Genomic DNA, 144179 nt, shown 5'->3' with positions numbered 1-144179 from the left:
TCATTAATAACATTAATGTTTAAATGTTATGAAATACTTTTAGTGTTACTAAATGACGTTACTTGTGGGTTTGCAGTGGGAAATATCCCAGATCCGAGGTGTCGTTGGACTTCCTTTGGGGAGGGGCTTTGTGCAAGAACTGAACTACTTCCGGTTTTGTAGTGCGCGTATGCAGTTTTATGGAAAGTCTTGTCCAACGTACGCGTTTCTGTGAATAATATAATTGTTTTTTGCAAAGAAGGCTTGTTATCAGGTATGTACGGTGTAAAGAACGAATCGTTCGTGTTTGCTCGTTAGTATCTGTATATTGTTTAGTGTATATGACCGTCCGGTCGCTTCTTATACTACTAGCTAGCATTAGCGTTAGCGCGTTATTCATTGAGCCACTCTTAACGTTATCACCTATTTACATGTGTGGTTTCAGTTACGTTTGTTATCTAGATCTGTTATATTTTTATAAATGATTTTTAATCGTAACATTATTTTACGTGCAGGCCTTTAGCCATGGCGGACATTAAAAACTTTCTGTATGTCTGGTGTGGGAAAAAGAAGATGACGCCAAACTACGACATCCGAGCAGCTGGAAATAAAAACAGGCAAAAGTTCATGTGTGAGGTAAGGCAACAAATAACGTTAACTTGCCTGGTTTTATGCAGATGTATGGGATTATATCAAGGTTGTGTGTCTTGTAGCTGGAATACATAATAATGATGTGTTTTGTGTGAAGGTGCGAGTTGAGGGTTACAGTTATATCGGCATGGGAAACTCCACCAGCAAGAAGGATGCTCAGACCAATGCTGCCAGAGATTTTGTCAATTATCTTGTCCGGACAAAAGAGATCCATGCCAGTGAAGTTCCCTCTTTGGGGGTCAGTACAACAGTTTGTATTTATACACGTATTTTGTTTGGTATAGCAAAGATGTCACTGAATGTTTTGTGGATAGGTCAGTGTACCCGATGGAGGAAATGAAGATGGTGGGTTTGGAAATCTTCCGTCCAGTTGTCCACTGCCTCCACATCTGGCTGTGAAGGTTGAAGCGGGTCAAACGAATGGTACGTACAATATAACTGTAACAATGTATGTGGTATGCAAGTTATAAAATGGAGCGTGGGTGAGTGTGAAATGTGAATAAGGAGCTGTAAAGCTGATATTCTTTGTGTATTAGATCCTCAGGGTTCTGCACCTGTCCCAGGGGTCACAGGTTTGGGATACTCCGGCTTCAACAATGCCCAGTGGGAGCGAGGAGCAAATCTGCAGCAGTATTACTCAAAAAAGGAAGAACAGGATGACAAAGCGGTAGGTCCTCACTTTCAACAGAGTTTGCTATCATCTTTAACATCAGAATTCTGAAATTTGATCACTTTTTCTTCTCTATTGTCATCATCTAGACCTTTGAATCGGAAGAGGTCGATCTGAATGCTGGCCTTCATGGGAACTGGACTCTGGATAATGCAAAGGCCCGTCTGAACCAGTTCTTTCAGAAAGAGAAAAACCAAACAGACTACAAGTATAGCCAAGTGGGACCTGATCACAACAGGTCAGGACGGTCCCATCAAATAAATCCATTTACTACAACATGCTTGTTTTCATCCTTCTAGCTTTCATTCAGTCTGTTTCACTTGCGTAAGGTGTGTTTATATATATGTATATATATATATATATTGAGGGTTTGTTTTTCTGCTGGACTGAAGCCAATGAGAGAGAGAGAGAACTCCTTGATGTGCATCTAACCTCCAGGAGATCTCAGAGAATGTAAAGAAAAGGCCTCCTCCTGAAAGTTTCCTTAGTGGATCAACAATGCCATATACAATGTGAATCTCGCAAAACTTGTCAAGAACTATCCGGATCATATTTCATCCTAAAATTTTAATGAAAAACTATAAGTGTTGTGTCACATTGAAAATAGAAATGGTTCTGTGCTTTTGGTGTAATCTAGGAAATGTGATCTGGACGTGTTTTGAGATTCACACATTCAGTATATGCAGTCTATAGGGAGGACAACAGAGATGCCAGAAATCCCAACCTTACATGGGGACAAACATGTGACACGTCTTAGGCTGCACTAAGCGGTCACATGGTGAAGTCTGTGATTGGTCGAATTGGAGGTGGGAGAGGAATATTAATGTCTGGTTGTGATTTCTGGTGTCACTCGTCCATCAGGGGTTGAGGCCTTCATGACCTAGAGAGGAATTAACTCCCAGTTTTGAAGTCTGGCAGGAAAACAAACCTGGTCATCCCCTCTGCTCTCGTGCTGATCAGTGAAGAGGTCAGTTTGTGATGTGTTATATTTAACATGGTTTCTGATCTTCTGAAGACGTCTGCGGGAGGAATCCTATGTGTGGACATTTTGATTTTCTATCTTGCTCTGTTTTAGGAGTTTTATTGCCGAGATGACAATCTTTGTAAGACAACTCGGAAGAAGTAAGTTTTCATTTATAGCGGTCTTCTTAAAGGAATAGTTCACCCCTGAATGAATTTGATTTCATTCTTTACTCGCTTTCATGCAATCATAGGTGCATATGGCTTCACCCGAACATAATTTGAGTAGTTTTAAAAAATATTTTTAATAGGTTTGTTATGTCTTTGCATAGAGACCTATTTTAGAAGATTTGAAAAGCACATATATGATCATTAAAGTAATCCAGAGGGTCTTCTGAAGCCAAATGCTACGTTTGCAATATATTTATCCGAGCTAGATCACAATAGATTTTGAACATGTACGGTGATTCTCACGAAATCTTCAATTCAAGATATCAAACATGATTTTCTTAAAAACACAAGTTTCCTTTTCATTAAACAAAAAAAACAAGGTATGATGTGTTTAAAATCATTCATTTTAAAAAAAACCTTTTCCTGACAGTTTCACACAATTTTGGACATTTTTTTACAATAAAATCCTTCAATCTAATTTTCGTAACTATTCAAAACTGTCAATCCCATTGCATGTTGTGTGAAAAAAAAAGCGAAGCCATGATGCCTGAGCAAGTTTTTATTAGTCATACATCATTGGACTTATATGGACAATTATACACATACAATTGTTTTAGATGTGGAATACTACCTGTCTTGGTAATGAGAATCAGAAAAGCCGTGTGCGCAGAGTGACAAGACAATATTACATTTTTAACTACAGAAATTTAAAGTAACCTGTTAACTATTTGAAAGATACTGCTAGATGTGTTTCTCCAACCAAACTTAACGTAAATGTCTTTGTGTGTGTTAACAGAATATCAGCCGTGGACACTTGTGATTTTCACTATATCTTAATTTTTTTATACCTGAATATTCTGTGAATTTTTTTGTTGTTGTAATTTTGAGAACAAGAATATTGTCATTTGAATCTGTTTAAATTACAACATATAATGCACTCAGACAAATTGCGACGTGTATTGAGAATTTCAGCAGATAAACCAATTAAATACAAAAATAATTTGTTCCTATGTTAGAAGTATGCTTTGTGTAAGGTAGAGAACAGTAATGTTTATCATGATCATTTTTTTGTTACCCAAATGTGTTTTATAATTCAATTCTTCGGCGATGTTCCGGTGGTTTTAAGAAAATGACCCGTAGATGAGAGGATGATGTAACGCCGCCTTTTATCTTGTTCAGAGGTTGTTGCTCGTGAACACGGCTCCACCAAGAAACTAGCTGCCCAGTCTTGTGCGCTGTCTCTGGTCCGTCAGCTCTACCATTTAGGAGTCATTGAAGCCTACACAGGGCAGACCAAGAAAAAAGATGGAGAAACTGTAAGTACAGCCGCTCAAATCCATAAATATTCAAGTCCTGTGTTGTTGCCGACTCCACTAACTCCCTGTTGTCATTACCGGCATGGCAGGTGGAAGTATATGAAGTGAACCTTAGCGACGATCTACCACATCAGCTTACCAGAGTTGTGCAGGAACTTGGAATCCAAATCCCTCCGCCTGTAAGTTCCGGAGGGACGGAGCGGCTGCGTGAGTTCAGCATTCAGTATTGCAAGCCGAGCGTGCGGTGCATTAAAGAACTTGTGTCGTGTGTCCCGCTTTTTAGCCTCAGGATCCCAACACTCCGGTGTCTCTGATTCAAGGGAAGTTAGCTCAGTTTGAGCCTTCACAGAGGCAGAACACTGAAGGCGTGGTGCCGTGGTCTCCCCCGCAGATCAACTGGAACCCCTGGACCAGCAGCAACATTGATGAAGGACCGCTGGCATTTGTGAGTCTGAAGATGACCATTTGACTGCTAATGTTTCCTGTTTAAATTGAGCATTTGTGGAGCACCTTGCTCATTTCAGTATCGCTTGCATTGCTTTAATGTTTTGATGTCTGACTGGTTTTCAGTGCACACCGGAACAGATCAACATGGACCTGCTGAATGAACTCAACTATCAACTGCAGGAGGACAAGAATCTGCAGACGGTGAGCTAAAAACCCGTCGCCGGTTTTGAAGTCAAATTCGGGTCTTCTGAAGTCAACTAGATGCACATTCTTTCTGCGACAGATTCTAAGTGAAAGAAGTCAGCTGCCTGTCAAGAACTTTGAGAAAGAAATCATGTCCGCCGTTCACAATAACCCGGTTGTCATCATCCGTGGAGCCACCGGCTGTGGAAAGACCACCCAAGTCCCTCAGTACATATTGGATGAGTTCATCCACAGAGGGAATGCATCTGACTGCAATATCGTCGTAACTCAGGTGAGACCGTCGCAGGGGGGTTTGTGTTGTCTGTCAACGTGAGGAGATCTGTGACTAACCGCTGACACTCATCCTGTTAGCCGAGACGCATCAGTGCTGTGTCCGTGTCGGAACGCGTGTCCTTTGAAAGAGCAGAAGAGGTGGGGAAGAGCTGTGGGTACAGCGTGCGTTTCGAGTCGATGCTTCCCAGACCTCACGCCAGCATTCTCTTCTGCACTGTCGGTACGTGCCACCTCTTTCGTGATCCTATTGAGAGGATTGTTTAATGCAGTGGTTCTCAAACCTTTTTGTTGTAAGGCCCCCTTTGTGTAGAGTGCATTGCTTAGCGGCCCCCCAAATAAAGACTTATAATCTTAAACTTAAAATTTTAATTAAACCAAGAAAATATTCAGTTAAACAATGCTAAAACATCAATTCTTTTGGTTGGTGGCATTGTTTTTCTGATGTTTGATTGCACAAAATTTATGATAAATATCTATATTTCTAAAATGCCACAAAATCTGTGGCCCCCCTGGAACCATCTTGGGGCCCCCCAGGAGGCCACGGCCCCCAGTTTGAGAACCACTGGTTTAATGTGACAGACCGTAAACAAGCTATTTCTGTTTATTACAGGGGTGTTGCTAAGGAAGCTGGAATCTGGTATCCGTGGCATCAGTCATGTGATTGTGGATGAAATCCATGAGAGGGACCTGAATGTAAGTCTCTAGTGTTTTGAGTCATTCCGATTTCTCTGGACTGGACGTATGTCTTATAACTGGTCATCATTTCTCACAATTTTATGATGTCTCTCCAGTCTGATTTCTTATTGGTGGTGTTAAGAGATGTGGTCCAGACCTACCCTGATGTGCGCATCATCCTCATGTCCGCCACCATTGACACCACCATGTTTAGGGAATATTTCTTTAACTGTCCTGTCATTGAGGTGCATGGACGCGCACATCCTGTACAAGGTGAGGAAACACATTTTTTTCATATTGATGTAACGGCTATAATACAGAACAGTGAGATCGTTTCAACAACCTGTTCATTTTTTCCCCCAGAGTATTTTTTGGAGGACTGCATTCAGATGACCCAGTTTATACCACCACCGATGGACAGGAAGAGGAAAGATAAAGATGAGGATGGAGGAGTAGACGAGGAGGTATGTGCTGATAAATCCAGCTTAAGTTTTCATTGATGCACTCATGCACGTACATATTTTTAGGCATCATGTGTGTATGTGATCACCCATTAAACCAAAACAAATCCACACAGCATCAAAAACTGCTCGGTAGTTCAGCCTTCAACCTTGAAGTACTCAGTCCTGTTTTTTGTTCAGGTCAACTGTAATGTTATCTGTGGACCCGACTATTCTCCTGAAACCAAGCGGGCTATGGCTCAGCTGAATGAGAAGGAAACTCCCTTTGAGCTGATCGAGGCTTTGCTGAAGTACATCGAAACGTTGAAAGTGGCCGGGGCGGTGCTGGTCTTCCTTCCAGGCTGGAACCTCATCTGTTCCATGCAGAAACATCTGGAAATGAGCGCGCACTTCGGTCTGTTGTTTACCAATACTCTGCTTCTACTCAAATATGAAAATGCTGTCATCATCTGCTCGACCCTCTTGCTATTTCAAACCTCTATGACTCGTTTTTCTGCAGAACACAAACGATATTTTGAGGAATGGTACGGTGGTACCCACTTACTTGTATTGTATGGGCACAAAACCAATGCAAGTCAATGGGTAGAGCCGTTGTTTGGTCACCAACATTCTTCAAAATATCTTTTGTGTTCCGCTGAAGAAAGAAAGTCATGCAGGTTTGAAACGACAAGAGGGTGAGGAAACCATGACAACGTTTTCATTTTGGGGCGAACTATCACTTTAAGCTTGCACGCATGATCTCACTAACTTCAGTTCGTTCGTGCAGATGTTTTGACACGGCCTGTGATTCCTCGTCTTGGTTTTCTTTTAGGTAGTCGTCAGTACAGAATCCTGCCCCTTCACTCTCAAATCCCAAGAGAGGAACAGAGGAGAGTGTTCGAGCCTGTTCCTGATGATGTCACTAAGGTCTGTAGGTTTTGAATTTCCACATGATTGCATTTTGAAACATTTGAAACGAATTTACAATCACCTCCCAGGTCATTTTGTCCACCAACATTGCGGAGACCAGCATCACCATCAACGATGTAGTCTATGTCATCGACTCCTGCAAGTAAGCGATTTATTTGACTGCGTTTCACAACACTAGAAAAGAATCTTTATTGAGGTATTCGATGTTTTTCTCACTGTTTGATGTTAATGTGTCACACAGGCAAAAAGTAAAGTTGTTCACCTCTCATAACAACATGACAAACTATGCCACGGTATGGGCCTCCAAGACTAACCTCGAGCAGAGGAAGGGACGTGCCGGTAGAGTCAGACCTGGCTTCTGTTTTCACCTGTGCAGCAAGGCTCGCTTTGAAAAGTGAGCTTTTACCTGTTTCAGTATATATAAAAATGCTTCAAAAAACGGAATCGGAAGCGAGTTGACATTTGCATTGACTTGCAGGCTAGAGACCCACATGACTCCAGAGATCTTCCGCACTCCGCTGCACGAGGTGGCCCTGAGCATTAAACTGCTGAGACTGGGAGCCATCGGCCAATTCCTGTCCAAAGCCATCGAGCCTCCTCCCTTGGATGCTGTTATTGAAGCCGAACATACACTCCGAGGTGCACATTCTGATATGTTTGCAGAAATGATTTGTTGAAGAGTAAAGTAAACACGCGTGTCTTGCTCCACAGAGCTGGATGCTCTGGACTCTAATGATGAGCTGACTCCACTGGGACGCATTCTAGCCAAACTGCCCATTGAACCCCGTCTGGGAAAGATGATGATTATGGGATGCATCTTAAAGTAAGTTTATTTGTTCAGCCTTGGCTGTTGAGGTGATTCTCAGAAACACTTACTGGAACTGAAACAGGAAGTGCATCTGGACCAGTGTTATGTGAATAGTAAAATGTTCTGCTCTAATGCATATTTAAAAAAGCATGTTATGTTTGTTTATTTTGTCAATTGATATCTTTGTGTTGCTGTGTGTATATGTTGATGTTATGTGTAGTGTTGGGGATGCGGCATGCACCATCTCTGCAGCAGCTTGTTTCCCCGAGCCATTCATCAGCGAGGGCAAGCGTCTCGGATTTGTTCATAGAAACTTCGCTGGCACACGTTTCTCTGACCACGTGGCCTTACTTTCTGTTTTCCAGGCCTGGGATGAAGTCAGGTGGGTCAGGAGATTGCAGTACTACTTTTATATTGCTTGCTTGTTTTGGGTTTTTTTTATTTCTGGACAGGCGTTTTCTTAACATCACGTTTTCTTTTTGTCTTGTGTTGCTTTCAGGATGGGGGGTGAGGACGCAGAGATCCGGTTTTGCGAACACAAGAGGCTGAACATGCCTACGTTGAGAATGACATGGGAGGCCAAAGTTCAGCTGAAAGATATCCTTGTTAATGAGGGCTTCCCTGAAGGTAAGGCAATGCTTTTAAAAACACTTTAATGTGCAATAAATTGCAGGACTACTCCAAAGTTAAAAGATGCTCAATTTCTTCAAGTTGATTTTTATCTTTCCTCCATTGTTTAGAGTGCCTCATGAATCAAACGTTTAACAACGTGGGACCGGACAATAACTTGGATGTGGTCATCTCTCTCCTAACCTTTGGCTCCTACCCCAACGTGTGTTACCACAAAGAGAAAAGGAAGATCTTGACTACGGAGGGACGAAATGCCCTCATTCACAAATCCTCCGTCAACTGTCCTTTCAGCAGCCAGGACATGAAATACCCATCTCCTTTCTTTGTCTTTGGGGAAAAGGTTGGTTTTAAAATCTCGCTTTAAAGGGATACTCCACCCAAAAATAAAAATACTGTCATCATTTACTCGCCCGCAAGTTGTTCCAAATCTGTATACATTTAAAGAGAGATAAGTGAAAAAATGTAAGCAATTAACATTTCTGGGGCACCATTGACTATCGTTTTTATTTTTTCTATTATGGTAGTCAATGGTGCCCCAGAAAAGCCAGTTGCTAACATTTTTCTAAACGTCTTTCTTTGTGTTTAACAGAACAAAGACATTTATACAGGTTTGGAACAACTTGAGGTTGAGTAATTCATGACACAATTTTTTCGTTTTTGGAGGAGAATCTTTGTCAATTCAATGTCGAAATATACGTAAGGGATAATCCACGGCTAGCCGTGCATTATAGGATACGTGGAGGCCACGTGTCGGGTGGTTGCTAGGGGTGTGATGATTAATCGTGCGATTCTTATGCTCAGTTTCTCAATGAATTACGGTTAAATGCCGCCACATCGGAAAGCCAGAGGGCGCTCTCGAGCAGTGACTTTACACGCATTGTTCCAGGAAATGCCAATAGGCATATTTTACCACTGTTCTTCAAACCTTTTCAGGTATTTTCATGATAATGAAGTATATTTATAGTGATGATGTTTGACGAGTGTTGCTTTTCAAATGCACGTTATAAACGACTCAATCTCGTAGTGATTTTAGATCGAGCAGTACTTCCTACTGATCAAAGAGCCGTAGTTCACGGAAGAGCTGTGCATAAAACACAGAATTGAAGCCTTTGCGATTTCAGAATCGCCCTAGACGGGTATAATTTGTGTGAATTGCGATACAAATCGTCACAGCCCTAGTGGTTGCCTCTGCGAAGTGCAATAAAATCCTAGCTGTGGATTATCCCGCTCATACCATGGTCCTTCACCAAGTTAAAGTGATACTTCACTAAGTGATACTAATGCTTGTAACCAAAAAGATCTCAACACCCATTGACTCCCATAGTAGGAAAAATAACTTTATTTTTTGTTCTGTTGAACACAAAAGAAGACAATTTTAATAACGTAGGACAGCAAACAGTTTTGGGGCACTTTTGACTACCATTGTATTTTTTCCTACTATGGGAGTCAATGGGGGGCAAAATCTGTCTGGTTGTAAGCATTCTTCCAAATATCTTTCTCTGTGTTCATAAGAACAAAGACATTTATACAGATTTGCAACAACTCGAAGGCGAGTAAATGATGACAGAATTTTCATTTTTGGGTGAAGTGTCCCTTCAAAGCTGTTGTTGATGTTTACATCAGTGTCATTTTTGATCAGACAAGTGAAAATGACAGTTATTTTCATCAGTTAATCTCAAACTGACTGGAACTACCTGTGCATTAAACGGTTTTAATGCACACCTTCCAGCCAATCAGAATCAAGTATTCAACAGACCATGGTATAATTATTTGTATTCGCTTTTGTAATTGCAGATCCGAACCCGAGCTATCTCTGCTAAAGGAATGACTCTTGTCAGTCCTCTGCAGCTCATTCTGTTTGGCTCGAAGAAGATCACATCCAATGGAGATATTGTTGAACTTGATGAGTGGTATGTGTTTCTTAAAGCTTAACCACAAAGTGTTTCAGGAGCACAGTTGCCTATTCGGCAGGTACATTTTGACAAAGCTTCAGCCACGATCAATAATGCCAGGTGCAGAATTGTTGTTGTAAATTTCAGTTTTGAAGTTAAAGGGACACTTCACCCAAAAATGAAAATTCTGTCATCATTTACTCGCCTTCGAGTTGTTCCAAATGTGTATAAATGTCTTTGTTCTTATGAACCCAGAGAAAGATATTTGGAAGAATGCTTTTAACCAAACAGATCTTGCCCCCCATTGACTCCCATAGTAGGAAATATACTATATATTATTTTTATTGTTCTGTTGAACACAAAAGACATTTTGAAGAATGTAGGACAGCAAACCATTCTGGGGCACTTTTGACTACCAATGTTTTTTTTTCCTACTATGGTAGTTGTGTTCATCAGAACTATCCCTTTAAAAGTGTTTCTTAAAGATAGAGCCCATTATTATTTAAAGTAAACTAAAAGTGCTTAAAACTTGTTCATCAATAGAAATCTTTTCGTGTGTAGGATCAAGTTCAGGATTCACCATGATGTAGCGGCTGGTGTGGTGGCGCTGAGGGCAGCTTTTGAAGCCCTGGTTGTGGAGGTGACCAAAGACCCAGAATACATCAGAAAATTGGATCCTACCAATGAGCATTTGCTGAATGTCATGCGGCTTGTGTCTAGACCCTCTTCAGCGGGTATAAACCTCATGGCCAATAACCCACGGTAAGAAAATCAAAGCCATGCATTTCAATGTTTTTCTTTTAGGTGTGAATGAATGCCTTTAGAATTAGAGATAATCTTGTATAATTATGTGTAACTATGTGTCGACCTTCATCTCTGTTTTACAGCTTTGGAGATGGTCCACGACCACCCAAGATGGCTCGTATGGATTTTGGAGGCGGTGGAGGCTACGGGGGCCGTGGAGGAGGATACAGAGGAGGTGGTGGTGGTGGTGGAAACTGGTCTGGTGGAGGATACAGAGGGGGTGGAGGATATCAGGGTGGAAGAGGAGGTGGAGGATATCAGGGTGGAAGAGGAGGCTACCAGGGTGGCGGGGGCGGCTATAGAGGGTCAGGAGGGTATCGTGGCGGGGGTGGATATGGGGGAGGTGGAGGGTATGGAGGAGGAGGAGGGTTCAGAGGTGGCCGGGGGGGAAACAGGGGTGGTTATAGAGGTGGCCTTTAAAGCTGTCTGTCTGAGCATGAGTCCATGGATGTAACTTGTCTTTAGTTGCTATAAAACCAGTTGACTGTCATAGTGGCAGTTTACAGATATTTTGTGGTTAAACATGAATGCTAATTTGTAAGCAACCACATTTGTGTGTACTTTCTTTATTTTGTTTTGCTGGTTCTATGATGTAAAGTTGTCAAACGTGCTGCATTTCAATAAAATAATTCCTCTAGTTAAATGTTTTCTGAATAGTTTGTGACAGTTTTATTTTTGTTGACTCGAGCAAGTGACTGCACGTCCTGGGCTGCTTTTAGTCAATGTTTAGCCTGTGCATGGGGTTGTCATGGATGAGATAGTGACAGGTGTACACAAATGTTCTTCATATTAGTCAGACATTAACCTACAAATAATGTTTTCATGTTATGAAATAAGTGCAGAACTTTTTAGGACATCTGAAACTACAAATATATATTTTTTGTCCGTTTCTTTGATGATTGTATCAGCAATCAGCATTACACCTACGGCTCATTCCTATTATTTGGTGCCATTTGAGTCCCCAAGACATATGTGGAATATTTTGTTTAAAAATGAGATTATAATAAAACTTGTCTTAGATAATTAATATGTACTCAGAAGCAGACAAGGATCAGAGTAAGTTTTTTCAACATTCAAATGGTTCACTGATGTGCTAAAGCATAACATGTCCTCTCTGTTACGCTTAGAGGAAACAATATTTTTTGTAATCTTGAGAAATATGGTTATTAAACATGTTAAAAATCTTCCTCTGAAGTCACCATGTGCTAGCGTGTTGTTCACCAACCATATGTGTCGAAATGGCAGAGTTTAGCATAAAATGTCACTCCTGTTATTTACAACCTGTTACGTTGTGTCCACCCTGTTCACAGTGTTTTTTAAATTAATTAAATAAAATCAACATATATGTTTTACTGGTTACTTGTAAGGACTGAATGGGCAAAATGAGGTCACCTAAAAACGGGACTAAATTACATTCAAGTCCCTTTTTAGAAATGCATTAAAATTACAATGTGGCATAAAATATTACGGCTTTTTTAGATAATACTTGTTTAGTAATACTTCATTGAAATGCAGTTGCAGGGTAAAGTGAGGGAAATTTTAGGGCATTTAAAAAATGTAAATATTATACAGTAACTATTCATTCTTAACACTTACAAAAAGGAGATTAGAATGTCCTGTAACAGGAGGCACATTTGGCCTGTGTCATGGTATAACAAATCTGGTAAAAATGACTACATCATATCCTTAGCTGGACCAGTAAATTTATCCTATAGTCTTATAAGCCCTCCTTCAACTGAAATGATAAAATTATGGAAAGTTTAGCATTTTGGGGGGGGGCGGAATTTACACCGAATATGAACCCTACTTTTAAACATGGCTTGATACAGTTGTCTGTTATTGATATGATTTTTTATAGTCTGGGCTTTGATCTGGGCTTTCAGGGGTCTATTCTGGATCTTAAGGGTCTATCTGAAAAAAAATCTCACGTGAAGGGCAGTTCACCCAGGGCAGTGTTTCTTATTTTTAATGTACTTTCTAATAATCTTCCAAGATGTACAATATTTTATTGTCAAAAAGGTTGAGACGAAGTGTTCTGACGTCAGTTAAGACCAAACCCTCTCATGTCACAGTAAGTGTAGGTCTGTAATGTGTTTTAATAAAGAGCTGTTGAAGTCAGCATTATACTTTATTGAGAACTGATGACAGATCCAACGTGCACAAAAACATGATCAAACCTTGCATCCATTGGGCTACTCTCGTCTCCCTGCTTTAACTTGGGTTGGAAATGTCCTCTTGAGTCCCAAGTCTATATAAATTGTATAAACACATGTTCCCTAACTGTAACAACTGAAAGCAGTATTGAACGTGTCAGGTATAGGTTAGTACAGTAGCGTGAATTGACTTATCCTGGTCTCGCGCATCACTCGCTCCCCTAGGTGACCTGAGCACCTGCACGTCCATTTATCGATTTCGGTTTATTCTGCGTCTAATTTGAGCTCATCACTAATCACCACGATAACATCATTTGACAGTTTAAAATGGGCTTTTTTTGTACGCCACAATACCCCCAAACATATTTATTTTTTGGTAGTTAGTGCTGTTTATTATGTAGCCTAAATAATAGAATGTAATTCACTTATCTTTTGTAAGCATTATTATATTTTTATACTATATAATCAGTGTTGGGTGTAACTAGTTACTAAGTAATTAGTTACTGTATTTTAATTACTTTTCCCATGAAAAAGTAAAGTAAGGGATTACTCTAATTTTTTCTGTAATTTAATTACAGTTATTTCTGATGTAATTAAACTAAATACTTTGAGTAAAATGTGTTTGTGCAATAGTGGAATTGACATCCAAATTCAAAGTCTAACTTTAAAATCCGTGCTTTACCGTATAATTCTCACATTTGTAATACTTTGGTCATTTAATAATACCACTTTATGTAGTTTTATATGATTTATTTGAATGAATGAAAAGAGCCTTTCATGTCTATGCTTGAATCACTTAACTCATCAAGGTTGATGTAGGATATAGAAAGTAATTAGTAATAAGTAATTAAATACTTTTTGGAGAGAGTAATTTGTACAGTAATCTAATTACACTGTTGAATATGTGATTAGTAACTAGTAATTGATTACTTTTCCAGAGTAATTTGCCTAACACTGTATATAATAACAATCATATCTTTTACAATGTTTAGCTTGGGCAGAAGCATTGCTAATGATTGCCCATAGGGGGAGACGTAGAACCACAAAGGTTTTTTGTGGCTTAATATAGCTTATAAATATGACAATTTTTACTTAAATTAATCAATACAGTTTTGTGACTGGAATTATAACTGCAAATATAAACTGCAGGAATTTCTTTGTGAACAAATATAAATGTAGTCTTTACGTCTGATGGTGGCCTTCAGATGTAATTTACACAAAAATCCAGAGAATGCAGGGATTTCTATGGGCAGAACATGGTTTATGTTTATTCCTCTATGTAAGATATTGTATCCTGGAGCAACTATGTCCTTTTAGAGAACAATTGCTGATGAATGTGTTCAGCGTTGTAGAGGTACAGTAGTAGTGAGATAATGCATATTCTGGGCATGCCTGAGGCAACCGAGCACTGCTTCAGTATGAGGGGCTGGAATGAGCTTTTGACAAAGTGTTGAGAACTCATCTCTCATTTTGACATGGGGATATATCTAACTGTCATTTGTCCTGTACTAGATGCAGTGACACTGAAACTATGCCGATGGATGGACAGACAGTAGCTAAGTTTAAAACTCAATGCCCGAGGTGAAAGGTTTTATTTGCTAGAACGTCAAAATTCAGTTTAAAATGTATAAAAAAAAATTCTGAGTATTGTGGCACATTGTGTAACTTGCCTATATATCATTAATATTTGGCTTATGGTTTTGTGAGGTAGATTTGCAGATCTATTGACCACTGTGTATCTGTTTACAAGAGACCATTTAGAGACATTAGCCAAATGAATCGTCACAGCTGGAAACTGATTAATTGTTGTGTTTAATGCCAATACTTCTTTGATTACCAAATAAAGCTTTTTGATTTAATCCTAATAACATTATCTCAACTAATGTTTAATTCATTGTCAACACTGGAGATGATGAACGTGTTGTTTACTGGTAATGAGATAGTTGTGCTCATTTCATACCACAGTGGCCAGTTTGCTTGTTTATTTATTCATTTTATTTGACTAATTTGTTATGAATTTATGTTTTATCAAGGACTTAGTATTTCTGAATGTTGTGGGCAGTCAAATCAAGCTATATGCACAGTGGCAAAGTATAAATGTACTTATAAAATGTTATTTTAAATAGAGACATGATTTAGTTGCAGTGTGAAGTGATTGTGAGCCTACACTGTAAAAAAATCCTTAAAAAAACGTACATTTTCTGTAAACTGGAAAAACAGAAATATACCGTAAAATATATTTTATTTCAGTAGATTTATAGGATATAAGGATATATATTAAATTGATTTACCCATTTTTCTTGTAAATGTGTTGTCTTGTTCTGTAATTTTATAGTTTTTGAAAAAAAAATCACAAATAAACTGTAAAAAAATGAAATCTTGTTTAAAAAAACGGAAATTTTCTGGCAGCTGGCTGCAGCTGGGGCGCCAGAAATAAACTGTAAAACAACGGGTTTTCCCTGTAAAATCACATTTCCCCTGTTTTCTTGTGAATTTGCAGTCTTTTTCTGTAATTAAAAATTAAATAAAAAAATCTGTAAAAATACACATTTATGTGCAAAATCTGTAAAAATTCTGTAAAATGATATATTTTTAATATATAAAGTATGTACTGTATCTATACATATATTATATATACTGTATATTCCATTCATTATTAGTAAATAATTAGGCTTTCATTCAATGCACATACAATACAAAAATTCTCCTTGTTTTATTTTAAATCTCTGTTAAAAAGATGAACGTTTCATACTTTCCCCTTATTTATAACGGAGAGGAAAGAGAAAGAGCGGAGGGAGCTGTGTGTTGGTTATCTATTATCTATTATCTTTGAAACAATGTTGGTAGAATATTAATACGCAGTCACTAAGCTATTCAAAATTTTGGATACACCCTTGACTGGTGAAGTATATATAACCTTGCTCTTTGACCCCACCGCTAACTGCAAGGAACAGCTATCTTCCTTTAGTTAGGCCTATTCATAGCACGGGAGATTCATCCGGAAGAGATGTTTTTAGAACTCATGTGAAGGTAAAGATCACAAAAATGTAAGTTGCCATCTATCTGGACAGCCCGTTTTAAAGGGCCGGTGTTTTCTTGGGTTTTTAAGACACGATTAAGGGTGATCTGGTGAATCAGATGTTCTTTTCACATATTATCTGACGACGAATCAAAATCTGTTGATCTCTTTACGGATAGTTTGTGGCGAGTCCACCGTTCGATTCGCCTCGTTGAGGATCTGTTAAGTATGAGATTTTGACCCCGCCCACCCAGTTCAGTCAAAAACTGACCTATTATAATACAACGCCTCACGCCACGCCCACTCACGTCTCCCCGTCCATTCGGACTTGCCTTGTTTAGCGGGTCGGCGGTCCATCAAAGCATCCTTCAGGCGGAAGTAGACGGCGCAGAGATTTTTTTTTTGGAAGTTCGTTGACTTGCGCACTGGCTGCCAGGGTGTAGTCGGATATAGCTCCTTTTCTCCTAAACTTTTCCCCCCATGGCTGGGGTTACAAAGCTCAAATAAAGTGGACGTTTGCACGAGAGAAGTTGAGAGCAGCTCGAACGTTTTGCGGAGGAAAAGCCAGCGCCACTATTTCCCGCATGGTTTATTTATAAACCCGCAAACACGGTAGCTGGCGAGTTACCGCAAACTTTGAAAGGCTGCGGGGATTCGAGACGATAAAGGTATTTAAAGTCGCGCAAACGAGAGGACACAATGGTACTTTTTTACTTGATATTATTGACTTTGTGGGCAGCGGGCAGTCACGGAGCTATGGATGAATGTATAGACGAGGACAATCGGCCTCAACGTTGCATGCCGGAGTTTGTTAACGCCGCTTTCAACGTGACCGTGGTGGCCACCAACACCTGCGGCACTCCGCCCGAAGAGTACTGCGTGCAGACCGGGGCAACGGGGGTCACCAAATCGTGCCACATTTGCGATGCCGGGGACCCCGGACTGCATCACGACGCTGCGTTTCTCACCGACTACAACAACCAAGCGGATACCACCTGGTGGCAAAGCCAGAATATGTTAGCGGGCATCCAGTACCCTCACTCCATCAATCTGACCCTTCACCTGGGTAAGTTAAGCGACTTTGCTTTGCGTTGCGTTACGCGCAAAATACTCCCCGCGTGCGCGCGTCACGAGTGTTATGTATGATGTAGATTTCACACACGCGCATCTGATCTCCACAGATGTGAAACAGTCTTGCTAACTAAAAGCTGTATTTGATAGCTGGAGGCGATAATAATTCCACGTTCCTAATCGACATGGTTCAAAATGACTTTTTAACTTTACATTTCTAACTCATTCCTACGTGCTCGAAAGTTGGGTTTGACTTTTCAAAGACCCTTAGGTTTTGATGGACTGATCTTACAACAATTATTGTAATTAAACTTTGGTAACTGGGCTGTCGCGATAAGCCGACGATAAACATCACGTGATTTATGCGCAGCTTTTGAGTGAAGTACGGGAAAATGCTGCTGCATCCGAAAGCCAGAGGGCGCTCTCGTGCGGAAACTCCAAATACGCACTGCAGAAGAAGACCATAACACGTTCTAGAATCTAGGAAATGCCTATGAACATCTTTTTATCACTGTTACTCAAGCCTCATCAGGTATTTTTATGATAATGAAGTATATTTATAACGATCGTGTTTGACGGGTGTTGCTTTTTCAAATGCACATTATAAGCGACTCAAACTCGCACTGCTTTTAGATCGAGCAGCATTTCCTACTGATCCCAGAGACGTGCTTCACGGACAAGCTACGCATTAAAAAAATATCGACACATTGCATATCGCAGCCAGCTCGATTACAATAGGATTTGGTGGTACCGCGTAGTGTTGTCACGATACTGGAATTTCTAACTTCGATTCAATACCTAAAAAAAATCGATATTCGATACCATTTTCGATACCACGGGGAATAAACTGCCATAGCAGTAAGGCCCTAATAAGCAATAGCAATATAGGCCTTTTTAATTTTTATTTGAAGTTAAATTGAACAAGACTAGACAATGAGGTATATATTTTTACATTATTTATTAATTGTTAATCTAATGTTAATTTTAAGAATACATTTACTATTTAAAATCAAAGTTGTATTTGTCAGTATTAATGGACCAGACCCTGTTGAAAAAACCAGCCTATGCTGGTTTGGTATGTTTTGATGCTGGTTTGTGTAGGTTTAAACTGTTCATGTGCTGATTAAGATGGTTCTTAGCTGGTTTAAGATCAAACCAGCATCGATCAAAACATACCTTACCCAGCATATACTGGATTTTTCAACAGGGGAGCTTACATAAATAGTTGTATTTTTTAACTAACATTTAAAAGAGATTAATAAATACTTGAACAAATGTATTGCTCATTCATTGTTCGTTAATGTTAGTTAATAGCCTACATTTTTATTTGGCTAAATTGGCTTTTATTCACATAGGCCCATACTGTAATCATTGATCAGCGCACATATAGACAGAAACGCAAACTTAAACGCAAGAAGTGTTGCAGAGACTCCGCACTGGACATCTTTCTAACATTAACAACTTTTAACCGGAGCGAATGAGACGAGTGGATGAAATCATTGAACAGCGCACACACATAGAGCGCTATGGTAAACACGGAAGTGCAAACGTGTATCACACGCGAGAACTGTTGCGGAGACTTCACTCGCACCAGCATTATTTCAAACATCAAATTAACCGGAGCGAACGAGACGAGTGGATGAAATCATTGATGAGCGCACATAAAGACAGAAACGCGTGCATTAAACATGAGAACTGTTGCGGAGACTCTGTACTAACATAAACAACATATAACCAGGGCGAATGAAACGAGGGGATACAATTATTGATCAGCGCACACACATGGATCGCGATGGTAAACACGGGAAGCGTAACGAGCGTGCACCACGCCAGATGTGTTACTGAGACTGGCCATCTTTTCTAACATAAACACGATTTAACTGCCACAAACGAGTCAAGTATGTGAGAGGAGGCGGGGCTCTGTTGTTGTGCGTTCACGTGCAGTGTGTGTTAACTCACTGTCGGAAAAGAGAAAGAGAGCGGGAACGCGCAGCTGATATCGATACGTGGGACATGGGTATTGGAACCGTTTCAGATTCTTCAGTATCGATACTATCGAAATATCGATATTTTTGACAACACTAGTACCGCGATAATGATCGTGCAGCCCTTGTTACTTTTGTAAAACCACAGTTTATTTTTGTAAGGGGTGTAAAGTTAGTCAAATAATGTAAGCGCAACACTTGAATAACGGAACAGATGAACTAAAACAACACGTCAATAATTCTGAGTTTTTTTTAATGCAATGAAACCGTAAAAGGGGGAAACAACCATCGGTTTTAAACTTGACATGCAGTGACCTCTTCATGTTTTCCTCTGCGGTCTTGAGTTCACAGATGAAGTTAATTTCTGCCAGCCTAAGCAAAACCTTTGGGTTGCAGGAGGAGGTTTTCTTCTGGCTGTGGGAAAAGAGCATTAACATAACCAATTAGCACCGTCTCAACCAGCCATGACCTACGTGGCCTCTCATTCTCAATCCAAAGGAAAGACCCCTCATTACTGATCACCGAATGAAGCGAATAATTACGTCTGTGATCGGTGTGTCAATAAGATGTGTGACTTTGTACAATAGGACAGGAAGTGATTTCTCTGTTAAAGCCCCATCGCACTCTTGACTGATTTCAACCCATTTGTTAGCACGTGGCCTCTAACAGGTCTGTTCACTCTTTGGCCTCCTACTTCACTTGGTATTTGTTGATGTAGTTAGTTTACATTTAAATTGTCTCGTTAAAAATGGTGTCAGAAGTACTCGGGCTTGGGAAAGCAAGAACACCTCTGTCCTCAATAACATTTACATTTAGTCATTTAGCAGACGCTTTTATCCAAAGTTCAGGGAGCAATAAGCGATATGTCATACAGGAGCAATAATACAACAGGTGCTAATACAAACTTACTAGTTTTAACAAAAGCCAGAACAATACCTGTTGGTTTTTTTGCGCTTTGAGATATCGTTCGTGCAGGTCATTCGCTGCTTGGGTGGATATTTATATGTTTTACTAAGGATTTGAACCGATTCGACATCTCCCTCATCTTCCCTTGTTCAGATAAACCCGCCAGAAATTCGCCAGATTAGTTCAAATGAAAGTTGTCGTGCCTTGCCCGAACAAAAAGAAGCAATATTCCCTTTTAGTGTTTTTGAGAACGGTTGTCCGGCGATTTTGTTTAGCATGATGAACATCTTGGGTCTGTAATTACTTGACCTTTAAGGCTAAAATACACTACAAGACTTTTGCTCAGATTTTCAGTCTAGACTTGTTGCAGAAAGTCTGTGCCAGTCTGCAGATTTGATCAGTTAGTGTGTTTCTATCTGAAACTTTCAAAAAGTCTGCAAGTGATGTCTCGTTTAAAAAAAAAAAACCTGTTTCGATTTTAAAAGTCTTGTAGTGTGTTCCAGCCATTATATGGTCACTTGTGATGGGCTGAAGTGGACACACAGACCTCTTTTGCATCTCTAACAAAGATCTGGAACCCAAATTCACATTTGTAGTTCACATGTTTATTTGTGTGTGCTCTGTATTTCGTTTTTTCCCAGCGCAACTCTGTAGGTGGGAACCCACAAGACGTCCCAAGCTTTTATTTTTTGTTCCCTTGCTTTGATGGCTTTTATGTTTATTCTTTCTTCGCTGGGACGGTCGAAGCGGAAACAGGCATGTCTCAACCTGACACCGCTTAGAGTCCTATGAGAACGTGGAGATTCGGTCTGGCCTAGCTGACTCTCGGGGGAGATTTAGCAAGGAGCGTTTCTAAAAACCCCAGGGATCAGATGGGATCATGAACGCTGTACTCTCTCTTCATTAACTAGTTCTGGCTGGCCTGTCACGTTCCCAGAATGAGACTAAACACAACAATGTGAATCATCACACAGACGCTAGATCATGAAAATCGTACGCATGTGATTGTGAACTTGTAGAGGCAAATATAGATGCAGCTTGGTTGAAGACAGGTCAGCTTATAATTGGAGTTTTTTTATGACGCTTGTTTTAAATGAGTCTGCTTGACAGACAGACTGAGCCCAGAGGGATTTTCAAGCATAACTTCTGCAACATTGTGTCATACTTTACTTTTACTTGAGTGCCAGATGTCTGTCAGAGTACGTTTCTGTGGTTGTACAGTTCTGCAACACAATTTGAGAATTTGAAGTATTTTATGAGGTGGTTCATTCATTTGAATTTGTGCGATCTCATTTGAGTGTTTTAGTTATATGCATTCGCCTCCGTGAAGTGAGGTCTAGAAGTCATTCTTGCCACAAGTGGACAGTATATTTTTAAATATCTGTGCTTTATGAAAAGCTTGAAAAAAATGTTACTTCACTACATTTTAAAGCATAATTCCTTTTAATACTTAAAGGAACAGTTCACCTTCAAAATAAAAATTCTGTCATTTCCTCACCCTGTTGTCATTTCAAACCTGTGTGGTTTTCTTTTTTCTGCAGAACACAAAAGAAGATATTTTGTGGAATGTCGGTCCCCATTCACTTGCATTGGTTTTGTGTCCATACAATAGAAGTGAATGGGGACCAACGGTTTTTGGTTACCAACATTCTTCAAATGATCTTCTTTTGCATTTTCACAAAGCAAGATCTATTTCTGTGAACTATTTCTTTAAGTAAAAGAAAGTACTAGAGATTGTGCTTGAGTATTTTTCCTTTTGAAAGTGGGAAAGTACTAGATTTTTAATGTGCTTAAGAACCGTATTAAAGGTGACAAAACATGTAAAAATGTGAAATGTAGTGGAGGAAAAGTATGAGAAATGCTTTATAGACCTCTTTGGATGACATAAACAACGCTGGTCCTGAAGAACTTCCCGTTTTAGTTAAAACATGTTTGAACAAAATACAACCAACCAACAAAATATTTATAACCGATTTAAAATTTTAAACAAATGTCTGTAAGGTTAAAGTATTAATGCAAGATTTAAGAAATACTACTAAATAAATAAAAAAACGGTAGTTCTTCTGGACAATTGTTGTCTTGCAAAGTGGTCTATATGTAGTGAAGTCAAAGTAAAAAACTCTCATAAAGTACAAATGCTTGAAAAATATTCAACTACCTCTGCTTTTTTCTAATAATTGTATGTTTCTGTACAAATCCCCTCATAATAATTCATACGAGTTAGCCAGCTTGTTAAATAGTTAAGAAGTCCCATGAGATCAAGCTTGAATTGCGCTCAAGTTAGCATAGCAAAAATAGCTAGAGTTTAATGAGGTTTGCATTGTGTCCGAGTTTATCTTCAAATCGCCGAATGGGCGACATTTAGATAAAATGTCGTTTTCAAGCCGCACTCTGGAGAATTTGTGGAGGGCAAGAATTTCCTTTCATCTGATGAACTGTAACAGTTGGCGATTCATTAACTTGAGCGTGTGAATGGCGCTTATCGTGCCTTGTTTCCTCCCTTGGTGAGATGAAGCAGAATCCACAGCACGCTCTTTGTGTCGTCTGTGTAGTCAGAGTTGTATTTGTTTCAGCGTTTGTGTTGTTTACTATTTTAAACCTCACATGATCCACTTACGTGCAAATAAACTTCAGTACCGTACGTAGTGTACCGTATGTTCTAAGTTTGTGATGGAGCTCAGTTTCAATTTCTAATTTTGACTTTCGTTAGAAATGTCATGGATTACTTCTCTCTGAGGAACTTCGACAGTAGAACTGGTCGGATGATGACCCTGGTTTTCTTGGCATTGGGATGAAGTGCCCTCATCTCTTTGCTTTCTTGCTCTTAACCCCCTCCCCTCGCTCTTGTTTACTTCCTCTCTTTGTCACTTTACTGTCCCATCTCTCTCGCTCTCTCGATTCCTCGTATAAGAGGGGACGGTGAGCGGTAGCAGTGTGGGAACGGGAACGTTTCCTCGTCTCTCATCCCTCCGAGGTCTTTTCCCAAACTCCCTCAAAGAACTTGTCATTTCTGAAGAGGAACCAGATGGTCCAAATTACACCAATCTGAGTTCAGGGGGTTGGAAGGAGAGAGCGTGTTATCTGGTTCGAACCTATTGTTAATCTCTGGAAGGTATGATCTCGGTGTGGGAAACCAGTTCGTGTAACGGCATGATTTTGTTGTGCTCCAGCTGTCAGCGCGCTATTGCTGTTTGTCCCATTGAGAGTATATTGGCACTCGATAGTGAATTTGTTTGGAATTGCATCACCGTAGCAAATTTAACCTAAGATAAGTGTGTGTTTTATTTCCATTTTGTTGACAAGCTCGTTGTTGTTTCCACACATTTGCAATGCTGATGTGAGAAGGTGGTGACATGGTGGTGGCACTAATAGGGGCAGGATTTGAGACTCGGACCACCCAGGGTGGACAAACTGCAGAATCCCCCTCATTTCCTGGTGTTAAAGCCATCGTGAGCCACTCGTCTTTGGCAGATTGTCCAAACATGTCACGAGAAAGCTCACACTGAGTCTGCGTGGCATATCAGAAAAGCCGTCTGATGGGGACGTATGGCTTTCGTGGAATCGGCCCTACGGGGCCAGTGTTTGCTGCTTCGGGCCTCACCGTTTAGTACCGTAACAAATTACCGAAGCACATTGAAGTTAAGCTCTGGGGATTTAACGCTAGTTTGGCATAAATGAGCCTGTCTGTTAGTATGTAATGGTGATGGCTTTGACATACCGCTGTAGTGCTTCTTTTACTTTAAGGCGCTTCTTGGGAAATATTTGAGGGTCATTTCTATTTTTGCTTGTTTCTTGCAAGTTTCAAACCTGTGTGACTTTTTTTCCTGCAGAACACAAAAGAAGATATTTTGAAGAATGTCGGAAACCAAACAACATTGACCCCCATTGACGACCATTGTACGGACACGAAACCACTGAGACATTTCTTGAAATATCTTCTTTTGTGTTGTGCAGAAGAAAGACTCGCATACAGGTTTTGAGCCACTTGAGGATGAACAAACGATGATAGAATTTATATTGTTGTACGAATGATCGCTTTGCATGATTCCTCTTATAGAGGAGCAACTTTATATTTACTGTAGTTGTATAGCTCTTTGAAAGTGTGTTTTAAGGAACCCTTCCCGCAGATACCGTTTTTTAGTATTTTCGACTTTCAGACCCATAAGGCTTTAAAGGCTCAATGCTCTCGGCTCCACCTGCTTGCAGCACTCATCTCATGTGGATTTGGCTATTCTCACACATCTTTGATAGGGCATGTATGTACTCAAGTACCAATGCGCCTCCTTTTTAAAGTCTTTGCAGGTGACGGCACGCATTTAAACTCCAGGCCGGTGACGGCATGTTTGCAAAAGGCCTTGTTTTCTTTCTGTCAGCACTTTATTGTCCGAATCAATCATATGTAGTGTCATACCTCATTGTTTTGATCCGGGCTTAGAGTGTGATGGAGACACCATTCATGTTGTAAATGTGACCACCTGAACGCATGCTCACACAGGTGAATGAGATTGCGGTGGGGTTATTCTCAATCCATCAGAATCAGGAAAATACTCACTAGACGTATTGCTGATGACCGCTGGGTGGATGCCAGCGCTGAAACCTGCGTTGCCAAAACCGAATAAAATCAGCGCTCTCCGATGTATCCTGATAGTCCACGGCTACAGGTCAACAGGTTCACGTATCATTCAGCCCGACACGCCTTGTGAACGTGCTAATATCAGCAGGCGTTTGGGAGTGTTGTACGAGGCTTTAAAGCCATCTTGTTAATTCAGGTTCGGATGACACTATTTAACTTTAAAATACCACGATCGTGCAACGAAGCAGCTGTGTTGTTCACTGACATCTCGACTTGAAACACGCTCTTTAAAAAGATATCCGATGTCAGGCCCTACGCTCTGTCATTTTCCTACAAAGAGTTCTTCAAAGCGCTGCATCCAGTTATTGAAGTGTGAAACCGATCTCTCTGCTCGCCGATTTGCGAGTTGCCAAATACAGCTGTTTTCACACGTAAACAGAGCTTCGCAGGGCAGATGGGGGAAGAAACGTTGTTATCCCAACACGACGAGAAAACCTCAGTGCGTGCGTTAGCCTTCAACGGTTTCTCAGGCAAACCATCAACAGATGCTGGAGCTTCACAGCTGCTTCATGCTTTATGAAAATACCCTCCCTCAGGCGACAGCGATAGCAAATTATCTTTTAGTAAAGCACGATTTAATACTAAAGCAAAGTTCTGAGAGAAAAATGCCTGACCTAGCGTCGCATAGCTAGTAACCTGTAAGTGAGAATGATGTATTCAAGAGTTTTACATGATGTGTCGTTGCTTAAAAGATAGGTGGCTGTGGCGAATAGGTCAGTTTTTAATTTGTGCAAAGTGTTTTTGCCAAAATAAAAAAAATACGCGCTTCAATGCAGTATTAAACAGGGTCGACATTTAGGATGTTTTCATATTCTGTTGTTGAATCTGGCTTATATTAGGAAGTTAAGGTTCGGGGAAATATCATGTTCTTGAGAAAACATCATGGCTCGTGTGACTGGACAAATAGTTGTTTTAGTCCAAGGCTTTAGTAACTCTATGGTTTCCTGTGTTGTGGTGTTCAAACAAACTCGATCCTTTCTGTCAGGTATAAAACAAACTATATCCTCTGGCTATTTGTATCCCAAGTGTAAAAAAATGCTGTTTGGCAACCAATCGCAAGGGTTTATTATTGCACTCTGGCTTCAATTGTTGTATCGATTTAGTTCCAAAATATCAAAAGATAAAGGTAAATCTCTACGTTTTTATTTATTACGCTTCGTTAAACCTGATTTGTGGTTCACATTAACGTGGCTTTGCTTGGATTTCATGACTCATGATTTTTTATGCCGACCTTGCAGAAATCATTCATGACCAGATTATTTTGGTTTGTCATACGCATTTAGGGAGTTGAATGCATCTAGAAATAGGTTACGAGACGGGTGGAGTCTTGCCCTGTATAAGGAAAGGCCTCTGAATCAACACCTCAGCAATATCTCGCATCGCATTCAACTTAATTTAGCTCTGTTTACATCGTCCTATATAAGGTATTCAACCCTCCTCTTGATTGGCTGGTAAAGAGAAGTAAAAACGCTATGCCAGTAACATTTAATGTCACTTTTGGGCACTTTTGGTTTTGGTGAACGATAAATGCAGTGCTCACGAATTCATTTTCATGTACAGGTTTAAAGGGGCCTTAAAATAAAAAACTCTTTCATCATTTATTCACCCTCATGTCATTCAAAACCTGCATACGAGTCTATCTTCAGTGGAACGCAAAAGAAGATATTTTGAGGAATGTCTTGGTGGTTTTGTGTCCGTACAATGAAAGTCAATGGAGTCGATGTTGTTCTGTTACCAACATTCTTCATTTGTGTTCTGCAGAAGAAAGTCAAACAGGTTTGACATGAGGGTGAATAAATGATGAAAAATTCATTTTAGCTCAAATCTTTTTAAAAGGATAAAGAAGGTCTTCAAAAGATTTCCCATGCATTCTGGCATTCTGCATCATTGTTCTTCATTTAAAACATGGACACTAGTCGACCAAGGGTCACTTTGGTTTCCGGCGTCCTGAAAATGTCAAGCCACGATTGTAATCGGAGTCACTTCCTTTCGTCTCTCCTGTCCAAACACGATCTCCTCCCGAGGAATAACAAAGCAAATTCTGCACTCTGTTGTGACATTCCTCCAGTCTTTGTGTTGGATAATTGGCCCAATGCTGGTTTCTCCATATGCCCCGTGTTACACCACCACAGTAAAATCAGCTGGCGTGCTAGCGAGGGCTGTGAAAGATAGATGACGTATAGGTCATAGTTCATTTTCAAACCAGTTGAATCTTATCAGAGGGAACACTCCTTTGTTTCTCTGTTAGTCCGTGTGGTCACGTCTGCTGTACTGTAGACTATCTCTGGTTTGCTTTGTTATCTTGGTTATACGTAGTTTACATCCTTGACCAAGGTGAACATTGCATTCTGGTGGAATGACGCAAAATTAGTTCGCTTTAAAATAAAAAAATAAGTGAAATCATTTTTCCTTTATCTTGCGTTTATTTCATTTTGCCTTCCATAGTTATGATGTAGTCTTGACGAGTTGTTAGGGAAATCTTTCTTTGAACCTGATGTAGGTTCACTTTCATAATAGAGCTGTTTAATGTGCATACGCTTAATCGGTGAATCTTAAAAGCTCGTTTACTGTTTTTCTTCTTTGCTAATGACTAGAAAACTGCACTGGTTTGTCTTCTGCAAATCTGACACCAGCAAGGATAAAAGGGAACTCCGTCGTAGAGTTTATTAAAGAAAATCAGGTAGAGCCGCTTAAGGAATGTCTTCAATGGCCGCCTACTCCCTAAACCTCTTGAATGAAGCACCGTCCCACCAGAGAAGCCCCCGCCGTGTGTGCGTGTGTGACGGTCCTATCTTTAGATCTGAGGCATGGGCCACCGCTCCCCCTGTATCTCCAGCCCACCCTCTTCAAGTTCTACTTCACAAAACCCCTTTGTCTTCTTTTCTTTACGGGGGGGAAGGGTCATCCAGTAACTGGATTAGTCTTTTTGTTTGCTTATTCCTACTTGTCTGTTCGTACACCCCCACCTTTCCGTCCGCGTTTTCTCTTCTCTCTCATTTTCTCTCTTTCGTCTCTTCCCGGCATTCTTTTTCTGGGAGAATATTCCTAATTAGAGTTGGCGCTCACATCCGCAGGGAAGTCTTCATCTGGATGAGATGTCGAACACCAAATTTACACTCCGAGAGCTTAAACGCGCGGCCTGTGTTTGTAGTCCATTCATCAGTGTTTACTTTGAAGTCGAAACTTAACATTCCTGCTCTTGGGAGTAAATTGAAGGGTCTTGAAGGGGGGCAGGTGGCGGTGGGCTCCGCTTCGGCACATTAGAGGACCGTTTCATCAACGAGAAAGGATGCCACCGGGTGTTGTGGCCATCGCTGCTGGACACACTGAGGGAGGGGAAGTGTGAGAATGATTGAAGTTGGGAACAAGGTGTCGATTTAAAGGAGCCGTTCATCCAAAAATGAACGCTCTGTCGTTTAGTTATCTTTAAAAGGCCATGTTTTCCTGTGATGCATGAGAAATTCTCCGCGTTGGATGCTTTTCATGCATTGAAAACATTGAAAATGATGTTTAGAAGATTGATGAAGGATAAAAAAGCAGAAAGAGAAAAATCTTAACATTTACCCGGATTCTCCTTGGTACATTATTGAGAGTTTAGAAAAATGTCAATATGAATCACAATCAATGTTGGGTGACTAAGTAATTAGTTACTGTATTTTTAATTACTTTTCACTTGAAAAAGTAAAGTAAGGGATTACTCTTATTTTTCTGTAATTTAATTACAGTTACTTTTGATGTAATAAACGAAATACTTTGTGTAATATATGTGTGTGCAATAGTGGAATTAACATCACAATTCAAAGTCTAACTTTAAAATGAATGCTTTAATGTATAATTCTCACATTTGTAACACTTTGGTCAGTTAATAATAATACTTTATGTAGTTTAATATGATTTATTTGAATGAATTAAAAGAGCCGTTTCATGTCTATCCTTCAATCACTTAACTAATCAAGGTTGATGTAGGATATAGAAAGTAATTAGTAATAAGTAACTAAATACTTTTAGGAGAGAGTAATTTGTACAGTAATCTAATTACACTATTGAATATGTAATTAGTAACTAGTAATTAATTACTTTTTCAGAGTAACTTACCCAACACTGATCACAATAAGCTTTTTTATGAACCATTCTTTTAATCCACCTGGAAGTAAAACTGACTTTGTATCGTCGTGTCTTTGCAGGTGTTGCTGAGCAGATTTGTATAGAAGTATCTCTTGTGTATTAGCCTTTATTTCTGTGAAATAAAGTAGACATGCAGTGAGCTAGAACCGTTATGTCATGCATTACTTGATTTCATTTAGCGATGTGTCCACTCTGGAATGTCATTGACCGTGATGTGACCTGAGATGTTTGGTAATGTAGTTGCCTTTTAATCAGATAGATGGGTCTACATGTTGAAACATGCTATACTTCAGGATATGGAACCCTTTGACTTGTACCCATGCGCTGTCCCTCCATACTTCTAATTACCCTTCCCTGACTGGAAAGTACCACAATTTTGCCAATTGTACCATACTAGTGTTACAAACTATTTACAAACCAATATGTACTCTGTTAGGGGCCGATCAGACAGAAGGCTGTTAGGTTAAATTATTCGCATTTCACGTGTTTTTCGCACGGAACTTTACAGTTGCTTGAAATGTCTGGCGACTGCAATGACGCAAGAGAAACTTGTGGTGGCTGTTGCGGGTTAACCGAGCAAGGTCAGACCGGCGAGCACTGTACCTCTTTTAAAGTTTTTGCTAATATGACAGTAAACACCTACTAGAGAGCTCGGGCGATATTTTCCTTGACTGACAGTACAGCTGTTTCGGTTGTTGCCTAGCAGCGTAAAGAACGCTGCATGCTGCTCTTTTCAAAAGCCAACCGAAAAAGCAGCACGGCGCGCCTTGCCTTTTTCAATCATGAAAAATGCGTTCTGTGTGATCGGCCACTTAGGCCGTGCTCAGACTTGACTTATTTTTTGACAAGAAAAAGTTGACAAAGGTGCTTTTTTATAAAAAAACTAAACGCTGGCAGCGTTTGGTTACAAATAGCAGCCGAACGCCATGACTTAGAAACAGATAGGCAGCGCAACGGAAGTCTATTTGAATTATAAACAGAGAGCGTCTTTGTAATAACTAATCACATGTTTAAAAACTAAAATTTCTTGCTAGAAATGCAATCAGAAGTTGTTGAAAGGAAATCTCCAAGGGCGTTTCGGCTGCCATTTTTTTTTTAGCTTGATCCTTCTCGACCAATCACGTTCCTCGCATGTTGTGATAGAAACGACAGCTCTCTGTCATTGGCTAGCTGTGAAAAAGGAGCTTGACGTAGGGCGTTTTTTTTCAGAAAAGTAGGACTTTTTTCAACCTCAAAAGACGCTCTGAGCTGCAGAGAAAGATGCCGGCGCTGGCGTTTGAAAAAGCGCTTGGGACATTTTTTAAAAACACGGTTTACTACATAGGATTATAATGTAAAACAGATGCTAGCAGCTTCGAAAAAGAAGTCAAGTCTGAACACGGCCTTATATTGCTTTTGCTGAAAAAAATCATCTGTGTTTCATCGGACACATATTGCATTGTATAGTAATTTTATTAAATAAACAATTTCTTGAATGGGCCGTGTAATATTGTCGCATTTACCGTGAGTTTAGCCAAGTAACATTTTTTCTACTGGTAACCCAAAATAAAACCGACTAGACTTTGAACTTAAACTAGCTAATGTCATTTATTTGTTATTTCTTTAGCTTGTTTTCAGAAATAATCTACAGGGACTGTATTCTTTGCGGATGTGTATTGGAAGTTAAGTTTGGACCACAATAGCGAGTTTGTTTGTTGTTGCTTTGAACAGTCTATATAATTTTCGTAGTTATTTAAAAAATAAGCTGGTGCTGCCAAAAGCACATCCATCCATCATAAAAGTTATACATACAACCTTCAGTTGTTTAGTGAATGTCTTCTGAGGTAAACTTTGTCTTTTATTTATTCCTTTTTAAACTATAAACATAGTTTTTTGGGTAACGGTTGTATGGGCATTTTTGCACAAGTTCTAACATGTGACCTCTCTTTTTTTTTGGCGTACTGCCCCTTTTAAATAAGAGCGAGCTTAATTTAGTTTCCATAGGATTTTAAAGGCCTTTGTTTCCTTATGGCTCTGTGGGTCATTTTAATACTGTTGACATCAGGAATCACTCATCGTGTACACATGAAGTTCAGTCGTGTTTTTTTTTCTTCATAATTACATGGATGGGTTCGAGACGGATTTAAGAGCTTTGTACAACATGCCACCTTGACCTCGTAAAACGCTGCGAGCTCCTTCAAGACTGAATATTTGAACGAACAGAATATAAGCCTTTAAGTGAATAACTAGTTCTTTATATCACCTAGAAGAATTACAATAGTGAATTACATGTGGGACGCTCAACATTTACATAAAATTGCCCATTTTATTTAATGTTGTAAGTCAACCGTTTATTTAACTAGTAGTTGTTCTGGACCAATCTGCCTGATCGATTAAGAAATGACGCGGTTTGGTCCTTATCAGCTTGTGTGGAGATAAGTTGAGTAAAGGGACTGCTAGTGGATCTTGTACTTGTTGGATGATAGCGTCAGAGGTTAGTATTTAACATTCAGGCCCGTCCGCCGTCTGTCAGACGTCTGGCTCTGTGATTAGTCAGCGGGCTAGATATGTCTGAAAGCACGCTAGATATGTTGGGAAAACGAAAGGCGTCCACCTGAACGTGGCAGTGGAATGAGAACAACATATTACAGTGTGGACTCTCTCCCAGATGTGTCCAAATAACATCTTTGCTCAGCTGTATATTTCTGCTGCTGGCGATGGAGGAAGTCTCTCACCGAGGGATGTCATTTACTATTCAAGACCTTGCGAAGGTGAAAAGAATGTGACTGAAGGTGATTGTAAAAGCTGTTATTACTGTTCTTATACGTTGTGGAACAATCATCTGTTACATACAGTAAGAGCAGGCGTGTCATTATCCGCAAGCCCTTTAGCCATTTTCTGTCCTCCTGAGACTCTGGGTACTTTTCCCCCTCATGTTTTCCTACAGCCCTGTTTTAGCCGCGGCAGCTGTCTCGTAGCTGTCGGCATTGTTCGTTTTCAAGGCCGCTTTTAGCCACGGCAGACAGAACTAACTCACCAATCTTATTTTGAGAGTTTAGTAGGCTACTGTAGTGCGCGTCAAATGTTCTGCGTGGGATCAAACGGCGTTTATAAAGTTCACGCTAATGTGCATGCCTAGCATACTGTCCTGAGAAATGATAGGGATAGTTCACATTTGCTCGACAAAACGACGTTTTGAAGATTGTGGTAAGCAAACAACATTCACCCCCATTCACTTCCATTGTGTGAGCACAAAACCACCGAGACATTTCTCAAAATGTCTTCTTTTGTGTTCCACAGAAGAATGAGTCATACAGGTTCTAAATGACATGAGGGTGAATAAATGATGACAGAATTTGTACTACAAATTGGAAAAAACCGCCCACCTCACTTTTATTTGTTGCTGTGTAGTCTACAGAAAGGCATTTGAGCAACAATGGCCATATCTTTTAAGGTTTTTTGTCAATGTGGGAAGTTCTGCACGTAAACATTGTGTCAAGTGTCGATGTTTTGAAAGATGCATGCTTGGAGAGTGCTGCACACTGCATTCTGATTGGCTCTGAGGTACAACGTCTTTTGGCTCTTGCGTCTAACACATGCTGGTCAAGTCTAAACAATGCGATATCCTCCTCGGAAAGAAAAATCTTTGAAAATCTTCAAACCCTTGCCAACAGGTACAGCTGCGTTGAGACTCTTTTTCTTGATTTTGTCTATTAAAGTATAGAGATGTCTCCTTCCTCCTTATCGCTACTAGTGTTGTCACGATACTGGAATTTCTAACTTCGATTCAATACCTAAAAAAATATCGATATTCGATACCATTTTCGATACCACGGGGAATAAACTGCCATAGCAATAAGGCCCTAATAAGCAATAGCAATATAGGCCTTTTTAAATTTTATTTGAAGTTAAATTGAACAAGACTAGACAATGAGGTATATATTTTTACATTATTTATTAATTGTTAATCTAATGTTAATTTTACGAATACATTTACTATTTAAAATCAAAGTTGTATTTGTCAGTATTAATGGACCAGACCCTGTTGAAAAAAACAGCCTATGCTGGTTTGGTATGTTTTGATGCTGGTTTGCTGGTTTGTGCTGGTTTAAACTGTTCATATGCTGATTTAAGATGGTTCTTAGCTGGTTTAAGATCAAACCAGCATCGATCAAAACATACCTTACCCAGCATATACTGGATTTTTCAACAGGGGAGCTTACATAAATAGTTGTATTTTTTAACTAACATTTAAAAGAGATTAATAAATACTTGAACAAATGTATTGCTCATTCATTGTTCGTTAATGTTAGTTAATAGCCTACATTTTTATTTGGCTAAATTGGCTTTTATTCACATAGGCCCATACTGTAATCATTGATCAGCGCACATATAGACAGAAACGCAAACTTAAACGCAAGAACTGTTGCAGAGACTCCGCACTGGACATCTTTCTAACATTAACAACTTTTAACCGGAGCGAATGAGACGAGTGGATGAAATCATTGAACAGCGCACACACATAGAGCGCTATGGTAAACACGGAAGTGCAAACGTGTATCACACGCGAGAACTGTTGCGGAGACTTTACTCGCACCAGCATTATTTCAAACATCAAATTAACCGGAGCGAACGAGACGAGTGGATGAAATCATTGATGAGCGCACATAAAGACAGAAACGCGTGCATTAAACATGAGAACTGTTGCGGAGACTCTGTACTAACATAAACAACATATAACCAGGGCGAATGAAACGAGGGGATACAATTATTGATCAGCGCACACACATGGATCGCGATGGTAAACACGGGAAGCGTAACGAGCGTGCACCACGCCAGATGTGTTACTGAGACTGGCCATCTTTTCTAACATAAACACGATTTAACTGCCACAAACGAGTCAAGTATGTGAGAGGAGGCGGGGCTCTGTTGTTGTGCGTTCACGTGCAGTGTGTGTTAACTCACTGTTGGAAAAGAGAAAGAGAGCGGGAACGCGCAGCTGATATGGATACGTGGGACATGGGTATTGGAACCGTTTCAGATTCTTCAGTATCGATACTTATCGAAATATCGATATTTTTGACAACACTAATCGCTACTAGTGAGGACCCTTTGAAAAGCGCAATTATCCCCCTTCGGATCTGAGAAGGAGCTGTATCTTTTTTGCTCTTGTAATGGTTGTTATCAGTGGCTTGCTCTGTCTGTTGGGGCTGTAATCTATAAAGGGAACAGCTGAGGGTATAGACACCAGATAGGAAGTTGTTGGGTGATTGTTGAACGTTATACAGACCAATCATGTTGCTGCTTGCGTCTTCGTATGTCTTAAAGGTCCAGTCCAGTGTGTAATTTTTTTGGAGGATCTATAGACCGTTTCATCGGACGTGCGCGCGCATGGACTGCTGTTAACTTCCGGTCTGTGTTTGGCTAGTGTCTATTAATATAACTGTTTATATTTTATCTATTTATGTTCAAATTAATTTGTATTATTATTTTATTGTATAATAATTAGGGCTGTCACGATTATGAAATTTGTCTGACGATTAATTGTCTAGTAAATCATTGCGATTATAACGATTAATTATCTGTTTTAGAGCTTTGACATTTAATTCTCATACATTTTTGATTCAGCTTTGAAACGGCCATATTGTTCTGAATATAAAGACTATGTTTTTTTTCTTGGAAAACGTCAGAAAATATTTTTAAGGTTTAGGCTTTTACCTGTCAATAATACAACTGCCAAATACTTGTAAATTAAGTCAATTGATCAGGAGTGAATTGAAGCCACCATTAAAAATTTTCTCACAAGACTACAATAAAATTTTACTTCTATGGTAATGAAATTTTGCTAGACTGGTTTTCACACTGAGATTAGCTTAAATAATATAAAATTGTACTGCAGGTTATTTTTATGGTATATGCTTTAGTTTTTATTGTGTTGTGGTGGTATATTTTACAAGTATTACCATGTGTAATAAGGTTCAATAAAACGGAAGGAAGGAGGCGGGAACCGGCGAACATTTAACAAAATAAAACAAACTAAAATACAAAATAAACTTGTATAAAACAAACAAACAAAAATACAAAAGTAACAAGCCGGCAGCCCCTCGCGGACGACTGCCGGCAACACGAACTTAAACAAAACTTAACTAATGTCCGGGCCTGGTCCTCTCTCGCCGTATTCTCCTGCCGTTCGTCCTTTTATGCTTCCGATCTCCTCCGTGAGAGATACGAGGCCGGAATGACGCCCAGCTGACACTCATTATCAATCGTGTCCCGGCCTCGCTTCCTCCTCCCACGGCTCTCGTCACGCCTCCCTCGTCACACCATGCTTTAGCTACAATAAATACACTAAAATATGTAATATGCAGGCACTACAGCTCCCCCTAGTGTCTTCTATAGAGATGTGCAGTAATTGCGATGATCTGAAACCATTGCCAAACAATCGCGATGAGACGATTGTTTAATAATCGTGACAGCCCTAATAATAATTGTATTAAATAAATGATTTGTTGAATTTTGTTGTATGTTCATTTTATTAAATAAATAATTTGTTGAATGGATCCTGTAGTTTGGTCGCATACAAACTGTATTGGTACATTGACATCTAGCGGTTGAGCTTGGTATCGCAGTCTAAATTCAAAATATTGTTTAGCCCAGTAACGGTTCTTCTTGTTTGTTTCCATGTTGTTTCTGTAGTAGCTCTAAACGGACAAACTGCTCTACAGAACGTGTTTCGGAAATACGGCAAAGAAGCAAAAACGTGATAACATCCTAGTCCAGTGTCGGCCGCCGTAGTGCTTAGAAAGGGAGGGGGGAAGGGTGGAGTGAGCCGTTGGTTGCAATTCCTCATCCTCACCTCTAGATTCCGCTAAAATCTCCACATTGCTACTTTAAGTCAACTAAAGAAACCAAGAAAACCAAGTTTCTCGCATACAAAATGTCAGCTGTTAATAATGTTTGTAGATCCTGACCTGATCAACCGACAATCTCAAACCCCAGGCTGTGGGAATTGGACCGAATGAGCGGTTTGGGTCGAGCAAGGTTCTTGACCTCCTGGGGCAGCGTGAAGGAAGCACTTCGGACTGTTCACGGGGGGCTTATGTGTGTCTCACATGCTGATTTGTGTTGCACAGGAAATTATTAAATGCCTCAGGGAGACCTTTCTTCTAATTATAGATGCAGGCTGTGTGTTTATGATTGTGCGAATGTGGCTGCGGAAGATGGAAAGATGCAGGCATGCAGATGCTTGCAGTGTAATTTTATTCCGTTTTGTGTAAAGAAGGATCTCTTAAGGTGGATGGAAGTGGGGTAGAGAATAAAAGGGCAGAAAGCACCCCGCAGAAAAAGCCATGAACACATAATCATGGGGAATGTGCCTGACGTGCTGAGTGTATATCACACACACAGGAGAGTGAAACCCAATACTGAGCTTTTCTTGTTTAGTGGCACCCTGGAAGACCTTAAAGTGCAGCTGCTCTTGATAAGTTCCTCTCACTCTCGTGCACATATGACCTTCATGTTGAATGTAAGCAGGTAAGTCATTGAGGTCAGCTGGCATCATGAAAACAGGATGTTTGTTCTGTTTCAGAGAGAGAGAGAGAGAGAGAGAGAGAGAGAGAGAGAGAGTTTGTATTCATATCTGGGAATCTGTCTGACACTGTCTTATACAGTGAATTGATTTATAACTCATTCAACAATTTGTTTTCATCATTAAAAATGTTTACTTTCTGTTTCTAACTTTAAACATCACAATTTATCGGCCGATACTGATATGGGCGATAAAGTACGGTACATATATGCATCCCTAATTTCCTGCAAACTTCTACCTGACATCTTAAGTTCATAAATCATCATTTTACGCTTACCTTTGTGAATCGAGATAAAGAAACTATTTTAAATACAGTTTTTTAATGTACTTTCTCATGTAAATCGTTTATGTTTAATAAAAACGTCATGTATTGCACCTTTAAAAATATCAGGCTAAATTGCGTTTTCCCCCCAGATTTTTCTTGGGCCCCTCCAAAAATATCCAGCTGACAATTCAAATAATTCAAAAATGATTGAATTAATAATATCTCAATTTAATTAAAAAATGTAAAAACATATTCATGCAATAAACAATGATTCTATATCTGCCCGATCAGAATATATGATTGCCCCCCCTGTTGAGCCTTCCTAGTACCAGGCCTGATATCAAATGCATTAAAAGCTGACAAAACCAGTCTTATGGGTCAATTTTTCGAAATTGAGATTTTTACATAATCTGAAAACTGAATAAATAAACTTTCTATAGATATATGAGTTGTTAGAATAGGACAATATCTGGCTGAGATACAACCGTTTAAAACTCTGCAATCTGAGAGCGCAAAAAATCTAAATATTGAGAAAATTGCCTTTGAAGTTGTTAATCAGGGGCACCGTGGCAGACCATCCACTCACAAAAATAAAGTTTTTATATATTTAAGGTAGGAAATTTACAAAATATCTTCATGGAACATGATCTTTACTTAATATCCTAATGATTTTTGGCATAAAAGAAAAATCGATAATTTTGACCCACGCAATGTATTTTTGTCTTTTACTAAAAATGTTCCCGTGCTACTTAAGACTGGTTTTGTGATCCAGGGTCACAAATGTTTTTATCTATATCACTCCTAGCTAGTTACTGCCAGTTGGGTCCAGTCTTGAGTGTTTCAAGTTTCAAAGTCGGCTTATCGACCCCAGAGTTGTTGTAATCCCGAGAAGTCGGAAGTTTAAATAAAGGAAGTAGTAAATAATATTGGGGATTATCATTTCTTTGACCCTTTAGTTAGACGGTGATCTATCTCTTTTATAGAGGATCCTTAAAATATCAGCCAGCCCAGCAGAGGGAGGGTTACATGAGGAGGAGGAGGAGCACTTCAGTAGCTGTTTATGCAGCTGTTGCATGTCTTGCATCCATGTTTAAGCGTGCATCCCCGGACCACGCTCTTTAAGACCGTAACGCTCCGAGACTCTCAAACCTCCCATAAGATTGTTATATATCCGGTCATGACATGGATTAAAACTTCCTTTATTTGATTCCCAAGTTCAACATGAAAGTTGAGTTTTTTGCTACGTTTGGAACAGTAACTGACGTTAATGAACAACAGCATGAATCTTCAGTCAAGGTGCCCTGTGAAGCAGACTTTTCCAATGTACAGTTATTTAGTTTATCATTAACTCCTATATACATGTGCAAACCTGTAGGAATGTCTTCAGCCGGCTCTGGCTAAAAGAGGTTTCCCTATTTTGCTCCTCCGTAATCCTTCTCTGCTAGGTTCGTGGCATTGAAATGCTGTTTGTTTGTTGACTGATCTCGATTAATGACTGAACGTCACCTTTTAATCGCCTTTCTGATGAGTTCGCATACGGGCTCATGCGCACAAACCCGTACTATTTTTAACCGTAGACTGAACAAGTCCAGACTAGCTTGCACTCAGATTCTCCGACTGTCTAGAAGTCAACAAGCCACCACCATGTGTAGAGTCACAATGCAGAAAAGCTCATTGTTATGACTAGTTGACCACAAAGACTCGTCTCTGATCACTCTCAGATGTGGTTCGTGTGAGGCGAAGTGTGCTTACTGTGTGTCTGTGATGTAGTGCGGTTTAAAAGACGTCAGCGGTCTGAAGCTTTGCCTTTAAGCTTTCCATTTAACCAGTGATAACAGCTTTTGGTGTCATACAACAATGTTCAAAGTAAGCCACACCATCAGAACTTCCTTTGACTTGATACCGTGCATTGATTAATAGTTGAATTAAAGTAATGCTTGGTTGGTGAATGTCGTTCTTAAAAGTAGCGCTGCAAGAAATAGTAAAATGATTGAAATATTACAAATGTCCATATTGCAGTGGTTTGCAATAGGGCTGAGCGATATATTGTGCGATTCTTATGCTCTCAGTTTCTCAATGAATTACGTTTAAATGCCGTCACATCCGAAAGCCAGAGGACACTCTTGCGCAGAAACTCAGAATATGGGAAACAGAAGAAGAATGATTAGTTCCAGGAAATGCCAATAGTCATATTCTATCGCTGTTCTTCAAACCTTTTCAGGTATTTTCATGATAATGAAGTATATTTATAGTGATGATGTTTGACGAGTGTTGCTTTTTCAAATGCACGTTATTAACGACTCAATCTCATAGTGATTTTAGATCGAGCAGTACTTCCTACTGATCAAAGATCCGTAGTTCACGGAAGAGCTGTGCATAATACACAGAATCGATTTCAGAATCGATTTAGACATGTATAATTGGCGTGAATTGTGATATACATTTCCCAGCTAATTAGAGATGCACCGATATATCGGCCAATAATCAGTATCGGTCGATAAAAGCAATTTTCATATTTCCTGTCAATCAAAAAGAGGACAAGAAAAATGCAATAAATTTGTGCTCTGTATATAGAAAATGTTAAGAAACATCACCAGGTTGATTTTGCATTGGTATCGGCAGATATCACTCTGAATAATCGGATATCGGTATCGGTGGTGAAATTTAGTATCGTTGCAACAAAATGATGACGATTTAAAAAAATTGGGGCGAACTATCCCTTTAAACTTGTAATGAAACATCATAAATTACTTTTAAGACATTTTTTTAAATATGATGTCACCCATTAAGTGTTTCACCATTAATTTGATTTAATGGCACGTTGGTTCCTTATACGCCTTGGGTGTTGGGTTGGGCTTATTGACCCTGTTTTACGGTTTCTTTCTGGGTTCTCACACTGTAACACACATTTGTAGTCCCATGCGATTCTAGGTGGCCATCGCTGTCAAAGCCCACAATAATTGTTTTTGTTTTCCACCCTCAAAACTCGTGTTTATACAAATCGGTCTTGATTGTAATTTAATTATTTGTTTGTTTCCATTGAAATCACCTGTATTTGTAAATCAGCCCCTGATTGCACCTGACACAGTTTTAGGTTATTTAATTCCCCAATCAAGCCCCTGAGAGATGAGTCGGGTGGTGTCGTGCATGTGATCACATCAGCGCACCTTTTCACGTCAACACCAGCCATTAGTGACTGTCACACCAGTGGTCCCGCGATCTGTCTCCTGTGTAACGAGTAAGGGGACCCTAAAGCATTAAACTCAATCATTACCTCCCATCCTCCTTTCTGTTTTTCATCCTCCCCCCCTTCCTGCCTCCTGTCCTGCCACCCTGCCCACCCCAGGGGTCCCAGGACACTCCCCTCTAAACTTACACTCCTACAGCTCAACACCTTAACGCTGTTGACTTTTCACTATAGAGCATGTAAACAGCAGGCGTGAATAGGTGCTTATGGTTAGGTGAAGATGGATGATGAATACAGGTTTAAATATGAATTCATTTGGTGCTTGTGGGCTTTAGAAGGCTAACTCTTAAATCCACAAACTTGAGTGACCTGGATCTCGCAGAAATAATGTTGCTATTGTTGTGGTGGAAAATGCCTTTTGTGAAGCTTGTTGTCAGTATGTAATCTATATGCCTGTGGGCATTCATGCGCATTCATTCATTTTTCGACTTGCACTGTAAACCATAACACATTTTAGACCTGAAAAAGTACATTAATTTAAACATTTGAACATATCATCACTGTCGGTCAGAAACCTTTTATCTCCAAAACTGCTAGGTATCAGGAAATGGAAAAACACTGTATGTTTTGAATAATCAAACACTGTTGTCAAGCTCTTTTTAAAATACGTTTTATTGGTTACATGTTTGTGAAAACGCACGGACAAACATAAACGGTGGACAGTATAAGTCAAAGTATTGATTTATGAAAAAAATATGAAATACGGAGAAATGGTTTTCTGTCCCATAAATGCACCCATTTATTTGATCCTGTTTGATGCCTGGATGAGTCAAAATATTTCTTTCTCAAACCAATTAAATTAGATGCTCTCTGGTTCAAATGCCTGTAAGTTTCTTTATTTATGTACATTCCTCATTATTGTAATGCTTGCCACCCTTCTTTACATCACCTTCCCACTTTAAAATCTTTATGAATGGATCAATTCAATATTTTTATGTAGTAACATTTGTGTATTGTACAGCGTTTTATGGTTTCTGTGTAAATTCTTTCTCTCAATATGTCTTTCTCTTTCGGTCATCATAGTAACTGTTCTGCATGAATTAAGTCAAGTGTCTCTGTTGCATGGGCTCCAGGTTAAATCGAGCTTGGCTGTTGCTGGGAAGCGGTTTAATGTGACTCCTTTAGCAAGACTCTCGACGGTCCTCCCTGTACCCAACACAACATTAACTTCCAAGTGAAATTCAATGATTAATTCGTAGATCGAGCACTGAATATTAGACCAGCGTGTGCTGGAGTTCTCACGACCTCTCACATCCCAGTGGTGGTGAAATAATTCATTGGGTTGGTTATGAAATTACTGCCCGGCCTTTGGGAACCGAGATGTGAAATCAGGAGGAATGATGGTGAGTGTGAGAACTGCAGACAGCTGTTGTATCACTGATGTCAGGAAGCGTCACGGACAAATAGAGAACATCGTATTCTCTTCTTGTTTTTTGAACATTGATTGAAATAAGCTTTTTGTTTTATTGAAAATCTGAAGAATCACGTGCCACTCATTTTAAGAATACAAATGTGCAACAGTCCCACAAATGACTTGGTTGTCCTCGGGGGAACAACTGGGAATGTTATCCCGGAGCGTATGATGGGGCCCCAAGTTCCTAAATGAAATAGCTGACTTGTATGGTCCAGTGAAGAGGCACTCGCTCTTTATTGTCGTTCCCTGTGAGACTTCCCAGGAAAGAGTGCAGGTGGTTTTAAGTTAAAATAGATCAAGTTCAACATCTACATTTCTGAAAATCCACAAAATTCATCGTACATCCAAGATGCACATTTTAGGAAACATGTGAACTTGTTTCTGTAGGGTTGAGTTGTGGGAGTGTGTGACAAACAGATGTTCAACATCTCCCATCAGGACGTTTGGCAGATGGTGAAAAGCTATGAACAAGAAAAAAACTGTCATGCCCACACGTTAAAAAGTCAAAGCCGTCATTGTTCATCCCACTGTGGAAAAATGCAGTGAGGTCATGAGAGGATGTTAAAGGGCTGAGGCTCTCCCTCCGGACAACCCCCTAATCCTCCTAGTTTCCTCAGGGTCTCTCTCTCTCTCTCTCTCTCTCTCTCTCTCTCTCTCTCTCTCTCTCTCTCTCTCTCTCTCTCTCTCTCTGGACGAGAACTAAGGAATTCAGAATGATGTACAGCTCATGAAGTTACCTCACCCTTTAGACTGTCTTTCTCCTGCAGCTGAGACGGCACACCTTGAGTCATAGTTGAAATAGTTGAGTACAGAAATGGATCTGGATAATAGGAGGATGTTAAACCTATTCTAGCACCAGTCAGATTGCTGTTACATCAAGTGAAATTCCCCTGGGTTTTCTGTGTGTAGTTATAAAATATGATCCACCTACGTATAATATACGGACGTAAGTGATAGTTCACCCAAAAATGAAAATTCTGTCATAATTTACTTATGCTCTTATCATTTCAAATCTTTATAAATTTATTTGTTCTGCTTAACACGATGGAAGATATTTGGAAGAATGTCAGTAACTCCCTTAGTATTTATTTTCCCTACTATGGCAGTAAATGGGGGATGAGATCTTTTTGGTTACTGACACTTTTCCAAATATCTTCCATTGCGTTCATCAGAACAAAGAGCTTTGGAACAATCTGAGGGTGAGTAAATGATGACAGAATTTTCATTTTTGGGTGAAGTGTCCCTTTAAGGGGATGGGACACCCAAATTTAAAACTTGTCATTTATTCACACTCAGGTCTGACTCTTTCTTCTGGAACACAAAAGAAGATATTTTGAGAAATGTCTCGGTGGTTTTGTGTCCATACAATGGAATTCAATGGGATCCAATGTTGTTTGATTACCAACATTCTTCAAAATATCTTCTTTTGTGTTCTGCAGAAGAAAGAAAGTCATACAGGTTTGGAATGACGTGAAGGTGAGTAAATGATGACAGAATGTTCATTTTCAATACGTTTTCCATTGGAACGCCCATTTATACCAAGAGGATTAACTAGTGAACACACTAACATGCTTTGTTTGATTATTACTTATTTTAATTTTGTTTTTTTAATTTATTGATATACTTTTATTTTGTTTATTTTGTTCAATTTTTATGTTGTTATATACGTTTTTGTTTTAGTTTGGATTGATTTATTTTCAGTTAATAATTTTAGTGCCTAATTTTAACAAATTTTAGTTGATTGCTGAGGCAGCATTTCTACTTTTTCTAAATAATATTCAGGCGGATCATTTATTTTATTTCGGTTAACAGAATAGTTTCAACAGTTTTAGTTTTTGTAAACTATAATTTTTTTCTATAGGTTTTCATTTTAGCAGTCAATGTTTTATTGGTCATCATCTGACAAATAAATGAAATTAGCAATAACATTGTGACTCATCTTTATTATTGTAGTTGTGGTGTGAATTCTGCTATTCTCGTAAATTTAGAGTGATTTCTTCACATGTATTATAGTTATCGTTATCGTCCTCTGTGTGAACGGGCCTTAAATTGTTATTGTGTGCTGGTCAGCTGCTCGTAAATGGCTGTGGTTAATGACAGAGTGCAGTTTTGACCTCATGTTAATAGCAGACCCTCCCCACCTCTTCAAACGGGACACCTCCGATTATACAGGGTGGCGCTCCAAATAACCTCCCTGTTCTCGCGGGAAGCACACCACGGTTCAAATCGCCACCATAAATGTCTCCATCCACCACAGCACATTTAATAAGAGCTCTTAATAAATACCTAATCATGTTAGCATTGACAGCGGACCACAATTAAAACGGTAAACCTTTCACATGTGTTTAGAGAACGCAGGCACTCATTCAGAGTTATCCCATCTTGTAAACAACTTTGTGACTTACTGCCGTCCCCTCCGAGCCAGGCTGCCTGGGGCCCGAGACTCCATTTGCTTTGTTTAATGAACGACAAATCTTTTGTTTTAACAGAGCTGTAGATCGATTGTTGAAGGTTTATATCTCTCCCGAACATCTCCGATAGCTAAGCTGAAAGGTGTGAATTCGTAAGCACGGCCAGTGGCAAAACGCTCCACCTTTTCCCCCCAAGCTCAAGAATGTCAATCCCGAAAGGAATCTCTGATAGCAAAGATGTGGATCTCACCTTTGGATCTTATGAATGAACTGAATGATTTAGCGTTTCAGCAGTGAGCCGTGCTTGTTTTGTGTTCGCTTTAAGAGGATTTCATCGGTGCCATGTGACGACTGCATACCAGCAGGACTATATCCTTGTTAACGTGATGTGATTTTGGAAGCAGCGCCTCCTTTTGATGGCTGTGTTTTGTTAGCCGATGGAGGCTCTCGGTTTCAAAGGGCTTTTCAGTCAAAGTCATTTCGCCCGTAAACCGTTGCTTTACAAGTGTAAAGCACTTTTTTACAAGTACATTTATTTGTGCTAAAGGTAAAAGGTGCTAAAGGAAATCTATAGATACCAAGCAAGCATGCACAAGTCTGTTGAAAGCAAGCCTGTGTGTTCATTAGACAGGTATTCATAACAAAGACATTGTTTTAGTTTTGTGTTGTCTTTACTCGAGCTCTAATCTGAGTCTGGTTGTGAGGAGGAACCTCGGCGTTCTGCAGGTCAGTCACTGAAAATAGTGGGAGCGAAGTCGCGGTGACACGTACGCGAAGACTCAAGGATGCGTAGTATCTCAGGACTGATACGTTCCTGACTCAAGGGTTTAGTTTCATCAGTTTAAAGTTTCATTCATGTGTTTCAGCTTCACAAACATTCGTGAGAGATTTTAGTGTCAGGAACAGAATCATCTTTTTGTTGACTGGTGGGCTGAGCTAAATGTCTGATTAAGGACGTGAGAATGATCTTGCATCGGTTATAAATGTAGACAGTTGTGGGTAGGGCTGTCACGATTATGAAATTTGATTGATGATTAATTGTCTAATAAATCATTGCGATTATGACGATTAATTGTCTGTTTTAGGGCTTTGGCGATTATGACGATTAATTGTCTGTTTAGGGCTTTGGCGATTATGCCGATTAATTGTCTGTTTTTGAGCTTTGACATTTAATTCTCATACATTTTTGATTCAGCGATTGAAATGACCATATTGTTCTGAATACAAGACTGTTTTTTTCTTGGAAATACATCGGAAAAAATTGGGTCATCATATATTTAAGGTTTAGGCTTTTACCTGTCAATAATACAACCACCAAATACTTGTAAATTAAGTAAATTGATCAGGTGTGAATTGAAGCCACCATTAAAATACTATCAGTCATAGAAAAGCTTCTAGTCTGTTTTTTTCTCACTTGCAAGACTACAATAAAATTTTACTTGTATGTTAATGAGATTTTGGTAGACTGGTTTTCACACTGAGATTTGCCTAAATAATATTAAATTGTACTGCAGGTAATTTGTATATGTTTTAGTTTTTTTTAAGTGATTGTGTTGTTGGTGGTACATTTTACAAGTATTACCATGCTTTAGTAACAATATATACACTAAATTATGCAATATGCATATGCACTACAGCTCCCCCTAGTGTCTTCTATAGAGATGTGCAATAATTGCGATGATCTGAAACCATCGCGATGAGGTGAAACAATCGCGATGAGTCGATTATTTATTAATCGTGACAGCCCTAGTTGTGGGTTTGAGTTATTGACGTCAGAAAGCCAATCATTTCGGAACAAGCTGCTTTGGAGGTTTTGGCCTCTCTATAGACCCCTTTTGTGCCAACGTCACGCTTACGTCACGGCATTAGCTGGAGTCAAAACGAAGGGAAACCAGCACAGATTTGGCTACATAAGGAGTTTAAAATATCATCTTGTTGTGTTGTTTAGTGCCACAATCGACAGAATATAGTCTCCAATTTGATATTTTAACACATACCTGCTGCCACTGCCAAACAAAAACACTGACTACAGCTGTAGTTAAACACAATAAAACTAGCGGATTGAACGGAAACGATTGTCAAAAATGCACACTTAAAGGCGGGGTGTCTGATTTCTGAATTACGCTTGTTTGGACAAAGTCGGGCCGAGTACCAAAACAACCTTGTAGCCAATCAGCAGTAAGGCTGAGCGCTGACGAAAGCGAAAGATGGGGGTAGGGGTGTGTATGTTTTGGTGATTTGAACATCAAAACAACGGCTAAGAGAAATCGGACACCCCGCCTTTAAGATTAAAAAACGACTGTCTTTTGTTGGTGTGGATTATGGTTTGGGTATGTGTCTAAAACTATCTCACGTATGCCCAAATCAGAAACTGGGGAACAAGGTTATTTTTCACGTAGGGTTAACTTTTGAACGCATATTAGGGAATGCGAGCTAACTTTGTTAGTTATACAACTAGCAGTTAACTATCGGCCAGAAACTAAACCTAAAGGAAACTGTTTGTCACAAGTGCATTAGTATAAAGGGAGAGGGAACAGTGAGATTGCTCATGTTATGTGTCAGGTTTGTGTTCAAGTAAATGCATTTGCTAACGTTTGCTGTCTATAGGCATCTATAGATGTATACGCTCTCAGTTTATCTTTACTATACACGCTTGGTTTCTCCTTCTGGTAGGTGTAGATGTCAGGCCACTTAACTGGAGGTAATCCTGTGAGTTTGTCCCTGGATCCATTGAGTGAGCGCATACGGTCGGGCAGGTTCCTTGCGTTAACGTTAGCTTTTTCAAAAACAATCGTGGTCCTAGACAGTGAGTGACCTCGCATGTTAAAATTTAATCCGATTTTTGAGCTCTTTTATTTCTCAAAGGTCGAGGAAAATTAAATTCTCATGATATGACCTCTAATGTAGCTGCACGATGTCTGTCCCTCATGGTCTTGGTGAGCTCATCTTCAGTGCTTTATGGCCGTTGTGTGTCGCCTTTGGTGGTAAATTGTCAGGTGCTGTGTCCTTTCTTTTGATCATTTACAGATGTTGTCGCTCTCTTGTTGTCTGCTGGGTCATCCCCCCACACTGGCGTCACTGGTGTGCAGAAGCACATTCCTGTCACCCCCCCACACACACACACACCTCTATTCGTTCACACACAGCTACACTTTACTGTAGATTACTGTGAATTGTAATGATTGTAAAAGGATAGTTCACCCAAAATTGTCATCATTTTTACCCTTGTGTTCTTTAAAATTCCACATGACTCTTTTCTTCTGTGGAACGCACAAGAAGATATTTTGAGAAATGTCTCTGGGGTTTTGTCAATGGAAGGCAATGGGGTCCGATGTTGTTTGGTTACCAACGTTCTTCAAAATATCCACATTTTATTAATAGCAGGACTTGCATTTGGGAAGGATATGAGCACATATGCCTGTGATGGGGAAAGGCACATTGACAGACGGAGGAAGTTGGAACAGAAGGTCACGGACTGATAACTTCAAAGCTGTGCTTTACATTTGCAAATGTGTTGATGGTGGATACGACTGAGACGTGATGTGATCCGAGCAGTGAGGAAATGTACATTTGGTTTTTCTTTCCTCTATCTATTGAGCCTCGCAATGGGGAGCCCCTCCTTTTTCGTCATCAATAAACTGATTGTTCTGGATGGAGTGCTGGAATTCCTCTTGTCCCGCTGCTCAGAGGAGGCATGATTCATGATTCATGAAGGGCTGCAGTACTGTCCTTCATGGACCATGAAACACATTGAACTTGTCATAGACGTTCTTCTATATTTCCATGCACGCATTTTATTTGATTTAAAACCTGCAATCATACTCCAGCAAATCATGGCTGTCCTTCTGAAAACTTCCGTATTTTATACTTTTTTTTTGTCACAAATCAGTTTTATTATGTTCGTCACTGGGTTTTGCAAATATCTAACCAGTAAGTAAGGTTAGATTACTTGTACCGGTCTGGTCCTGATCCTGGCGCTCATAACAGCCGGCTGTCTGTACAGTATCCCGCTCATTACATGGCTATTTCCCTCATAAGTAAGTAATATTGATTTGAAATATTTGATTAGCTCATTTTTTACGAATGCAGACCTTCTGTGAGGACAAAACACGAGGTTCAAATGACACAAACAGACAATTTGGTTGAATCGCTTGTAATTATAATTGTAATGCGCCGTTGTACTGTGGCTTCCGTCACATCATCCAGGTGGATGCTGCACATTGGTGGTGGTTGAGGAGAGACCCCTCATATGATCGTAAAGCTCTTTGGGTGTACAGTAATACACAATAAAGCGCTATGTAAATGGCTCATTCATTCATTAAAAAAAATAACGGTTTCAGGCTCCCAAAACGCCGGATCCGTCTGGACCGGTCCGGCTGATACGATACATATTTTTTACGTATGCTAAATGCGTCGCCATGTGAATGTTGATAATATAGTTTGTCATTGAGTATTAAATTAGAAAACTTTAAAACGCAAGCATTTGCGGTCTCAGACATTTGGACCATGCTGTTTCTGTATTATAGTCGTCTTGCACTGAAAAACACAAGTAGGACACAAAAACCTGACCCAAAAAATGAAGTATGTCCTAATAGTTGTTGTTTTTCAGTGTATCTCTATTTTTATCGAAGCGATTAGGTTCAGAGGTCTTTCCCATTAATGTGAGCTTGTGAGGATAAGAGAACCTAGCATTAGTTCATGATCAGACAGAGTGACTTTTTCCCACGGAGATTACCTCACCGGTAATGCCTGCAAATAAAATAAATAATCAGACCATAATATTAGATAATGAACCGTAACGAAAGCTCAGTTTCCTTCCACAAATATCATTTTCATCAACACAGTTATTAGAGTCTGAAAGTTCTCACCAGCGGACAGATTTCAGAGCTCCGTCCGGAAACTTTCAGCTGGCATGTGCTCTGAGAAAGAGACTCTCTCTGTGCTTATCACCGCACTTCTCAGCTTCACAGGACACCTGCGACCGCTTCCCCACAGCTGCGCTTGATGACTGTTTAGGTCTGTGTGTAACGTCTCTTTTGTTGACCCAAAAGGAAATGATTCATTATTACCCAAAGGATGCAGTTTTTGCTGGACCATGAGAACACGTTCCCAGGGTTTACGTCTTCTGGCTCGCATCTATCATTGGATCTGTGTGTTCTGAGATTTGTAAAACAAGGCTTCGTCTTAGCAGATTTATATACAGTACGACGGATCTCAAAATCACACCCACACAATCCCGCTCAATCTCCAATGGATTGGCGACAAAGACGGGACGTCATGAAGCTGAACTTAAAAGCCGGACCAGTGCCATGTTCCCCACGGGGAGTGACCCTGTCCTCAGTCAAGCCTTTGAGCTCCAGTGAGCTCTACCAGTTAGTGCTCAAGTGCTCTTTGTCTGTTCTCTTGAAGCTCCATGTTGGCCACGTCTGGCTTGGTTTTTCTCGTGTTTGCCAAAAGATTCCGTTCGTCCTGTTTTGTAAGGGTGCTGGGAGAGGCGGGAAATCAATGATGGTGCTCGTTCGCCGTGAAGCCTTACATGTGCACTAAGGATGTGCAACAACCCGTGTGACTACTTTGTTTTGCTGCTGTTTTTGTGTAACAAGGCTGGTTTTAGCTTCCTGATCCTGATTTGATATGTATCTAGCGGGGGCGTTTCCGTAAGATGTGTTTGGGAATCGTTTCATGCGGTAGAGAGCAAAGGGGCAGAAATTCATTCAGACTTAAAGGTCCCGTGTGTCATTTTTTGGAGGTTCTGTTGACAGAAATGCAATATGAAAAACATAACTATGTCTTCAGGGGTGTATAAAGATCTTACATAATGAAGCTTTATGTTTTTATTATCTTAGAATGAGCTACTTCTATCTACATAACCCGCGGGTCCCCTCGCATGGAGTTCGCCATGTTGTTTCTACAGTAGCCCTAAACGGACAAACTGCTCTACAGAGCGCGTTTCGTAAATATGTTACCTCCTTCGGCAAAGAAGCGAAAATGTGACGACATCTTAATCCCGTGTCAGCCACCGTAGTGCTTCGAAAGGGATGGGTGGAGTGAGCCGTTAATTGTAATGCGCAAATTGGACTGCTTGATGCCGCTAAATTTCATACACTGCACCTTTAACTTTAGTTCACTCGTTTAGAGTTATATTAAAGCAATAAGCCCCAAGAAGCAGTGGGTTACAGTGCATTTTATAACAGCTAAGGGCCCCGTAGCTGTTATAAAATGCACTGTAACCCACTGCTTCTTGGGGCTTATTGCTTTTATAAAACGGTTATTCCATATGTTTAGCAAGATTTCATAAAATAAAGTAAATAAAATTATATTTAGGCTATGTGGTGCGGTCAGCCGTTATATATTGGGGTATTTTATAACGGCTTAGAACTCGGCTCAGCCAATCAGAATCAAGGACCAGAACTGACCGTTTTATAATGTTTGGTAAACAACCCGTAAAGTCCTTGAGTTTTTATAAACTTATTATGAAGCAGTAAATTAGGTTTTTTCAACTCTTTCAAGTGGTCCACACCCCATTGTAAATTTCTCTCTCGCTTTAGCTGAACTTTGACCTTGACAGCCTGATGTGTTCACGGGCACTAAAATTCATCATTTTCAAGTTAACCGACTCAAAAAACATTTTTATTATTGCTTAAAAAATGTCCTCTGCTTTAGCTATAGTTTAACTTTTCGATGCAATCCGTGGGTCTATTTACTTAACACAGTCGTCCCTCCTTTAGTTTTTGTGGCTTTGTTTGCAGAGCGAATTCTTTGCTAAAGCAAACATCGGTCCCCCCTGTGGCCCTGCTGAAAGATGGTGTCATATTTTCCATGCTAAATGATGTCTCTCCATACCATTTCCATTTGGCCCCTGGTTACAGCCTCTTGTTCACGGCTCCAAACGCGCACAGCTTGCACGGACATGCAAGAGTATGTTTTTGCACGCTCCGTAGAAATTGTTGGGGGGAACTCGCAAAGCCACTTAAATCCAGACTAGCACAAAAAAACCTAAGCTCTATGTTAAAAAAAAAACGGGGTTTTTGTGTGATCATGACCTTGTTTCCATTGTACAATGCAATGTTCTATTGGTGCGCATTGAAAATAGTAGAATGAAGAAGTTGATGATGAAATTATTCCTGATATTGTACAGTTTTTTGCAACCAGGATGCAACCAAATAATACATTTCAGAAAGACTTTCAAACAAAGTACAAAACGATGAAGAAATGAATGCAAGTCAACCTCTGCAACTAGGTAGCTGGTCACTAGGACTCAACCCTTTTGCGCAGCAGTGAAAATAAAATACAGAAATAATCAAATAGAGAAGAATGGAAATTCGAGGGCGAGGATTTGCAGATCTTATCGGACAGAAAGGAGTTGAGGTATTTCGAGTAGAACAAGGTTATGTTTGAATGGCGTTCTGCCAGCTGTGTATTATATCAGTTTTGTCTGCTTAACCTTGGTTTGGTTTTCTGTGCACTCGTGAAAAGTTGTGTGTTTGTTTATCTATGTATGTGTGTATGTTTGACACCTGCGTTGTTGACTTCTGAGCCTTTTCCAGTCCTTAAATCCCAATCTGTCTGCAAGATGAGATTGTTTAGAAAGAGTGCACATAGCATCCAGTGGTCTTCCGTCTTCTGAACTCTGTTTTGCCTCCACTTATCTGTCTCATATCTTCCTTTCATTCTCCATGTGCAATAGTAAACGGAAACAGCTCGTATGTTGTAGAGATATTCTGCACCCTTACTAGTTTGCATTTATTCAAGTTAATGATTTTCCAATATGTGACCCAGTCATTTTTTGTGATTGCTGTTTTTTACATAAAAGAATGTAAAAACACAATGCAAAACATCGTGTGAAAATATATACCCTTGATGACTGAGTAAGGACATGTCAGAGATTGAAAACGATGTTTTCAGAAGCCACCTTTCAGTATTTTTGGTGCAACAGAAAACGTAGTTTAAATAAAATCATTAATTTTAGTATTCATCTTATTATGAATAAAAATGTAGATACTGTATCTCAAAATCTTTCGTATAATCTATTAAACACACATTTCCTATTTTTGTCCACCATATGATTATTAGGATTTCATTCTTTGCAAATGATCTGTCTATTAACGTTTTACACTTTAAATTCCCTGTGAACCGGAAGTTGCGATCATTTTTACTGCCATATTTTGATGCATTTTGAAATGGAATTTCGAATGAGAAAAATAGTGGGTGTGGCTGTTGTCTCTCTCTGCGATTTGATTGGATGTATAAAAATAGCCATTGCGTTTTGAAATCGAACTGGGAGCACACTGACTGTTGAAGGGGAGGAGTTAACGGATGCTCCACCCAAGCCGTCTAACTTGTGTCATTTAAGATGAATCGTCACTACTAGTTAACTCAATATTATGAGGGCGCACAAATAAAAAAAAAGAATGACCCACATTGATAAACTATTTACAATAAACGCTGCAATATTTCATAAAAAATTGTCATTGTCATTTTTTGTTTCACTGGGACTTTAACTTTCAATTCTTTCAGAAGTTTGCTCAGAAGTTTTGTCACACAGCCACTTTGAATTAAAACAAGACTGACGTGTAATATTGTCTCTTCTCGTCTTCTAGGCAAGTCCTTTGACATCACATACGTGCGTCTGAAGTTCTACATTAGCCGTCCTCATAGTTTTGCCATCTATAAGCGCACGAGAGAGGACGGGCCCTGGATTCCCTTCCAGTATTACAGCGGCTCCTGCGAACAGACCTACAGCAAGACCAACCGTGGCTTCATCCGCACGGGCGAGGACGAGCAGCAGGCTCTGTGTACGGATGAGTTCAGCGATATCTCACCCCTCACCGGAGGAAACGTGGCCTTCTCCACACTCGAGGGCCGACCCAGTGCATACAACTTTGACAACAGCCCCGTACTACAGGTAAACTCGTCTCTCTCGCTCTTCTGCGAACTCACTCGTGCGGTTTTAGGGGAAGGCTTCACTGACATCTTCAGACACAACAGAGTTATTGGTGTGGACCTGATTTCCAGATGTGTAGCGTTCAGCAGCCAAGTTTCAGTTCCAGCTGTTTTCAGTCCAGATTGAGCAACGTTCTGCAGTTTAAAACAAACAATGTGTCATGTTTAAAAATGGTTATCTGAAGTGGACCATTGATGATGATGAAGTAGAAATAAATGAGCTTTTTTGTGTGTGTCTTTGTCCATTACACTGTTACTGACAAAACATACAAGTAAATAATTTCAATGAATTATCCAATTATCTGAGAATTGATCAGCAGCTAGAAATTGATGATTAAGACTCAAGATTCTGTCTCTTCTTTCAATTGTATTTATATAGTGCTTTACAGTACATTGTTGCAATCAGAGTTTTGTTTTTAGCTTAGATTAATACAATTTTAAATAAGCTTTTTTTAAATTTAATTTTAGTTACATTTTTAGCTATTTTGTTTGATGTTTTTGTAATCGTATTATGTATTTGTTTATTTTTTATGTTGCTATATAAGATTAATACGTTTTTTATTTTAGTTTTGGTTTATTATAATTTTAGTGCTTTACACTTATATTAGTTCATGTACGAGGCAACATTTCAATTTTTCGTTTAGTTTTCCAATAATTTTAAGGCCAATTTGATTTGATTTCAATGAACAGAAACGTAAATTTTTTAGTAAACTAAAAACCTTGGTTCCAATGCAGCATTACAAAAAACATTGTACAAACTTGAAAAAATAAAAATGATATGGCAAAACGATTGAGAAATAGCACATTTTTAGAACTGACAGGGAAAGACACGTGCAAAAATGTCATCGTCTATTAGTAAATTCAATCACGGGGGACACAAATAAGTTTCATAAGGTGCTATGAGAATTATGATCTGATGCTCGTGCTGTGTGAAACGGACCGTTACATTGGATCAGGACTCGATGTCCTTCCAGAGACCACAAACACACAAAATGACGTTTTTTCACACTGGATAAGAGACAGACACTTGAAGCAGTATGAGCTGAGTCGGTCATCCTGAATGCTGACTGTGGGGTTTGGCATCAGTCTTGTTATCCTGCACTCGGAGCCAAAACAAGGTGCTGCCGTGGTAACGGGGTCGGATGTGAAGAGGTTAATAGTGTGAGGTATGTTAGTGCCGGAGTGGGAGGGCAAGAGGGGGTTTATGTTTGAATTAATGTATGAAGGCAGACTGTCTGGTTGGTGTGTGTGTGTTTGTGAGAGCCGATGTGGGACGTCCAGGTGGTATCTACTCCTCACCACAGCCATCAGTTGCAACATGTTAGTAGGCGACACCCCCAGATTTCCCATCCTGTTCTGATCTGCTTGGCATTGTCCGGACACAGCTGGAATAGTGTTAGTAGTAATCTCTCATATATAATTCAATCTTAATGATATTTGTTTATCATTTATCAAGATTCTGATTCTGATTTGGTTCCGAGTCGGTTATAAATATTGTGTTGGTGGTATTTTATTCAAACATTTGTGTAGTAGTAAAACTGAAACTAGACGTTCTCCTGGACCAGCATTGGAACAGTATTGTTTACATCTTCTGAAGTGGTCTATAGACACATTTGATAACAGTGGAATCAGAAAAGTCTGAAATCAGTTTTTGTTGTTGTTGCTGAAGGTTAAGTGTATAAAGATAATCCGATAATAAATGCATTATAAATGATGCACCCAACTTTTTAAATATAATTTGAATTCCGCATCTACACAAATCATTTTTGTTCATTTGTACAATCATGGACCGTGCTTGCTGTCATTTGGGCAACGTAAAATATCAAATAATTCCTGAAATAATTTCTGAAATTTACTTGAACTTCTAAAGTTGTTATCATGAAAATATAATTTTAAGTATAGCATTTTCACAAGACTTTTGGATCCCACTGTAGTTCCCAATGTGTTGGTAAACTTGGATTTTATTTCTCATGCAAATAGTCCAGCAGTTTTTTTCGGTATGATGTTTTCACAGTACTATAGTATAGGATTCCAATGCAGCTTTACTAAAAATTGTGCCTTAATGCCTTCACGAGCAAACCAAAGGGGACAGTGTCATTGAAAACAAACAAACATGTATTTTTGGGGGTGTGGAGGAGCTTGGTTTTCAAAGAAACCAGATCGAATGTTTCAAGTTATATTGGCTCCTGTCAGTTATTTTAGGATGTCTTTAGTTTAGTGTCGGCTGCTTAATTTGTCATCATCTTTCAGCGTCACCGTTGCCTAAATATATTCATGTGTCGCCAGATAACTTATAAACCCTTATAGCCCAATCTAGTTTTATGCAATACTATGGTTCATTCTGCATTTCGGTATTCTTTTTTTAATCGTAAAGGCCATCTTTACCAAACACACCTTGTCGTCAGATACTTAAATATCAGACATCTCATGTGGCATAAAGCTATTAATACCGATGTGCAGAGCTCTTTTTAAAGGAATGGATTTGTTTCTGTGGCATTATATGACCGTCATAACTGCTGTGTTACAGAAACATGTGATGAGTGAAGATGACACGGTTGGGTTTGTTGTCAAATTATCGAAACGGTCCACAGCCGTTGCTTCAGTGCAAATCTGTCATCATTACTATCATCAGTTTATAATGACCTGTTCCATGTATACTGTATGCTTTCTGCGTTTGTTGTTTCCAACCGATGCTGACAGTAAGATGGTGTGTGTATGTATAATTAAATAGGGTTTCGTTTCCGAAAGACATAAAAGTACACGTTCAATAAAAGTCAGATCACAGAAACGTAAAAGCATTGGCACGGGCCTGGTTTGGTAACACTTTAGTATAAGGACCAATTCTCACTATTAACTAGTTGCTTATTAGCATGCCTATTATTAGCATATTGGCTGTTTATAAGCACTTTTACACCATGGTCTTTTTGAATACTGGATTCTGATTGGCTGGAAGGTGTGCATTAAAACCCTTTAACGCACAGGTAGCTCCAGTAAGTTTGATTACATTTGAAATTTAACTGACAAAATCACTGTAATTTTCATCTGTTTGATCTAAAATTTCACTGTAAACATCAATAAAATTTTTAATTTTGCAAATGACCATGGTATAAGCGGGATAATCCACAGCTAGCCGTGCGTTAAAGGATTTGAATGCACTTTGCGGAGGCAACCACCCTCCGGTTCTTGGCCTCCACGTCGTGCATTAAGTAAGGAATAATTGACGACGGGCCGTTCAATTATCGAAAGTTAATGCACACCCCGAGGGGTGGCCGTTACACCTCGGGTGTGCATTAACTTTCGATAATTGAACGGACCGGAGTCAATTATTCCGCTTATACCACGGTCACAACACCACAAGACGTTGTTCCGATACCACAAGACGTTGTTACGATGTTTTATCTCAAGACATTTGTATGGTATTTGTCCCGGAATGCCTTGCTGGTAGGACTAATTTCTTACGCATCTCATCTGAAGGCGTTGCTTGAGCTGCATATGCAGTTTTCCGAGAGCGAGAGGAAGACAGACAGTGCACGTGCACACGCGTTTGCTTCACTGAGAGTGAAAAGACAAGTATCTATATTTGATTTGTTTTCGTCGTATTTAACACCCCTGTCGTATAAGAAAAGTATTAAGAGAAAAAAGTGACACGGAGGTTTCTGCGCCAGCTGCGGTTCTCGCAGTGGCATAGAAAGCTTCCTGCTGTGTGTTTTAAGTCCCGTTTACCCATTCCACAGACGAATTTAACATGTTGTTGTTGTTATTTTTGTGCTTCGTGTTTTATCTTTAACCCGCTGATTGTGTCATGTAGTTTGCCGTTACCTTTGATATATGCTTTAGTTTTTCATCTGAACAGTCCTGTACAGTGCTCTCGCCATTGTTGTTCAAATGTTCATGCTGTCCATAAATATTAATAGTTATTTCTTCTCAGACAATGGAATTTGCCAGTCACTTTGTCTGTGTTAAATACATATTCACTGGCGGACAGTAGGCTAAACTTGGCGAAGTGATATGGAACTGTAATGCGGTCAGCAGACCTGGAACACCTTCATAGGTGTGCGTTTAACTGAAAAATAATGCACACCCGTCGAACGTTCGTCAGCCAATCAGAATGAAGCATTCAACAGCCCCGTGGTATAAAACCCTTTAACGCACGGCTAGCTGTGGATTATCCCGTACGTAAAGCACATATTCTACATGACCATATTCTACATCACTAATCCTACCCAATACCTAAACCTAACAACTACCTTACTAACTATTAATAAGCAACAAATTAAGAGTTAACTAAGCAAAAGTCGTAGTTAATAGTTTACTAAAACCGAGAACTGGACCTTAAAATAAAGTGTGACTTGTAAAATTGCCACGAAATGTCATTAGATTGTGTTGGCCCTTCTCGTAAAATAACAACCCGTGTGGTTTCTATTGAAGCCGAGGGCTTCTGGAACTGGAAAAAAGTCCTTGATCAGAGTCATGTTTTGGTTTCCTTGGCTTCTTGGTTTCCCTTTGGCTTTCTCGGCATGTGACCGCACACTCAATGGCAAACACTGTGGACATCATGTTTCCAAGATCTCTTTCTAAACATCAGAATTGTGTCTTCCCATGAAACTTTTTTTTACATGACTCCAGCAGTTATGGTTCGGATTACACACTAGAAGATTTATTTTCTTTAAACATCTGTGCACGGAGCAGATGGGAAAGTGTCCTTCTCTGTAAAACACTGCCTCTCTCTGCAATCCATAAATATGTAAACAAGTTACATGTACAGTTTATGAAATTTAGCGGCATCTAGCGGTGAGGTTGTGAATTGCAACCAACGGCTCACTCCCCCGTCTCCCCTCCATTTCGAAGCACTACGGTGGCTGACACAGGACTAAGACGTCTTCACGTTTTCGCTTCTTTGCCGAATGCGATGATAATTTTACGAAATGTGTTCTGTAGAGCAGTTTGTCCATTTAGGGCTACTGTAGAAACATGGCGAACTCCATACAAGGGGACCCGCGGTGTATGTAGATAGAAGTAGCTCATTCTTAGTTAATAAAAACATAACGCTTCATTATGTAAGGTCTTTATACACTTCTAAAGACATATTTATGTATGTTATATTGCATTTCTCTCAATAGATCTTCCAAAAAATTACACATTGGATATAGAAAATTTGTCATCTGACTAAAATCTTTATTTTGCATCTCATAATCTGTCTTTTCTTTAAATTGCACCATATATTTTTTATAATAGGGCTTCATGTGTAACACTGCTGCTCTTTTGTCTTGTCTTCTCAGGATTGGGTGACTGCCACAGACATCAAGGTGACCCTGAACAGATTAAACACTTTCGGCGATGAAATCTTCAACGATCCCAAAGTTCTCAAGTCCTACTTCTATGCTATCTCAGACTTCGCTGTGGGAGGAAGGTGAGTTCGGTTATAAACATCTGCACTTTCAACAGAAAACAACTTTTAGTGTTTCCAGCTGTGTTGAGACGTGCAGCCTTCAACTCACAAAACTGCATCTGACTGGAATCTGTTTTGTTCAGTTTACAGCATAAATGTGTACATGTTAAAGAGTTTAAAGAGCTGTTTGTTTGTTCAGCAGAAAAAAGGTATTCAATTTTTTGTCACATACAGTACATGTGTGACCCTGGACAACAAAACCAGTTTTATGGGTCAATTTTTCGAAATTGAGATTTATACCTTTATTGATTATTGATGTATGGTTTGTTAGGATAGGACAATATTTGGCAGAGATACAACTATTTAAAACTATAATCTGAGGGTGCAAAAAATGTAAATATTGAGAAAATCACCTTTAAAATTTCTCATGTGAAATATTTTTGTGGAGAGTAGATGAACCCAAAAGCTGAAATTCGACCAAACTTCCCAAATAGCTGGCAGCAGCGAGTGAAGTTTGTAAGCAGGTTTCCGGACATTTTTGTTAGCGATTTTGCTGCATCCACTCACAAAAATAAAGTTTTTATATATTTAAGGTAGGAAATTTACAAAATATCTTCATGGAACATCTTAACTTCATGATCCTAATGATTTTTGACACAAAAGAAAAATCGATAATTTTTACCCATACAATGTTTTGTTGGCCATTGCTACTTAAGACTGGTTTTGTGGTCTAGGGCAGTGGTTCTCAAACTGGGGGTCCCTATTTTGTTTCTTGGGGGCCACAGATTTTGTGGCATTTATGAAATATAGAAATTTATCATAGATTTTATGCAATCAAACATCAGAAAAATGACACCACCAACCAAAAGAATTGAGGTTCCAGCATTGTGTAACTGAATGTTTTTGGTTTAATTAAAATTCTAAGTTTAAGATTATTTGTCTTTATATGGGGGGCCGCTAAGCGATGCACTTAACACAAAGGGGGCCTTACAACGAAAAAGTTTGAGAACCACTGGTCTAGGGTCACATATTCATAAACAGCATGCTATTAAATTATATACACAATAAGAGAATAAACCTGAAAACCTTTTTCTGAAATGAAAAATAAAATAACAAAAGTTAGACAAATATATTAACGGGACAGTTCACCCAAAAATGTAAATTCTGCCATCATGTATTCATCCTCATGTCATTTCAAACCTGTTTGACTTTCTTTCTCCTGCAGGACACAGAAGAAGATATTTTGAAGAACGGCCTCCCATTGACTTCCATTGTATGGACACAAAACCACCGAGGCATTTCTCAAAATATCTTCTTTTGTGTTACACAGAACAAAGAGTCATATACAAGTATATAAATGACTTAAGAATGAAAAAACAATCACAGGATTTTCATTTATTGATAAACTCCAGCGTTAAAATCTTCCCTGCCATTTGCCTTTCATTGTTGTTGTTCCGTCTTTGGGCGGTTTGTAAAATTTGACACTGAGCTTTAGACAGGAAGGATGTGCTAAAGAAAGGCCGTGTTAGGGATCGGAGCTGTCGAGCGATGTCAAACATCTCCCGGTGTGCCGCTGCACGTCTTTTCACCCTAATCTGTTTGAAATGTGGAGCAGATTTCCACGACACAGTCCACATTCCCCACATTCCTGCCGGATTACAGCGCGCACAGGAACAGGAATGGGGCGGGCAGACAGACAGAAGGTCCGTGGAGGGCAGCGGGGGCGGAGGCCGGAGAGATTCATTTACACCTGTTGCCTCACGGCTCTCAAAACTCCTGCCAGCAGATACACATATGGCTCAAATCTGACTAGATTCTGACCAAACACCTGTGCATCTCTGATAACTACAGATTTGACGAATAGGAAATATGCACATCCGATATAAAGCACATACTTATTATTATGAAGAGTTATTATCGTTTTCCGTAAGGCTTTGCCAAGAGCACCTGAAACAATGCACGAGACGTGGCTTCAGCTACACAAGTTCCCTCTTGTTCTCAGAATCTGCGTGTCTGTTGTGCAGCGCATATTGAAGTGGAGTACAAATGAGGTTTTGTGCCCAAACTTTGGCTTGTGCCCTGCTTTTGATGGGTACTGAATAATGTTAAATGGTTTTGGTTATCTGGCAAAGTGTCCGAATCGCTTCGATGTTTCCTGGCCGCATGTGAACACTTAAAAGGAACAGAACTCCTTCCTGTCGTTCTTTTCAATACAAAACAGTTCATTCATTCAGCGAGTCATTTGTGGTCAGTGGTTTCCATATGTTGTGTGTTTATTTGTTGTTATTATTTTGATATTTGGCCATAATATGCAACCTTATAGCCTCAGGGAGAGAAAACTCTAATATAAGCAGTTGTAACTCAAAGGGCAGACAGGACAAAGACATCGGCCCTTCAATCTGACAACAAAGGCGCTGTGACGTTCAGCGATAGGCTCAACAAACATCATCAGAGCTGTGTGTTTGAACAGCTTTGCGGCCCGTTTTTGCCTGCCTGGACTGTTTTCTATACAACAGCGACAGGATGTGTACACATACAGTAAGTTTGCCCTGTCATTGTGCACCTGACCCATTACATTCTCCCTCCCATCCAGGTGCAAGTGTAACGGTCATGCCAACCAGTGTGTGAAGAACGAGTACAGCAAACTGGTGTGTGACTGCAGTCACAATACAGAGGGGGCGGACTGTGACGTGTGCAAGCCCTTCTACAATGACCGGCCCTGGAGGAGAGCCACGGCCGACAACACCCACGAGTGCATGCGTGAGTTTCTTTACCTCAGAATCATGAACTGCCCTCTTTTACTTTTTTTAAGGAGCTGAAAATTCACCGTTTCCTCGTGTTGTTCCAAACCAAAATCACAGGAGCACAGAAGTTACGCAAAGTGTCTAGTTTTATTTCCACGCAATAGTAGTGGATTATGATTTATATTTGTTTCCATGTATTAAAAACAGATGCTCTGGTTTCGTTTGCGCTTCTAGGATGAGAGAAAATAATACATGATGGGAACAACATGAGGGTTTTTTTAACCCTTAACTGCCTGCGTTTGTTTCAAGATTGTGCATGTCATTTCTAATCAAATCATGACAAACTATATATCATTGGAAAGGTCTAAGACTCTAGAATACAGATTTCTTTGGTGTTTTTTAAAATAATTTATGTAGGAAGAGTAATTGTTTCTTTTTTATAAAGAGTGTGCGTAGATTTGTTTTTATGACCTTTTACATGCCACAGACCCGCCGGTGGGTCCAAGTTATTTTGTTGAAAATTCTGATCTAATCATGACAAACTATGTATTGTTGGGAAGGTCTTGACTCTAGAATACAATTTGATCAGTGTTTAGAAGAATAATTTATGTAGGAAGAGTAATTGTTTCTTTTTTATAAAGAGTGTGCGTAGATTTGTTTTTATGACCTTTTACATGCCACAGACCCGCCGGTGGGTCAAAGTTATTTTGTTGAAAATTCTGATCTAATCATGACAAACTATGTATTGTTGGGAAGGTCTTGACTCTAGAATAAAATTTGATCAGTGTTTAGGAGAATAATTATGTAGGAAGAGAAATTGATACGTAAATGATAATTTATTCATAAATTAGTGTGCATCAAAAGTATAGTTTCATACAAGTTTATTGTTTTTATATTGTGCTTTTTTATTTTTTTATTGTGTCTGTTAATTGGAAAAGTAAAAAAAGCATCTCAATGTCAAATTTCAGATCAAGTGTTAAAACCAATGGAAACCTATGGGCCCCCTAGTGGATTTTGGTAATATAGCGGCTAAAAAAGTCACAGACACCTCAACATTTGGTGTATCAGAACCAAACTTGATACAACACTTGGTGACCCTTGGGACTTTGACTTATGACATTTTGGAGCCGATTCGTATTTTTTTAATGTATTTTTAATCAAAGAAAACATTAACCATTTTTTTGTACAAAAACATAACAAAATACCTTTAAAAAAAAATTCTGTGTATGATTTTTTTTCTTTGCAATAATCTGCTAATTTTCTTCTTTCAAACGAGAGTAACCGTAAATCTGTATTCCAAAGAATTCATGAGTTACAGCCATTTTAGTTCCAACAGTGCGTTTTCATAAAAATATATCATTTATATATAATTTCAATTATTGGTAAATATAAATAAATACATCTAAATATTTCTTATATACAAAACAAATATGCACAGTACACAGACATATTTTATGTAAACACAAACTTTTATTCTGGATTCGATTAATCCTGGTTAATCTTTTGACAGCCCTAACAATTCTTGCACAAAAATGACAAAAAATCGGAAATATTAAAGAAATAATATTGAATGAAAATACATGACATTGACATTACAAAGCTAGGAAGAGCCAGGACATTATTTCATACAATTCTGATTGTGTTCGGCTGAAGAAAGCAAGTCATATACAGCTGTGATGACATAAGAGTAAGTCAATTATGGGCTCATTTGAACTTTCCAGAAAACTTTTGTTTTAATAATCATAAAATCGTTTTGGTCGAACTACTGTCTCTTAGTCATTTCAATGTAAAGGTGCAAAATCAGCCACATCTGTTTGACTTCCTCCTACACGAAGAACATCTTTCCCCACAGACTTACCTCCACCCCGTTTTTGTTTTTCTTGAGTCGACATCACATTGGGAATGGAAGGATCTTGTCGCGTCCTCACTTCCTGGAAATGCATGACTAATCATCACATCTGATGTGTCCAGCAGCTCGGTTTGCTCGCACTCGCTTCTTTTCTCCCTTTTTTCCACTCTCGTGAATGTTTGTTAACCAAGTCGTTCCAGCCGTGGTTTGACTTTGGCGTAATTCGTTTTGAATCGGTTTCGTCCCTCCAGGGTTTGAGCGTTTATCGCACGTGTAAATGGGATGTCTGCGTCAGAGGCTGAAACGTTGTAACATTGTAAGTTCTAACCGTAGAGGCGTGTCTCTCTTTCAGCCTGTAACTGTAACGGCAAGAGTGCCGAATGTTACTTCAATGCAGAGCTGTATCGTGCCACGGGTCACGGAGGTCACTGCATCAACTGCATAGACAACACAGACGGGCCCAACTGCGAGAGATGCCTGGAAAACTATTACAGAGACGCATCCGGTCAGCGCTGTCTGTCCTGCAGCTGCAACCCTGTCGGTGAGAAACCAACTAACTACACGTCACACCAATAGTTTGCACTCGTGATTTTCCTCAACGTTTTAATGCAAATGTAACAAACTCTGGTTATTCACATACGCTAGAGTCCAAAGTGATTTTTTTGTTCATCAACAGGTTCTCTCAGTACTCAGTGTGATAACGGCCGGTGTGTGTGTAAGCCTGGAGTGATGGGAGACAAGTGTGACAGATGCCAGCCCGGGTACCACACGCTGACTGAAGCAGGCTGCAGGTACTGGCCCTTTAAATCCAAACACCGTATTATATATGCAAACCCATATCGGTGGCTTTAAAGTTCTCGGTGTCATTTCCCCATCTCTCCATCCCCAGACCGTGCTCTTGTAATCCTGCCGGAAGCACGCAAGAGTGTGATGTCAACACGGGACACTGCCGATGCAAGGAGAACGTGGAAGGCTTCAGCTGTGACAGGTCAGCCTTTCATTTCTAAAACATCCAAACGCATTCTTACCCCCCCACACACACACACAATGCCAACTGCTGTGACTTTTACATTCCCCCGGACTGTTCATCGTCCACGTTGAAATTTCTTCTGAAATTAGAATGGAGTCACCGAGCATCTGTGTTGTGGAATTGACACATGGACCTATAAAGATTCTCCAGCTTCTCTTATGAGAATATGCCTGTGTAAACAGCTGTTTATTTGACGTCTGTGTGGTTTTTCTAATGGAAAGTCCCTGTGTGGACGGGATCTGAATGCGTGTGTGTCTGAGAAACAAAATTAGGAGCCCGGGTCTGTCAGTGTCAGATGGAAGAGAAAATAGCTCAGGGTAGAAAAGGTTTCCCTGCCGAGCGCTCTCATTCAGCCCATGTAGGGCCGCCAGACTTTCAGTCACCAGAGTTTAACTGCTCCTTAACTGTAATAGACATGAGTCACGACAGGCAAATCATCAACTAGTCATTAAACAACCCGTAAGTTGAGTTGACTAGTTTTTTTGCGGCAGCGCTTTAGTACGCGCGCTAGACGTTAAACGCTCTTAAAGTGATAGTTCACCCAAAAATGAAAATTCCGTCATGATTTATTCACCCTCTTTTCCAACCTGTATGACTTCTTCTTCCGCAGGTCACGAAATAAGTTATTTTGAAGAAAGTTGGTAACCGAACAGCACTGGACCCCATTCACTTTTATTGTGTGGACACAAAACCATTGCAAGTGAATGGGGTCCGTTTAACATTTTTCAAAATATCTTCTTTTGTGTTCTGCGGAAGAAAGAAAGTCATACAGGTTTGAAATGACAAAAAGTTAAGTAAATGATGACAGAATTTTTCACTTTAAGGAAAGTCGTGCTAATTCATTGCCTTTAACGGTGGTCCAAACTTAACTTCCGGTACACATCTGCAAAGAATAGAGTCCCTGTAGATTATTTCTGATAACAAGCAAAAGAAATAACAAGTAAATGACACTAGCTAGCAAGTTAAAAGTGTCTAGCCAGAATTATTTTGGGTTACCAGTAGAAGAACCGTTACTTGGCTAAACTTAAAGGTGAGGTAACTCACGCAGTTTCTGCCAATCTCATATTAATCTTGAGTGCCTATACAACAGTAGTATTGCATACGTCGTATCTTTGAAGAGTATTTGAGAGTTTGATCAAATTTATAAGAGAGACACACAGCTGTACGATTATTTCCGGAAAAAGACGAGCTGCTGGAGACGGGCAGGTTGATGGAACTATAGCACGAGCACACTGTACATCATCACATTATCCCTTCCTGTTGTTTACATTATGCACGTACGCGCCGATTTCCAACAAAACACAGACGTATAACTTAGTTTGACTTACCGCTAGGGCTGTCACGATTGTTAAATGATCGTCTCATCGCGATTGTTTGACCTCATCGCATGGTTTCAGATCATCGCAATTATTGCACATCTCTATAGAAGACACTAGGGGGCGCTGTAGTGCATCTGCATATTTTATTGTATATATTGTTACTAAAGCATGGTAATACTTGTAAAATGTACCACCACAACACAATCACTTAAAAAAATAAACTAAAGCATATACCATAAAAATAACCTGCAGTACAATCTAATATTATTTCAGTGTGAAAACCAGTCTACCAAAATCTCATTAACATAGAAGTAAACTTTTATTGTAGTCTTGCAAGTGAGAAAAACAACAGACTAGATGCTTTTCTATGACTGATAGCATTTTAATGGCTTCAATTCACTCCTGATCAATTTACTTCATTTACAAGTATTTGGCGGTTGTATTATCGACAGGTAAGAGCCTACACCTTAAATATATGATGACCCAATTTTTTTCCGATGTATTTCCAAGAAAAAGAACATGGTCTTTATATTCAGAACAATATGGTCATTTCAAAGCTGAATAAACAATGTATGAGAATTAAAATTCAAAGCTGTAAAACAGACAATTAATCGTCATAATCGCAATGATTTATTAGACAATTAATCGTCAGCCAAATTTCATAATCGTGACAGCCCTACTTACCGCGTGCAGTTCATGACCGGCATCTATCAGGACGTGATGCTTCCAACTCGTTTTTTAAGAAGTTGACCATGTTTAACGGTGTAAAGAATGCATGAAACGGCGTGTTACCCTGTCTTTAAATGTGACAAAGTTACACGACCCATTCAACAAATTGTTTATTTAATCAAATTGACAAACAATAAAATTCAACAAATTGTTTATTTAATTCAATTATTATACAATAAAATATAAATGAAATAAAATACAAATAGTTTATTAGCCACTAGCCGGACCGATCACCAAACACAGACCGGATGTTAACTTCGGGCCAGGCGTGTGCATCTATACGACTGATAATGTGTGACGGCAGAAGCATTGCTTACAGCTTGTGATATAAAATTCCACTGTGATGATCTTGAAATGTAATGTTGGGTTGACTTGTTTATCACGCTTTCAACCCATTTCAAAACAGAACTATAAAAAAATCATTTTATCACGGGTAAAAATGATACAATTATTTTGTCAGTACAGAACTTTGGTTTTTAATTCCACTTCAGCACGTTTCATTATACTTTACAACCAATGACTACGTTATAATCTGCTGTTATTGAACTTCTTCAACATCGTATTTCAAAGCATGCTGTCATCTTAACACTCCGCCCCAATAATGAACATTTTTTGACCTTCAGAATTCATTTTTTTTTTTAATCATTACTATTGGTCACCCTTCATGTTTGTCTGTGGTCTTTTTTATTTCCTGTAAAGTTGAAAAGATACAAGCTTTCAGTCTGACAGCGATGATTTTCNTGCTTACAGCTTGTGATATAAAATTCCACAGTGATGATCTTGAAATGTAATGTTGGGTTGACTTGTTTATCACGCTTTCAACCCATTTCAAAACAGAACTATAAAAAAATCATTTTATCACGGGTAAAAATGATACAATTATTTTGTCAGTACAGAACTTTGGTTTTTAATTCCACTTCAGCACGTTTCATTATACTTTACAACCAATGACTACGTTATAATCTGCTGTTATTGAACTTCTTCAACACCGTATTTCAAAGCATGCTGTCATCTTAACACTCCGCCCCAAGAATGAACATTTTCTGACCTTCAGAATTCATTTTTTTTTTAAATCATTACTATTGGTCACCCTTCATGTTTGTCTGTGGTCTTTTTTATTTCCTGTAAAGTTGAAAAGATACAAGCTTTCAGTCTGACAGCGATGATTTTCTGACCTTATCGGGAGTATTGTGCTTGCTTATAAAACATTAATGGCACAACGATTATCCTCAATTAATTGTGGGAAGCATAAATCGTTATCACAATAAAAATATGATTAATCAGTGCAGCCGTAATTGTAATAGTAAATGTAGGAATCTTAATATATATTAACGTATATATATATATACATTAATCTCAGTATAACAATGTTAACGTATTGGCATAAACATTAAAGCTATACTAAATGCTCAAATTAACCAAACGTTGTCAGCCATCCTTTCCCAAACCCAATAACTCTATTTGTGTTTTTCAGGTGTAAACTGGGCTACTTTAATCTGGACCCCCTGAATCCTTTGGGTTGCACCCCATGTTTCTGTTTCCATCACTCCACTGTGTGTGAGAGCGCCAATGGTTACAGCATACACAAAATCACTTCCAGCTTCGACCAAGGCGAGCATCCATCCAGGGTTTTTCTTTATCCAACACGTGCTGTGTGAAAAACAGCTGCTAACATGTGTCACGATGTTTTAAAGGTGATGAAGGTTGGAAGGGACAGAGGAGAGGTGGCACCAGCGCACCTGTGCGGTGGTCTTCCAGCTCTGGCGAGATCTCGCTCATCTCTGAAGACTACTTTCCCATCTACTTTGTGGCTCCAGGTACAAGATTAAATCATTCAGCATGAATCCTAAAGAATCAAGTTTGTTGTTCTATAAATTGAAAATAACTAGGGCTGTCAAACGATTAATCGCGATTAATCGCATCCAGAATAAACGTTTGGGTTTACATAATGCATGTCTGTGTACTGTGCATTTTAATTTTGTATTTATAAAAACAGACACATTTATTTAAGAAAAAATTAAATGTTAATATTAATAAACATTTACATATAATTTAAATTATTGGCAAATATAAATGAATACATTTAAACATTTTCTAAATATATACACGTTTGTGTACATGTATGTGTTTATAAATACTAAATTCATATGCACAGTACACAGACATACATTATGTAAACACAGACTTTTATTCTGGATGCGATTAATCGTGATTAATCGTTTGACAGCCCTAACAATAACGCATTATTAATGTGTGAAAATCTGTAGAGAAATTTCTTGGCGATCAGTTGCTGAGTTATGGTCAGAACCTCACGCTAAACTTCAGGGTCCAGCGACACGATGCACGGCTGTCAGCCGAGGATGTCGTACTGGAAGGGGCGGGGCTTCATGTTGCCGTGCCGCTTATTGCTCAGGGCAATTCCTATCCAGAAGAAAAGATGCTGTCATTTGTGTTCAGGTGAGTGAATTTGTAACCATAAAAATAATACATGTATTTATATATACAATAAAAAATATGAATGAAAAATGTATAAAATTAAATAAAAAATATGTAGATGTACATTTAATCTAATTAACATTTCAACTAAGTGACTCGCAATTGTTTTTTTCTGCAATTTGTGATTGACATTTGTAACCGAATGTATGTGCTTATTAATATTAAGATATAGGATATAATAATAGAACTATAATATAATATATAATGCATACTATAATATATTAATGTACATTTAATTCATATAAATAATACAAATATGCATATTGTAAACAATTGAATAATTTATTGAATATACTAATTTGTAGATAATTAATCCTACACGCTGCTTCAATATTTGTATTGATTTATGCGTAACTGATGTGCATCTAGTTTCGTTGCCGTGCTAAATGTCCCTTTTTACTCATTCAGACTTCACGACACCACTGACTACCCATGGAGACCCACCTTAAAGCATGCCGACTTCCAGAAACTTCTGAACAATCTGACCGCCGTCATGATTCGTGGAACCTACAGTGAGAGAAGTACGTCTGCTGATTCATTAAACCAGAGCTTTTATTTTGAAGCAAAATATTGAGGCGTTTTAATATTTGTTGCGATAGTTTCGTTTCTCACACGTACTTTGCTTTCCGTCATAGGTGCTGGTTATTTGGACAACGTGTCCCTCACAACAGCCCGCCGTGGTACTGGGACCCCAGCTCGATGGGTTGAGAAGTGCACGTGTCCTGAGGGGTATCTGGGACAACACTGTGAGCAGTGTGAGGTGGGATACAGGAGGAGCCGCCCCGAGCTGGGCCGCTTCAGCAGCTGTGAGCCCTGCAACTGTAACGGGCACAGCGACACATGCGACCCCGTGACAGGTTCGTCATCATAACCGGTTTAAATCTACCGCTTTGCCATAGTGTTGATATATCACTCTTATTTTCTCTCAGTAGACTCAAGGCAACATGGCTGCATATTCATGTCTCTATTGTCTGACAATTGACTATTGTGTCTGTTGTCTGAATGTGGGCTTTGTAAAGATTACAGGCTTTGGATGTGTGCATTGTAAAACCCATTAAAATGAGCAATGTTTATATTATGTGATTACATTAAAACATAAAAAAGGTTGGGATCTTAGAGAAATATCACACATTAATATCAATTTACTGCTTGTGTTTTGAAGCTATTGGTCCACAGTAAATATTTTAAACAGTATTCAGCGTTATGCTGCCATCTTGTGGTGTGATGTGATATAACATGTCATCGGTGTCTATGCAGGCATGTGTAACTGCAGGCACAACACGGCAGGACTGAGCTGTGAGAGGTGTAAGGATGGTTTCTATGGTGACGCAACAGCGGGCTCCTCTATAGACTGTCAGCCCTGTCCCTGCCCCGCAGGTGCCACATGTGCTGTGGTGCCCAAAACTAAAGAGGCGGTCTGTACTAACTGCCCGACTGGCACAACAGGTACACAAAAACTTTATAATGACGCGTGTGATTTTGTAAAAAGCCATTAGTGGCTTAACCAATAGGATCATTTTAGGCAGTCTATGTGTTTTGGCAATTCTTGTGTTTGTTAAGACCATATTATTGATGAATATTTACTAATATTGAATCATTTTAAAATTTGAATCAAATAATGGACGATAAAATGCTGTCCACCGATTCGTGTTGTAAAATAATGTTCATGTTTGTCTGTAATTCAATAACTGACACTTCAAATCAACTTTTCAAACAAACATATCTTAACGTTGACTCCACAATAATATTAGAGAAAAATGATTGTATGTATTGGAAAAATATTGCATAAAACCATACAAACCTAATACAATGTAACACATTGTTTAAAAAGTTGTTTGTTTAATTTTTACTGTTTCTTAATTAAGTTCAACATGCTGAATACGAAAATCACATTCATTTTTATTACCGTCGACAGTACTTTTTTTTACACATTTCTGTATGAAATTTTTACACATTTCTTGAGTTTAAAACATTGATGCTACATGAAAAAAATTAGCACCACAGAATTGTACCAGAACTATAAAAAAAAGTGTTACGCTGTGTCATTTATTAAGGAAAAACTATTATTAAACAAAACTATATGACATCGGTAAAAGTAACATTTTAGCCGTTGGGTCACATTTATCCAGAAGTATGCGTGTGACCCCTCAATAATTCTTCTTTGTGTCTATTTTATCCAGAAATCGAAATGTATCTGAAATATTCCTATACCGTCATGTTTTTTTCTGACACCCAGGTAAGCGTTGTGAACTTTGTGACGATGGCTTCTTCGGCGACCCGCTGGGCGAGGAAGGTCCGGTCAGGGCGTGCCGGGCGTGTAGCTGCAATAACAACATCGACCCCAACGCTGTGGGAAACTGTAACCGAGAGACGGGCGAATGCCTCAAGTGTATCTACAACACCGCCGGCGTCTTCTGCGACCGCTGCAAAGAGGGTTTCTATGGTGACGCCCGTGCCGCCGATGTAGCTGGCAAGTGTAAACGTGAGTAAACGTGAGTTCATCCAGCTCAAACCAGCTCTCGTTGCATACACAACACATGTTTGTTTTGTTCACCTCTGCAGCATGTTCTTGCTCTCCGGACGGTACGGTGGACAGACAGACTACCTGCTTTCAGAGCACAGGTCAATGTCAGTGTCTTCCTCACGTCACTAACAGAGACTGCAGCGCGTGTGAACCCGGCTTCTACAACATACAGAGCGGCAAAGGCTGTGAACGGTATTTCAGCTCGTTCTCTATCCATCTTTCAGCCGCTCATTAGTGAACCTGCACATTCATTGAATCTCTATCTCAGGTGCAACTGCAACTCTATTGGTTCCACGAACGGTCAGTGTGACATCACTAGTGGTCAGTGTGAATGTCAGCCTGGGGTCACAGGTCAACAGTGTGAGCGCTGTGAGGTCAACTTTTTCGCCTTCAGTTCCTCAGGATGCAAACGTAGGTTTTTCTCATGTGTTGGCTAGGCTTGATTTATATAGAAATGATATATAAAGAGATCTCACATTGCTGGTTGTCTTGTGACTGGTTTGTTTTGTGTTGGGTAGCTTGTGACTGTGATCCGGAAGGTTCTCAGTCGGCTCAGTGCAGAGAGGACGGGCGTTGTGAGTGTCGTCCAGGTTTTGTGGGAGCTCGCTGTGACATGTGCGAGGAGAATTACTTCTACAACCGCTCTGTGCCCGGCTGCCAGCAGTGTCCCAACTGTTACAGTCTGGTCCGAGATAAGGTGAGAGCGTCGATGACATCTGAAGGGCGTTTGTTGGTGAAGGGGCGACCTCCAACACCTCTGGCTTTATCTACAGGTGAACCAGCAGAGACGGAAGCTCCTTGACCTGCAGAATCTGATCGATAATCTGGATAACAGTCAGGAAACAGTGAGCGACAAGGCCTTTGAGGACAGACTGAAGGAGGCAGAGAAAAGGATCATGGATCTGTTGGAAGAGGCGCAGGCTAGCAAAGGTGTAGCATCTTTCAAAATGGTGCACTTTCTTCTTTGTTGGAGTGTATTCAAATTTGATATCAGACTTTGTTGTACTTGCCAAGTCACTTTCGGCCTTGTAAACTAACGGTACTGTTTAGCGTGTTGACTAAATGTTACATGCTAATGCAAGTCGCTTTGGATAAAAGCGTCAGCCAAATGAATAAATGTAAATGTAACTACATTCAGTCCTAACCGTTCATTTTGATCACTTTCCTTCCAGAAGTGGACAAAGGCCTTTTGGATCGTCTAAACGACGTCAACAAGACGTTGAACGCTCAGTGGAACAGACTGCAGAACATCAGGAACACTGTGGACAACACAGGAGCTCAGGCGGACAGAGCTCGTAACCGAGTCCGTGAAGCAGAAGATCTGATCAGCACCGCTAGAGAGGAGCTGGATAAAGCCAAAGAGGCCATCAGCAAAGTGGTACGTAATTAATCATTACTTCATAATCCAGCTACATCAGTAAATTGACCTTGTATTGAAATTCTCTTGGTTCTGTTGTCCGCAGGACATCAAAATACCCTCAACGTCTGGAGATCCAAACAACATGACTCTCTTGGCCGAGGAAGCCCGTAAATTGGCAGACAAGTGAGTTATGTTGATGAGAGCTAAACTCTCAAAGCTCTTCCACGGTGTTAAGAGTTTGACTCTACATGTTGTGTTGATTTGTGTACAGACATAAAGCCGACGCAGATCAGATCGAGAAGATCGCAAAAGACGCCAATGACACGTCTACCAAAGCGTTTAACCTGCTGAAGAAGGCGCTGGATGGAGAGAATAAGACGAGCAGCGACATTGATGAGCTCAACAGGAAGTACGGCCCATACAATTCACAGTATACATTCATTTGATTAGCTTATGTTTTCCTACTTGCTTGCTCGTTTCGCAAAGTATTTAAAGAGCTTGGTAAGAAAAAAAGTTTAAAACATTTATTTAAATGAGTAGAGTAAACCACCAAGTGTTAATTCGATCAATTATAGTTCAGCTATAGATCATAGACCACATACAATTTGAAGTAGTTAAATAAAATAATTATTTGATGTATATTTTAACTTTTATTCATTTATTGATGCATTTCAATAATAGTAGTAGTTATATGAATATTATATTATTAGTAGTAATATTATTAATAGTAGTAGTAGTATTGTTATTTTATTATTTATATTTGTTTAAAATATTTAATATTATTGTTATATACTGTATACTTTATAATTGCATTTTATTTTATTATTTTATATAGTATTTCATATGTTATATTATTTTATCAGGAAATACAAATCATACCACCAGCTGTAAATTGAATTAGATATTGTTGAGATATAGATTATAGTGCAAAATACAATCTGAAGTACATTAATATACATCATTTGATGTATATTTGAACTTTTATTCATTTATTATCAAATTTAAATGTATTAATAATTATTATAATAACTGTTATTATTATAGTAGTTTTGGCGTTATTATTTATATCTGAAATATTCAATATGTATTATGCCATAATGTATTATGTTTACATTTTATCATTTTTTATTTTAATGTTTTATATTTGTATTTATTATATTATTTTATCAGGAAACACAAATCAAACCACCAAGTGTAAAGTAGACCATATATCGTTCAGATGTAGATTATTAAACAAAATAAAATGTGAAATAGTTTAATATAATAATTATCTGCTGTATATTTTAATGTGTATTAATTTATTAATACATTTCAATTTATTATTGATAAAAATATAGTACAATTATAGTATATTTGTTAGTATTAGTTTGAAGTATTATAGCATTATTTCTTAATCTGGTGAGTATTTAACTTTTATTTATTGAACATGAATTTTATGTTAAACTGAACTTGTTTTACATCTAATGGTTGTGTGTTCAGGTATAATGAGGCAAAGGACCTGGCCAAGAGTCTGGATAAACAAGCTGCCAAAGTTCACGCTGAAGCAGAGGAGGCTGGGAACAAAGCTCTGAGGATCTACGCTAACCTGACCAGTCTGCCTCCAGTCGACACTAAATCGTTAGAGGTGCCGATATAAGAGCTATAGAGAAACACTTCCTGTACAGTCTGCTCTGATAGATCCATAATCAATGACTCCACAATTCCTCTCATCTCAGGACGAAGCCAATAAGATTAAGAAAGAGGCGTCGGACCTGGACAAACTGATTGATAAAACTGAGAAAGAGTACGACGACCTTAGGGAAGATCTGAGGGGCAAGGAGACGGAGGTCCGGAAACTGCTGGAGAAAGGAAAGACAGAGCAACAGGTATGAGACGTCTATTTGTCTCAACGCAGTAGTTCGTTTGTTTCAAGAATACACCATTTTTTGTAGGTCGAGGGTCCCTTGGTGGAGATTAGACCCCTTTTGGGGTCACAGACCATTGATCTATTTTATATAGTTTCTCATTTTACATACCCACATGAGAACTGAATGTTTCAAAACACTTATTTTCACGTTTTTTTTGTTCAAAATGCTTTGCTTTTCATGCTTGTCGCCCACAGACGGCTGATCAGTTGTTGGCGCGTGCAGACGCAGCTAAAGCTCTGGCGGAGGAGGCGGCAAAAAAAGGCGTATCTACTTTCCAAGAGGCCCAGGACATACTGACCGACCTCAGAGGTGAGGGGTCAAAGTGTTTAGATGCTACTATCTTCTGATGAAAGTAGACATTGGAAAGGAAAGCGTTAACGTGCAGTTAGCTGTTTGTTATCGTCAAACATTGATGGCGCGATTGACCAATCACAGTCATGTATTAAAGAGAGCAAAGTGCTAAAACCAGATATTTGTGTTCAGATTTCGACAGGAGAGTGAATGACAACAAGACCGCTGCCGAGGACGCCATGAGACGCATCCCAGAAATCAACGCGACAATCAACGAAGCCAACGAGAAGACCCGACGGGCCGAGGCGGCTCTGGGCAACGCGGCAAACGATGCTAAAGAGGCGAAAGCGAAGGCAGAGGAAGCCGAGAAAATCGCCAATGACGTGCAGAAGGTCCGTATCGTTTTTTAATATCAACTGACACTTCTCAGGGTTTTCTCGCGATCGATCTTCGCTAGAATGACGCTTCATGTTACATGCTTATTTATCAGGGTTCCGCGAAGACGAAGGAAGATGCAGAAAAAGCTTTCGAGGACACCATGAAACTGGACGGTGAGGTGAACGGCATGATGGATCAGCTCGCGGCTGCCGAGAAAGAGCTCGTGGAGAAGAAAAAAGAGGCCGATAACGACATGATGATGGCAAACATGGTGCGTTTACGGTTCTTCGGACATCGAAACCTGGTGATGCAGGCTTGATTGACTGTTCTTTTCTCCGCAGGCGTCGGATAACGCTAAAGCAGCTGAGGAGAAAGCCCGTAAAGCCAAAAGCTCCGTCAGGATGGTGCTACAGACGATCAACGACTTGCTAAGACAGCTGGGTAAGACCGAGCACCAAAATACAAAAATGTGGCTCTCGACTGCGTTAATAGAACTCCACGTCGTCTACTTTCAGGCAACATCGATAAGGTCGATCTGAGTAAGCTGAATCAGATTGATAACGCTCTGAAAGACGCCAAGGACAAGATGGCAGGAAGCGAGCTGGACAGGAAGTTGAAGGAGCTGAACGACGTAGCCAAGAGCCAGGAGGACATGATCAGCGACTACGATCGCCAGATCAAGGAGATCCGAGCGGACATCGCCAACCTCAACGACATCAAAAACACTCTGCCGGAAGGCTGCTTCAACACTCCCTCTCTAGAGAAGCCTTAACGTCAACACACACCGACTTCTGCCTCACACGGCCTCCACGGCGCGGACCTCCGCCGCGTCTCAACCAAAAGCTTTCGCTTTCTTTTCATTTTCTTTTTATTAGCTTTGTTTGTGTGTCGACAAGAAAAGCCACATTTTTCAATCCGATGTTTTACAGACAGAAGACGAGCTTTTAATTTTTCTATAGGCTATGCAGAAATGCCACAACGTGAAGAGAGCGTGAATGTGTGTGTATTAGTGGTTGTCTATGTGTGTGTGTGTGTGTGTGTGTGTTACAGCAAACAGGAAGAGGTGAAGTTCCTCTTCCGTTGAACATGAACCCATATGACTGCACCGGCTTTTTTTCGTAAACCTCACGGGAAGCTCATCACGTGCTCGTCCTCAGTCCGAATGATCTGAAATAAACCCAGAAGCCAACCGTAAGCCAAGACTCGAGGATGTTTTTGTTGTGTTTGTCGTCTGGGGGGAGTCTACTACTTAAGCTAGTGTATATCATCCGTACGCTTTGGTTGCTTATTGCTATTCGTTCAAAGCTAACATTGAAGGAGTTTTATATCGCTCACACCTGTTTTCTGAACGGCCCGGGCTGTATTTTGTACTGATGCGATGACCGCGTCATACACGTCCATACAGTATTTAGTGTTTATATCAATACGCAAACGTTGAGAAAGCGAAGTCAAGAAGTTTCCCGCGTGGCTCGCGCGTTCACACGTTTCGTTTCGACGCATCCTGTTCGCCATACATTTCATGTTCGTTTAAACACTACCGTTTCATGTTTATGTGTTTTTTTATTTCTCAAAAGCTGCTGCTTCCAACAGGTGTCCTGCGAATTAACACGTTCGAACGTAATTCAACACTATGCAACTTTGTACATTGGCGTAGCAAGACTTTATCTGATACACTGGTGCTAATAATTATTTCAAATGTTATATTTTTGTGTGAATGTTATTTTTGGTTGTTTTCTTCTTTTTTTTGTAATAATATAGAGTTGAGGAACCGTTATTTGTGTAAATATGCTTAAATGATTCAGGAACGGCTGATTTTAAACCAACCAGCCACCTCATCAGTTTGTTCGCAAGAAAATCAGTCAATACTTCATATATATTATCTGCTTTACTCAATGGTAAACCTAATCATGTGTTGCTAGTTAACCATCTTTGTTTGTGTCTTGTGCCTAAACCTTTGGAGAGAGTCCTCATGATGTGTTTTGCTTTCTCATTTGCTTAAGTTAAAAGCAACTCGCAGTACTGATGCGCCCGCTTTCATCATTTAACTGTTTATTTCCTACCGTTATATGACGTTATTCTTTATTTACAGTCTTATTCTGACAATTTCGCTGAATCGAGCGCTTTCTCCTTTCAGCAATGGAACGTGCCACTAAAACGTCTCTTCTCTCTACCACTGTGGACATACGTGCAACACGTACACATTAATGTATAAACAGTATTTTTAATTTATAATGTATCAAGTATTTGTGATCTGTTGTTCTTGAGTTGATGCACAGTCCTTTGGTTTTAGAGAGCGTATGGTTTTAAAGCCCCCCGGCCCATCTGTTTTTATTTACACGCGCACCCAAAGGACCTGACACACCTCTGCTTGTTACCATGTTTGCCTGTAAATCCAATCGTAACATTTGAATAATAAACAGTGGTTATTACAGGACTCGCCTGTGTGTGCTTGCAGATTTATATGGTGTTGTTTCGCAACGATTTTTGAGAAAAAATAAATGATTTGACCCAGTGTGTGAAAACCAGGGTTAAGTTTCAATCAACATTTCATTTTCACTATGATTTCAGTCTTACTCGATCAGTATTAAAGATATCGAAGTTATATTTTCATAGAATGTTCTTTACATTATGTGGGATCATTTGTAGGTAAATAGCATATGTCATTTTATTCTTATGGGAAAAAATGATGTTTTTCAGCAAATATTTGAAAAACAGCATTCTTATGAACTTCCTATAATTTATCTTAAGATCAATCTTATATTTCGTCTTAAGAACAGTTTCATGAATCCAGACATATATTTTTATATAATTCACGAAATAGACAACAACATGATGTCAGTGTTTTAGAAGATATTGTTTTGCAACAAATACACTTTCAATTGTGACACGGTTTGGCATGTTTAAAGGGATAGGTCGCCCAAAAAGAAAAATTCTTTCATTTATTCACGCTCTCGTCAATTCAATCTTGCATGACTTTCTTTCTTCTACAAAAGATATTTTGAACAATGTTGATAACCAAACAATGGCAGTACCCATTCACTTCGATTGTATGGACGCTAGGGATGCACCGATGTATCGGCCACCGTTATTAACCGGCCGATATTGCATTAAATTAACACCATCGGCATATCGGCAATAGCATGAAAAAGGCTGATACCCATGGTTTATTAATGCAGAGCCATTGAGAGAGAGAGTTCTGCCAACGGAAGTCCAAAACGCTGGAGCGTCACGTGATTCATGGAGCCTTCAGATAGTTCCAGGAAGTTATGTTTTCTCTTCAAATGCTTTATTTCTGTCATTTTTTTAATTCGTTAAATGGCTTTCGTCTTTAAATGGGTTAAAAGTTTATCTCAGTTGGTCAGTTTAGTCGCAGCTCCATGCGTAACTAGTAACTTCCGGGAACTATTCAACTGTAAAAAATACAACTTCAAATTGTTCACCCAACAAAGGTAACAAAGTAATTTTGTACAAAGTTTTTTAGTAGAAGAGTTTTTTTAGTAGATATCGAAGTAATTGTCCAAAGCGCGTCAAGAAGTTTGACCAACTTGCCAAACTGTGTAATCTCAAAAACAATTCTAGTGTTTGAAAGTTCCCAGCATGCATTGCAGAATTTTCAATTCGCTGGTTAAAATGATTAAAATGATTGCTATTTTAGTGTTTGCTGGCTATATTTTTTGTTTTTGTTGTCATTGTAATTTACCTTTGGTATTTAGAGTTCCTTTTTAACTCCTTTTTTGACTCTCTCTCTCAATGGCTCTGGCTGCATGGAGGCAATGAGTTACGTGTGTGAATGTTTGAGTGAATTATGACAGAATTGTCATCTCTTTAAAACCTTAATTTGATGTACCGTATTGGCATATAATAGTCATCTTCAGATAGTACTGTGTGTCTGTCTGTTGTTAATCTGTCGAGGTTGTTGTACAGGAAATGACACACTGCTGTTTATTACCGAATGGCATTATTGAATGTGTTTAACATCAAGATCACTCATGAGACACATTCAGCAATGTTTGCCATATCAGTGGAGTAAGACTTGACTCAGTGGATCCGATCACATGTGGTTACACATCATGTCCACATCGTACAAATTAGGTCTGTGCATTTCACATGAACTTGGATATAATGAAAAGCATTGTGCCAGTTTTGGCTTCGGCAGACTGTACTGTACTTTATATTTCCATAAGTCATTTGCATCTTTGAAATAAGGGGCTCTCTTTGAACATGTCTCTATAAAAAGACATGAAGAAGGCTTTTTTAGGATTCCATCAAGGGCCGATGACTACATTGAAAAGAACCGTCACGCTTTTGTGGTGTCACGACAAAATCAGACGTACATAATTCATAATATCATCATTCAACAGACATTTAATATCTGTTATAGAATTAACATATTGTTTACGTTAGACGTTTTTATAGTTTATAATTTAAAGGGATTCTGTCATCATGTCCCTAAAACCTTTGACTCACTGCTAAATGTTTCCAATTATGGTCGTGTTATCTGTCTTAAAAGTAAGTCACATCTTTATTATGGGAAACAACCACTACGAATATCATGGTATTGATGTAATAACTGAGAGGGGAGACAGGTTATGTCTTGTATTTAGTCTTTTCATCTACAGGTATCCACAGAGCTCAATAAGTACTTGTTTGAAAGTATAGAGACTCGGCTTTCTCTTAATGGTCTCCCAATGGTTTCTTCATCCATTCTTGATACGCTCTGTGTATGTAAGGGTGTGGCAGACTCTTGCGAGAGGTAGACAGGGTGTGCTTCACAGCACTCCGTATACCGTTCTGTACGGCCGGAGGGAAAGTTTTGTGTGTGTTTACCTGGAGAGGTTTTGGGTGGGGCTCGCTGGGTCTATGTGTGGAACAAGGCGTGGAAGATAAAGACGTGTGGCACTAGATGTTTTGGGTGTGTTTTGGCAATGTGTTGCTGACTCAACCCAGCGTCTTACCTCTCTGAGAGTTCATGATAGGGCGTTGCTGATATTACACTGTAGAAAATCTACTGCCCCGAGGTGTTGGATTTTTCATGAACGCAATCATTTGCATGTTGTACAATGTGACTATTCTGGTGCATTTCAGTTTTCTCCTGTTTTTTTTCCATAAGAGGTGTGGTTGATGTCTAAGCAACAGTTAGGAACCTTGAAGGACCACATGGCAATATTTACAACACATTTTCAAGAGATGTAACTCCGAGATAATCTGATAATGCGGCAGTAAATATGGATTTTATGGAATGTTACATAAGATACCTCACAAAAAAGGGGAAACTGTATTTGGTGCTATTGGCATATTGGATGTATTTTAGATTTGTTCTTCAAAAGTCAGCCCCATGCCCAAACATGACATCTCATCGTGGATATGAATGATGTACTAGCGGATGTGTGCGGAAGAATTTCATTGTTTATGATTGATTTATTTCTATGCCTTCACTTTGGTGGTGCGGTGTTTTTTTTTTGTGTGTGTGTGTGGTTTTCTATTTTTGTCTGAATAGTTCCATGTAGAACCTTTAACATTTGAAGAACCTTTCTGTTTCACAAGGTACTTTAGATTAAACAAAAATGGTTCTTATAGGAACCGTTGAGTAAATGGTTATTTGGCGAACCAAAAATGGTTCTTCTGTGATATTGCTGTGAAGAACCTTTAGTAGCACCTTTGTGTTGGGTGTGGTTTCTGGGTGTTCCTGTTGCCATCATCATGTTGGCATAAACTTACTGAACTTCAAAATTCTCTCAAAATTATATAAGTTTTTAGTCCTTGAAATGTATGGTTGATAAGAAAAACAATACATTAATAGTTAAATCAAGTTTTTGTAACTCAAGATGCTGATGATGATCAAGTAGAGTTTCTATCTGTTTACTGTTATACTGTTATCTTTTATACTTGGCAACAAAAAAACATTTCAACATCCTATTGATGTGCTTATCAGTACTTCTAAGACATAATCCATGAAGTACAATAGAAATACAGTTTCATCAAAACATTTTAATATAACTGTAAACGTTTTTGATGTAGTTATGCAGCTAGTTGCCAGTAACTATAGATTTATATTTATGTAATTTATTGGCAACAGTTTGTTCAAAGATAAATGAATATTAAACATTAACAAGTCTTTATCTTTACAGAAAAGAAAAACGATAAAATAACAGCCTCATGCAAAGCATTCTGGGAACCAGAAATGCACATAAACATTTTTCTGTTTTTTTCTAATTTTGGTTTAAAAATGCTTTGCATGAGGCTGATATTTTATCGTTTTTCTTTTCTGTAAAGATAACGACTTGTTAATATTTAATGATCATTTATCTTTGAACAAACTGTTGGCAGTAGATTACATAAATTGAAATCTACAGTAAATTACTAGCAAACTGCTGCCAGTAATACTGTAATTTCTACAGAATTTTTTGACAGTCTGGGCAATTGATCTGAAGAACATTGTTTATTTGTTCGTGTGTTGTATTCTGGTAGTTAAGGCATTTTATCAAACCCAGTCTTTATGTGAGGATTGAATGACCCATTTCCTTTCAGACACGTTATCTGAATCACGCGTGAGTAAATGAAGAGCTGAGACACCGCACTTGACGTGCCCGCGCTTGTCAGGTGGGAACTTTTTAAATACCCGCTCCGACAGATCAGCTGGCAGATCGGACAAGTGTTTGCCTCAGAGCTCAGAGCTCTGTGTATATGATATTTACAGCACACAGTAAAAGAGAGTCCGAGGAATTAAAACGTGTTTCTTGGATGTGGAAAATGAAAAGCAGTTGGATCTTGTTGTGTTCCGTTTGCGTTTGGTTTCCTGTTCAAGCAACATTTCGAGGTAAGTTTTGCATTTAGCTACTATAGATTTTTTATTTCATGATTTATTTCACTGTATAAAGATAGAAAAAGTCAAAGAAATGTGCCACGTTAGTATTAAACCATTCATTTTTAATTCATTTTCGGATTTAGCTTATGCATAAAAACGATGAGAGACCATGGGTTTCATTTATCAACATGATTTTAAGGGAAAAGCTTGTTGAAAACGATCATTTTGTGAATTTTGTCCTCTGTTTCAAGACATAAAAACTTTAAATAAATGAAATGTGCAGTGCGCAGTGAATTTACAGTGCAAGTGAAAAAGACGTTGCCTCTGACGTCACCGTCAAATCAGACCATAAAAATCATGTTAGATACAATCAGAATGAATATTTTACGATTCTTTTGAAGCACCTGTGTCTAATTTCAAATAGTCGAAATCTTTTGGATTATATTTGTTTTTATGACTCGTGTCAACGGGAAGACAACATAGCCTAGTCTTTTCTTTGTCACAATTTACAACATCTATACCTCCTGCTGAAAATAAACTATAGAAACCATTACAGAAATTCTAATGGTTTCCGTTAAAATACCATTATGAACCGTTAGCTTTTTCCATTAATATCATTACAAAATTCCTTTTTGTTTTGTTTTTCATTATTCAAACATCCCACCAGCATAATCCATCACATACCAGTAGAACCATTACAAATCCCTTTAAAATCATTAAATCTATTATAACTTCTTTAATGGTTTCTATTAGGGTTTTTTTCTGCAGGGCCCTGCTGGAATTCAAAACACATCAGAAAATGTAATGGATTTAATGGTTGTAATTGGAATTGTACTGGTTTTAAAGGAAACTGTAATACCCTGCTGAAAAAAACAATAGAAATCCATCAGACACCATCCGTAAAAATACCATTATGAATCATTAGCTTTTTCCATTAAAACCATTACAAAATTTAGTTTTGTAGTGTGTTTTGGGCATTATTCCAATAGGATTTTACATCCAATCAATAGAATCCATCACACCAGTAGAACCATTAAAGTTTCCTTTAAAACCAATACAAATCCCTTTAAACCCATTATCATTTCTTTAATGGTTTCTATTGTTTTTTTCAGCAGGGTAGTGTTTACTGGTATGTGATGGATTCTATTGGTGGGGTGTTATCTGGCAGCTTAATCCTATTGGAATAATGCCCAAAACACACTACAAAAAAAAAAAAATGGTTTTAATGGGAAAAGCTAACCCTGCTGAAAAAAACCATAGAAACCATTAAGGAAGTTGTAATGGTTTTAATGGTTTTATAGGGATTTGTATTGGTTTTAATGGAAACTGTAATGGTTCTATTGGTATGTGATGGATTCTATTGGTGGGATGTTAAATCCTACTGGAATAATGCCCAAAACACACTACAAAAAGGCATTTTGTAATGGTTTTAATGGAAAAAGCTAATGGTTCATAATGGTATTTTATTGTAAACCATTAGAATTTCTGTAATGGTTTCTGTTGGGGTTCTATTGTTTTTTTCAGCAGGGAACACTCACAATGACGTTTTAACGGAAAACCTTAGAATTTCTGTAATGGTTTCTATTGTTTTTTTTTCAGCAGGGTAGGACTATATACAGTATGTATACTGTATATAAACAGCAAAACATGTTCCATGGTAAATAAAAATGGTGAAATAACTGGGTGACCATCCTAACACTAAATAGATGTTTCTTTAATCTAGTAAATGTCTATTACAAGCTTTCCCAGAAAGCTTAGTCTAGCACTGATTTTTTCCTGTGTCTCAGTGGTTAGAGCATGGCGCTAGCAACGCCAAGGTCATGGGTTCGATCCCAGGGGATTGCACATAGTTAGAAAACAAATGTATAATACAATGCAATGTAAGTCGCTTTGGATAAAAGCGTCTGCCAAATGCATAAATGTAAATGTAAATGTATTACCAGTAAAGAAACAAAATATAGATTTTATGACTAATTTGCATGTTGTCCGATCCTTTAAAGAAACTTACAGTGTATTTAAGCTATTAGCAGTAGTTCTTTGTGTGTGCCCTGGAATCAAACCCGTAACCTTCTACCAAGTGAGCTACAGGAATATTTACGCAATGTTAATGATATTATTTAAACACCTGAACAAGTATGTAGCATGAATGTTGGAGAACAGTCTGTTAGTTTTGTCTTATTTCTAATGATGTGTTGCTATGGAGTTGTTGCTGTTACCTGTCTGTATTGCTCACCTGTGCGAGTGTAGAAAGAATGGAATGTCTCTTCTGTGTGGAGGGGGGAGGACTCGTGCTCGCTCTGTATCACCACATTACGTTTGCTATAAATTACATACAAGAGCCAACTTGTCTTACCCACAAAACAACTGTCTCTATTATCTAACATCTATTGGAGTGTGTGCTTGACACACTGGAGACCTGACTGAACATTGACTACAGGTTGTTGTATTGAAACTAATCCTACCTGATCTAATGTTGTGGACACAGCTGTGGCTATTTCCCTTTCCTTTTGAAAGTTGTCAAGCTCTGGGTCTTTCAGATGTTACTTGATCTTCAGACGTTCGTGGTTTTGTAGGGGGTTTGTAGAATTTGAGTAATGGTTGATATAGGGTTACTTGTAAGCTAAAGAATGTGTGAATATACCTTTAGGGTGTGGTGTACAGTAATTCACTGCATTCAGGGGCGGACTGACTGGTAGGACATTCTGTCAAAGTCCAGAACGGCCGTGACCAGGGGCGGACTGGCGGACATTTATAAACGCGAATGCACGCAACCCGAATGGAGTAGCGAGTTGGACACGTATGCGTGTAACGCAATGCACACGTTACATACAACCCCCGCCCCCGTCGACAGAATTGATGGAGGGCCGATGTGGGCCGAAAAGTCCAGGGCCGAATTTGCTTCCCAGCCCGCCCCTGACTGCATTGGTGGCAGTTGTTTTTTGTTAGATGTGTTAGGAGTCTTGAGATGTTATTTTCTATAATACAACATCAGTCAGTATGTGTCAAATATCTCTCATATCACACTGCGTCTGAATTATGCATTATTATATACAGTACATTATAAAAGTAAATACATATGTTGTCCTTTGAACATGGAAACGTTACTGTGATGGAGTCACCGTCATACATTTTTGGCATGTTGTCTTGCAGCGCCCAATACGTGTTACTGTTATGGCAAAGCACAGTACTGCAAAGCAGATCATCTGGGACTGCACTGTATAAACTGCCAGGGCAACACAGAAGGGCGGCAATGTGAAAACTGCAAAGAAGGTTACTACCACCAGAGGGCAGGAGACGACTGTGTGCCCTGTGACTGCAACACTGCTGGTGAGATGTGGTTTACTTACAGTAACACATGATGCCATATGAGCCGTAACATATAGCCATACAGTATGTTATGCCATAACATAAATGTTCTTCCATTTAGGTTCTCAAGGACCCGCCTGCAACAATGAGGGCCGGTGTACGTGCAAACCGGGAATTCATGGTGACAAGTGTGACCGCTGTCATGATGGGTCTCCGGTCACCGTTAATGGATGTGAGCCTTTGAGGTAAAACCAATGAATCATGCAGAACTCTGGTAATATTTACTATAGAAGTTTGATTCATGTAATGTATTCTTTTGCAGATTGAGCTGTCGGTCCCGTCATAACGGTCAGCTCACGTATAACAGAGAGGAATGTCTGCCCTGTTTTTGTTACGGCCATTCAGACGTGTGCACCTCTGCTCAGGGATACTCCATTCATAATATCACCTCGACTTTTGAACATGGTGAGGTTGATGCGAGAACATTTCAGTACATAACAATAAAGTGATATTTTTCAAGACGTTTTGCTGATGACAGTCTGTTTTTGTCACAGGACCTGAGGGATGGCGGGCAGCTACTGATCAAGGTGTGACCCCCTCAGAAGTGCGATTCAGGTGGTCTCCCACTCACAAAGATCTCGAGGTCATCTCCAAAGATATCCTTCCGTTTTTTCTGTTCGCACCAGGTATATTCACTGAAGTTCTTTTACATTTCAGTTATAAGTAAGGTCATTCTACGATGAGTGGAAAAAACAATACTTATAATACTCGTGTAACACAGTTGACAGACAAATAACCCACTCTTGACAGTGGTTTTGCTATTTTAACCAATATTTGGGAATAAAGGATACACCTGCTAGTCTTTCATCCATGACATCAGAATATGCAAATTATGACATATGCCTTAAAGTGATAAAAGCATGATATATGCCGCATGGTAAAGTATGTAGTAAAGTAAATGTTTCCAAAATAAAAACACAGATACTTGAAATTGAAATACTTAAGTACTGCCCCCATTGCTGCCAGTAAAATAAGCATTGCTGCTTTAAAGCAACACTATAGAACTTTTGCTCACGGCTCCCCCATGTGGTTGATAAGTGCAATTGTCTGTTACCAGTGTTGTAAATAATGTCGCGGTATAAACTACAGAGTGTGCTTGTAGCCGCTATAGATATGGCATTGTGAAGTATTAAACAGATCATTTAAACACTTGTATGTGTGTGTTTATTATAGCATCTTACCTGGGGAATCAGGCACTGAGTTACGGTCAGACACTGATCTTCTCTCTGCGTTTGGACAGAGGCGTCCGTCGCCCCTCCACCTCTGATGTTATACTAGAAGGAGCGGGTCTTAGAGTGTCCGCTTCACTTGGAAACTTGAGAACTGTGGTGCCGTGTGGCAAAAAACTCACCTTCACATTCACGTGAGACGTCATTGAAAATCTTCTCTACCTGATACAAATTGTCTACGGGCCCATAATAATCATTTTAATGGATCTTATAGATTGGATGAACAACCCGGCAGCAAATGGAGACCGCAACTTTCATCTCTAGAATTTCAAACACTCTTAAGCAATCTCACAGCCATTAAAATCAGAGGAACATTTGGTGAAAATGGTGAGGATTCAATATTTATATCTCTCTAGTGCATTTAGCTGCAAACGCATTTAAAAAGAATATTAATGAAAATATGTGCTTTCACAACAGGACGTGGTTATCTGGATGATGTCACTCTAGTGTCGGCCAAACTGGGTCCTGGCGCCCCTGCAGTCTGGGTGGAGAAGTGCAGCTGTTCCGCCGCTTATGAGGGATTGTTTTGTGAGCGCTGTGCCACGGGCTACAGAAGGCGTTTCCCCGGTCAAGGCCCTCGAAGCCCCTGTGACCCCTGCTCGTGTCAGGGTGGAACTTGTGATCCAGAAACGGGTATTTTAATTCAACGCCCAATGTGGGAGTATTCTCAATAATGTGTCTGCGTTCAAAAATGGACCCGTGTTTTTGTTTCGTTTACAGGAGGTTGTTACTCGGCCGATGAGATACCAAATCTGCAGATGTGCCCTAAAGGTTATTATATCAACCGGCAACGGTCTAACACCTGTCTGAGATGCCCCTGTCCCGAGGGCGAGGCTTGCTTTGTCATTCCAGGATCAGAGGATGTGATATGTGCCCGGTGTCCTCATGGATCTACAGGTTAGCAAAGAAACACATCAGGCGGATGAGACTTGAAAATGTTTAGAATGCCCTTTTTATTTACCCTGGTGTGTGCACGACAGGTTCTCGTTGTGAAATCTGTGCCGAAGGGTTTTATGGAGATCCTCTGGGAGAATACGGCCCGCCCAGACCGTGCCAACCCTGCCAGTGTTACAACCGATTGGACGAGATCGTTGAAGACAACTGTGACCCGCTGACAGGGGAGTGTCGGAGGTGCCCGAATCATAGCACCGGCCCCAGGTGTGAGAACTGCGTAGAGGGATACTTCCACCGTTACCCCACAGAGCCATGCCAGGGTACGGAACAATACTACAACTCAAAATATCGGATATTATACAGCAAACATGGCCAAATACTGAAACTACAAATGACATATTGGTTGTTTTCATCTGTTCTTTGTAGCCTGTGACTGCAACCAGAAGGGCTCTGTGTCAGATTCCTGCAATAGTAATGGCCAGTGTAAGTGTAGGGAAGGTTATGAGGGACTGAAGTGTGAGGAATCAACATGTCCATCCTGCTTCAATCCAGTCAAAAGCCAGGTAAGAAGACAATGTGGGACTAACAACAAAGGATGAAGTTAATAATACATGTTAAAGCTTGATCAGAGAACTAATATAATTTCAAAAGAAAGGGAGAGAAGAGATGAGAGAGTCATGTTTGTTTATTATCTGGAGAGTGATATCATGTGTGGGTGGTATTAAGATTTAAAGGGATAGTTCACCCAAAAATGAAAATTCTGTCATCATTTACTCACCCTCATGTAATTTCGTACCTGTATAAATTACTTTGTTCTGATGAACACAGAGAAAGATATTTGGAAGAATGTTAGCAATTTTCAGTTCTGGAGCACCTTTGACTACCATTTAATTTTTTTCTACCATGTTAGTCAAAGGTGCTCCAGCACTCCAGAAAATGTGTTTTCCTAAAATCATCAAAAGATCTCATTTTGTATTTAACTGAACAAAAAATAGACAATATTTTGGATGATGTCCCATAACTGAAAATTGCTAACATTCTTCTAAATATCTTTCTTTGTGATCAACCGAACAAAGAATTGTATACAGATTTGAAAGAATCTGAGGATGAGTAAATGAAGACAGAACTATCCCTTTAATCTCAAGCACACTCTCTCTCTCCTCCCTGCATAGAGACGATTTACTAATTCTCTTCAACGAGAGAAAAATATCTGGTTAAGTAGCTTTGTATCAGTCACAGACCCAGTGAATATGTTCGATGAGCACGATGTGTTTGTCTATTGAAAGCTATTTTGATATTGAAACCTATTTTGGCACCATTGACCATAGCAGGAAAAATAATTCTTTCTTTTTTTGTTCTGTTCTGTTGAACACAAAATGAGATATTTTAAAGAATGTAGGAAAGCAAACAGTTCTATACGGAAGAGTATTAGGGCCAAGCAATAAAAAAAGATAAAACCGTTTTGAGATTAAAGTCATTATAATGCAAAATTAAACCTGCAGTTTTTCTGGGAAAAAAGTCAAAATAAAATGTTGAGAATAAACTCAATAAATTTCGAGAATGAAGGCGTTGTGTTTCGAGAAAAAACTCGTTAAATTTTGAGAAAAAAAAACTTGAAATAAAATGTCGACAATAAACTCACTATACTTTGAGAATAAAGTCCTTGTGTTTCGAGAAAAAAACTTGTTGAATGTCGAGAAAAAAGTTGAAATAAAATGTAAAGAATAACCTCATTATACTTTGAGAATAAAGTTGTGTTAAAAATGTGTTAAATTCTTCTAAAGAGACCCAGCCGCTTGCAAATTCTCTTTAACGTTCGTATGCTAACTATTATGCTGTTACAATTCGCTAAAGCTGATAGTATTTCTTTGTTACTGAAGGAAAGCCTAAAGTATAGCTTGACTAAGTGATCCAACTCTGCCATGTCCTCATTCAGTACTACGCAATGAACATCACCCTGATATAGGATAAACGTTTATTCTCGGCATTTTATTTCGAGTTTTTCTCCCGAAATTTAACACGTTTTTAACACGACTTTATTCTCAAAGTATAATGAGGTTATTCTTTACATTTTATTTCGACTTTTCTCTTGACATTCAACAAGTTTTTTCTCGAAACACAAAGTATAGTGAGTTTATTGTCGACATTTTATTTCGAGTTTTTTTTCTTGAAACGCAACGACTTTATTCTTTAAATTTATTGAGTTTATTCTCAACATTTTATTTCGACTTTTTTCCCCGAAAAACTGCGGGTTTAATTTCGCATTATAATGACTTTAATCTCAAAACGGTTTTATGTATTTTTTATTGCTTGGCCCTAATACTCTTCCGTTCTACGGCACCTTTGACTATCATTTTAATTTTTCCTACTTTGGTAGTCAATGATGTCCCAGAAATGTCAAAACTCTTTTTTCCCAAATATCTTTTTTTGTGTTCATCAAAACAAAGAAATGCAGGTCTGGAGCAACTGGGGGGAGTAATAACAGAATTTGAGTATTCCTTTAAAAGCCACAAACCTTCATTTTTTATTTCAGGGGGTGGTTAAATGTCAGTGTAAATGTTTGCAAATGCCAGAAAATAAATGTTGATCATTGTGCGTTTTATTCCAGATATCAGCGTATGCACAACAGCTGCGGGATATGGAGGACGTATTTAATACAATAGGAGGTGATAATAATGTTCCAGTCAAAGATGCTGAGATGGATCGAGCCGTCAAGGCCGCAGAGGTGATGCTGCAGTCCCTGCAGACCAGAGCAAATGAACTCACAGGTACAAAAACTCCGGAAATCCTACACATAAAGCTTCAATTCTTCTACAATTCTACAAAAAATTGACTTGTAGATTCTCGTTTTACTACAATTTTTATCAATTTAATTTGTTTTTTATGCTAAATAGATTCAGAGAAACTGCTTCAGGACAAGCTGGTCAGCATCAGCCGGAATCAGCTGAGAGAGGAGAGAAACATGGAGGCTGTGTTGAAGACGGTGAATGGCGTCAGAAACCGAGATCAACAGTACAAGACTGAAGTTTCTGAAATCCAGAAGCTCATCAGTGACATCCGACTAAAACTGCAACAGGCCAAACGTGACGTTCAGCAGATTGTACGGTTTATTTCATTTATTACAAGATTTATTTATTTCTGCTGTTGGGAGCTAATATTTATAGGCAGTCTACAGTTGAACAGTCACATAGGGTTAATAAAGAATATTCATTCTGGTTTTTATGACAATGTTTCCCTCATGCTTCTATTTCAGGAGTTGCCCTCAGGTGATGCGGAGGAGGGCTCTGGCACCTTGTCTTATTTGGTTCAGAGAGCTGCTGATCTTGCTGAACAGTAAGTAATGTGTTTTCACTCAAACGCAGCGAACAGGGAAACAACACAAGATGGATGATGCAGAAGTACACAAACAAAACACTGCAAAAAAGGACTTTCTTACTTAGCATCTTTGTCTTGTTTTCCAGTACAGATGGCTAAAAATGTTCTTGATGAGCAAAATGACCCGTCTTGTTTTTGGGCAAAAAATAAGAAATTTCATTGAATTTGTGCTTAAAACAAGTATATAAGTCTGCTAACGGGGTAAGAAAAATAATTTTGAATTATGGTTTACCTTTTTCTTAGTCACTTAATTCAAGATTATTTTTCTTACCCCATTGACATGGAAAACAAGACAAAAATACTAAGTAAGAAAGTCTCTTTTTTTTGCAGAGAATGCAATTGTTAACGTAACAGAGGTTTATATGGTGCATACATGTACAGTATATGCATAAAAAATATATTTATTGTTTTTGGGCCATGATACAAGTTGTACGGGATTTATTAAAGATCAACTATGTCCTGCTGAAAAAAACAATAGAAACCATTAAAGAAGTTGTAATGGTTTTGTTGGTTTTAAAAGGATTTGTATTGGTTTTAATGGAAACTATAATGGTTCGACTGGTGTGTGATGGAATCTATTGGTGGCATGTTTCATTCTACTGGAATAATGCCCAAAACACACTAGAAAAATGCATTTTGTAATGGTTTTAATGGAAACAGCTATTGGTTCATAATGGTATTTTAATGGAAACCAATAGAATTTCTAAAATGGTTTCTATTGGGTTTCTATAGTTTTTTTTCAGCAGGGGTGTCATAAAGTTTTCTTTTCCCATCAGGCACCAGGGTGGGGCAGTGACGATAGAGAACATAGCCAACAATGCTCTGTCAACGTCTGAGAAGGCTTTAAACCTCATACGAACCGCCATCGACACAGAAAATAGAGTCAAAGATGAGGTCAAGGACCTTAAAAAACAGTACGTTGTTTAGAATAGCAACATATTCACTGTTGATCATTCTCTTTGCAATAGATTTGAATGGACACATTTTGTGACCATAGTTTCTACTGATGCTTACTCAGGTATGAAGCAGATGTAACTAAAGTGAGTGACATGGAGAGAAAAGCCATTCAACTGACTGGGGAAGCTGAAAAGGAGAGCAAACTAGCTCAGGGCGCGCTTAAACAAATATCTGACCTGGAGAAAAACCTGCCAAAGCCTCTGAAGGTACTGTAGTACACATGGACTAAACATTGAGGTTTTTTACAAATAGGCAAATAAAGGAGCTCAAGTTGTTTACTTATTTAATTAAATTAGTTCTTACTAATACTATCTTACTAATACTATGGTATGCTATAGTAAACTGCTGCAAACCATAAGAACATGTTTCACTTCACCTTCCCTATGGTGAACATATTCATAAAAATAAGAAAGGAAAAATGAAGAATTGAAATATCAAACAGTGTAACATTAATACACACAATATAACAACAATGAAAGAAAGTAACCTGTTTAAAAATAATATAATAGAGATCACACTGTAAAAAACAAATTAAAAACTTAAGTTAAACAGCTTCGTAAAGAAGTCAATAAAATTTTTTACGGCTGCTGAAATTGGTGAATGTTTTTACAGTGTAGTTACATATACATTTAAGGGCCGTTCACATTATAACGATAGCTATAACAATAACTGTAACTATATTCACGTCCACACCCGCAGACGATAACGTTGTGTATATTTTAAGCCTGCACGCTGTAGTGTCCCAGTCACTAAATTGAATAGATGACCTGCTGCTGATGCTTTCGCTTTCATTCCCGAACATCTTTTCTCCAATATATGACAGCAAAGGCTGGATACGCTCTTTGAAGGCTGAACGTGCGCTCGTTTCCGGGATGTAAAGCATATATTTTGCCAGCTTGCCGTAAACACCGCTTTCCGACCACTGCAGTCTTTAATTCAGACATAAAACCCGCGTTACGATCACCAATAGTCGAACGTTATCCGCCAGAAACTGTATGACATTGTTTAATCGTTCATCAGCTGGAAAAAATCGTTCTGAAAGCGATCCCAACGATATCGTTCTCTGTATCTTTATCGTTATAGTTATGGTGTGAACCCTGCTATTTTCCTGAATTAAAATGATTTTTTATAGTTATCGTTATAATGTGAACAGCCCTTTAACGTTGCATTAACATTAGCCTACACATTTAAGGAAAATGTAAGAAATCACTTGAATTTAATTTAACTAATTTTCACAAATTTCCATTGAAGGTGTACTAGTTAGCTATGTAATAAAGCACATTATTCTTAGTAATCTTATTCATCTTTTGTTGATGTTATATTTTTTTATTTATATGTATTTAAATATATTAGATTATTATTAATGATTAATTATTAGCATGAACATTAATACTCTAAAATTCATGATTTTTGGGAGATATTCAACTAACGATAGTTAGCCTATAAAGTGTGTTGATAAAATGTAGTTACGGGCAAAATAAGTCCAATTTTTGCACTGAGTGAGAAATTTGAACAAGACCAATCTCGAAGTTGTTACCTACAGTCGTAAATCTTGGTTTTTTACAGAAGGAGATTGCTGGTGTGATTGGTCGGTTTGATGGGCTGAAGGAAGCCGTGGAGGGGAGTATAACACAATACCAGGACTTACAGAAGAATATGCTCGCTGGACAGAAAGAAGCAGCTGGTCTACTCGATAATGCCAAGACTTTACAAAAGGTAATAAACAAGATCCTTTGTTAAACTTTCCTGATATACTGTTTGAAAAAAAAAGACCTGACAGGAGGCTATTGAGATTTATGTTTATATTCAGGGCGTGTTACCCGCAGGAAACATAACCCATTTTTGTGCTTGATTTAAGGTTCAAGACGAGCTTTTTGCAAGGGCAAATGCAGCTGATGCCATTAAAAATAAATCTTTGGAAATCTATGCCAAAAACAAGGATAGCTTGGATAATACACTGGAGAAGCTCAAAGGTGAGGAGAAAACGTGCCATTTAAAATCTTACCTGTTTCCAGGTGATGTTGATGGCTTTAATGAGGTTACAAACTCAAAATAATGTTTGTTAACTTACCAATCAAATGTGTAAATGAACAAAGGATCTGCTTTTTAAATATCTTTATAAATTCAACATATTTAGTTTAGTGACCTTCCTTTTCGATCCAAGATGTCTGTGTCATTCCAGATGACACTATGGAGTTTTGTGATGCATTTGAAGTGGATTTAAGATACATTCTGTCATTTTGTTTTTCAGTCAAATCCACTAAAAGTCAATGTGCCGTGTGCTACGCATAGCAATGCTTTTCTTAGAAGGCAAGGTCATGAAAACACATCTGTTTTTGAGCTGATCCGTCTTGTTTTATTTAGGATTTGATGACCAGATCAATAACAATAGGAAGCTGGCAGATGAAGCCATCAGTAAACTGCCTGGCATTGAAGCCACCATTCAGAAAGCAACAGCTGATAACACCAAGACTCAGGACATTCTGGATGCCATGGCCGTTCCCTACAAAGAAGCTCAAGATATGATTGACGCTCTTAAAAACAATGCAGCCCAACTAGAGGTAGGCCTATGAAGCTCTGTGACCTTGATATTTGTGCCAATGCTCTACAAAGCAGGTTATTACTTTACCTTAAACCTCTCACTGGAAGACTGCGACAGCATCTGTCGTCAGCTAAATTGAAGCAGATCAGAATTAGGTCTCTTTGAATTGTATAGAAAGTTTTCAAATGTGCTCTTGTGGTGCATGTCCACAGGGATTATCCGGCTCTCTTCCACCCGCTGCTGATATTCTGAACACTGCCAGTAAACTGACGGGGGACTTGGATGGACTGAACATAGCGGCATCTTTAACTAAAGACAGACTGAATAAAGAGAAGAGCAATGTGAAGACACAAATAAATCAAGCTAAGGAAGTAAGAATGCCTGCCTACATTAACTCTCATTCATTCATTCGCTCATTCATTCGCTCATTCAGTTGTTAATTTATTCGTTCATTCGTTCATTTGTTCATACGTTCATTCATTCATCAGGCTGTCATAGATGCCACTGGGGCACTTGACCACGCAAAGACCGCGAGGAATGCTGTTAGTGATACTTTAAAGACAATCAATGATATCATGGGATCACTGGGTGAGTTTGTTATAATTTAATATTACAACAAAAAAACATATAATTGTGTGTAAAATTGATAATTAAAGAGATTTCTGCCTAATCTGAAAATTATATGTTGGTAAATCATAGAATCACATTTATTCAGACAATTTTTACTCAAAATATTTATAAATTATGTTTATTTTATACAATTATTATTGGTTTATTTAATAAATGTTTAAATTTATTTCATAAAAAGTCTATTTATTTACAATATGCAGCCACAGAAAAAATTAAGAGACCTTTGCAAATTTGAATTTGATCAGCATTTTTGAGGTTGTCACATAATTATTTTTTTTAAGTTTTCCTAAATGCATGTACAAATATTACTGTTGTATTGCTTAAAAGTGAATATGAACTTGTTTTCTTTGCCGTATTTGGAGTCTAAAAAAATGTAGAGCATCATTTCGGTTATTTTGACCTGTTTATCCAGTTTTCAATTACTGCAAATAAATGCAATTAGAACAATATTTATGTTTGAAAATTGGGAGAAATATTGTTAGTAGTTCACAAAATAAAACGCAAAATGAAAACTGAAATGGTCCCTTAAAATGTTCTCTAAATAAATTATGCGCAGGGTAATATTATATTACTCCAATTCTCCAATGAACAAAAATATTAATATTATCACAAAAATTACATTAAATTGTGGTGTGTGTGGTAGAACCTAAATCTGCTTGCTTTTTTCAATATAAATGTATTTTCTAATAAGACTGGATCAATCTGGGTTATGGCAGTAAAATTAATTTTAAGGGTCAAATCATGTACATCACGGAACTAAAATAATATACTGTATGTATCTAAATAGATTTCACATGTAAATCCCAGACTGCAGTGATGAAGAAGGATTGATCTGTGATGACTTTAATCTCTTTATGCAGGATCTCCTGGTGTAGTTGATGAGACTCGAGTGAGTGAGCTGGAGAGCGCCGTGGCTGAATACCGCAGTCGTGTGGAGAAGGAACTGAGGCCCAGATTCAGAGAGCTGGAGGAGAAAGAAGCCCAGCAGAGAGCCTCCATCACAGGCATGATCAATGACATTGACGTTATCCTCACTGACATTGCCAACTTGGAGCACATCCGCAGAAGCATTCCTGACGGCTGTTATAATTTACCACCTCTTGAAAGACCTTAAAGATTTTGGGATACTGCAGGGGCCACGCCACAATGTTACGATGACACTGTACTTGAATAGTATGGAGTATGTTTTACCATAACAGTTTTTGTATTGATAATTGAGAGGTTTTTATTAGTATTTATTGTTTTACATATTTACGTGTGGTTTTTATTCAAACGTAATTACTGTGAAGTTTGGAATGATGTAAATTAATATTTGTTACTTGTTTGCCAAAGATAAGTTAAAGCTGCAATCTGTACCTTTTCTCTCTGTCGCCATCTTTGTTTGAAGATTAACACTGCAGGTTACTTTACATACTTTTTACATTCAAAAAAGTTCAAATTCTGAATTATTATTATTATAAACTTGTGAATCTGAGTAAATTAAGGAGACCTTTTTATGTACTTGTTTATAACTGAATAGCTGAATTTTAAAGATTGTTGAAAGTTTCAGATTGTAGCTTTAACACAATATTACATTAGTATTTGGCTGTTTAAGAAGTTAAAATGTAACATCCATTTACTTTAACATCTTTGGACATCTATAGTTAAATAATGTTTTAAAAGTCAAAGAAATGCACAACTAACAATTTCGATTAATTGTCGTTTTGTTTTATTAAATTCAGTCCTCGAGGGCATGAGTTGTTGTCATGGCAGCATATTTCTCAGTGTGTTATGTAGCAACTATTAAGTAAAAATATAGTCATATATTAATATATAACATTATGCAGACACACATGCTTATACACTATAGACGAATACTTAAAAAAGAACGATTATTTAAAGACCTAAAATTAAGCATCTTCAAAACTGAAACCTATACCATCCTAATACATGATGCTTTCTATGTATGTTAAAATAGTATGATTTTCTATTTTAAAAACAAGAGAGCAATACAAATACAAGAGAAAACAGAAAAATGATTATTATTATTTGTTGCTATAATTCTGAATGGAGACATGAAGATTGCAAGAAAACAGTGGTAAGTGTGAAGTTGCAGAATGAAATCATGAAAAATGCTTCATTATTAGTGGAATATTTCCCAGAATAATTTTCTAATGAATTTACATTAAAGTAAATAGTCAGCGGTGCAAAATCTTCAAGCGATTCATAATACATCAATTGCTATGGTGACACTGCTCAGTAAAATGAAAAAACTCATTCCGTTGCGAGAAACAATGTGTGTTTAACAATTGTCTTGTTAAATTAGTATTCGACAAATAAAATGAGGTTATTCTTCATGTATTTATTACATTCAGTTTTCCATTTCCTATGCCAGTATACACAACCAAGAGCAAATGAGATGTTTTAAATATTTTATATTACATTTTATAGCTTTATAAATGTCTATGGGATGCTTTATGAATCCCTTTTATTCTTGTATAATAAAATAACAGCACAATAATGTGAAACAAAAACTACACTTTCATTCATTTGTAAAGTTTTATAGGTGTCTATAATCTGTAATCTTATTTCCAGATTAAACATTCCAATATTTCTCACTCTGCTGTATTGCACATTCAAAAAGTGTGTAAAGGAATTCTCCAACGTGAAAATATTAGTGTGAGGTTTAAATAGAGCTTTAGAGAAAGGAACTACTTTTGTTTTGTCTGCGTGTACAGAAAGCCCCCAGAAATGCATAACCGAATGCAAGAAAAATGCTTTTTTAATTGTTTGTGTAGAGGCAGTGACTGGCTTTCCTAAAAAAAACCACGTCTAGCAATTTTGCGTGTGTCAAGAAAAAAGGGTCTGTGAGAACAAGTGCACCAAAGCAAAGTAAATGAAACTGCATTCTTTAATGTGCAACCAAATGCTCCACGTAAACATGAATGCACATTGAAGACAAAACCGGCGTACGATACACGAAAAGACAGCAACGTAATCTTTCTCTGTACATCCAGTAGATTCATGAGTATAAAATGCATCAAGACATGAGTCCAAGCAAAGTTTTTTTTGCAAACACAGACTACGGTCTGCGTGGTAAATATAAACATGCATGCGCTGAAACAAAACCCATGCAAGTACAAGAACAGAGAGTATCAAATCAACAGCAAAGGCCAACATTCAAGCAGGCAACGGTTCATCTAACACGGTTTTCTCTTTCCTCCTCCTCCTCCTATTGGGCACCCTAAGCCCACGTGACCCAGTCCCTTGAAACTGATTGGTTGAGCAGGTCTTAATAAACAGATCCCTCAGGCACAGTGCAGTACATCCGTTGAGACACAAGTTAGAAGGGACTAATGCTCCTCTACATGGGTAAGCAGTGGTAGCACAGGAGGAATATACTCTACATTACACACAGAGAGACAGACGGGAATGGCTGATGGGAAGGAGCGGACTGCCTCGCTCTATCCAGAAGCATTGATGTACAGCTGACTCTGCAGAATGTAATCGATGACTGGCTGGCTCAGGTAATCCACCACGTGACCGTCACCGTGCTGAAGAGCCAGTCTGAGGAAGAGCCAAGCACACTGTTGTGATATGAAAGAAACGGACGAGGAATGATACAAAACAAGAGGAACACTCACCTGCTTTTAGTTGAACTGACAATTGACATGGGGTGGTCGATCTCATCCTTTACCACGGTAATATGGTCCTGTGAAAGAAAAGTGATGGTCATGTTTCTACAATATCACAATACAGTATGTTCTGAACAAAATGCATTTTGAGAGTATATGCTGATTTTTTGATTAACTGTAAATACATTTGTGGACAATGTGATCACAAGTCAGTAATAAGGAGAGCATGACATTCGAGTTTTTACTGTACCTTATGCTTTCTGAGCACAGACGAATGGTTCATTATCCTCTCTGTGTCGACCCCATCCCGAGGAACCACCACGATCCCGAAATCTCCTACAATCACCTCCATCTGAATGAATATTTTAATTTCATTCGAGAGATTCGATTATCTGATCGTACATGACTTAATAATTCAAAACTTTTTTTGTCATTTCTTAATGCGGATGTCCCCCCAAAAAAGATTTGACTTTATATTTCATAAAATGCCCCTCAAACTATTTTCTTCACCTCTAATTTTTCGACCTCTCCTCTCCAATCACGTGTCATATACATAAGATCAAATCCATTGCAAATATTAATAATAAAATTTGGATTGTGAAGTTAAGTCATTTAAAAATGCATCATATAATAAAAGTAGTTGCAAAACAGTGTTTCATGTTGACTTAAAGGTACAGTACGCCCCAAACATGAAAATTCTGTCATCATTTACTCACCCTCGAGTTGTAATCTGGTTAAATTTCTCTGTTCTGATGAACAGAAAGAAGGATGGAAGAATGTTTGTAACCAAACAGTTCTTGGCCACCATTGACTACAATAGTAGTAAAAATGGCAATGGTAGTCAAAAGTGCCCCAGAACTGTTTGCTGTCCTACATTCTTCAAAATCTTCATGAATGTTCAGCTGAACGAAGAAATTTATAAAGATTTTTTTCCTACTATGGAAGTCAAAGGCGGCCAAGAACTGTTTGGTTACAAACATTCTTCCAACTATCTTTCTCTGTTTATCAGAACAAAGACATTTATACAGATATGGAACAACTTGAGGGTAAGTAAATGATGACAGAATTTTCATTTTTGGGTGAACTGTTTCTTTAAATGCCTGGAATGAACACTAAAATAACTAGAATTCAACACATTCCAGCTAATTCTAACACTTATTGTCTATCATATGTAAGGGATAATCGGCTAGCCGTGGAGGCCAAGAACCACCCGATGCAAAGCGCATTCAAATCCTTTAATGCAAGGCTAGCCATGGATTATCCCGCTTATACCATGGTCATATGCCATACTGTAAAACAAATCTGTAAAAAAAACAGAATTTTCTGTAAACTGGAAAAACAGAAATATACCGTAAAATATATATTTTTCTCGGAGAGGGATATATATTAAATAGTTTTCCCCATTTTTCTTGTAAATGTGTTGTCTTGTCCTGTAATTTTACAGTTTTTGACCGTATTTCAAAAATAAACTGTAAAAAAAAGAAATCTTGTTAAAAAACGGAAATTTTCTGGCAGCTGGGGCACCAGAAATAAACTGTAAAATAACGTGTTTTCCCTGTAAAATTACACTTTTTTAAAATACATGTTTTTTTTTTCATTTTACGTGGAAAATCTATAAAAAAATAACGGGAAAAACTCTGTAAAATTACAGTTATTTTTGCAGTGAAGTTAAAGCTGCTATTGATGTTTACAGTAAACTTTTTGATCAAACTGGTGAAAATGACAGTTATTTTTTAATCAGTTACTTTCAAATGTTGAACAAACTGACTAGAACTACCCGTGCATTAAACAGTTTTAACGCACACCTTCCAGCCAATCAGAATGGAGTATTCAAACAGACCATGGTATAAGTAGTATTAGTGATTGGAGAATGAAATATATCTTACATCACTTTGATTCCACAAGCCAGGGATGCAGAAAGACTCCAGGAGATCACTGCCACACAGGAGCAGGATACGCAACTCTACACAAACCACAGTTACACAACACACCATCATGAAACACAGTAATGAGATGCTGTGGGGGTAAACACAACAACCGTGATACAAATGACATTGAATATGGGACGACACAGCATACAGCTATCTTTTAAATACATTCTTTACACTAGATGAGCACAAACATCATTGAGGTCTATAGTGAACACATTTGCATCTTCTTGTCTCTCCGACAACTGTCAGCCTTTTGCATTTGATGTTATTTTTCTATTGCTGAGGAGGAATGCCCTGTGGTTTTTCTTTCTCCGCGGGCAAACAAGTCTTTCTGATCATTACTCAAAGTGGCAAGCAAGGACTGATTTGAAAACCAAAAACCAAGGCGAGGAAATCAAATCTTCTCACCGATTTCCTCGTAGCGCATTGCGGTGCCAAGGTTGGCATTTTCATCTGTTCGGGAAAGAAAGAGACTTCAGAGGTCACACAAATGATTGATTCATGGCAAATCACTGTAGTCGTGTTAAATCGATGCACATCCTGTGAGATGTGTGTGAATATTTTAAAAACAATATACTGAATTTTCATGGTTAACTATTAAAATATTACATTTGACTTGTACGTATGAATACGCAAGTGTAAATCCAAAACTCACCAACAAAGGTAAAATGCTCCATGTTTGGACGAACACAGCAAATTTTACCCAAACTCTCGCTCATCTTTCCCCACAGCTTAACTGCATAAAAAACATCCGTCTTTAAAGGTCTGTTCTCCAAAACAGGGGTCAAATATACATAACATACAAACATTAAAAGGGTCGCTCACTAGCCACAGACTTGTTCGCTGTGTTTTGGTTAATAGGAGAATTCCCATTTTCTGGCTGACCAATCACAGGAGTCGTGGAGGGTGTGTTCACATTGGACAGAATGCATCCTGTCACTCTCTGCGGAGGAATTTATTACATTAATATTTAACAGTTTATCGTATTGAGTATACGTGATATTCTTGACTACTAACCTTCATTAGGTCTCGGTGATGCTCCAGAACACTACAGGTGGTCTGCCAGGTGTTCTGATAGCACTCCCAAGGATCCACTCTACAAAGCAACAATAATCCATCAGAAATGTTATTTACATTTACATTTAGACGTCAAGCAGTAAGCAGTATATTTCCATCACAAATATTATGCCGAACTATGCTTTTCTTACTTGTGTTATAAAGCATTTTTATGAGGCTGTTTACATTCTGACTGATTGACAGTTACCTGATCCAATCAGAAGACTGAACTGCCATCTGACACATGGTCAGACGATGTCTGCTAGAGACAAGGCCCTAAAAAATCACAAGGAACCAAAACAAGAAAATCACTCATTTATTTCCGAACTGTAAATGACATTCACAGGTTTAATCTAAGACGGCTTGTGGGAAGTAAATATAAACATTATAGTATTGAAAAGTAAAGGAAAATCGATCAGTAATTTATGACAGAATTTATGAAAGTATCCCTTTAAGTTGGAATAACTGAATCCTGCTAATTCATATTTTGCTGTTATGAAAACTAGGGCAAACATTTTAGTAATTCTCATTATAATTTGTAGTGAAATTATTAGAGCTGGTTTATAGACCACTTCGGATGACGTAAACAATGCTGGTCCAGAAGAACTTCCAGTTTCAGTTTTTTTTAACAATGCACAAATTAACAAAATATACAACCAACAGAACATTTATGAAAGAAATAAAATGTACATTTATAACCGAATCAAAATATAATCAATGCGAATTTATTCAAGATTTAATTGTATGAAAGATTTAAAAATAAAGTCAATAAAAATGAAAGCGGAAGTGGCACTGGAGGCTGGACCAGTCTTTACATCTTGGGAAGTGCTATATGGTTCAGGTGCTCAGATGTTTATTCGGAGCTAAACAGAAATAAACTATAGCTCTAAGCTCTTTAAATGAAAATATGTAATCACATCGCTAATTCTGTTAAATAGTGCTTCCTAGACTTGAACACAAATAGGTTCTCTTACCGGTTTGCCATAGGAGTCATGTACAGGTGAGATTATACCTCCAATCACAATGAAGCGTCCGGTCTTGTGTATATACTCTCTGGCTTTTTCTGCAAACCAGAAATGGATAAAGTTACAAAGGTTGCTTGCATTCAGAACATGATACATGATCAAATGAATGAAAGTAAAACTCATTTGCTGCAGAAGTAAAAACAAAACGGCAGCACGATCTTGTTTTAGCATATGTTTATGCTCACTGATAACTGAGATCTGATTCTCTGTGACTACCATAATGCATCTGCTTTAATTTTGTAATACAATCTCAAACTCCCATCAAAATATTGACAGCAATCGGTAGCAGAAACAAGGTCTCCTTGTGGGAAATGAGAAAGACAAGTAGAAAGATGAAATCCTCTGAACAACTCCTACTCCTACTGCAAAGGAAGCTCAAAGAAAAGAAAAACGTGTTCTAAAAGAAAACTAACACATTCATTAACGAAATTAAATGCTAGCATCAAAATGTATTTTATTTATTAAGTATTGTATTTATTGTTATAGGTTAGTGACATTTATAAACCGCCCAGTATAGGTTGGAACCGCTGCTCACAGACAGAAGCACCGCTGAGAATGTGACACGAGCCCGTTTTTATTTTTGTTCCTCAATATATGCAAAGGCATTCAGTAAGAGAGGAAGGTTTGAGAATTAGGTCACGGACACATTGAAGCTGTGAGCTTCAGGGGGAAAACAGCAGAAGTGTATTGATCTAACTGTGGTGGCACTCCTAATGTTGCTTCGGCTCGTGTAATAATAGCTGATTGGATTAAGGAAAGTATAGAGCTCCTACAGGTTCTTTCCCATTATGTTTATTGGCACATTGAATAGTGAAGAGAGACTACCAGTGGATAAAATCTCTCTCTCTCTCTCTTGCTCACCCACACTCTTAAACAAGTTCACAGCTGAGCTTCAAGCTTTTTATGATTATGAAATGCTATATTTAAAAATCCATTTTGAATAATTTTATCGTTACTATTAATTTGTTTAATTTCATTTGCCTAAAATGTTTCATACTTTCCTATGATTGTTCTTTATTCAAAGTGCCACATGCAATTGTTACAGAACGTTGAAAGGGACATTTTACCCCAAAATAAAAATTCTGTCATCATTTATTCACCCTCATGTCGTTCAACACCTGCACATTACTCTTTCTTCTGTGGAACACAAAATAAGATATTTTGAAGAAAGTCTCAGTGGATTTGTGTCCATACAATGGAGGTCAATGGGGGGCAATGTTGTTTGGTTGCCAACATTCTTCAAAATAGCTTATTTTGTGTTCTGCAGAAGAAAGTCATACAAGTTTGACATGACATGAGGGTGAATAAATGATGACAGAATTTTTATTTTCGGGATAACTATCCCTATAGGCTCTTGTTTTAATTACAAGTGACAGTATAGGCTATAGTAACTCAATCGAGTTTTGATTAAGGACATTTGACACACCAAGCTGACATTTTATTCTTTATAGGTTCTCATAAGATGTTAAAATGATCATCTGATCATGTCTGAGCTACAGCATTGATGCTAATTTACATTGATCCATCTGATCCTTGTTATGCACAACACTTGCCCCTCTATTTTAAATCACAGTTAGATTTTTACTGCTGCGCTGTTACATATATCCTTACTTTTTATTATTTTTCTTGTGAGTTAATAAGAAAACGACCTGTTTGAAACAGAACTGCAGGGTTTTATCATAATTTTAGCATATTAAACTCATTAATGACTAATAAATCATTATTAAGTTAGATTTTAAAAATGCATAAGGTCATTAATAAAGCTCATTTCATTTCCTGAAAATCCCGAATGACGCATAAAACTATAGATAGGACAATATCCGTTTAGTGTTAATATTTTGTAACATGAAATTATGTTAAACCTGTGTCTGGCTAGAACATACTGGCGTTCAAGTATGTTTCTAATGAATAAAAGGTATGCTTGCATAGACAAATTTGAGATGTTCTTTACTAAAGCCTTAACCTCGATGTGTTCGGATCATTACTGGCACTGAGGCCGTCGCCCATTTCAGCACCACGCACGCCGCGGACAGCGCTCAACAATAACACTTCATTTTAGACTTCACATCAAAATCATCACAATGTCTGAAACCACGATGACCATAAACACATTTACATACAACATAGAGTTTCATTTAACAATTCCATATGGGGCGAGCATCCGATCCAAAACAGGCAACACACTTACCGAACATATGAATGTGTCCCTTCGTGATGGGGTTGAAACTTCCACATGACAGCAAGATGACATGCGTTTTAGTGTTCTCCGTCATTGTAGCTGTGATGGACTGTGCGTTTTTACATATGTCTTGAATGTTAAGGCCTTTTGTTGTGTTGTGGGAGCGCAGCAGAAGGCGAGGTTCATTAGGCTGCGGCAGAGCGAGCGTCACTGCGAGCTGCTCACGCGCACTTAAAGGAACACGCGCACGCCGAGAGATACTGAGACCGTTGTGACTTCAGTCTGCCTTCTACATTAACATTGGGATTCGTGTTCGTGAGCTTCTAATCATAATTAGGTTGTGCTTTATAAATCGCATTGAAATGTTTGGGATAGCCAACGTGTAAAATCTGTGGTAGGAATGTTAAAGGGATAGTTCAATCTGTATGACTTTCTTCTGAACACATAAGAAGATATTTTGAAAAACGTAACCAAACAACATTGACCCATTTTTATTTTGGGGTAACATATCTCTTTAAATGAGGAAATATTGTGAATTCCTCAAATATTGTCATTAGGCTAAACAATTGTCATCAGATTTGAATTTCTATTGCAGTTACATGAGAATATTTCAAAGTAAGCCATTTCATAGTTTTTTGGTCTACCTAATGTTGCAATAATTTCCAAAGAAGTTTAACATTTTGCTTCTAGATTAGGCCTATCACTTTAAGACGTTTTGCTTGGGTTAATCGCTTCTGCTGCTGGATTATTTGCTTATATATTATGATCTGTTAAATCACTTTGAGTGAATGCATCTGCAAAATGAATAAATGTAATGTGAATGTGACTAATCTTAGTAGATTGCAAATCTAGACGCAGAGTGATACGACACCTGTCTGTGGCTTTGATGGACATTTTAAATAATAAACAAAAACGTGCTTTGTTCCATTTGGTCTCTTTTATAAGAACGCATTTAACATTTTACTCACATATTTGGCATTGCACGAGTGATATGTTAACACCGGCCTTGGTGACAGGCATTTGAATTTGAAACAGCAGAGTGACTCATCAAGAGCAAAACAAGCTTCTAAAGCCCTCGACTATTATTTACTTCAAATGTCGAAAATGTTCCTCAGCCTAACAAATCATTATACAATTACGAAGTTACGCAGTATTTTTGTTTATTGGTTGGTTTAAAGTAATAGTTCCAAACATTAGGGATTTCTTTCTTCAGTCTTAATAAATGCACTATAAACATTTCACAGAAGTTGTCAAGTTTGTACAAATGAATTGATACATAGTCCATGTCTCTCAACTTTATCCAATGCTTCCCAATGTCCCCATCTAGAATTTAAAGATTGTGATGACATCCCTCCCTTTGATTTAACACAGACTTGTTTTACAGAGAATTATAAGAATAATTGATATTTGAACATTAGGCATGGGCTAATGAGTGTATTTTGTTCAAAATGATTACGTTTATTGTTGCTTATTTTATTATCAATTATTATTGTATCTAATTATACTCCTTTAATATGTGTAAATGTCATGTGAAGGACAAGCCATGTATATAAACACTCAGTTTAAGCAGCTGTCCTTGGGTTACACCAGACAAGGTCTCAGCCCTTCGAAGGGAGTAGGGCATAGGGATGCTCGCTTCCGTTTGGAAAGATGCCCAAAATGTAATTACTGTAGGAGAGCGAGGGGGCGCGGCCTGTGACGTAGTCAGCGCGCTCATCTGTGTACGTCTGGGCAGCTTTCTACCAATGACGATGTGATGGACAATATGGCGCCTGGAGTAGATTTAGCTTGTGAACCTGTCGTTGTCTAAAAGACCGGCGATCCAACAGGATGAACCTCTGCGCCCAATACTTGCGGTGAGTTAAAGTCGGAGATTATCAGACTTTAACCGGCGACCGAGTTCGCGGTTTTATTATTGAGGCCAGATCTGGTTGGTCGGAATGTTGCTTGGTTAGCATTGGCTGTCAGTGCTAGATGCCAGGCTAGTTAGCATAATAGCATGTTGTCGAGACACGAAACAGAATGCAAGCAGAATGAGCAGATGTTTTACTTAAATGTCGACTTAAATGCTTGATAGAATTGTGTTTAAGCAAATCGTGATGTTTAATAAAGTGTAAGGAGGACAATACGTATCTCAGTCTGCACATCTGACGTGAGAGTGAGTGTATGCTAGGTGTTGTGATGTTAGCCCGTGTTAGCTACAAACACACCGCTGGAGGAAGTCAGAAAACAATCCAGTCACACATGCTCGCTGTTAACTAACCACTTTGTTCATTTAAGATTATAGGTGAATACGGTTTTTTTTTTTTAAATAAAAAGACTTTCATATTATCCAAATATAATGAAATTGCGTCGCTGCTGTAACGTTAGTTAGGGTTCCATTTTACTTTCATTTCAGGTTGAATAATTCATTGCAGTGATGGAAGAGATGCGACTACGTAACTTACTGATATTGTTTTGGTTCTTTGGTTTTATCAGAATGTGACTGTTGGGTTTTGGCCTTTTGTTGTAATCGTGTATTCATAGTTTTTTTTATCTTCAGCTCATGGCCAGATATTAACATGTTCGACTTGGACAAAGATCAGCATATTTAGTTCAATATGACAATCCTTTTTTAATTCCCCCTTTTGAAACTCCTAAAGTTATTGTCACCCACCGAAAACGAGTCTTGGGATCGGTGAGGCTTAATGTTTTTGTAGCTGATGGCGTCAGTAACCTTGAGTTTGCTATCATTACAACGTGAGGTGAATCTGCTGAGGGAGATTGTATGTGAAAGGTCGTCTTTATTTGCCGCCCGAAAGTGACAAATCCAAAACGATATAAATTATATAAAACCATTTCAAAAAGTTTTTTTTTTATTTTTACGTGTAAAGTTGTTGTAGGCAGCATGTGGTGAGGGGATGTCTTGTAATGGAATGATGGTGCTGTCGCCATAGTGATAGTGAGCGGAGACAGTGGATGGTACACGACTTGGTATTTCGGCTTAATACTTGCAGAAACGGGTGAAGAGGAACATAAAAGCTGAAACATTATATGTGTATTTATTTCTGTTTGGATTTTGAAGCATGGTATCAATTAAAGCTAATGTCTAGGCGAGGGTTTACACAAACTATGGATCAACCACTGACTTGCTTATTCAATCAACCTCATCCAAATGTGTGGGGTCATGTGGTGTCAAGTGAAATTTATCTGCAATTTCCTGCTTTTATATTAGGACATGATTGGGAAGGTGTTTAGTTGAAAGAATAGTTCATCCAAAATAAATATTCTCATAATTTACTCACCCTCATCAATCAACATCACAAATGCATGTGATTTTCTATCTTCAGTTAATTAAAAAAAAATATATATATATATATATTATGCAAATGTAATGTAAGTACATGTATTATTTAACTTAAAATTTGTGGTTGACTGAGTTTTTTAATTGCTGTGCTGATATTGAAAAAGCAATGTGGCCGGTTAAAGCCGCGGTCAGACTTGACTTTGAGCATGCGAAAATCGTTCAGACAGTGGTACGAAAATGGGCGGGCGCGATTCCTCCATTTTTTACATTTCTGTACCGAGAGGTCACGCTGTGACGTTTTGTTCTTCTGTTGGTCTCACGTGATGCGAATTTGCAGGTCAGAGTTCACTAAACTTGAACTTTGCTACCCAGCGAAATATCGTTGGACGGGCTTGCGTTTCTGGTCTGTCGCATTCGCATGCGTATGAATGGAAGTCAATTAGAGAAAAAGACAAGTGTGACCACGGTTTAACTGTTATAATAAAACGTAAATAAAATGACACTAAATAAAAGCATCATCAACAGACTTCAACATGTAAAAAGATACATTCTAGGGCTGGGCAATGGTAAATTTATTTTTATCGATAATCGACTTTAAAATCATCGCGTATGATATGTGTCATATGGTATCATATAAATCCAATAATATCAGATGTGTTTGACTTCATGCAACGTTGCGTAGACGATCGGCGTACTGATGTACCGAGCGTACATCACGTTCGTTGACATAACACAACTCTTTTTCGCCACCTGCTGACGTATTATAGAAATGGTCACTGAACGAATCAGTGAACGAATCTGAACGAATCATTTTGGTGAACGAACTGAAAAAGAACGAATCACTCAAATGAATCATAATTCCCATCACTAACGTTCACGCTAAAGCTTATATCGCATGTTATTACATGGCTCATTTGAATGCTTGATTCTGATTGGCCAGTCGCAACATTCCAAGGGTTGTTATTTTCAAGTAACAACTGCTCAAAACGAATAACACCCTGTAACCCGGATGCTGCAAATCATTTTGAGAGGGGCAGTTTAATATTACACAAAAATTAATTACAAATATGTCTTTTAATAACATATATGACATTATATTTACAAATGATTAAACCAATTTGCCTGTTCGTGATGTTTGAACTAGGGCTGAAACGATTCCTCGAGTAACTCGAGTTATTCGAATACAAAAAATCATCTAGGCAATTTTTGCTGCCTCGAAGCCTCGTTTAATCCATTTAACTACAGTACACACGGAGCACTGCGTTTCCTCACGGACCGTTATTACTGACGCACAGCCCGCTAAACTCTGTTCATGTTACAGTCTCATGCATTCACCGTGAGACACACGCATTTTAGTATGTTCACACGCGTTTCTCATGCTGATAAATAACGGATAGCTTATAGGGCTGTGACGGTTGCCGTAACAACCGCACCACCGCGGTGGTAAAGTGCCATGACGGTGAACTGCCACCGGCGGTAGTGCACGTCACTCTGACAAATATAGGTGTAATAAATATGAGAGTTGCGATAACGATTGCTAGTTGTAGCCTTTCAGTTGTGGGTGGTTTTATTTAAAAGATTTTAAATTAACAGAAATTATTGGCATACGTGTCCGTTGGTGCGTTCGAGCGCAGGCCTGCACGGCAAAACCCAGGTTATTCTGCGGCTTCTGCAATGGATCTTGTTGTGAAATGAACAGATACGTAAAATCAAAACTGGCTATGACCCGCTTGCTTAGTGTCGGAGCGCGCGCAGGTTTTGCCGCGGTTGCGGAGAGACATCTCTTCATTTGCGCTCCTGTGCACATCTTCTGAACGCGCATTTAGTGCAGCTGTACACATTTTAATCTGGACAATGTCAACAAGTAAGTTTCACATCAACGAGTCGGAAAAAGTAAAGTTTTTATGGCAATCTGAATAGGAAAGCCAATGTAGGTTTAAACAGTTTGTTTCAAATGGAATTGTTAAGGACTGTAAGGGTTAATACGCCACTGACTGAAGTTACTGCAACAAGAGCTTTTTTATTTAGTATTTAGCTTTCTTATATCATTTAAGTTTTCATTATTTACTGATGTTTATTTCAATGTTTTATATGCTGTAGCGTGCCGTTTCACTGATGGATTTGCGCGTTAAACATTGACGGATGCTTCATCCTCATTTATTTCAAATATCATATTTCAATTATTTAACAATTTCAAGTATTTAAATAAGGTCTATATTTCTCTTCCACTCGTCATGTGGTTGCTACACGCAAATATAATAATATAAATATTATTTATATAAATAATATATATTTCTCAACCACCGCACCATCGCGGTCGATTTGTCTATTACCACCGTCACAGCCCTAATAGCTTTGAAATGGTGAACTGATATTTGACTTGGTTTTAGTCTATTTTACGAGTGAAACTTGTTTTCCGGCTGCATTGAGTCCATCAAACTAGATGCGGACTAGTTGACACCGAATCCTGTTATTTACACATTTCATCTGTCTGGTCTGCATGTCTGAGTGAATGAAATGCACAGTTTAACGTGCTACACGCGTGATGCTCATGAATTTGTCTGCGTCTGCGCTGAATGAGGACATGAACTTCACCTCCAGAGTTGCTCTGAGAGTTTATTTCACAAACATGTTATTGTTTGAGTGAAGAAACAGACATACTAAAAAATAAGGGTCTTCTGACAACCTGCCAAAATAAAAGTCATAGGCTATTGTTTGAAATTATTAGTTCCATTTTTATTCATGTTTCTTATTTATATATTTGTATTATATTGCATTTTTAATTTAATATGGCAATGGAATGTACTAAATGGGTTTAGTTTTCGCAGATATTAATGTATGCTATTTCAGCAATAAAAACTAATTGTTCTAAAAAGGAAACAAATTAGTTGTTTTACTCATTTTAAGAGACCTGTCTTATTTTCTCTTGTATATTTAGTATTGCTTTTTAATAAAGAAAAAGTACTTATTATCTGAATACCCGATTAATCGATGGAAAAATCAGTAGAATACTCGATTAGTAAAAGAATCGATAGCTGCAGCCCTAGTTTGAACGTTGTTTCTTACTTTAAAACCGAAACTAAACGGCTTTTCCTCGCAGAAGGTCTGCATTTGGTAAAAATTAGCTACTAAAATTTCACTTCACATTTTATGTTTTTTTCTCATGTGGCAAGTAACCGTGTAATAAGTGGGATAATGTACCAGCAGCTGGCTGTTATCGTGAAATAAGCCCCGACAGTCTGATCAGGACCCGACGCGAAGTGGAGGTTATAACACGTAATGTTATAACACGTAATGACATAATGTTATAACACGTATTTTCCATTATTGTTGATTATCGTCTGGTAACTGTCTGTTGTAATCGACATGTGGATATTTGCGAGACATCGGCGATTATACGATAACATCGTCACATCGCCCAGCTAAATAATGAATAAACCACTTTTAATGTGACAAATGAATAAGAATTGTTCTTTTTTTTGTGCATGTAAATGTAATGACATGTCGATAACTCCGACTCAATAAATAAATCATTGGTAAAATAAAACATTTCATTGCGCTAACAATGCAAGGTTGTGGGTTCGATCCCATGGGATTGCACATACCTATGTATAAATGTATAGGATAATGCAATGTAAGTTGCTTTGGATAAAAGCGTCTGCCAAATGCGTTAATGTAAATGCAATGTAAGTCGCTTTGGATAGAAGCGTCTGCCAAATGCATAAATGTAAATATATTTAGTCTTTTCAAAATGCCCTTTGCAAGCCGTTTATGTTCAAAGTATCAGCCTGTCATATTTCCATTTTTCATATAAGTGCCAGAATCTGTTTTATGATGCTGTGAGCCCATCTTTACTTTTGGCGATTGTGGGGTCATGATCCCAAGAACGTTGCTGGATCTACAGTATTTCCTTGATCTTTGGATCTATGTGATCAATGGTCCCATGAGATCAATCAAAATAGTGTCCAATATGACCCCGAATTTGTCAGAATGCAGCCGTGCAATAGTGCGGTCTTGCAATAGACGGTTGTTCAAAAGACCTCTCCAACATCCCTCTCTAGTACCTACATTGAAATGCGCTTCCATGCTCCTTCCGATCTGCTGAAACCATCACAACGTTATCACTTAACTCATCCAGAACCATAACAGTCCTTGTATGAAACAATTGTATTTATAAAAGTATTTTTGTCGTGCTGTATTACTTCTGCGTTGGTTTCTCCTTTGGGCATCATGAGTGTGGTTGGCTCTTGCATGATGAGTTGCTTGTTGTGTTCCTTATCAGAAGATAAATGTTTGCTAAATGACTAGTGAATGCAAATCTCTTCTTTTCTCATGCAATATTATTAATCTATACTTTTTTCCTGAGCAGGCAGGCAGAGGCCCTGAAGGCTGACATGACAGGTATGGCCTATCAGTGCAGTTTCTTCTCTTGTGTAGCGTTTTATAAACATATAGTCATCATCAACTATATATTTGGAAATGTCCTGTATATAAAAATATGAATATCCTTCAAAATATTAAAAAATCTACTTCAGGTTTTTAACTGTAGTAATAAGAATTTGAATGATGTTATTAGAAGTAGTGATGTGATTTATGAGATTGCTTGCAGTCTGTTGCTATGTTTCATATTTGTCGTCCTATCCCTGTCACTCTGGTAACCATGGCATTGAATGTGGTTACTAGGATGTCTTTCTCCAAAGGAACTGAAAGGCGCCCATAGACGGAGTCACATTTGACAGCGTGTTCTGCAGCATTATCTGTTTAACATGTTCCTCCCTGTGTGTCGTGCAGATTCAAAGCTCGGAGCGGCGGAGGTCTGGACATCACGACAGGCTCTTCAGGACTTATACCAGAAGATGCTGGTTACAGACCTGGAGTACGCCCTGGACAAGAAAGTGGAACAGGATCTGTAAGAATGCTAATAATACACATCGATTCATATACATTACATGCATGACTCACGATAGGCATGCTTGCTGCAAGAGTTTGTTTAGTACATGGATAGATCTGCAATATCCAATGATTTCAGCTTTCCTGTAGCTCAGTGGTTAGAGCATGGCGCTAGCAACACCAAGGTCATGGGTTCGATCCCAGGGATCAAATGTATAGTATAATGCAATGAAAGTCGCTTTGGATAAAAAATGCATAAATGTATATGTTGTTGACTGTTATTTTGTTTTCTGAACTCTTGTGTTTCCAGCTGGAACCATGCTTTTAAGAATCAAATAACAACACTACAGAGTCAAGCTAAGAACAGAGCCAACCCCAATCGAAGTGAGGTGCAGGCCAATCTCTCCCTGTTTCTCGAGGCAGCTAGCGGATTCTACACACAAGTAAGTTTTGTTTCTGTTAGATGCAGATTGTGGATGAAGAGGCTGTGCGTCACATGACCAATCGTCATGCTTTTGTGCCATGTCATTCTGCCCTCAAAAATGAGGTTCTGCAGGAGATCCAATTGGTTTCTGGTTCTTTTCAGCTGTTGCAGGAGCTGTGTACGGTGTTTAATGTGGACCTGCCTTGCCGTGTGAAATCGTCACAGCTTGGCATCATCAGCAATAAACAAAGCACCACCAGCGCCATCGTGAAGCCCCAGCCCAGCTCCTGTTCCTACATCTGCCAACACTGTCTCGTCCATCTTGGAGATATCGGTGAGCTTGCTCCAAAATGAAAATGAACTAATCGATAATTGAGAAACATTTGAATAACGTTTGAGTAACGTTTGAATAACGTATTTCCCTTTGGTTAAAAATCATAGATGTGTGGCTCCGAAATATGTCATGTATTATAAATAAAAATAGCAATTAATGCACTGAAGAATTTTATTGGTTTATTGGTTGTTTTTTGCAATCCACAGCACGCTATCGTAACCAAACCAGCCAGGCTGAGTCGTACTACAGACATGCAGCTCAACTTGTTCCTTCTAATGGTTTGTGTCTGTTCATTCGATTTTCACACGTCCTCAGACACATAGTTTACGATTAGAACTAAAAAGAACAAAAACCTGATGTTTTTACTCTTTCAACTCCCAGGACAACCGTACAATCAGCTGGCCATACTGGCCTCCTCCAAAGGAGATCACCTCACAACAATCTTCTACTACTGCAGGAGCATTGCTGTCAAATTCCCCTTTCCTGCTGCATCCACCAACCTGCAGAAAGCTCTTTCCAAGGCCCTTGAGAGGTCAGATGATATCCCTAATGGGCCTGCAGACACGGATAACTTTCAGTACATCATTTTACAAATTTACGACCCTGTCAGTACTGTTAGTAGGACATTTTAAAATGAGCTCGCGTTGAATCTGGAGGTAAATTTCGGTAAGAAATGATTTATTTGTTAATGCTTCATTCTTGTGTCTCCTTTAACCTTGTACAGCCGTGACGAGGTCAATGCAAAATGGAGCGTGTCTGATTTTATCAAGGCCTTCATCAAGTTCCACGGCCACGTTTATCTCTGCAAAAGCCTGGACAAGCTCAACACCCTGAGAGAGAAGCTGGAAGAGCAGTTTCAGGTATGGCCAAAAAACGCTAGCCGTTGAACCATATCACTGATGACTCCCAACAAGAACGCCGTGTTCACTGAAACATTGTTGACAGATATCATCTTTCCATGAGTTCTTCTGACATTCTGTTCATAAATTGCCCTACAGAGACTGATTCTCCAGAAAGCCTTCAGCTCGCAGCAGCTGGTGCACATCACGGTGATAAACCTCTTTGAACTGCACCACCTTAGGGACTTCAGCAACGAGGCGGATGATCAGAGCTACAGCTCGGATGAACAGATCAGCTGGATCCAGCTCCTCGGCCTCTTTAGTACGCCCCGCTCTATGTTACTGATATCTAGGGAGTGATTGTGTTAAAGAAAGTGACAATTAGACCGTTCAGATGTAACAGTCTCACGAGCTGTAGTTTGTGATGGTGTTGTAATGGAATTGTTTCTTCCTTTAGTGTCTTTCCTGGGAGTGATGTTAAGCCGTGCTTTACTTAATAAGAACCGAGAAGAGATCACGGGGGAGTGCCCGCTTCCTGCTATCAAAGTGTCACTGGATTGGCTGAGGCTGAGGCCCAGCGTGTTTAATGAAAGTGCCGTGGGCAAGCGACAGCAGTAAGAAGCTTTTTTTCTTCATATGTTATGTTTGCAGAAACCCATCATTATCTCATAAATTTCTGAAAAAAATCTCTTAGCATTACTTCATGATGATATTTAATAAGGTTCATCCTGAGCCTATATTCTGAGCTATTGAACGTTGTTAAAATGACACATCTTTGGCTTCTCGCAGCATCTGGCCGTGGCTGGTGTCCATTTTGAACAGCTTCCAGCCGAAGGAGGAGGACGTGTCGGATGCATCAGGTATCACACGCTTACATTGGAAATAGATTCTCAGGGTAGTCGCTTAAGTCCACGTAATACCCTGCTAATGTTGTGACTGTCTTTCACAGTGATTCCTCTGCCTGAGGAGTTTGAGCTGCAAGGCTTTCTGGCCCTTCGGCCCGCACTACGGTAACCCTTCCTTAGCATTTTTGATTTTCTTGCTGGTGTTGTGCTTTTTCTTCTGTTAGCTTTATTTGATGTATTAAGGTTGTTGTTCATGAACATTCCAGGATGCTAGACTTCTCTAAAGGACACCAGGGGATGGTGGTTGGCAAAGAGAGCCTGTTAGTGCTTGACCGACACCAGAGGCTTGTCAGCCTGGGCAAGTGGGTGGCTGACAACCAACCACAGTGAGTCTTTGCTTCTCTTTTGTTTTCTTTTACTCATGGCTTCTTTCATCTTTCTTTCAGTTTCCGTATTTCATTACAGTTTGCTGTCTTTTAACATCTCAATCTGTTATGCGCAAGTGGGAGTTGCTGAAATTTTCCTTGGTCACGAATGCTTAGTTTCAAGATGTCAAACATAGGGATGGGTATCGTTAAGATTTTATCGATATCGATACTGGTACTTATCAATACCGTTATTGATACTACGCTCTATAATTTGATGCAAAAACACATGATGTGAAAAGATGTTAAACATTTTAAGTTTCTTCATTACAGCTGAGCTTTAGAACAGTTTACAAATGCTTCTGAGCAAACAGAAAATGCCACATAACAAAACGTGTGTGTGTTCCTTAGCATACCACTTACGGCACTTAGCATTTGCATTGGAGTACATCATAATGTAATTCAACATAGTTACTTTACATCACTATGGTTATTTGGCTGGTAGACCGTATTTATTTTTTCCTTTCTGGTTTTGGGTCTACATAAATTTAAGTACTATTTTCAAAGCAAGTAATATTTTTTTAGTACAATTTTTTATCATTTTACTAGCACATTTACTTCAATTTACTAAAGTAAGTAAATATTCTCCGTGGCAGAATTATTTTAAAAATTGTTCTCAAATTAAGGACCTTTATTTTGACGGGTTTCCGCAAAGGGGTGTTTGACGGAAGCTTCCTCGTTGTGAAACGCGTACGCTGAAAGCTTCACAAGCGCAACCATGCCACTCTTTCACTCATAAACAAGCAAAACAAGCAGATTACAAATACATCACGGAAATCATATGGTCCTAGACATCACACATACGTCGAGCAAACTTCGGCCATTCGGACATCATTCAGGGATGGAAAATGTCAGGCAGCAGCCTCTAATTCGCCATTTAACACCTGAATACACAGAGATAAAACAACGCAAGTATCGATAACAGTATCGTTTGTCATGAAGCTTATCGATACTCTGGTATCGACCCAATTATGTACCGGTCCAAAAAAGTAGCGGTTCTCGGTACCCATCCCTAGTGATTTTACTAAAAACACTCGCATTAACAAATTTCCAACACATTATTAGGAAATGTTGAAAATAATTAATTTCAAACCTTTTACTGACCATTTAACACAATTTCGAACATTTTTTTTTACAAAAAAGGGTCTTAAAAATTCCCATTACAATTTAAAACGGTCAATCCCATAGCATGTTTTGCTAAATAAAAAAAAGGAAGCCATGATGCCTGAGCAAGTTTTTATTAATTATACATAAGACATTAATTCATTATATTTTAATAGAAAATTATACATGTAACATTTTGTAAATGTATAAATCTACCCGTTTCAGTAATGAGAATGAAAAAAGTCACAGCGTATTAAGCTTTTAACTAAAATATAAATACTAAAAGTAATATGTTAACCTGTTACCAGATACTGATAGATTTTTTTTTACATAAAATCAGACTTAATTTAGATATATTTGTGCTTGTTTAAACAGTCCTTTAAAAAATGTTACAGAGGATGAGAATATCATGGATACTTATTATTTTCACTATATCTTGATTTTTATTATATATGAATATTCTCTTTTTTTCTGTCATCCAGTAGAATATCCAATGTTTTTTTTAGAATATTTTCATTTTAAATTACAATGTATAATGCATTCAATCAGACAAATCGGGATGCTTGCGAAAATGAGAATTTCAGCAGAAAAAGCTATAAAATACCTTAATTCATTCTTTTGTTAAAAGTATGCTTCTGCAAGGTAGATAAAACGGTTATGTTTATTATGACATGCTTTGTGTTACCGATTAAATGTTTTATCATTAAAATCTTTATTGCCATAATGTTGTGGTGGTTTCGTGAGAATGACCCATATACATGTATGTGTACATAATTATTACAGTAAACAATCTACAATGTATACAGTAATGAATTTATTACTGATAGAGATGTTTTCACCTTGGTTTTTTTTACAATATTTGTCTTTTTCCTACTATAAAAGGTTAGTCTTAAGTCATGGAGTACGTTTTATTGGTTAAACATTGTAAAGACATAATGTGAGCAATAATTTAGGAATTCTTCATTGCAACAATAAATAAAGGAATCATATCAATCTTCATGTACAGTTTTAAATGCCTATATATTTTGTACCATCAAAGTTGAAAAGTCATAAAACACTTTCCAAATAGACCAAAGTATACCAAGTTTGTTACCATTTCTAAAGCAAGACATGAGGTCATTTTGGTTATCCATTGAAGAACTGTAAAATTTGATTCTGTTTTCATGAACGGGCACTTATACAGTATGTTTAGCCTCCAGCAGACAAAGATTTCGCATCGGGATCATTCACATATTTTACTCAGGAGGGCGATTTGATTTTGCCAACAGGTTGATCCAGTGTCGCATCAGTGATGGCCTTTTGCTCTTCATCACTGATATCCCCGAGATGGTGGTGGAGGAGCCACAGGAGAAAGACACACCTGTACTCCAGGAGTCATCTAACGGAGAGCAGACACCCAACGACAGCACCCAGGGCCTGAAGTCTGTCCTGTCAGCCGGGAAGAACCAGAACAGCGGGCTGGACGCCAGCGAAAGACCCGTGGTCACGTTCAAAGAGAACATCAAACCCCGCGAGCAGAGCAAAGAACAGAACAGGAACTTGCAGCAGAGGGATGCAGTGAAGGACAGAGCCGGCTTTAATAAAGGAAATGGAATACAAGGGAAGAACGAGCAGAAGAAAGAGGGCAAGAGGAAGAGCGAGGTGAAGAAGAACAATCACGATAAATCAACAGATGTTGGGAAGCAGGTGAGGTTCATTCAAATTTCATTTTGCTCAAAGTTCACCTCACGTGCGACTATAAACTTGACTCTTGTTTTGTGCGAAGGTGAAGACTCAGACCGAGATGAGGAAGACACCAGTGTCTGAAGCGAGGAAGACTCCAGTCACACAGACTCAAACCACATGCTCTTCTCAGTTTATTCCCATTCACCACCCTGGAGCTTTCCCTCCTTTGCCCAGCAGACCAGGTACGCACACACACGCACGCACGCACGCACACACACACACACACACACACACACACACACACACACAAAAGGTGTTAGACCTACGTATTTATTTATCTGTGCTTGTGTTCCCAGGTTTTGCTCCACCTGCTTATGTGATTCCTCCTCCTGTGGCGTTCTCCATGAGCCCGGGCTTCACCTTTCCCGCCAGTGTTTCTGTCACTGCCCCCTTCCTCCAGACCGCCTCCCACCCTCAGTCTGCTAATCAGGTGCAGACGGGCAAACCCTCACACATTCCCTACAGCCAGCAGAGGCCATCTGGCCCGGGAGCCCTAAACCAGGGTCCTCTCCAGTCTCAGCAGCCTCCTCCCCCTCAGCCATCCCAGCAGGCCTTGCAACAGCCTGTTCAGCTACAAGTACAACAGCAGTCGCCCACCAAGCAGAGCTCGCAGCTGGGCAAGAGCCCGCCGCATCTTCACAGCATGCAGCAGGTAATGCCACGCGCTTGTGCTGGGGTTTTCCTGACAGGATCTTATTACCGTGGTTACCGCTCGAAACGTGAATGCTGCTGCTGCTAATCTTTCTTTTTGTCTCTGTAGCCTTTCATGCAGGTGACCGAGCAGGCTGGTCAAATGTGGAACCAGCACCAAAATCAGCCCAGCATGCAGAAAATGCCCATGCAGATGCCAGTCAAACCGCCTTTCTTCATGCCCACCCAGGATCCCATGAACCTCTTCGATCATCCCATGAGCATGCAGCCTCCTCAACCCAGCATGGACAAGAAGATGAAGTTTCCGGAAGTCAAAGTCCAGGATTTCTTTTGGGAGCCTTCGTACCACATGGGAGGAGAGGGCAGGGGTGGAATGGTGGACAGGATGGGCAAACGTCAGCCTGGAGTCTTCTGCCCCGACCAGGAGAACATGCCCAGAGGCCCTCCATATGAAGTTAGTCATTTAATCTACATTTGAGCATTTTATCTCGGAGAAGAATGCTAAATATAATACCGTCATCCTGTATACTGCAGAAATTGTAATGCGAGTAGCGTCTACATGTGCATAGTAGGCCGTTTTTCAGTACACAATACACGCATGACCTAGTGTATATTTCAAAACGGTTGGTCTGTGACACGCATTCGACCGCAGTTTGTTTCAGCCATTTTCAACATCGCTTTCAGACAGCTAAGAGTTGGGACATTTACAGTATATGCAAATGCCAAATTTATATCTGAACGTCACACGCTGACTTCACAATGCAACATGATGGTGTCAGGAGTAGTATGTAGTACGCTACTTGTTTTTCACAACGTTGCACATATACTATTTCAAAAATTTAAAGTTAGTGTGAAACACGGGCTGCTCATTGTTCACTTTTAGTTGGGATTTTATTCCGTTTATTTGTGTTTCATACAGGCGTATTCCCTGTAATCTGTCATGACTTCGATTGTCATGGTTTTGGTTTTCCAGCATAAGCTACAGATCATTTACAAATGCCTTCGATCTCATCGAAACTTGATCTCAGCGAGGTCTTGCTGAGATGTGCATGCTTTTTGATCGTTCGTCTTTTTTTCGAATGCTGCATCTCTAAAGACCCGTACATTCCGAATGATAGTTACTACAAAGGTCAAATGAAGAAATGCACCAATACAAAATTTCTCCACCGATAGCTGATTATTCCGAGTGATATCTGCCGATACTGATACCGATTCTGGAGATTCAATTAATATTTCTTAACTTTATGAGTGTTATTAATTCATATAATGACTGATAATATTGAATATCAAACTGGTGATGTTTCTTAACATTTTCTACATACAGAGCACAAATTCATTGCATTTTCCTGTCCTCTTTTTATTGTCGGGATATATTGGCCCTGGTCATCGAATGTTTTTTAAAATAACTGCAGATAGCTGATCGCGTGAAAATTGTTTTTATTGACCGATACCGATTATTGGCCGATACATCGGTGGATCTCTAGCACAATTGTAAAGAGAAAATTGGGATTTTTTTTCAAATAAACCCATTCATCCAAATCGAAAAGGTTTATGCATTTAAAACGTGAAACTGCAACGAACAAAATCATTTTATTTGGACACTAATATAGTTATCGTGCTTGGTGTGAACAGGCCTTAACTCTGCAGTGAAGATATCAGTATAGGACAGATGTGAGAGATATTTATTTTCAGGTGCTATTGTGTCCTGACCACATTTATACCCCCACAAATATAGTTTGACGCATTCTTTTTGGCCAACAAAATTATTGCGGATAATTTAGGAGCCTTTTGATTGGCTGAAGCAGAAATCAGGGTGATAATGGAGCAGATCTTCAATAGCTTCCTATTTTCTTACATCCTGTTTCTCTCATCTCTCTTCCCTTTTCCTCCTTCCCCGTTGTTCTTCGTCTCTCACTAGGACAACAAGAGCTCCCCTCTTCTGCCCCCAGACCTGTTAAAGACTCTGGCGGACTTTGAGGAGGAGGAGGAGCTTCTCTTTACTAAACCTCATGATTTCTACCAGGCCTTGGCTGGTCCTCTTAGCTCTGCTCCTGGAAGAAACATCTTTGTATGTAGCTCTCCTCCTATTATGTCATCAGCATGGAGTGGATGGAGTTTTTCATTTGTTTATGAAACGAATCCTGTACACACTGTCAGTCACGTTAGACACACCCATTTATTCTGTAATACTTTGTGAGATTTTAAGTCGATAAGAATACATCTTTAGACCTAGAAGTGGTTTAAGAGAATCTTGAGAAACCGATTCAGTCAAGTGTGTCCAAAGTTTGGACTGATGGTCTGTGTACTGTATGTAAATATGAATAAGTAATAAATGAATATGTAAAAACAATACACCGTTACAGTTTTCTGCGTTCTGCTCTGAAATGACCTGATCATATCTGTATATTTCAATTTTGGAACTTGAATTTGTTTTGTTTTGATGTGGTTAAAATGGTTTTACTTTATATGCTTTTTTCTCTGTAGCTGCCAAGTCAGTCTAGGCTGGACAGTGGATCGGATGTGATCGGTCAGTCCTCTCTTCTCCCCCGATTTTCCATTCAGGTAAACCTGCTGTGCTCAAAAACGCATATTTAGTTTAGTCCTCCCTTGTGTTATGAATCCAAAGAGTCACCAGGTGGCAGTGTTTTACTGCGTTTTCTTAAAACATTTTTTGCTTGTTGGTTTTGAGGTGGATTTGTTATCACTTATGGATCATAAAGTAATTGGCAAAATTAACAAAATGATTATGCAAGTCCAGATCTGGCTTACAGAATTTTATGATCCCAAACACCCCTCTTCTCTCCATTACTACCTGTCATCTCACCAATATAGTAACTATATAAGTGACGGAAATTCTGATAAATAAAAAAGTCCCTAAAGATTTCAGCAAATGATTCTGATTGCTTTTTTTTCAAAGGAGAGCTACCAGAACAACAGCATTTTTAGCGAGGCCTACGGTAAAAACATGCCCCCTGCGTCTAAGCCAGACGCACCCATGATGCACCAGGAGCCCTCTCTCTACTCCCTGTTTGAAGGAACTCCATGGTCCCCTTCACTTCCTGCTAGCTCAGGTATTTTAAATGATTCATTTTGTTATTTTATCACTTTGTACAACAAGCAGGTAACGCAGAGTAATTTGAATAATACACGAATGATCTCTAACCTCTGTTGTTTTTAATAGATCACTCAACACCAGCCAGTCAGTCCCCTCACTCTTCCAACCCAAGCAGCCTGCCTTCATCCCCTCCCACCCACAGTCACAGCTCCCTGCCCTTCTCCAACTTCGGCCCCATTGGGACGCCCGACAGCAGAGACCGCCGGGCACCTGACCGCTGGAAAGCTGACAAGACCGGTAATACTGCCAGCTATCTCAATGAGTGCATAAAGGCTAACGGTTCAGTTTAGGACTGGCTCTTACGAGGAGGGATGTAACTATTGTGGTGGTTTTATATTCACAAGGTGTGAGTGGCTTCGGGTTGGACTACCTGCCTTCGGCTTCGTCCTCATCTGTGTCAGAGAATAACAGCTGGCACCAGGGGGCGCCAACCAACAGCTGGGCGGCCCAGGACATGCCAATGGAGGATTCCTCTACTGTCCTCCTTGACAGTTTTAAGGTACTGTGGGATTTTCCCATGCATTTTTTTTCTGCAGATATCAAGCTTCATATATTTGTAAAGCATCCGTGAAACATCACAATAGCTGACTTTTTGTGATTTATAGTTTTCAGTTTTATCAAGTTTTATTTAAATTTTAAAGTTTTATATTTAAATTAAAACTTAATAATACCTTTTTAGTTTTTATCAATTAAAACTTATTAATAAAACTGAAAACAAAAAATATAAACTTGAGATTTGGTAAAAATTAGTAGTTCACAGAATGAAACAAAAATGATTTACCTAAACACATACCTATATTTTCAAATCAGAAAAATTGATCTCTTTATTTTCTGCAGCTATATATATATATATATATATATGTATATATGAAGTTTATTTTAATTTCATGTTTACTTAAGTTCAATTTTTTGAAATTTTGTTATGTGCCTTTTATTTGTTTATTTTTTATATTGCTGTATACTTTATTTCAGTTTTAATTCTTTTTTTTTTAAATTTCAGCTAATAATTTTAGTGCTTCAACTTTTAACTAAGTAAAACTTATGCTATTTCAGCAGTAAATTAAAGTTATATTCAGGATAGTATTTTATTTGACTAACAGAAGTTTTAAGTTTGAATAGTTTTAAGAAAATCTTGATTTGGGGATCACACTGGGATGTCGCGCGTTCATTCCGTTCACGTTTCCGTTCTTCTTTCTCTTTACGTAGTCAATCTGGTCGAGCTCTATGATGCAGCCCGGTCCGTCTGCGCTGGAGCAGCTCCTGATGCAACAGAAACAGAAGCAGCAGCGCGGCCACGGCAACATGAACCCGCCACACTGAGAGTCCACGGGGAAGAAGCACTTGTGTGAAACACGATTCAACGGAAGAGGTGAAACACCACAAGCTCCAATCGGAAATTTCCAGCATTACCTGCGCGTGGAGGCTGGAGACGGCGAACGATGCGAAGCGACAGGCTCAAATGAACCGCTCGCCTGACCGACGGGGGACGTGCAGCCCTCTTACTCTCCTCTAACTCTCTCACTCACTCTGTCTGTCTCTCTCCCCGTGCCTCTACGGCCACGAGGGCGTGCGAGCGCCTGACCCGTCACGCCGCTCGGCACGTAGCCGCTGCAGATCACTGACTCTGAGGGAAACAACCTTCCTCTCTGATTGCCACCTCACTTCCTCTGGGGGTCAAAGGTCATTCTCCTGTCTCATCCGGACTCCTTGACTACAGACTCTGGACTAGATGCCCTCATGCCGCCTGCTTAAACGGCTCTGTGTTACCGACACACAGAGAAGGTGTTTGTGCACGTGTGTGTCAGAAAAGGATGTTTAATGGTGGGCAGGAGTGGTACAGCGAGGGACACAAAGAAAGAAGGACTTTTTTCGCTTTTTATTCCAAATCTGGATTCATTTTCTCGGAGGAGGGATCTGTGTCGCTGTGTAAAAAAATACGCGAAAAAGTTGGATGAATGAAGGATGAACCTGTTCTTCTAGAGAGCACGCTGGGATATTAGAAGATAGATTGACACATGGATTATGATGTTGTCATGTACAGTCTGATTTGTAAGAAGTGTTTGGAGAACGGGACGGGGAAAGTCTCACGTTGCAACCATTATGAAGCTTATAGCAACATTGAAGCTCGATCGGTATCAAACAGAGCTGGGGTTAGACTAGATGTAGATGTAGGACGTAGTATCATTAGCTGCAATAGAGACTGCAATTATTAACAATACTGTATTTTGTGACTTGTTCTGTAGCAGTTTTAGCTCGCTGAAATATTATTCAGTAAATATGTTCAATAGTTTACTGCTAACGGGGGAGTTCATTATGTGCCGCCCCTATTTCCTGCTCCTCCCTGTTTTTTTGAGCATCTTTACGCTAGCTTACACGCGTGACGCGTCTTTTGTTCATGTTCTGCCTTTTAATAGTTTTATCAGCTCTCTTTGTGCCTGGTCTGTGTTTTTCTCTTTTCCTTTTGTTGTTTTTTGTTCCGTTTCGTTTTAATGGATTGTTCACATCACTATCATGGTTGGCACTGTTGGGAAGTTAATAGCTAGACAAACGGGTCCGTCGCTGTTAGCAAACAGGGATGGAAGCCAGGGAGACTGAATATACAATCTCTGCAGCCGCTGTACACAGTTCAGAAGCCACTGAGAACTGCGCTTGGGCTGAAGAAAGACATCCGACAGGACTGTAGAACCATAAGCGTGCTAGTTACGCTAACTTTACGTATAGCTACCGCTGCGCTTAGCACTAAGAAACGGGAGGAAGAGCGTTAGCCCTGCTGCTTTACTCGGTAATGTTCTTATAACGTATATCATTGGCTGCCTCAGGTTAGTGGCCCCGGATGTAATGTTTTCTCTCATACTGATTTTTCAGTAGATGATATAGCACTGAGTCGACCTTTTAAGGATCTCTGAGCTTTTTGTTTGGTAGAAATGTTTCGGGGCCAGGGGTTAGCGTTGGATAGGCTGGGATATGTATAAAAATGTTCACAGTTGTTATTTCTTCCCGGTCAAACAGCAAAGGCGATTTTCGTTCGGCGAAGGTCGTACGACAGACGTATGATGAGAATAAAGCGTGTTTTTATTTTTGAGTAGAGAACATTTTATCAAAGACAAACTTTAAATGACGTGTCTATTTGCCGTGTGATTGTGCTTATCTCTTGTTGCATTTAAAATCGTATTAAAAATAGAGGTATAAATAATCAAAGGAACCTTAGAAGTTCAGTTTAGGTCAAAGTAAACATTTGAAAACGTTTCGAGGGGAGCCTCGGGCCCCTTACTTTTTTCATTTTAGAAATGTTCAACAAGGCGTTTCAGACGTCTGTGCTCTGATTGGCTGGTTGCTGTGGATGCCTAACAGTCTTTTATTTTGGATGGACTTGTGGTGCACAGTCTTGTGAATGTGCTTAAGTTTTGGACGCCCTGTATCTCACTGCATTGTAAATGTGGATTCCCCTGTTGTCCAGCATCCGACTTTTAACCGTGGCTTCTGTAGTGATGTACATTACCATGCTGATCACAAGGACAACAGCCTTGCGCCTTTGCGCCGTAATATAACATTCCAATGGTAAAGCGATTAAAAAAAACCCCAGAAAAAAACAGCCAGCTTTTTACAGCAACTGCACAGTTAAATTTACCACTAAGTTAAGTTCTCCCAACTTTAAATTCAGTCGGCCACTCCTGAAATTCTGCATGAAATACATCGTTCAGAATGCCTTTTGTTTTGGATGAAGGAGATATCGGGTAAAGTTTTTTGTTTGTTTTTTAAGCGGAATTTGTCAGGGAATAATTGGGGGTGAGGATATCTCCTTCTTTAATGGGCTTGAGTTGTGTTCTTGTCTTTTTGTGGACACTTATAAATGCTGACATCAGCCATGCCTTTAATAAAATAAACCATGTCCTCATATATGAAGTCCTTGAGTCTGTTTTTGTTTACACACAGGTGTTTTTGTACTATACCAGTACCGCATGATAATACCATGGTACTTTGACACATACCATAGTACTAAAATTCATGTACCATGTAAATTATATGGTGCTCCAATGTGTCAAAACACCTACAATGTTACTTTCTCTTCCAAGTTTTATAATATAAATTGTATTTATGAATTACATTATAGTTTACATTTAAACAGGATACTTGCAAAATACACCATGTAACATACTATTTAGACCCAATAAACTCTGGGAACCAAATATCCCCAAAATAACATTAGTGAACTATTCCAGTACAAATCACAAATGGTACGTTCATACAACTACTGTAGAAGGAAACTGAACTGAAGTTTACTGTAAATCACAGACGTGTGCATTGTGTGCTCTCTAGAAATGTAAGAGAATGGGTTTTTCTTCCTCAGCCTCTCACCCGCTTCCTGACAGGAAACCAGAATGGTTTGAGATCAGCTTACCACATATGCCAGCTGCCTTATCATCTTTCTCCTTAATGCAAACTCCATTGAACCGTTTTTGTTATTGAATATTTCAGTGTGTACTTACCACACTGAGTGAAACTATGACAAGCCTTTACATAAACTCAAAATGCACGTCTGTTTCCTACTGGGTTGTTATTCTTGCCAGAGCCTCAGTTGTTGCCTGACAGCCTTCATTAGCCCAATGTACCTGGGCAATTCCGTGAAAATGTCAACCTTACCACGAAAAAATTAAGTTTTTACCAGCGGTTTTTACTATGGTAACAGCACAGATTTTAACATTTGGTGGTTCAAATACCCATGTGAGATCTCTCTTCAAATTTGTAAAGCATTTGTTTTATTTTTAGTGCATGATTTTTCATAGTCAGGTAAGTGCCATTTTCAGGATTGTCACATCCATAACGCTACATATTCCTCATAAATGGACACATGAAAATGAATATAAAGTAACTATTTTATGTTCTATAAAGAGGCATCCCTTCTCCATTCATTGGGTATTATTGCTTCAGGATTGTGCATTTTATTTTATAGAAATCCTACAAAGTTCATCGTCTCCCAAAAACTAACTTTGCTTTCTTGCCAACAGCTAATTTGTTGTGAAGAAACGACTTCACTTGACATATTAGATGCATATTTAAGTTGATGACGGTTACTTAAATGTTAATGTTTTTTAACATATCATGCCACGTTAACGTTCTCATACCTCCCACTGTTAAATGAGCATGATTTCCAAACCATCAATACTGTTTTCTTTAGTTTTTCAAGGATCACAAAAAATAAAAATGAGAAATAATAGGCCTAGCATGTAGAGACATTTTTTTTTGACATTTTTACTGTTTATGAGAAAAAACTGATGTGCATGAGTAGGAGTTGCATGAAATGCATGTTTGCATTTATAATAATGCAGTTCTGTGAAGAATTAAACTTTTAAAAATAAGCAGCTTTATTGAGCTAGAGGGGGAAATGATCAATTAATAAACAACATGACATGACAATTGGCCATTAACAGTGAAGATGTAGTCTATAATTGTTTTACAGGTAGTCGGACTCATGGAGGCCAGACACGGCAGCAGCCAGATTGTCCCGCACTTATTACACGGCGCGTTGGAGTGCTTGATTCTGATTGGCCAGTTGCGACATTTGCAGGGTCGTCATTCCCAGATAACAACCTCTCAAAACGAATACGGTAACCTGGATGCAGCAAATCATTTTGACAGGTTTTTTTGACAAATTAAATATAAATATGTCTTTTAATAACGTATATGACATTATATTTACCAATTATTAAATAAAATTGCCTGTTCGTGACATCTGAACGGCGTTTCTTACCTTAAAACCGAAAGTAAACGGCTTTTCCTCACGGAAGGTCTGCATTCATTAAAAATGAGCTAATAAAATATTTCAAATTCACATTTCATGTCCAGTTTTTTTTCTCACGTGGCAAGTAGCCCTGTAATAAGTGGGATAATGGGCTTATTTCTGCGATAACAACCGGCTGCCTGTACATTATCCCTTACATAAAACAGACATGTTGGGGTGGTACAGAGAAGCATTCCAATGGTCAAACAAAACAAAAAATCCAAGGTAATATTACATTAATGACCTTACATCTTGTTTTTATGTGGGTTTATTTATAGCCGGTGTTGTGGTATATATACTGACCCCGTAAGGACACCGCTCGGCTCTACCTCCACTTTTAGTTAAATGTGAACTGTTGAATGCTCTGGCAAAGAAATCGTCCAGTTTTAATGCTGTGTAACTGTATGCATGCTTCTATCATTTAAAAGCTCCTCGCTGTCCACACTCTCAAACACAAGAAGAAATATCAACGTGACTGCTGGCCAGGGTTTCACATCAACCCCGGAGATGTCGCTGCCCAACTTTGTAGGGTAAGGAACATTAAGTCTAGTTTTTTTACGATCTTAGTTAAAAGTCCAGTGTAAAAATTTAGCGGCATCTAGCGGTGAGATTGCGAATTGCAACCAAGAGCTCACGTCACCCCTTCTTTTCGAAGCACTACGGTGGCTGACCAGAACTAAGAGCCTGTTTCCACCGCTAGATGGCGCTAAATCTGGTATTAAGATGGTTGTCGGATCACAAGTGGACGACGCTAAAAGGTGTAAACGGGGTGTGAAACGTTTTGAGCTTGTCCACTTTCGACCACTTCCAGAGGTTGTCGAAAACGCATTCGACCGAATTGTGTTCGTGGTGTAGATGCTCATGCGGTTGAATGCATTCGAACAGCCACAAGAGACCGCTTGCTCTTCGTCTATGGACATCATGCGTAAACATTCTGAAACGTGCGTTAGCCAGACAGGATTTAAACTTTGCCGGCTGAACACCTACAAAGTTTGGTTTAAAGACAAAAAACATTTCAAACACAATGTTTTCTCACCGTTCCAGCTTTCTAACACACACTTACAATGTTCGATGTGGTCTGGCGGCTGTCAGAGAAGAAATAAAAAACGCTGCTCCCTGTTTTTTTTTTTCTCCGGTCGCGTGCATATGTACATTGCATGCGCTTATTTAGTCCATTCGATGGAAATATCTGAAAAGCCCTTGGATTATTTAAACCCGGAAGCGAGTTAGCATTTTAGGACTTCCGGTTCCATCGCTCCAAAGTCTGTTGGTTTCTTGAATGGGTTTTTGGTAAATCGCCTGAAATGAGGTCTGTGGTAAACAAAACCTCTAAATATTTTCATGTTTTATTCTATGACATAACACACACCAATTATAACCCGCTTGTGATTTTTTAAAGCCTTATTGTGTCTCAAAAACGGCGGTTGCTAACAAGTTGGGGACGTTAGACGTCATTACGCATATAAGGCTCACAAATAATGCAACATGGGCACATGTCTTAAAACGTAGATGCGGATTCATTCACGGAGTAATTACTTACCAGGGAACACGTTTTTAATAAAGTTTGAAAGATTTTTTTATTAATAGCATAAACAAGTTTACATACAAAAAAGGCATTGAATAAACAATATTAACAATTTACAATTCTCAAAGGCAGACATATTGGCGATTACAATATTTAACAATGAGTTTTTACATTAAGTGTACAATCATGAATAGTAATAACGGAAAAAAAATAAAAAATAAAGATAAAATAAAAATAAATAAATTGAAATAAAAATAGTAAAAACATTTATAGAAGGTAAGTTCTTACATAAATAAAGTTTGAAAGAGTTGTCGGAGGCTTGGTGGTGGTGGTGATGTTGATGTCGAGCGACCTTAAGTGTAGTCTGTTTATAGTGCTGGAGACCGGACTCGAGTCGTTTTTTTATGATCTCGGACTTGTCTTGGACTCGTTGGTATTTGCACTCGGACTTGTCTCGGACTTGGTCATTGGTCTCACCAAATGTTCTAGTCGGTCTCGACCGAGTCCAGATATATATATATTTTTTCTCCTTCAAAACAAAACATTGATAGAGCATTCTTCTTGTGATCCGAAAACTGTTGCCGACTCTCGACTCGAGCCGCGCGTGTTCATAATTTCTCTCTTCACACAGCAGTTCAGTTCATTGTGTGCTGTTGGTGTAACTAAATAACTCCGGTATATTGGTTCAAGTCCTCGGGACTGTCATGCACGCCAGAAAGTGAAGAACTGAATTAATTTGTGGGTAATATTAAGTGTTTACGGGAGACGCTAAACGCGAACAATTCAGGTTAACTGGTTCGACCGGTTCACTTAAAAGAAAGAACCGGTTCAAATGAACGATTCGTCCGCGGCCCGAACTGAACAGCATCAATCATTCATCAGGCACGATGTCAGCGAGCAGCGGCATAATAACATTTGGTTTTACAAACCATAAAGAATTTATCGACAGTGCGCTTAAAAGGAAACTTTTTGCAACAAAACTTTCTCCGAAACCCGTGGGACAACATCCAATTTTGTAAGAAACCTGCAAAGGCCTCACAAAGAGAGGTAAGTTAATGCCATGTTTCAGAGTTAGCATTGCATTTGAATATTTTTAGAAAGTAGTTATGAGTTTATTAAGTAGGGCTTAAAGATAAGATTGATCGTATTTTTATTGTCATTGCGATATGAACATGTTATTTAAGTATGGGCACCGAAACGTGCTTTTAAACGAGCCGTGGGGCCTCTGCTCTTTATGGCAGCTCCTCTATCGACACGCACGAGCACGGGCAGGCGCGCACACACACACACACACACACACACACACACACACACACACAACACACGGTGTTTAAAAAGTTCCTTAAAAATGTGGGGGGGGTGGTTACTTTGGGGGACACTAAAGCCCAATTTATGGTTCTGCCGTCAGGACCTACGCAGAGCGCGTACCGCTACGCGTTATGGCGTTCCATACGGTCAAATAAAATTGAACTGTTGACAGCACACACTCGTTCTGCAGCTAGAACAGTGACGTCGTGCGTCTGCCAAACGTGACGTCTGCGTCTGCCAAACGTGACGTCTGCGTCTGCCAAACGTGACTCTGCGTCTGCCACTTCACTCATTCCTCTGCATGAACGTGACGTCTGCGCCTGCTAAACGTGACGTCTGCGTCTGCAGCGCAAAACGGACGGAGCTTGATTTAGTCCAGCTCCACCTCCGTGAGTTTAGTGAAGCGCTATCAAGCGCCCCCGACTGGCTGTTAACGTTAATGTAAGTCTGACATGCACCTATGTAAACAATTATTAACAGAAAATAATTGTATACTTTCTGTTTGCCACTGTTAGTTAAAGCAATAAACACACCGCCAAGTAATAAATACATGTTCGCATGAATTTGACTGATCTTAAATTAAGATTTTATTTAAACTAGCAACTAAATGCCTCTTTATATTTAAGGTTTTTAACTTGAGGTTATTTAACATAAAAAATATAACTTACACAATTAATACTTTTCAGAAGATCGCATGACATTACCTTCTTCTGCGTTGCTGCCACCTCTCCCATGCAGAACTGGCACTGTACCTGTTACAACCCCCATAAGTCTAGGGTTCAAAAGGAGGCACTAACAGAATAAAAATGGTGTTGTGGTGTGTGTCAGCTGCAAGACTTAAGATCACTCAATTAAAAAAAAGATCTAAAAAAAACTCAAATGTCAAAGGAAGCAAAATAGTTATTTTATTAACAAAATTGTTGAAGGGTTTCAAGCTTCAAGAGGGGGGTTAAGCCAAAATAATAAACAAAAGACACTCTACCTAGTAGGGAAAGTAACTAACTAGACTAACACAATAAAAAGACCAAAATACAGCAAAATACCCTACCTTCCTTACACAGGAGAAAACAAGAACAAAAGAAAATAAATTGGCACCCACATCTCTACTAACCTTTTAACTTAGTGTTAACAAAAATGGATCAGTTTAGCAATGAATACAATAACAAACACAATTAAATAAACTTTAGGGATAAGGGTATTTTTCAATAATTTCATGTTCGAATATTTGAGCTAATTAAAAAACGAATATTCGTTTATTTAAATTAAATTAATAAAGACGTATTTTTTACATTTTTCATAACGCACTAATATTATATCCTGCATATAGGTTTTTTAATGGTGAAAAGATAAGCAACGTTTGAATTTTTTTTAATACATAAAAACTGCGATTTGAAACATGGCAAAGGAAATCATACAAAAACCAGACATACAAAAACTAAACGAACAAAACACAACGATATATGGTTATCTTGTTTCATTTTGTTTTACATGTTCTTGATAAGAAAAACAAACATATAGAGTCTATTTTATTCTGTGAAAGTCTGTTCAACTAAGTCGGACGGTTAACAAGCCGACAGCGGAGAAAACGCGGTGCTCAGTCTCTAACTCCCGGTAACAAAACCCAGATCTGACAAGAATATCTGGCTTTATTGTTTATAATGTTAATAATAAATAAAGTAAACAGCCTTACCTCCATGCCGACTGTTAATTGATCCTAAAAACAAAGACGGAGCCATTGTAGTGCTTGTTTCCTGTTTATTACGGACGTCATCTGAGGAAAAATTACTAATCCTGTTGATCACCACGGCATATAAATATTCTTATATAATATTGTGTCTGTCTTGTTTAGCTTTGCATTGCATTTGCATCAATAAATAAAATCAATAAGGTAGCCTAACTATGGAATTGCAGGCGTTTTAAAACAAACAAACAAAAAAACATCCGTGCGAATTTATTTACAGGCGAATTAGGTTATATAAGGTACCAGTCTTATGCTAAGGCCAAACTTATTAACATTAGTTGCAGTGAAATGTACATTTTAATGTTTCAAGTTGTTGAAATCAGAATTAGTTAGCCTAATATATTTCTAACAACCGCTCTGAACAAGTTATGGAAATAATAAATGAATCATTTAATATTACGTTGGTATTCTTATTCCAACTCATATTTAAGTAATGTTAACGAATTTTGTGGCTCACGTTTTTAAAACATTTTAATATGGTGATGTGAGCCGAGCATAAAATGCGATCCGAGCATCCGGTGTGTAAACTTAAAATATTTAAACTAGCTTGCGATCTGAACAAAGATTTAGGAACATATGATTTTTTTATATTTCTGTATATTATAAATTCATTACAGATGAAGGGAAGAATCAATCTAGGGTCTTCTGCAGAGGTAACTTAACCCTGTGGTTGACGCAGTTTTTATTCTTATGAAAAATAGAATATTCGAATGGCATTTTTATTCGGATCCCAGTATTTGAACATTCGTGCACATCGCTAGTTAAGAGCCTCGCTAAAACCAGACAAAGTGAACATGTTGGTTTTCCTCGCACGAAACACTAAGACCTTGCGATTCACTAAAGCGGACCCAGTAGTTGTACAACAGCCGAACACTTGTACTACAGGCTAGCCCGATATTCCCTTTTTGTGTTGCGCTTTGAAAAAGGTTGTTTTTATAAATGTAGCCTAATTAATAGTTATATAATATTAATGATAATTTGCTGTTAAAAACGATAAATTATTCAAGTTTCAAGTGCGTTTATATTGTTACCCTGTTGTTCTTTCTGCAGCTTCTGCGGAGAAAAACCCTCTTTTATGTTGCATCTGAAAAAAAATATTATAAATGGTATATTTGTGGAGGTGTGTTGTTGGGTGCGATTAACCGCCAAACCGCATGATTTGTTGCGTCTTCACCGCGGTAAGAAACAAAAACTTACCGTCAGCCCTACCTCCAGCACCAAATAAAAAACAGTAAACTTTCCAATTTAAGCACACAACGCCTTTTTTAACAAACCTGTGATATATTCTAAGGGAGACTACAATAACAAGAGGGACCATAAATTGTCAAAATCAGTCTCATTTCCATAAATGATGGCCCCAAGCCGTGTCAAAGGCAGAACTTTAAACATCTCACTGGCCCACTGTTGAAGTTTATTTTATCCACGCAGTAGTGCAGTTTTTGTGCGGTTTATGTTACCTATAACCATAATTACAGCATACTATTTAATTTGATACTATTTAATTTGATCTTCAGCGTTCTTCAAGACTTGTGTAGGTTGCATAAACTGCTCAGACTGGTCTTACAAGTTAGTCATAATTTTTTTTCTGTTGACTGGTCCTAACTTATTTACATTTACGCATTTGGAAACTCTTTCATCCAAAGCGATTTACAGTACATGCAAGCTATACATCTTATAGTATATCTTTAAATCAGTTACATAAAAAGGCAGAGCAAGGCTATACCCACCGGCCCTAGAATCGAACCAGCGACCTTCTGGTCACGAAGCCCGAATCGCTAACCATAGGCCACGACTTATATTCAACACAATGACTACAATAAACACAAATACAATAATATGACATGTGCCAATAACCTAGTAAAACCTTGCAAATGCATACACATTATACAACAAGTAAAATAATGTTTGATAAGATAAAGATGCTAAAGCTGAGCTTTGCAGAAAAAAACGAAATGCTAAAAACAAAACAATTGCATGTAAACAAATCAAAAGTCACAATGGAGTTAACAATAATATAGTAGTGCGCTGAATAATTTTGCTGTAAGCAATTACATAATTCCCTAGGAATGCAACGCTACAGCATGGACAATGATGTACGTTTTCAATGATTATATCAGAAAACTCAGCAGCAATAATCGATCGCATCAGAACCATATAAACATCAGAAAGCAGCAATAACATGCACAACATATAATAATGAGATATAAAATGGTTCTGGACTTAAATGTATTGCACAAACACATTACACAAAGCATAACAAACAGCATAAACTAAGATTGACAGCTGATCCTTGCCAGTGCGCAACACAATTAACAGAATGTCAAGGAAACAACACATAAACATTAGTTCCTAGGACAGACGCAGACGTCACGTTCATTGAGACGAGTGTGTGCTGCAAAGTCATATTTTTGAACCGTATGGAACGCCATAGACACTCTGCATTAAGCCGTGTAGAGTAGCGTGTCACAATACGTGTTAGCAAAACTGAAAACAAATAACTTCACTGCTACACGTGAATGACGCGTGACGTCTGCATAGACGCTTCACGGCCACACGTGATTTACGTGACGTCTGCGTTACGTCAACGTGTCGTCTGCGTCTTGAATTCAATGCAATAAATAGCAGAATACAAAAACGGTTAAGACGTGGAGTGAGACGTTCAGTGAGACGAGTGTGTGCTGCAAAGTCATTTTTTAGGACCGTATGGAACGCCATACGCCGTAGGCTGACGCGCACCTCTCCAAAAATGTAACAACGCCTCAACTCTACGCGGACCGCAAGCGCTGTGATTGGTCTGTTTGAACCCCTCCCTCAGGTCAAAAAAACTCCGCGATAGCATCATGTTTACTCAAACGCATTTCCGAATGAATTATCTGAGTAAATTATTTGTGCTTCTGTATTTAACATCTCAAGCTGCAACAAAAGTGACCGTTTACTTGCCACTATCACTGCTAATGCTTCTCAAACGAGCTCATTCTTCTTCGCCTCTTGTCTTGGTTACACAAGTAACGCGCGTGGACACTGACGCCTAGTGGTCATTGCCTGTCGACGCGGACAACAAGGCAGAAGTGTAAATGAAAACCGACACGGTCCTACGCACGACTATAACTTAAGCTTGAGTCATAAGTTCAAGAATGGGAACATATTCAAGTGTTTGCTGGTTATTTGTTACATTTTCTATTGGCAGAATAGGATTGTTACACTTCAATAAAAAAAATGTGACGTTACACTTTGGCTTTGTGACTTTAGTGCTATACCTAAAGTAAATAAAATTACCTTATTTTAAGGTAAAATAAAATTGTCTGTTTGATCATTACAAACAATAATGAAAATCATTATCTTAGAATAGATATGTCTCTTGCATCACAAATATTCTCAATAGTTAAGTATGTGGTCTTGTAGTCATGATTTTTTTTCTGTCTCTGTCTTGACCGTCTCAATTTGACTCGGTCTTGACTTGGACTCGAACCTCTTTGGACTTGGACTTGTCTTGGACTCGACAACGGTGGAATTGACTACAGCCCTATCTGTTTATAGCATCGTGTTAGCTTTTTACTTCTGCCTATTGTATTTCGGCTTCAAAAGTAACAAATGTGGTGTTAATTTGTAAAGATTATCTTGATAGACAAAACGTGTAAACATCATAAACCGTTCACAGAGCTTATTTTTTGCGATCTTCCAAAAGTCTATGGGAAAAATGCATAGGCTTTCGGTCGAGGGAACCAGCATGGCGCTTACTTCCGGGTTATCCTACAAAAATACGTCATCTCTGAGATACTGGATAGAGCAGTTTATCCGTTTGCAACAATTTACCTGACTGTAGTCAGGTTACTTACTCTTGTTTCTTGCATCGTTTGTTTTAAAGAGTACATATTTTGTGATTTTTAAGGTCCTACTTGGGTTTATGGAGTGTCCAACAACAAGTTTACGTGCATACACGGTGTAAAAACACTTCTCTAAAATGTGTAAAAACACATTTTCTAATAATAGGCAGTTATTATTACCTCACTTCTTGACTGACTCTCAAATGATTCGTTCTGCGATTCATCTGTCTAATCCCCTCCTTTCTGTCAGCCTTCTCTGATCTGATTGGTCAGATGGTCTAGTCTGCTGTGATTGGTCTACCGCATGCAGTGTCGCAAATGGAACGTAGGCGGGCATTACACGGAGTGACGCAAATCTGACCCGGAACTGAAATTAGAACGACAGACGACTTTTTCGCGTGATTCAGAGTCGACTCCTTTTTTCCCCAAGCCAGTAACTTTGCTATTCGTTCACTTTCGGCTTTACAACTTGGCAGACTGCTTACATTCTCACACAGCAACATTACACACTGCATGAAATGTAATTAAGGAAATTGTAATATGTACTCTTAAAGCTTTTACTTTTTCGTTTGCAGCTATTGGTTTATTATCTGACATTTGTAAGTTTGCTGAAAGTAATACATATATAAAGCCAGTAAAGGAGTAGTAGGTTTACCCAAATACAGCATCCGTGATGTATACGACTTCCTTTGTAAGGTGAAGCGAAATATATGCAACATACAGATCAGCGGCACACAGTAATTAAAATATGGCGGCATGTTGCTAATATTGAAAGTCATCGGTTCTTGTGTCTCTCTCGACACAACAGGTGTATGACAGCTATTCACGATACATGCGAGAACCAATGAGCTTTTTGGAGCTTCGGCATGTTTGCCAACGTAACATGATAGCATTTTATTATAAAATTATACATTTATCAAGTGTTATATATCTGGTATGGCTTAATGGTAAAAGTAAAGGCTTAAAGTAAAGTATTAGAAAATGATTTTGGTGGGATTGAAATATTCAGTTAACATGTTACATTTTCGGTTACGTTATATGTTACAAATATAGTATTATTTGTAGTAAGTATATCAATAATTGTTTTAATATTGTTCATTTAAAATGTATTATTTTGTAACGGACAGTTGTTCATTATCATTTTCTTATATTAGTGCATTTTGAAATAAACACTTTAAGTGTTAAAAACTGTTAAAGTAAACCGAAGCATGTTCTGTATGTAAAGAAAAGTTTGCAGCCAGCGGTTGGCCCTCACAAATGTTATTCTAAAGATATTTCACTTGCTATTCTGTTAACTATTTCACACAGCAGAAGGCTGTGGGTTTTTGTTGAGAAGTGTGTCAGTGTGGATTGGGGGTACGCACAGTGATTCATTTCTGGTTTGGACTCGTACAAAAACCTCTGCCTGAACGACACAGAGCTCAAATGCCTCTCGCTGCTCTGAGCGATTCTTTCTAGACTGCTCTGGATTTTAAAATACTTAAAGAGATTGAATCAATAACTTTTTAGGAAAGCATCATTTATATTTTACTGAAGGAAGCTGTGTTTCTCTCATTTTGACATTAGACAGCCTTTCCACATGTTTTAATCCAGCAGGTAGATTTTGTGCCGGTGTTTTCTGTCGTGGGGTGGACTACCACAGTGACACATTTTTCATTGTGCACTGTACAAAAACTTACATCATGATTATGTCGGCGTATTAACTAGATTTATAGATTTAAACATCAACAACATTTTGACTGAACGGCTGGACCATCACAGGTTGAATTCTCTCAGTTTTGTTGTCTCTTTCGTAAGTTTTGGTTGCAGCGACCTGCATGTGTTTGAAATGGAGCGGGCAAAGAATGAACATGGCTGTACACCATCAGCTGGAATTACTGCTCAAAGAAAACTAAACCGGACTTCTCCAACTGGATATTTTACGTCATCAGTTCATACCGCTTTATAATGTGTTTTTTGGAGAGGTGTTGGGATGATTTCTGTTACGGAGGGATATTGTATAAGGGCTGAATGAAGTGCAGATCCCCTAACCTTTGGAGATCCCATCACTCTCACCGTTATACCAAGTAAGTAAATTAACTTTCAATATTATTGCAATGCACTTCTTCAACCAATGCAGAAAAATTTTTAGCTCATGGGGCTGGTTTAGATCCATTTGTTCGTCCCAGTATTGATGTCGGTTCAATTGCGTTTTTGTAAGGCGTACGTTAGTCGTGGATTTTCAGCTACTGATCCTTTAACATTCGGAAAGCCGATATCTCTCACTGTCGTCCCAAGTAAGTAAATCGCCTTTTAATAGTTTTGCAATGCACTTCTTCAACCCATGCAGTGAAAGGAGGAATTTTCACGGGTTAGATTTAGCTCACGGGGCTGGGTTAGGTCTCGTTGTTAGTCCCAGTATTGATGTCGGTTCAGAAGCGTTTTTGTAAGGGGTACGGGAGCCGTGCATTTTTAGCTACTGATCCTTTAACATTCGGAACGCCGATATCCCTCACCGTCGTGCCAAGTAAGTTTTTCTGTTTAAGCTTCTAAAATGTGCTAAAATGTGCATGGGTTAAAAACTCAAATTTCAGGTCTCTAGTAACGTTAGTCTTGAATTGATGCGTTCAGCTTAAAATGATCACAAACGAACGCTGATTTTGTTTGTTCCTCCGAAAAAAGCGTTTGTGGTCATTTTATTGTTTGTAGCTGATGATGTTTTCTGCATGAAATGGTTGCAAGGACTGCATTGAAGTAATGATTGGATCGTATTCTGTGTGTGTTCAACTATGTTGTTTTGTACAGCCGCTTTGATGCAACGCAAATTGTAAAAAGCAAATTAAATTATGTTTTTTTTTAAATGTACATTTTGCTAATGTAAAATGTAGAAATGCAGATCTTGTATGTTTACTGTGTATTTTTCGGTCTGGTTCATCATCCCATGTGCAGAAAACTCTGTCTTGCCAAAGGATTGAAAACTCTTAAAAACTCTTCATTCTTCTTTCCGCAGAAGATGTACCGAATACTCCTCCGACTCTGTCCATCGTGCACACTATAGAGGGTAAAGGATCAGATATCTGTCTGGCCGCCGGGTTTTTCCCTAGAGATAAGAAAATGATTCTAAATGATGACAATGATAAAAGTTTGAATACCAGCAATGCTGCCTTGTTCCCGGCCAGCAAAACTTATTACTATGCTGGTTTCAACAAAGAGAGTATTCAAAAATGCAAAATGGATGAAACAATAATAGAAAAAGAGGGTGCCAAAACTCCTGACAGTCCCGTGACAGGTTTGTACTTAAGTTTGTTTTAATATGGCTTAAAGGTTGTTTAAGAGCATTTAAAAAAACTATTTGTTCTGGATAAATGTTTTTCTGCAGCTAACCCGTCTGAGAAAAAGAATGTTCCACTGTCTTGTCAACCGAGTAGTTCGGTTTCCGCTAACACTGGTTAGTAATAAAATACACTATGTTGCAAGATATGTCAGTACAGATATGTTATAAATTCTGCTTTTGAATAATAATTTTATAATATATATATACTGTATATATATATAATTATTTGCTTTACTATTTTGTTTTTAGGTGGTCCTAAAATGAACTCCATGACCCTACTTATGACAGGCATGAGAATTCTGTTTGCTAAATGTGTCGCAGTCAATGTATTGATGTCTGTCAAGGCATTCATAGTTTAGAAGATAAATTCAGCTAAATATGAATTCAGCCGATAGGAATGTTTCTATCAAGCCACAATGTCCGCCTTTGCGTGTCTTTTGTAATTAATGTTACATAGATCAAAATTATATGTAGATAAAATAAAATGTGTTGTGTTAACTTTCTTGACATTTTACAGAACTTAAATAATGCTTTGCAGTGCTTTGGATTTATATAGCGTTTTATGATTTTGTTACAAACAAGTGAAAGGTAGAAATGGAGTATGTTGTTTCTTTATTATTGTTATTCTTTTACAAAATGTACAATGTATTTTTACTTGTATAGCGAGTGGTATTACAGTCTGTAAGACTTTTGTGTCTATAAGATTATTTTAATTTCAAATAAAACTTGTACTCAAATAAAAATGGCTTGATGAAAGAGAAGTTTCATTTGAGTGTGTCTAAACCACAGTTTCAACAGCACATACGTGGCAGAGATGCACTCAACCCACACTTTCAGATAAAGATCGACTGCTCGCTTCGGCTTCCAAGAAATTGTGTGTTTTGTGACTTTTTTCCACCGCGTGAGAGACAGCTGTACAAAAGCCTTAAAGTCTACCACCACAATTTGTGAGGTCTTTTAGATTACTTCTCTTTTACGTAAATTACTTAAATTGATTACAAAATTAAATCAATAATAATAATAAGCAAATAAATAAAAAATGTTCAAACCACTTTGTTAGGCTATTGATTCATTTTTATAAGACACAAAATGTCAGTGTGTTTTTATATTATGTTAAAATCACCTAGTTTTGTCAATGTGTTACTTTTTGTTAATTCAATTACATTAAGATAAGTTTATAATTCATGAAAATATTGAACCTTGGATACTTCACCCAAAAATGAAAGGTCTGTCATCATTTACTCACCTTCGAGTTGTTCCTAATCTGTATACATTTCTGTGTTCTGATGAACACAGAGAAAGATATTTGGAAGAATGCTTATAACCAGACAGATTTTGCCCCTCATTGACTCCCACAGTAGGAAAAATAACTTTTTTTATTTTTAGTGTTTAGGAGACATTTTGAAGAATGTAGGACAGCAAACAGTTCTGGGGCACTTTTGACTCATTGTGTTTTTTCCCCACTATGGTAGTCAACGGGGGACAAAATCTGTCTGGTTATAAGCATTCTTCCAAATATCTTTCTCTGTGTTCATCAGAACAAAGAAATGTATACAGATTTGGAACAACTCGAAGATGAGTAAATGATGACAGAATTGTCATTTTTGGGTGAAGTTTCCCTTTATGCTTAAAGTGACTATGAAAAACACTGCCCTCTGGTGGTCCTTATTTGAATGTTGCATTTCAACTCTGGCTATTTTTCTTTGTAGACTTGAGTGACTCCTTGTGGCAGTATTGCTGTGATAAACAACATTGCTTAAACAAAGACCAAAATAAATTGGCAACACTTTACAGTAAGTTTCCATAGATGACACATTAGTTAACATGCACTAAATATCATTTGTTCATATTTGTTAATGTTGTTACAAATACATATACAATTGCGTGTTCACATCATTGTGCATTAACTAACTTTTGTTTTTCCCAATGTATTAGGACATGTTATAAATTATGATAACTAAGATTATTAAATGCCTCAAAGTATTTCTCATTGCTATTTTATGTTAACTTTTACAGTTAAGTCATGTTAACAAATGGAGCCTCCCCAATAAATTCAAAGTCACACATCACAGGTACACTTTCATACTTCAATTTCGAATCGTGCCACACGTGTGAGTTTACTGGGCTGACAAGCTGGACAACATAGTTCTTATAGATCAAGTTGGTGGAAACTTAACCACATTAATGTTAACCATGTTCATGTTAAACACTGACCTTATTTTACGCATAAATAAAAACATTTCTTAAAGAGCCCAATAAATTCCAGGACAACAGTTATTTCTGTGTTTTAGAGTTACAAACAGCTCTAGTAGAAAAACAAGAGAATACTGTATGTTATTCTTATAAGCATTACTTGTGCAAGTGTGGTGCAAAAATATTAAGGTGTCACTGTAAAACTAGGCCAGTAGATCACTGCTCTCTATTTTAAGAGGAGAATTGCCACGTATACCCCATTTGAAGTGACATCTTTGACGGCTAGGCTACATTTTCAGGGTTGACGAAAGTTGTAAATGGATCTAATGTCAATACTTTGGTTTCAAACATTATTTGAGCAAAGTGTGAGATGTGCGACTTAACTCACTGACATATTTAATACATTGTTTGTTACATAGGAAGTGCTGAATTATCCCAGGATCTAATAAACAGCATGGACATTCAGGTAAGCAATTTACCTAACCCGACGTTCAATTGAATGTTTGTATGCAATGTGTTTTACTATACAGTGAATTATTTATTTTACATTATGTAATTTCAGCACCAATGCAGTGTTATTAGTGACTTTCTAAAGCTACTTGAAAGGCTTTTTCACATCAGTAGCATAAATAATACACTTAAATGATCATATAAAGTAATGTAAAGATAATACCATTCAAAGATACGATTTATGACAATGAATTGGGAAATTATCCTTTTTATAATAAAAAACAACAAAATATAGTATATTGATTATTTAAGGATATTATCACAGAGATTGTGAATGTCTGTCCTGTGTGAAGAGGTTTTACGTCTGGGGATGCAGCACTGTGGTCGTCTGGTTCTGGCTTCGAGTTCTTTATGGGATCTGGAACAAAGTTAATTGTGCAGTCCAGTGAGTATTCTCTTTAATACTCAATATTTTACGATACGATACTCCTTTTAGAGCATGAAGACGTGTCCTGAAACGATAGTTTAGGTTTTTGTTAATAAAAGGTATATTGTACCAACCACAAAATGATCATAGCGTTTATTATAGCTAGAGTTATTTAAAGCTTATGAATGAGATGTTTTGTGCCGTTAGATTTCCTCCTAAATTTGCACAGGAATATCAGTCGAAATAGGGGTTTTGCAGTTGAGGATATTTGTCATGGGGTTTAGTGTTGTGTGAATCAACAGGGGCTCAATAAGATCATCTTTGGCAGTGGAACAAAACTTAGAGTAGAATCAGGTGAGTTTTAACATCTTTGTTTTATGGTGACTTTTGTCGTACAGGTAAAGGAAAATAAAATTGTTTTAAATAAAAAAAATGATAATAGCTGTTTTAAAAGACACAAAATATGTACAACAGACAACAAAAACCTAACAGTTCTGCATTTACTGATTGAATTTGCTGGTTTATATTATTTGTAAAGTAATATAATGATTGATGTAGCAATGTTGCTTTATACATAACGAAACATCGATATTCTTGAATCATATCCGGTCACTCAACAATGACTAGAAAAGTTTTAAAAATGACACTACAAAGAAGTAAAATGAAATGTGACCCTGGACAACAAAACCAGTCTTATGGGTCAATTTTTTGAAAATGAGATTTTTACATATTCTGAAAGCTGAATAAATAAACTTTCTATAGATATATGAGTTGTTAAAATAGGACAATATCTGGCTGAGATACAACCGTTTAAAACTCTGGAATCTGAGAGCACAAAAAAATGAAAATATTGAGAAAATTGCCTTTGAAGTTGTTAATCAGGGGCACTGTGGCAGATCATCCACTCACAAAAATAAAGTTTTTATATATTTAAGGTAGGAAATTTACAAAATATCTTCATGGAACATGATCTTTACTTAATATCCTAATGATTTTTGGCATAAAAGAAAAATCGATAATTTTGACCCACACAATGTATTTTTGTCTTTTACTAAAAATGTTCCCGTGCTACTTAAGACTGGTTTTGTGATCCAGGGTCACAAATATTGTTGTTCTATAAGTTGGTACTCCGAGTGTTGAGGGTATTTTTGTTAGGCAGTATAGCTCTGTGGGAATACTGCTGGAGTTAACAAGGTCATATTTGGCCATGGTACCAAACTCATTGTGGAATCAAGTACGTTGTATTTCTTTGTCTAACAAAATGCGAAATAATTTAAGTCACTGAATTCAGATGTGGAAGATAAAACTTTCTGGCCTGCTTTACCCTTTGCATGTAAATGAAGGAAAATCTGTGTCCAAATCAACTAAATACTTTTATTTAATTTGGATTTAATTGTTATTTCAGAATATTTATCATTGACTAACTGGGCTTAGATTTTGTACATCTAGTTAGTTGTTAGAAAGTCGTCTTTCTTCCTTAATTTCTGTTAAGTGGGTTCGGGCAGTAACAGTCAGTTTATGTCACGGTGTATAACTTTGTGTGTCTAGAGGGAATGACAGGATTGTTTTCGCAAATGGGACGAAACTAATTGTGAAGTCAAGTAAGTTCTCTTTAGTTGAAATTTGAATATATGATTTTATATTCACTGTTGAAATGCAATTTTAAAATTCTTCTTGTGGATATAGCTTATATATTGCATATGGAACCAACATTTTAAAACATGGAATACTTTCGATGAGTTATAATAATTGCAATGTAAAGGTTAGAGACTA

General features: G+C 38.5%; 6 protein-coding genes across 10 annotated transcripts; 5 read left to right on the top strand and 1 right to left on the bottom strand.

Moving 5' to 3' along the window:
* Positions 1 to 128: 128 nt before the first annotated feature.
* dhx9 (DEAH (Asp-Glu-Ala-His) box helicase 9) lies at positions 129 to 12159 on the top strand. 2 transcript variants are annotated; one of them, XM_057334948.1, is made up of 28 exons: positions 129 to 253; positions 495 to 615; positions 728 to 868; positions 945 to 1053; positions 1167 to 1297; positions 1390 to 1538; positions 2376 to 2422; positions 3611 to 3747; positions 3837 to 3926; positions 4031 to 4192; positions 4318 to 4395; positions 4478 to 4669; positions 4750 to 4891; positions 5282 to 5364; positions 5463 to 5619; positions 5710 to 5810; positions 5988 to 6201; positions 6619 to 6713; positions 6785 to 6858; positions 6958 to 7110; positions 7195 to 7355; positions 7428 to 7539; positions 7745 to 7906; positions 8024 to 8151; positions 8265 to 8494; positions 9949 to 10064; positions 10608 to 10808; positions 10934 to 12159. In XM_057334948.1, the coding sequence occupies exons 2-28, from the start codon at positions 505 to 507 to the stop codon at positions 11268 to 11270; spliced, it is 3813 nt and encodes a 1270-aa protein (XP_057190931.1). In that variant the 5' UTR covers positions 129 to 253; positions 495 to 504; the 3' UTR covers positions 11271 to 12159. The 2 variants fall into 2 exon arrangements, with proteins under 2 accessions (XP_057190931.1, XP_057190932.1); XM_057334949.1 differs by lacking the exons at positions 129 to 253; positions 495 to 615; positions 728 to 868; ... (1 more) ...; positions 1167 to 1297; positions 1390 to 1538 and adding an exon at positions 1564 to 2267.
* A 4223-nt stretch (positions 12160 to 16382) lies between these two features.
* On the top strand, positions 16383 to 76476 carry lamc1 (laminin, gamma 1). Its single transcript, XM_057334938.1, has 28 exons — positions 16383 to 17088; positions 52247 to 52551; positions 57869 to 57999; positions 60572 to 60738; positions 62924 to 63112; positions 63248 to 63362; positions 63461 to 63559; positions 67124 to 67260; positions 67344 to 67466; positions 67917 to 68106; positions 68554 to 68666; positions 68781 to 69002; positions 69403 to 69591; positions 70382 to 70627; positions 70708 to 70861; positions 70938 to 71080; positions 71188 to 71366; positions 71443 to 71599; positions 71842 to 72047; positions 72133 to 72212; positions 72301 to 72438; positions 73509 to 73653; positions 73745 to 73894; positions 74131 to 74245; positions 74420 to 74619; positions 74718 to 74876; positions 74947 to 75046; positions 75121 to 76476. The coding sequence occupies exons 1-28, from the start codon at positions 16722 to 16724 to the stop codon at positions 75375 to 75377; spliced, it is 4776 nt and encodes a 1591-aa protein (XP_057190921.1). The 5' UTR covers positions 16383 to 16721; the 3' UTR covers positions 75378 to 76476.
* Positions 76477 to 81232: 4756 nt separating this feature from the next.
* lamc2 (laminin, gamma 2) lies at positions 81233 to 96136 on the top strand. Its single transcript, XM_057334953.1, has 22 exons — positions 81233 to 81422; positions 84561 to 84737; positions 84838 to 84961; positions 85039 to 85181; positions 85271 to 85402; positions 85950 to 86139; positions 86220 to 86332; positions 86423 to 86638; positions 86726 to 86902; positions 86986 to 87219; positions 87326 to 87462; positions 89508 to 89667; positions 89794 to 89999; positions 90153 to 90232; positions 91051 to 91188; positions 91293 to 91437; positions 92798 to 92947; positions 93090 to 93204; positions 93596 to 93792; positions 93986 to 94144; positions 94262 to 94361; positions 95264 to 96136. Exons 1-22 carry the CDS (start codon positions 81290 to 81292, stop codon positions 95515 to 95517), a joined length of 3480 nt encoding a protein of 1159 aa, XP_057190936.1. The 5' UTR covers positions 81233 to 81289; the 3' UTR covers positions 95518 to 96136.
* A 1143-nt stretch (positions 96137 to 97279) lies between these two features.
* nmnat2 (nicotinamide nucleotide adenylyltransferase 2) lies at positions 97280 to 104433 on the bottom strand. Its single transcript, XM_057334961.1, has 11 exons — positions 104218 to 104433; positions 101979 to 102067; positions 101213 to 101280; positions 100966 to 101044; positions 100774 to 100891; positions 100604 to 100684; positions 100357 to 100401; positions 99904 to 99980; positions 98268 to 98369; positions 98027 to 98094; positions 97280 to 97949 (listed from the first exon to the last, which is right to left on the bottom strand). Exons 1-11 carry the CDS (start codon positions 104300 to 104302, stop codon positions 97847 to 97849), a joined length of 915 nt encoding a protein of 304 aa, XP_057190944.1. The 5' UTR covers positions 104303 to 104433; the 3' UTR covers positions 97280 to 97846.
* A 1501-nt stretch (positions 104434 to 105934) lies between these two features.
* Positions 105935 to 125743, top strand: smg7 (SMG7 nonsense mediated mRNA decay factor). Of its 2 annotated transcripts, XM_057334950.1 has the most exons (23): positions 105935 to 106064; positions 111864 to 111895; positions 112286 to 112403; positions 112695 to 112827; positions 112971 to 113142; positions 113349 to 113420; positions 113524 to 113674; positions 113867 to 114002; positions 114141 to 114303; positions 114439 to 114595; positions 114771 to 114841; positions 114931 to 114991; positions 115093 to 115212; positions 117624 to 118041; positions 118121 to 118262; positions 118377 to 118732; positions 118841 to 119185; positions 120650 to 120799; positions 121216 to 121293; positions 121649 to 121802; positions 121913 to 122083; positions 122191 to 122345; positions 123053 to 125743. In XM_057334950.1, the coding sequence occupies exons 1-23, from the start codon at positions 106039 to 106041 to the stop codon at positions 123164 to 123166; spliced, it is 3495 nt and encodes a 1164-aa protein (XP_057190933.1). In that variant the 5' UTR covers positions 105935 to 106038; the 3' UTR covers positions 123167 to 125743. The 2 variants fall into 2 exon arrangements, with proteins under 2 accessions (XP_057190933.1, XP_057190935.1); XM_057334952.1 differs by lacking the exon at positions 120650 to 120799.
* A 12404-nt stretch (positions 125744 to 138147) lies between these two features.
* On the top strand, positions 138148 to 140403 carry LOC130554997 (uncharacterized). Of its 3 annotated transcripts, none has more exons than XM_057334970.1 (4): positions 138148 to 138299; positions 139013 to 139291; positions 139382 to 139450; positions 139586 to 140260. In XM_057334970.1, exons 1-4 carry the CDS (start codon positions 138197 to 138199, stop codon positions 139693 to 139695), a joined length of 561 nt encoding a protein of 186 aa, XP_057190953.1. In that variant the 5' UTR covers positions 138148 to 138196; the 3' UTR covers positions 139696 to 140260. The 3 variants fall into 3 exon arrangements, with proteins under 3 accessions (XP_057190953.1, XP_057190956.1, XP_057190954.1); XM_057334971.1 differs by lacking the exon at positions 138148 to 138299 and adding an exon at positions 138327 to 138529 and having other exon boundaries at positions 139586 to 140403; XM_057334973.1 differs by lacking the exons at positions 138148 to 138299; positions 139382 to 139450 and adding an exon at positions 138316 to 138529 and having other exon boundaries at positions 139586 to 140271.
* The last annotated feature ends 3776 nt before the right edge of the window (positions 140404 to 144179 follow it).

Source organism: Triplophysa rosa, linkage group LG5, assembly GCF_024868665.1.
Source record: "Triplophysa rosa linkage group LG5, Trosa_1v2, whole genome shotgun sequence".
Taxonomy (NCBI): domain Eukaryota; kingdom Metazoa; phylum Chordata; class Actinopteri; order Cypriniformes; family Nemacheilidae; genus Triplophysa; species Triplophysa rosa.
This window is presented reverse-complemented; position numbering and strand designations above follow the sequence as displayed.

Excerpts from the sequence above, each read along its gene's own strand:
- dhx9 (XM_057334948.1), top strand. The coding sequence starts at position 505 with ATGGCGGACATTAAAAACTTTCTGTATGTCTGGTGTGGGAAAAAGAAG. Across the intron at positions 4,396-4,477 it reads AGGACAAGAATCTGCAGACG|ATTCTAAGTGAAAGAAGTCA; the intron begins GTGAGCTAAAAA and ends TTTCTGCGACAG. Across the intron at positions 6,859-6,957 it reads TATGTCATCGACTCCTGCAA|GCAAAAAGTAAAGTTGTTCA; the intron begins GTAAGCGATTTA and ends TGTGTCACACAG.
- lamc1 (XM_057334938.1), top strand. The coding sequence starts at position 16,722 with ATGGTACTTTTTTACTTGATATTATTGACTTTGTGGGCAGCGGGCAGT. Across the intron at positions 68,107-68,553 it reads ATGCTGTCATTTGTGTTCAG|ACTTCACGACACCACTGACT; the intron begins GTGAGTGAATTT and ends TTACTCATTCAG. Across the intron at positions 72,213-72,300 it reads GCCCGTAAATTGGCAGACAA|ACATAAAGCCGACGCAGATC; the intron begins GTGAGTTATGTT and ends ATTTGTGTACAG.
- lamc2 (XM_057334953.1), top strand. The coding sequence starts at position 81,290 with ATGATATTTACAGCACACAGTAAAAGAGAGTCCGAGGAATTAAAACGT. Across the intron at positions 87,220-87,325 it reads CCCCACAGAGCCATGCCAGG|CCTGTGACTGCAACCAGAAG; the intron begins GTACGGAACAAT and ends TGTTCTTTGTAG. Across the intron at positions 91,438-92,797 it reads ACCTGCCAAAGCCTCTGAAG|AAGGAGATTGCTGGTGTGAT; the intron begins GTACTGTAGTAC and ends GGTTTTTTACAG.
- nmnat2 (XM_057334961.1), bottom strand. The coding sequence starts at position 104,302 with ATGACGGAGAACACTAAAACGCATGTCATCTTGCTGTCATGTGGAAGT. Across the intron at positions 102,068-104,217 it reads GGGACACATTCATATGTTCG|AAAAAGCCAGAGAGTATATA; the intron begins GTAAGTGTGTTG and ends TCTGGTTTGCAG. Across the intron at positions 101,045-101,212 it reads CAGTCTTCTGATTGGATCAG|AGTGGATCCTTGGGAGTGCT; the intron begins GTAACTGTCAAT and ends GTTGCTTTGTAG.
- smg7 (XM_057334950.1), top strand. The coding sequence starts at position 106,039 with ATGAACCTCTGCGCCCAATACTTGCG. Across the intron at positions 114,003-114,140 it reads AGCTGGAAGAGCAGTTTCAG|AGACTGATTCTCCAGAAAGC; the intron begins GTATGGCCAAAA and ends ATTGCCCTACAG. Across the intron at positions 118,733-118,840 it reads ATCTTCACAGCATGCAGCAG|CCTTTCATGCAGGTGACCGA; the intron begins GTAATGCCACGC and ends TTGTCTCTGTAG.
- LOC130554997 (XM_057334971.1), top strand. The coding sequence starts at position 138,427 with ATGTCGGTTCAGAAGCGTTTTTGTAAGGGGTACGGGAGCCGTGCATTT. Across the intron at positions 138,530-139,012 it reads ATCCCTCACCGTCGTGCCAA|AAGATGTACCGAATACTCCT; the intron begins GTAAGTTTTTCT and ends TTCTTTCCGCAG. Across the intron at positions 139,292-139,381 it reads TCCTGACAGTCCCGTGACAG|CTAACCCGTCTGAGAAAAAG; the intron begins GTTTGTACTTAA and ends GTTTTTCTGCAG.